This window comes from Nymphaea colorata, chromosome 1 (genome assembly GCF_008831285.2).
Source record: "Nymphaea colorata isolate Beijing-Zhang1983 chromosome 1, ASM883128v2, whole genome shotgun sequence".
Taxonomy (NCBI): Eukaryota; Viridiplantae; Streptophyta; class Magnoliopsida; order Nymphaeales; family Nymphaeaceae; genus Nymphaea; species Nymphaea colorata.
The window spans coordinates 29,975,977-30,089,261 of NC_045138.2; the positions used below are offsets into that span (position 1 = coordinate 29,975,977).

At 38.2% G+C, this 113,285-nt stretch overlaps 10 protein-coding genes, 3 non-coding genes and 1 pseudogene across 16 annotated transcripts; 8 read left to right on the forward strand and 6 right to left on the reverse strand.

The window, feature by feature from the left end:
• Window positions 1-2,767: 2,767 nt before the first annotated feature.
• On the forward strand, window positions 2,768-9,496 carry LOC116255569 (hydroxyphenylpyruvate reductase). Its single transcript, XM_031631441.2, has 2 exons — window positions 2,768-3,451; window positions 8,721-9,496. The coding sequence occupies exons 1-2, from the start codon at window positions 3,026-3,028 to the stop codon at window positions 9,240-9,242; spliced, it is 948 nt and encodes a 315-aa protein (XP_031487301.1). The 5' UTR covers window positions 2,768-3,025; the 3' UTR covers window positions 9,243-9,496.
• Window positions 3,311-10,485, forward strand: LOC116255599 (glyoxylate/hydroxypyruvate/pyruvate reductase 2KGR-like). The gene is made up of 2 exons (XM_031631474.2): window positions 3,311-3,451; window positions 9,668-10,485. The coding sequence occupies exon 2, from the start codon at window positions 9,708-9,710 to the stop codon at window positions 10,266-10,268; it is 561 nt and encodes a 186-aa protein (XP_031487334.1). The 5' UTR covers window positions 3,311-3,451; window positions 9,668-9,707; the 3' UTR covers window positions 10,269-10,485.
• A 5,798-nt stretch (window positions 10,486-16,283) lies between these two features.
• Window positions 16,284-17,678, reverse strand: LOC116255610 (dynein light chain 1, cytoplasmic-like). The gene is made up of 2 exons (XM_031631484.2): window positions 17,330-17,678; window positions 16,284-17,210 (listed from the first exon to the last, which is right to left on the reverse strand). Exons 1-2 carry the CDS (start codon window positions 17,465-17,467, stop codon window positions 17,067-17,069), a joined length of 282 nt encoding a protein of 93 aa, XP_031487344.1. The 5' UTR covers window positions 17,468-17,678; the 3' UTR covers window positions 16,284-17,066.
• A 5,091-nt stretch (window positions 17,679-22,769) lies between these two features.
• Window positions 22,770-27,621, reverse strand: LOC116255562 (la protein 1). The gene is made up of 10 exons (XM_031631430.2): window positions 27,465-27,621; window positions 27,271-27,349; window positions 27,021-27,170; window positions 26,697-26,839; window positions 26,374-26,522; window positions 25,778-25,879; window positions 25,301-25,688; window positions 24,392-24,539; window positions 23,769-23,847; window positions 22,770-23,162 (listed from the first exon to the last, which is right to left on the reverse strand). The coding sequence occupies exons 1-10, from the start codon at window positions 27,513-27,515 to the stop codon at window positions 23,057-23,059; spliced, it is 1,395 nt and encodes a 464-aa protein (XP_031487290.1). The 5' UTR covers window positions 27,516-27,621; the 3' UTR covers window positions 22,770-23,056.
• A 1,798-nt stretch (window positions 27,622-29,419) lies between these two features.
• Window positions 29,420-37,178, reverse strand: LOC116255552 (V-type proton ATPase subunit B 2-like). Its single transcript, XM_031631420.2, has 15 exons — window positions 36,908-37,178; window positions 35,917-35,988; window positions 35,489-35,544; window positions 35,266-35,364; window positions 33,934-33,993; window positions 33,223-33,334; window positions 32,913-33,121; window positions 32,470-32,598; window positions 32,189-32,326; window positions 31,471-31,621; window positions 31,275-31,357; window positions 31,062-31,109; window positions 30,406-30,459; window positions 30,246-30,329; window positions 29,420-29,937 (listed from the first exon to the last, which is right to left on the reverse strand). Exons 2-15 carry the CDS (start codon window positions 35,972-35,974, stop codon window positions 29,752-29,754), a joined length of 1,467 nt encoding a protein of 488 aa, XP_031487280.1. The 5' UTR covers window positions 35,975-35,988; window positions 36,908-37,178; the 3' UTR covers window positions 29,420-29,751.
• Window positions 37,179-39,189: 2,011 nt separating this feature from the next.
• Window positions 39,190-46,157, reverse strand: LOC116255589 (uncharacterized). 2 transcript variants are annotated; one of them, XM_031631463.2, is made up of 6 exons: window positions 45,603-46,157; window positions 44,383-44,510; window positions 43,392-43,495; window positions 40,873-40,960; window positions 40,555-40,616; window positions 39,190-39,660 (listed from the first exon to the last, which is right to left on the reverse strand). In XM_031631463.2, exons 1-6 carry the CDS (start codon window positions 45,713-45,715, stop codon window positions 39,508-39,510), a joined length of 648 nt encoding a protein of 215 aa, XP_031487323.1. In that variant the 5' UTR covers window positions 45,716-46,157; the 3' UTR covers window positions 39,190-39,507. The 2 variants fall into 2 exon arrangements, with proteins under 2 accessions (XP_031487323.1, XP_049936935.1); XM_050080978.1 differs by having other exon boundaries at window positions 44,383-44,522; window positions 45,603-45,739.
• Window positions 46,158-48,124: 1,967 nt separating this feature from the next.
• LOC116246512 (U6 spliceosomal RNA) lies at window positions 48,125-48,238 on the reverse strand (annotated as a pseudogene).
• Window positions 48,239-53,662: 5,424 nt separating this feature from the next.
• Window positions 53,663-58,199, forward strand: LOC116255579 (uncharacterized). Its single transcript, XM_031631452.2, has 4 exons — window positions 53,663-53,925; window positions 55,290-55,923; window positions 56,609-56,794; window positions 57,649-58,199. Exons 2-4 carry the CDS (start codon window positions 55,459-55,461, stop codon window positions 57,940-57,942), a joined length of 945 nt encoding a protein of 314 aa, XP_031487312.1. The 5' UTR covers window positions 53,663-53,925; window positions 55,290-55,458; the 3' UTR covers window positions 57,943-58,199.
• Window positions 58,200-60,666: 2,467 nt separating this feature from the next.
• On the forward strand, window positions 60,667-73,990 carry LOC116245789 (protein CONTINUOUS VASCULAR RING 1-like). 3 transcript variants are annotated; one of them, XM_050077264.1, is made up of 7 exons: window positions 60,667-61,111; window positions 71,646-71,698; window positions 72,306-72,415; window positions 72,545-72,712; window positions 72,797-72,894; window positions 73,237-73,363; window positions 73,467-73,990. In XM_050077264.1, the coding sequence occupies exons 1-7, from the start codon at window positions 60,968-60,970 to the stop codon at window positions 73,562-73,564; spliced, it is 798 nt and encodes a 265-aa protein (XP_049933221.1). In that variant the 5' UTR covers window positions 60,667-60,967; the 3' UTR covers window positions 73,565-73,990. The 3 variants fall into 3 exon arrangements, with proteins under 3 accessions (XP_049933221.1, XP_031499124.1, XP_031473205.1); XM_031643264.2 differs by lacking the exons at window positions 71,646-71,698; window positions 72,306-72,415; window positions 72,545-72,712; ... (1 more) ...; window positions 73,237-73,363; window positions 73,467-73,990 and adding exons at window positions 63,630-63,682; window positions 64,127-64,236; window positions 64,372-64,539; ... (1 more) ...; window positions 65,120-65,246; window positions 65,350-65,920 and having other exon boundaries at window positions 60,708-61,111; XM_031617345.2 differs by lacking the exon at window positions 60,667-61,111 and adding an exon at window positions 67,276-67,770.
• A 2,161-nt stretch (window positions 73,991-76,151) lies between these two features.
• LOC116246527 (small nucleolar RNA Z43) lies at window positions 76,152-76,245 on the forward strand. The gene has a single exon (XR_004170712.1). It is a non-coding gene; the product is annotated as a small nucleolar RNA Z43 (small nucleolar RNA).
• A 235-nt stretch (window positions 76,246-76,480) lies between these two features.
• LOC116246539 (small nucleolar RNA U83) lies at window positions 76,481-76,560 on the forward strand. Its single transcript, XR_004170723.1, has one exon. It is a non-coding gene; the product is annotated as a small nucleolar RNA U83 (small nucleolar RNA).
• An 89-nt stretch (window positions 76,561-76,649) lies between these two features.
• Window positions 76,650-76,748, forward strand: LOC116246524 (small nucleolar RNA snR60/Z15/Z230/Z193/J17). Its single transcript, XR_004170709.1, has one exon. It is a non-coding gene; the product is annotated as a small nucleolar RNA snR60/Z15/Z230/Z193/J17 (small nucleolar RNA).
• A 3,162-nt stretch (window positions 76,749-79,910) lies between these two features.
• LOC116264928 (protein disulfide isomerase-like 1-6) lies at window positions 79,911-86,802 on the forward strand. Its single transcript, XM_031645393.2, has 12 exons — window positions 79,911-80,799; window positions 82,331-82,460; window positions 83,379-83,544; window positions 83,733-83,851; window positions 85,029-85,109; window positions 85,200-85,286; window positions 85,399-85,470; window positions 85,556-85,624; window positions 85,701-85,778; window positions 85,876-86,010; window positions 86,319-86,372; window positions 86,437-86,802. Exons 1-12 carry the CDS (start codon window positions 80,297-80,299, stop codon window positions 86,545-86,547), a joined length of 1,605 nt encoding a protein of 534 aa, XP_031501253.1. The 5' UTR covers window positions 79,911-80,296; the 3' UTR covers window positions 86,548-86,802.
• A 55-nt stretch (window positions 86,803-86,857) lies between these two features.
• Window positions 86,858-98,414, reverse strand: LOC116264935 (sulfite exporter TauE/SafE family protein 3). Its single transcript, XM_050080948.1, is given in 16 exon segments — window positions 86,858-87,284; window positions 87,564-87,631; window positions 87,917-88,003; window positions 88,144-88,212; window positions 88,308-88,358; window positions 88,360-88,376; window positions 94,607-94,747; window positions 94,833-94,926; window positions 95,021-95,374; window positions 95,500-95,586; window positions 95,660-95,745; window positions 95,911-95,935; window positions 96,032-96,096; window positions 96,197-96,397; window positions 96,879-97,038; window positions 97,469-98,414. Coding segments are annotated over 16 exon segments (1,842 nt in total). The 5' UTR covers window positions 97,676-98,414; the 3' UTR covers window positions 86,858-87,154.
• Between the last annotated feature and the right edge of the window lie 14,871 nt (window positions 98,415-113,285).

A 113,285-nucleotide genomic window follows, 5' to 3' on the forward strand; every position in this document is an offset into this window, starting at 1 on the left:
TTGTCAAAACCCTAAAAAAAAAATCAGTTTTTGAAAATAATCCGTCTTCCACGCCTTTTTCTAACCCATTTCACACCTTTTGGCAACTTTAGCGAAACAGTTTTAGAAGTCCATAACGGTGAATTGGATACTTCTTTGAGAGAAAGTGCCATCAATGAGTAAATTAATTTCTTTTCCTTTGAAAAGCCTGTCTTGCAAAGGTAATTAAATTTACTCAGAAACGCTCCAATTGAAAAGCATATTAATTTGTGAGATTTTCTTTTCTTGTAAAATTACTTGTATGGAAATTATCTTTTTATGTTCAAATGTTTCAGATCTGTCTAAAATCATGTTCTGCACTTGATTTGTTTGTCAAGAAAGATACTAGACTCTTCGTTATACATCAAGTTCTTAAGAACGGAAACTGCAAGCGTTTAGTGTTGGACGCGTGTGGAGCCTGAGCATAGGCTTCCTCCTTCTTTGTAGCCTAAGAGTGGTCATAACCATCCTAAGGGGCATAGTATAGCTGGTCGCGCTGGTAAAAGCATGATCATTAATTCAATTCTTGTGGATTCTATTCATCTGAATTGCAAAAAGTGGTAGGCGCTACTCTTGAAATGAATGCTATAATTGTAAGTTTACATAGGTCCCAATGCAACTTTGGACGCCGAGGCAGGAGGAAAGAGGTCAAGCTTTGACCTCTCATCAATGCAATAAGGTTCCTCCTGCTCACCCAAAAAAGATGGCTAATATCCCTTGTATTTATATAAGGTTCTTATTGAAAAGCCATGAATTTTAGAAGACTTAGGTGGTTCTGACACTAAATACATGTCTATAACCCATAAGGAAGGAGTCAAAAAAATTTGGCCAAGAGGCATTGGGTATAAAATCTTGGAAATATGAAGATCTAAGATAGGTGGCCAACCTCCTTGAAAGAGCGACCTGGGCTTCACTTTGAGGTTCATTTAGCTGTCCTACATGAGACTGAGGATATTCACCATTCCATGGCACCTTTGGCTCACTTTGGTTTTTAAGAGCTACCAATATGTAAATGAGAATAATTGTTCAGAAATATCAATATAAAAATAATAAGTTTTTTTTGGTCCATGTGGGTACTTACAGGTAGCCCACACTTACCTCTAACCCTGACAACACACCAACATAAAAAAAAAAAGAAGCAATTTTTGTGAGTCTCTATAAGCAATGAACCACACTTTTTTTTACTGAAGGCATTAATAGACTGAAAGTTGTGGCTTAAAAATGATTGTCCATTTATGTGTCTCATTGAAGGTACTCTGGTTTATAAATCATTTGGTCATGAAAATTCAGCTTGATCATACTTGTCTTGAGGAGGAAATTGTGTTCATATTATGAATTAAAGAATGTACTCATGAGGGTGTCTCATAAGAAGAGCATTGTGTTCTTAGGAACACATGCATGCTATACAAAATACTATCTTGTTATTTTAGCAAACATGGTGTCATAATGCGATTCATAAATTCAAACTTAAATGTAACATGTACTCTGAGGTAAGGATATGGTGTTTTATTTTTTCAAGGAAATATGTTCTAAAGGAATTGGAATCCAAAGCTAAAGGTAGACAAAGGTAAGATCTAATATTTTGATCCGATTCTCCTAATTATGTTATGGCATGCGTTCGAAGACGTTGTCTTTTAATTAAGCTTGATAATCTCCACCAATTGAAAAGTTGAAAAGGGAATAATGGAATTGGAGAACGCTAAATAAGATGAAGATAAATGATAAGGGGCCACAGAGGAGGTCTTATGTTAGAGCCGGAAAATGAGGAAAATGTCATTTGAATGTGAGCCCTCAATTCCTCCTTTTTGGCTGTGCTGGCATCAATGATGGCGACATCTTACCTTTCAATTTAAGTACTGCATTTCACCACTTAAGATATAGAAAAATAACACTTATGTAGTCGAATTAATTACTCACTACATGCCCTTTTACGGACCAGCTATGGTATGTGGAGCTAAGAATATTGGATGGTGAAGCTAAGAATTTTTCATGAGGATTAGACTAATAAAAGAATAGAGTGATCCCAGTCAATGCATGAGAAGGTCATTTAGATTTGATAATATCATGTGAATGGTTGATGAATCTGCTTAAATATTTAAGCAAAATAAAACACTTAAATTATTGGGATTGATTCATGAAATACTCACAAAGTGTTATTAATATCAAATGACTCTAAAAATACACCATGTCCTTGATGATGAATGAGTTAGCTGTCGCCATGGTATCCAAATAAACCAATAAACAACACTAACGTTAAATGCCATAATTATTTTTATGACTCCAACCTCCACCTTTTATTTCTATTTCATATTTTTTATGGGTTTTTTTATTAATAAATTGTTTCAATGACTTTAAGGGGCATATGATAAGCTGGTAGCGATTAGATGCGCCTGAAAGGTTTTAGATTTGATAGATATTGCTCTTATGGACTGTCAAAAAAAAGTAGAGGTAAGATGACTCACTGCCAACCCGACGCTAATACATATTATAAGTGTTTCATTTTGTCGTGTGGCAGATTCTAGTGTCATTTAGCCCAAACGTTACCGTAGATTCATCAAGCGCACAAACTTTCTGCCCTAAATTTTCTTTTCTTCCCACCCCCATTGTCGACTTAGGCCCCAGTATTTTCAGGACAATAATTCATTGTCGAGTATTCAAATCATGTGTATCAGAAAAGCGAGAAAAAGAGAAAATTGAAATCCTGATTTTCTCGATTTGCCAGAGGAGTTGGTGGGTGCCAGAATCGTCAGTGGTTGCGTCACTCCCAACAAACGGGACAAACCTAGACCAGAAAAGCGACTGCCTTCCTGCGCTGTATCTATAAAAAGTTAAAAAAACCATGCAAGTTTGTCCGTTCCCCTCTTCTCCATCTCCATCTCTCCCATTCACTCGTAGTTCATCCATTCCCTCGTGCCCTCATAGTAGGAAGGAGCTGGAGACAGAGTGAGGGCGTTGCTCCGCCTTTTGACATCTTCCTCCTCCTGCCCCACTCCGTTTCCATCCAGAAATGGAGAGCTTGGGGGTTCTGATGATGCACCCAATGATACCTTATCTGCAGGAGGAGCTGGACAAGCGATTCAGACTCTTCAGGTACTACGATGCCGCCAACAAGAAAGAGTTCCTCTCTCTGCATTCTCCTTCCATCAAGGCCGTCGTCGGCAACAGCATAGTTGGTGCCAGCGCCGAGCTCATCGACGCGCTCCCCAACCTGGAGATCGTCTCCACCAACAGCGTAGGTCTGGACAAGGTGGACCTCCGCAAGTGCAGGGAGAGAGGGATCAAGGTTACCAACACCCCCGACGTTCTCACCGACGACGTCGCCGACCTTGCCATCGGTCTTATGATCTGCACCCTCCGCCATATCTGCGCCTCCGACCGGTACGTCAGGAAAGGCCTTTGGAGAGGTTTGGGAGAGTATAAGCTCACCACCAAGGTTGGTACTTTTTGTTCATATCCTCTCATCCTTCCCCTTTCTTCGGTTTGATCCCTCCGACATTTTCTCTTTCGTCTCGGCTTCCAGTTGCTCATTTCTTTTATCCGTCTCTAGTGATTGTACACATTTGTGAGCAGCCTTTTGGTAATGGTGGATAGTTGCTTGGGACCCCTAGGACCCAATGGAGAAGCGGCCTGCCACTTGGCAGACCCATGATTGAATATGAAACAGATAAGAGAGGGAAAATACAAACCTTTATTGGTACAGCAGAATCGTGGAATTTTACGACGTTACCAAATTCTCTTGTGTGGAGAGATTTGAAAATTTTCGTGCTATTGCTTTTACTTCCAAAACCAGAGAAGTGAGTCAGCCGTCCCCTGACTCTTGGTTGATCCCCTGGAACTCTTTGAATCGGAAGGTTATTGGGGAATACTATAACTGAGAACACAGTATGGTCTTAGTCAGGGGTGTGTCAGCTATGCAATTTAGAAATTTAAAATTATAATCTAGAATGGTTGGACCAATTCTGTAAAAGTGTGTACCATAATCTGTAACGATTAAGTACAAAGGTGAGAAGCACCAAGGCAAAGTGTCGTGGGTGCTGTCTACAAAAGTAGGAGTCATAGGTAAAACTTATGATTTCCCTGGGATTGTTAACAAGTATCTAACATATCCTTCAAATGATAGATTTAAACATTTTTAAATTAAAAAAAAAGAGAAAAAAGCTAGAAAAAATGAGGAAAACACATGGTACATGAAAAGGTTATTGTTCACTGAAACATGGAACAGCAATTTCACATTCAAATGAGTATGAGTTTCAACTTCCATAATAGCATGCACATGTTCATGTATAATAGAAAAAGTATGTTCTGAAGAGGGCATGTACATGTTCGGTAGAAATAATAAAAATTTAAGAACGTAAATTATTCCTTATGCTTGAACAGTACCTAATAAATAATCTATAGTTTCTATAACAAACTCATTGAACAAGTCATTGACCATGAAACCTCAAATTTTAATTTTGGAGAGCAGAAATGACCTCCTGGACAAAGAAACCTATTTGACAATGCCTCTCATGATCCAAGTTACCAACTGCGGGTGCGGGGACAAGAACCAGGGCCCTTAAAAGTTTTAGGAAGCAAGAATTGAGCAATGAACTATAAGCAAACCAGAAGCAAATCATGAAGCGAACCAGAGGCTAAGAAAATAGCAGATTAAAAAGCGAGTAGAAGGCAAATATGAAGCCAAAAAAAAAAAGAAGGTAAGAGCTCTTACCTCCAAACTCCAAAGGCTCAAGTCTTAGGCTCTTAGAGTTACACAATCGAAACTAAAATAGGTAACAATGAACATCCGAATCAACAAATCAATAATTTGCAATCTTTCTCTTCCTCTTAGTTCGGAATAGGATTTGGAGGTTGAGGAAGACAACGACATGAAGAAGAAAATGCAGGAGAAGAAAGGTAAAAGGAGAGGAGAAGAAGAAGGAGTGCACTCTCTTCCTTTTTGAAATAGTGTTCTCCATGACGCTTCAGAAGCATCTCCCTTTTCTCTTTACTATGCACACTTCCCAAGCCCCATATACTCTTCTGGTAACCCTGCTTGTCACACTTCATGTTCAGTTTTAGGGAATTTATGTTACTTTAAGCTAAAAAAAAGGATGCATGTTGTCACTGTCTATGTTTTGCAGGTGTAACACAACATACACCTCGTCTCCATACACCAGAACAGTTTTAGGGAAATTATGTAACTTCAAACTAAAAAAATTATGCATGCTATCACTGTTTAATGTTTTGAAGGTGTGGTTGTAACACAACATACACTCGTCACCATAACACGAGATACATGGGCGTATCATAATTACACCTAGTTCAGCATAGTTAAATCCCTGGAACTAGTTTAAGGGCAAAGGCATAGCATAGCAGTTTTTGCGATAGATACAATACATATGGTAGTGTGTACGCTACAATACTTGCAACACTGGGTTGATTGATGCCCTAATATTGAGGAGAATAAGGAATCAGAAAATCGAATATAAAAAATGAAATATGGATGGGTCAAGTAAGTAGAAAAGCCAACCAAGGTGTAGAGTGTCATTTGTGTTTTCACAGTCTATTATTTGCTTCCAATATTATTTGGTTATGGGATATCTTCAGTCCATTCTTGTACTTAGTGCATTAGTTTTATTTGTTACCCCAAGTCAGGAAGCTAGCCTACTGGCCCAAGAAACAGGATGGCTCCAAAACTCTCGATTGTAAGAACCTCTTCAAACAAGCTTTTTCTCGACCACATAGGTTAATACTACTTAATAGCCAGTGGATTGGTGAGTTAACCTGATGCTTGCTCAAAGCTAGGAAATATTTAGGGATTAGTAGTTACCCTTTTATCATCAATCACATACTTTTCTTCCTGGTGTAAAACAAACCAATAAATTGTATATTTAGGGAAAAAGGATTTTATCACAAACAACTGCCATTCCCTTCTAGATTCCTGTTAAACTTGCAATTGCAGTAATCTAAACATGTTTGTACATAGTTTGCTGAGAATATGAAGTATTTTAAAACATCACATATTTATTTTTGCCTAACCATAAAATCTTGTGATTACCCTGGTTGGTGATCATTGGAGAAATCTTGAATATAAGGAATAAAGCATCCCCAAGATTGTACTGATGATAACACTTTCCTATATTCTATCGGTATCAAATGTTCTATGCTCAAAACCTTGGCTGGATACTGGAGGTATTTTTTCCCCTAGACAAGAGGATTAGTGTTTTATTACTATATGAGAAGTGAGAACTGCATTTTGTCATTGAGATCCATATGTTGGAGATGCAAGCCTGCCAAGTTATTGCATTCAGATTGTCAACCCTATGGTCTACATTCCTCTTCATAAGAAAGAGAAGATGGGGAGTGGTCTTTCTTTTCCAATATGTACATTTTGACATGCCTAGGACGAACTCTTATATTCACTGTAATTCCTGCTTTCTTTCATAACTTGTCACAAGAGGAAAGGTGTTCTATGTAACACGCAACAATGAAGTGCTTTAACCAAACATAAAAGAGGGCCCTATTTTTGCAATTTGGAATACTATATGTTCCATAAATTCAGTTCCAAATGGCTGCTAACAGTATTCTTCTTCAAGTTCCTGTACCGAAAAAAAAAGGTACTTGTTGATTGGATGTGTATCTAATAATTGAAGAATCAACAGCCACAAGCCATTTGTGTCTATATATATATATATATATATATATATATATATATATATATATATATATATATATATATATATAGAAAGAGAGAGAGAGAGAGAGGTGGGTTTGCAGCATTGTTATCAGAATAGCCAATTAAAATTGAATCAGCAGCAGACCAATTTAATTCAGTGGCCGACAGACTGTCATAGCTTTCCTTAATTATTTTAAAAACATTTTAAGAAACTTATTAATTATCTTTTTATGTATTTTCCAGTTATTTTCTTCAAAAAAGTATTTTTTACTTGGTGCAAATTCGCAACCGGTTCAGCTGAACCACTGAATCAACAGCTTTGCCAATTTGATTCACAAACAAATTTTTACAACATTGTTATGGTGAGGTTGAGTACGTGCAACACATGCATTGCAGCAAACCATGAATCTTTCACATTTTCTCAGTAATTTAATCATATGATAATGATCAACATGCTTAATTTCCTGGAAATTTCCTAGAAATTGGCTTTTTGATAATTTGAAATTTCGTTGCTAAGAGTGTTCCTAGCTTTTAGGACTCATAGAATTCTTGATTTCATTGGATATAGATAACTCAAGTTTGACAATTTAGAACTCATAGAATTCTTGATTTCATCAGATATGGATAACTCAAGTTTGACCATTAGGTCTTTAGCCATATCAAGTGCATCATTAGGAATTTATGAAAGTTGCAGTAGGTGCTTCAACTTATGAAATGCAGGTATGAAATTTATGGAACCAAATCATCAAATAACTACTAAATTTTAAACAGATGTTCTTTGTACAAGCATAAGTTACATATGAATTGGATGATCGTAGTCTGACTAAAAGGCCCAATGACCTATGATCAATATTACAAAGCATGCAACATATGGAGCTGTTAGCTGCCACCTGCTAACTACCACCCCTTACAAGGTAAATCCCCACAACTGACACACACACACACTGCCCTAACCCTGTTAGAGCAACCCCCTCACCAGAGAAGAAGACCTCAATTCATCGATAACCCTAATGACCCCCACAATTCCCTTATTTATAGTGATCTTCTGGATCAGTCCAATAGACCTGATACAGACCCGATTCCTGATCCGAACCCTAGACTGTAACAGGAGCACACCCATGTTATTGTGTAAGTTTATTCTTTTGTTGACCTCGACCTTAGACGTGCTGCCTAAATCTAATCAGGCAGACTGGGAGATGATCAACAAAGTGCATCCAAACCGACTAGGGTCTAACCTGTTGAAAGGTCTATTGAGGCTTTTTCCTGACTTATAAACTATTTTCTTCCTTGTATTCTGGATATCATGAATGACAGTTCCTCATTAAGAAGAGGTCTGACAAAAATGTCCTCTGCCTTTTCACAATGGATTAGTTCAATAACCTTGATTTATCTCCTAAATCTTGATTATGTGGCATTGATGATGTCATCAGTCTAACATGTGTAGGTGCTTCCATAATAAGTTGATGCAACTACTAGATATTGCAAGTTAGTTACTATTAAGCATCTTTATCAACCTTAATTTAGCACAGAAAGAGGGTGAATTTTCAGTTACTGGTGATCATGTCAGACACTCACTGAGATGGTGAAAGGAGAGGCTCGGCAAATTGTGTAGCCTTTTTCTCATCTGCTAGCTGTGGCACTTACATGGAAACTGTTGATTTAATCAAGGCCCCAGATAGAACTATAGTTTGTACAAGAGCTACATGAACATTTGTCAAGTTAGGTGTTTTACAGAACTCTTTAGCATGAGTGCTTTCATTTTGTGAGAGTTGTCTGAACTGGGAAACTGAACTATTTTGGTTTCTTCAGAATATTGAACTTATCTTTGTGAAAATGGTAACTGCAATTCCTTTTTTACCTTTTCTTTCATGGTATTCATCTGAGTAGTACTGTCACTTGATTGGGGATCATCCGATCTTCTAGTTTTGCTAATGGATGGCTAGGGTCTGCATCAATGATTTGGGACTGTTTTCTTTAGTTATTCATGGTATAGAGCTCATCATGGTAATAAGTTTCACATTATCATATATTTCCTTTATTCCTGCAGTTCAGTGGTAAAACAATTGGCATAGTTGGGCTTGGACGAATTGGATTGGCAATTGCCAAGAGAGCTGAAGCATTTGATTGTCCTGTTAGTTATTTTTCAAGATCCCAAAAGTCAGATGTCAAATATAAATACTATTCAGATGTCGTAGATCTTGCAGCGAACTGTGACATCCTTGTTTTAGCATGTCCCCTGACAGAAGAAACTTATCATATAGCCAACCAAGTGGTACTTGATGCACTGGGTCCAAAAGGTGTATTAATAAACATTGGACGGGGGCCACTGGTTGATGAGCCTGAGTTAGTTAAGGCCCTACTCGAGAAACGGGTAGGTGGCGCGGGGCTTGACGTGTTTGAAGATGAGCCCGTGGTGCCCGAGGAACTGTTTGAACTGGATAATGTTGTACTCTTGCCACATGTGGGCAGTGCCACTGTTGAAACCCGGATAGACATGGCTGATGTAGTGGTAAAGAATTTGGAGGCACATGCATTGGGAAAGCCATTGATAACTCCAGTTTGTTTGTGAAAAGGACAAACCTTTATGTGCTATGAGGTCACTGTGGTCATTGTTTCGAGTTCTCTAGTTAACATTTTATCAATGTTCCAGACTTTAAGTAAATAAATCAAGCTAGTATGGCCTTCACTACAATCTGCATAAGATTCTTTTAGATACTTGGACTGCTACATTATTCATATGGACATGTCCTATACAAAAAGGAATGATATCCAAGTAGACATAGAAATTATGTAATTGTGTTTGGTTGAACTACATTGTTTTTCCATGTGTCTTGTCCTATTCTTGGACTGTTCGCTAGCAATCTGGATTTATTTGAAACCTGTTGAGCATGATGACTGTACTTGCAATGGAAAAATGCATATGTAAGCAACAGAAGCTCAGATTGCTTGTTCAGTTCTTAAACTCTTTTTTGACCTTCATAGTTGATTATGCAGCATCCGGTGCTAATGTGCATTATTGAGACAATATAGACATATGCGTACTGCATGGCTTATCCGTACTGCATGGCCTTTGCAGTTCAGTGGAAAAACAGTTGGCATTGTGGGACTTGGTCGAATTGGGATGGCCATTGCCAAGAGAAGTGAGGCTTTTGGCTGCACCGTTATTTACCATTCACGATCAGAAAACCCAGGTGCAAACTACAGGTTTTACTCAAATTTAGTAGATCTTGCTGCTGACAGTGACATTCTGGTACTAGCATGCCCCTTAACTGATGAAACTCATCACATTGTAAACATGACCGTCATAAATGCATTGGGTCCAGATGGAGTTCTTGTGAACATTGGTCGTGGCTCTCTTGTTGATGAGCCAGAATTAGTCAAGGCGTTATTAGATAAGAGACTTGGTGGCGCTGGACTTGATGTATTTGAATGGGAGCCTGAACCACCTAAAGAACTGCTTGATCTGGACAATGTCGTGCTGTTGCCACATGTTGGAAGTTCAACTGTGGAAACTGCAAAGGACATGGCCGACTTGGTGGTGAAAAATCTGGAGGCTTATGCAATGGGAAGGCCTTTGTTGACGCCAGTGCTATAGTAATGAGCAACCGTGAACTTTGGAAGGTATCCGATCGTTTACTTTCTCATAACAACAATCTTTTTGTTTGTCCTCAATTTGATATTTCATTGGATGACACGTCATTTCATGAACAAAATTCTGGTTTCTTTTATATTTAGTTGCAAGATCCTTCAATTCCTAACAATTTGATATTGGCTTCACCTTGTAATCAATCCTTTTGAGGTTGTTCTTTTTCTTCTTTTTGTCAAAAAGGCGAGTCAAACTCGTAGGCAGATGAAAAAGGGTACATCTGTATTACCGTATCTTCTCTACTCCAGTCTAAGCAAGCTTGCCCAAACTCCTCTCCATACATAAATTTGAGAAGTGACTACACTTGACTCAGACAAGTGGAATTTGCACAATTTTCCTACCAGCACCAACTGAATATTGCCGCAGAGGTCTCTGCTTTCAAGCACTTATATCATTTGGCTATATTTTCGTTCACATTTCAACCTGACCCTTTTTATTTCTTTCCTATTTACCGAAATGGTATCTAACAAGCAGGGCACTCTTCTGACTCTTGAGGCCTCCCTGATGGTGAAACCAACAAAATTGTTCTGCATTAAGAATGTGAAAAAATCGTCAACAGGAGTTTAATCTGCCTATTTAGCGTTTAAATTATTTTGGTTCTTCACAATCAATTAAAATCTCCATGTCAATCTCCTAGACATATAGCCAATTCTAATTCAGCATTAAGCATTAATGCATAACAGGGGTGTAAATGGGTCGGACTCCTATCAGCTGAATACATTGCAAATCAGATGCTGATGGGCTGATAACGTTTAAAATATACAAAATTTTAGAAATTAATCTTTTTAAAGTTAAATTATTGACCAACACCTTTTTCTAAGGGGCGATGTAGCCTTGTAGTATTTGACTGTCTGATCTAGCTTTATTTTGTTCATTTTCTGCTTCCTTATATGCTTGCAGTATAAGAAGTGACTGCACTGGGAGAACTCTCTCTCTCTCTCTCTCTCTCTCTCTCTCTACAACACCAACCCCCCACCCCCGCCCCCCAAAAGTACAAGATAAAGATGGAGAGGTGCAAGTGAATGATACGCAGCTTGCAGATAACTCAAGAACAGGCGAGCAAATAAATGAAGTGCTCCCCACAAGACCCTAATTTGCACCTCTCCAGAAAGTATAATCCTTTGTTTTTGGCAGCTTGTTCCCTCATCCCATCAATGGATTGGAATCTGGGAACAAGTTTTTGTTGGCTGCTAGCCTCGCAGGATTAACATGCACATCTTCTCTATAATTATTTGTATTTCTTCATTTTCCACGTTCTCGACGATTGGCATGGAACATATTCAATTCTAGCACGTAAAGCTTCCGTCCATGAATCAATGGATGTCCCTTCCAACATGACTCAGAATTGAAGTCATCGACATCCAATTGGGGAAGAATTTTTAATTCATGTACAGACGGCAGCTCAGAAAAGTTGCTGCCTTTAATGTGCCAACCTTTGTTTTGCCTTAATAAAAGTTTTATGGGCTATCTGTACTCATTTCCTAGGGGCTAGCCAATGAACTCTTGTATGATAGAGCCCCTTTCTTGTGAATCAGAAAAATAATGCAACCCTGTCTACAAGACCCAAGTACGTGAAATTTTAATGTTCTAAGATGTTTTTCTTGACTTTTGTAGTTGATCGGATAACTATCATCGTTTGGGTCATCAGTAGCTAATATATAGAAATGTAAAAAGTTTTGAAACCCGTATACGTATGCTGAACATTATCAACCGTGTCCATCAAATTCATTTGTTCAGATTTAATAGCAACAACTTAAGCCTTCTCAAGCAAGAGACTTGAAATATATTGAATAGTAAGTTGCTTGCATGTTGCCTTGAGCATAAGCTTTTAACGATTCCAATGCTTTTGAAATTCAGCAATTTGAGAAGAGCAAAGAATATCCTTCATGTAAGGTCTACGGTGGGTATGCCTTTTCTCTCATACGAGTAGATGCTTATACTATTCTCAGGAATCAGATGGCTGCCAGTATGTTATATAAAGTATTAAATACTTAATGAGACAAGAAATAGGTCAAGTTGTTTGATTATTCCGATAGTTCGTTGTTAAAACTTACTTATATTTCAATTATATATATGTATAACTATGCCATCATTCATCAATTCTTTCGCCATTACAAAAGAAGAACAAGAAAAGGCACCCAGAGGCTTTACCGCTACTCCCAGAGCGTTAAGATCGGAGTTTTCTTTCATACTTATTAAAGAAAATGAAAGAACTCCTTCCAAGTAGTGGATCTGAATCAGAAATTCATATTCTTGGGACCTGCTTTGACCCCTCCCCATTTAACGCTTTCAAAATTAATAAAATGGTGGCACCTTTCTCTCTGAATGGCACCTGTATGTGCACGTTGTGATCTTTATCCAGAGGGGGATGCCTTTTCCACGTAGACAAAAGTGTTACATCTACGTGTCGCTGGAGATAACAATCTTCAACCCTATCTCTTTGTCATTATCTTAGCACTCATCTTTTTCTTTACTTTTAGTATTCGAATCCCATTTTCACCCCGAACCTGTCAGTTTTTTACTGCAGCTCATGTTAAGAAAGAAAAATGACTTGGAATTTATTACAAATAATTGGACATAGGGAATTACGTTCAATAATATTTACTGGAAAGTTTATTTTTCTTTTCCAGAATTGGTCTGCTTCTCTCGCTTCCTGGAATCTCATAACAGTTTACATGATAATTGATCGGGCACTTGTTATCTGTCCTGTTCATACTATTTTTATTGCTGGTAATTGTACATGTATTACTGGAAGACATTATAGATCTAAATTATGGTTCTGCCGATCTGGTACTCTCGGCTTTTTCGCAGTAATGGTGGTTAAGGTGCATCCTTGGTTTACCAGTTATGTGTAGTACACTTATTTTCTGGAGCGGAAGATATCCATCCCCAACGGACAGCTGAAGCTTCAACTCAACTCGTTGTAGCCATGTGATATAGAGGTTGCTTTTGGTGACTCGGGTTGTCATTCCCGTTGTACTTCAACTTATAAATGTTTTGATTTACAAAAAAACTCGATGTCTCCGAAGAGACTAGAAACTACTTGTCTCTGTTACAAAAAGATGTTGTTAGAGAGCCCAAGCAAGAGAATTAGTTTCACTTTGGACATGGTAATTGCATCATATCCAAATGTCAAATTTCCTTATGTGTTTGATATATGAGTAAAGCTGATCGAACTGCGTAGAGAATTTAGCTCCAAGTGTTTGCAAAGAATGGTAGCGGCCATGCTGAGATTTGTTTAGACCAATTTGGGTACCTTTTTCATCGGTTGTGTAGAGATCATATCAAATGTACCCACTGCCAAATGTGCTTAACTGGATAGTTCCAAGTTGGAATTCGAATCAGATCCGAATGAAGGAAAAGTCGGACACTATCTGAATCTGATTCCTAAATCTGCAACCAAATCTGATCCAAAATCTGCCTTTGACGGTCGTGCCAATGCATCCACATTTTATTCCCCATTTGTTGATAATTGAATTTCCAAAAGTTGAATTCGTTATGGAATGGGCATATAATGCTGAAGGTCATATTCGTAATCCTATCTGATTGGCGGTCATTTCGCTAATAAAGTGGCTAGCTCGGGCATCCACTGGCATCCTTACAGTTGGTCTATATGTTATTCAGAAAAGGTCTAAGTGATTCAGATAGACATAATCTAAATAGATTAAGGAACAGATAAGGACCAAACCTGGTGCAGCCAAAGGAAAATCCTAAAGCTATATCCTGACCATTTACTTCTCCATCTTCCAACTTTACAAATATGTTTCTTATTACATGTTCGTTAAAAAACATGGTGTCAAACTATTAAAAAACACTTCCATTTGATTGCAGGATGAGAAGTATGGCTTTTCTCTTGGTTTGTTTCTTCTGCGACTCTGATAGCATGTATGAAAATGTAAATCTGATTGAGAATGGAATGAGTTGTCGATATCGACATCATCCTGATGTTTTATTACTTAACTTATTTAAATGTAACAGTACACACAGAAAACAATATACGACAGATGCAAGGGAAACTACAGTTTCCAAGATATATAAGATCTGCTGAGTGTGATGAGTTCTAGCGTGGCCCCAACTGTGGAGGTTATCAATATCTTCTGCATGCTAACTGTAGGTTTGTCTTGTATGCCCTGCTATGGTTGATGCACTGCAGATGGAAATGAATGGAATCTCCAGTACATCTGAAAACGCATCTTTAAATATGCAGATTACTTTTGAACGGCAAATTCAATCAAGAAATCACAAGAACTGTGTGTTTGAGATTTTTCTCAAGACAGTACAATATGACTGGCCCTAAGAATTAACCATTATCCACATTTCGATGTAATAAAAAACAACAGCTGTATCTATGATTCTTGACAGAGAACTCGGCAGCTGCACTTGTTTTTGTGTCGCAAAGTCATCATAAATTCTCGACAACACTAAGTTCCCAATACCAACGAAAGAATCATACATACAAGTGCATTTGCCTTTTCCGTGCTTTCAGTTTCCTTGGCCACTTTCATGCTGGCCTTAGGCAGATTTTACGTAGATTATGCCAAGAAATATAAAAGACATGCCTTAAGAATGCAGGTCATTCACTTTTAGCCTGAAGGTCTCCAATCTAACCCTTAACTAAGTGAAAGGAACTCTTGGTGGCAGCACAGTTGTTTGCATTAGGACCACCAAGGAAGAGGCTGGGGCCAAGCTTTTAAAGAGTTCACTGCTAAAGCAAAATATACATATGAGAAATGGAAGCATCAGCAATGTTCCTGTCCACTTTCTCAAGGAATCCATCCACGTTCTGAAATGGTGGCAGAGACGGTAGGTGGGACAACTACCTCAGCCTTGGGTCACAATGGCATTGATGACAGATGTGACACAGTATCTTATCTTTAAAAGGACAGTAAATGGCTACATGAATGAAGCAAAAAGGACACAGTGATCGACACGGTGACGCACACCGAAGTCATCCCTGGTGATTTCCCACCTCCCCTCCATGGTTTTCATGAAAATCACTTGGTTTCCTTGATAGGACAATAGGAGATTCTGTCCCGCCTTCTTACTTCAGACCGTGAAGGGCAAGTTAGCTCGTAATTTGCTGCTTTTCACATCTGAGATCACGCATCACTTATTCCTTTGATTGAGTTTGCTGCAAGTTGTGATGCATAATCCTGTCACAGAAATCCCCAGCCAAGATCGTCTTCGAGTGCAATACACCATTTTTTCATGAAAAGTTTCTGCTTAATTTAGTCTTCAATGCACTCGTATTCAGCTAACCCATGTGATGCTGGTTTGTGACACTTCAATGTTTCATTGCATTTAGGAAAGTAAATGGATGAATTTCTGGTTCCGATTTCAACCTGACTTCTTATGTACTTAAGTTCCTGAACCCAATTTATGTGTGTGTGTGTGTGAGAGAGAGAGAGAGAGAGTATGCGTGTTGAGAAGTGAGAATCCTGCCAATTTCTTTAGACCCAAATTATTTGCTTTCCTACTAGTGTTTGTGTATAGTAGAGAGAAAGAAAGAGAGAGCCTACTTGAGCCAGCTTGATCTCAAGAGTGGATTGAGTCGTTATAGTGGTATCAAGAGAAATCTTCTTTAGGTACAAAGTATAAAATTGCATTATGCTTTATATGGCAGGATTCTCACTTCTCAACTCTCTCTCTCATGTGTCCTGAACGGCATAGCACAAACGGGTTAGAGTTGGGGACATAGCAGCCATGGAGGAGGTGAGTCCACCATGTGCAAGTTGAAGGGTTCCTACCAGTTATTGACACAGCCCTAGCTCTTACTCACACTGATTTCTCTCTCCCTCTCTCTCTCTCTCTCTCTTATAGATAAAGTAGCCAACGTGGAACAAACATGACCTCTCTCTCTCTCTGTGCCAGCCACATCCGGCTACAGTAAAAAAGGTTCTTGCCCAATGTGTGGAACCAACGAACATGTGTTCCATGCGTAGCGTTCCACTACTCGTACCCAGCAACCAAACCGACAATTCTTTATTAAAAAAAGTTGCCTTGCCTCAGAGGGTGAGTTGGTCCTACACCCTTTTGATCTACACATGGTCGTCCACTCGGCCTCAATAATGTAATTCGTCTCTGCAGTTGATCGTTACATGAACTGACGTTTTGTCACAGGGCCTTTCTCCGAATACCTACCTGCGGCTGTATTTGAATCCAGTCCGCCGGAACTTTGCATGAAACCTGCTAAATCAATCCCTGATTCACTAAATTCCGGCTGCCTGTCGGGCGATAATTGGGCAATGCTTGAGAAAAAGGTATATGGCCTGAGTTGCAGATATGATGATACATGGTTAGTAACACAGATCGAAAAGAATACACAGCATGGGGAAGGTTTGGTCTTGACAATTGGCATCACAGTCTGTTTGGCCACGAACGAGGAAGGTAGTCAGTGAAGAATCTGTGCATGTATTTCTGCTTAATCTCTCATCCATGGCTTGGAAACCAAATTCTTTCTGAACAGAAACCTTGAGGAACAACACCCAAATGACTGATCATAGCTCCCCCTAAGTCAGGATATGGTAGAAACAGCACAATGTGCCAATCATCTCGCAGCAAAGTGCACACATCAACTCTTATTACAAAAGTGCACACAGGGTACAGACTACAGACCGGAGGGGGGGAGAGAGAGAGAGGGGGCAAAATTTACAGAGAGATCAGATTGTACAAAGTTCACAAGATACCCCAACACAGGGGACACCATTTTGCTCCTTCCGGGACATGGATTTTAACTTTTGCAATAAGTCACTTAGGAGCTCCTTTGAAAACCAAGAAGTTCAGCGTCTCCACGCAGAAGTAAATAAAAGTGCCCTCCGAATGAGTGAAGAAGCAACCGAAGTTGTATCCCACAACACACTGCCATCCACACCCATAGATTGCATCGAATTCCTGCAATCCCCACAAAGAGAGGTTGAAGGACAGATAATGAATAATAAAAATAACCAAAATCTTAGCCCTTTGAGAAGCTTTATAGAGAAGAAAAGAATAAACAGAAGGAAAAGACTTGCCCTTTTTATGTGGGCAGCGATGTTTTTACAGTCCAAGACGTCATATAGATCAAGAGCACGAGATGCAGAGGTCATGGCGTGAACCTGCATCTTCGCTGGCATGTCCGTATCTTGGACCAAAGCCTTCCCTTCCAACATTTTGGTACAGCTTAGCCAGGCAGAAAGGAAGAAGACGATCACGGATTTTGTTCTTCCCTTTCCTACCTCGGATCCGATTGAGGAAAAGTTGAGTTCTTTCGTGGGGTCTTCTTCCTCTTAAGGAAAGCAGGCCTCAGAAGTTCGCTGGTCTTATGGGGAAGGAGATAGAATTTACATGGTATCTCAGAGCTTAGGATATTGAAGTAAGCTCTTAACCTTTCTGCTATTTATAGTTTCCCCGATGCCCCCTTCCCTTCTCTCTCTCTCTCTCTCTGTGAAAATTGAAAGCTACCAAAAATCCTAATAATTCGAAATTTGGAAGATAAATACGCTGAGACAGCGGTGGGTCAGAAAATAAATGCAGGACGAATTTTGGCCATTTTCCTGGCAAAAGATTGCACTTTTCCGACTTCTTACAAGGTGGGTCCGTCTATGAGCAGCCGACGCAAGGGAAGAACTCAATTACTGAAGTATCCTCGACGCAGCCATTGTTTATAATGAACACCCAGAACAGTTGGAGAAGGAAAACCACAAGAAGCCAACTCCCCACGTCTCTGTAATTCAGTAGCTAGCTTTTTCCAATCGAGAAAAGTCAGTCAAGCCATAGAGTTAGGAGAACAAGAGAAGCACGCTTTCCTTCTTCAACCGAGCTTGTGAACGATGTTTTCTGCAGACCAAATGTGTGGAAAATGTACTGTGGAATTTGAACAGATCTCTGGTGACTTTTCTGACCTTGAAGATGTCGACTCTGGCTGTCTTACATTATGATATCTGATAAGAACAAGTTTCTTTAGGTGGTCCTTAGTGCCTTTTTCATAATTATTGGAGTATGCAGTCGCTGTTATGTTAACGTCCATCAAATTGACTATAATAGGCTAATTAATCACCAATTACAGACAATAGGTTTCCTTCATATGGTTATGCTGCCATGAAGCTTCTTGAATATCTCAATCTGTAATTTTTGGAAGGAAAAATAAACTGTATTTTGTATCGAAGAACCAAGACTGCCGCATCTCAAACACAGACCTATACAGTCATAAATTTTAACGTATGTGAAAAACCTGACAAGGAAGAACAAGATACCAGTTATCTCTTGGTATTTTCAACCAAGTTCAGATGAGGCAATCAGTATGGAAGTGATCAATGCTGACATTTGTAAATTGTACATACCAAGTGTCCTCCTTGAGAAATATTTTCTTGCTTCTGCTATTACATGGCACTTTGAACTGGATAACGATTTTATAGGGCCGGTTGCTTTTAACCTTCTAGGATGGAAATTTCCAAAAGTTCTTCTGCAATTTAGAAGTTGGAAAATGAGCGGCTTATTTATTACCACTGGCAATGGAAACACATCAGGTGCAACCTAACGGCGGACAGAACTTTTGTGTCACATTCACAATATACAACTTGAAAATTTTAAATATATTTGAAATTCTAGCAGTCTGAATGTGCGTGCACTCAATAGCGAAGCTAGAAAATTTGGGTTGAGGGGCACTAATCCAAAAGCTTTCATACCTTAAACTTTAAAGAGCAGTTATTTATTTAAAGCAGCTAATATTTGAAGGCCTCTACGTGAAAGTAAAAAAAAAAAAAATTAAAATTGTGAGACTGGTGTGGGTACCTGCTAACATGTGGCCAGCCACTAGATCCACCCTTGAAATTTATTACTATCTGTAAACGGGGGGTATTATTAAGGATAAAAAGTTGATCCAGTGAAAATTTTGCAGGTTGATTATAACTTCTTATAAATATAACTGAGTCGACTGATATAAAAGTTCATCATCAAATTTTTGAGGTAATGATTTTCAATCACACATTTTTTTTGTCCTCTTTTCTTGTCTCATACGATGCAATCAATATAGACAAACTCACGGACAAATGTGTATAAATAATGCAAAAGCACTCATGGTCCCCATGAAATTCTTAGAAAAGATTAATAATGGCTACCTCTGAAAAAAGAATTTCTTGTTCTGCTTTTGGGTGGAGGAACAAACAATTTTTAAATGATGAGGAACCCTTCAAAGGCTTAGTGAGAAGAGAAACCGCTGGTGGCGAATCCTGATCGCCGCCATGAGAAAGCTTAGGCTGAAGAACAGCTGAGTTGAGGCTTGATCTAGGATTTCAAACTCCAGGCGGCAGGCACTTTACATTCCCCTCTCGCCACTGATCGCCGCCATGAGAAAGCTCAGGCTCAAGAACGGCTGAGTTGAGGCTTGAGCTAGGATTTCAAACTCAAGGCACTTTACATTCCCCTCTTGCCACTGCCCACTACATGTGGTGGCTTATTACAAAGAAGAAATGGATGCATGTACCCTGACCCACTGAGCTTGACTTGGTGCGGTCGAGCCATTGTAGGAGTTGTCAGATATTTATTCGGAATAGGCTTTAGTGGGGTCATCAGTCATGGAGAATGGGCCAAAAGCGCCTGCTGAATTCGCATTCGAGTCGTCGTCCACCGGTTGGCTGCTTTCGCGAATTTACTAATTTTTTTTCTTTTTTTTTTCTTTTTTTCCATCTTATTTGACGGGCAATTCGTAGTCAGACAAATCTTTTTTATCAATTTAATTTATATCAAAAAACCCAGAAAATATTTTACCTCCTTTTCTATTTAGAAGTCTTTAAATAGTTGTTGTGGTTGCCTTTTACCGATAAATTTTTAACTTTTGATTATATATATATATATATATATATATAATAGGCGTAACGAGCACGCTCGTGGACGTATGTCACGAGCGTTCGCTCGTTACGCCCTAACCGTCCGATTGGAGATGCCAATCGGACGGTCCCCCGATGGCGTTTCCAATCGGACGCGGGAAACGGGTCCCCCGATTACGCGCCCTTTCTCTCTCTCTCTCTTCTGCCCTCCCGCTCCGTTCCGCCCTCGTGCCGGTGGCTTCTTCCTGCCGACTGACCCCACCCGTCTGCCGTCGACTCCACGCCGGCGTCGCCGTCGCCGGAATGGGAACGGACCGCCGCTGGTCGCCCTTTCACCTTTGACGCTCGCTCTCTCTTCTGCCCTCCCGCTCCGTTCCACCCTCACGCTGGTGGCTTCTTCCCGCCGACCGACCCCGCCCGTCCGCCGTCGACTACGCTGGCGTCGTCGTTGCCATCGCCGGGATCGGAACGGACCGCCGTTGGTCTCCCTTTCACCCTCGACGCTCTCTCTCTTCTGCCCTTCCGCTCCACTCCGCCTTCACGCCGGTGGCTTCTTCACGTCGACCGACCCCGCCAGTCCGCCATCGACTCAACACCAGCGTTGCCGTTGCCGTCGCCGGAAACAGACCGGCCTGCACGCTGTCGGAGATGTAGCCGAACATACAGAATGAGAGAATGCGCAGAGGGTATACCTGCGCAGAAGAGAGAGGAAGTCGAGACCGGCGGTGGTCCATTCCACTTCCGGCGACGGCGATGCCGGCCCGGCGTCGACGACGGACTGGCGGGGTCGGTCGATGGGAAGAAGCCACCGGCATGAGGGCGGAAAGGAGCAGGGGGCAGAAGAGAGAGAACGTCGAGGGTGAAAGGCGGACCCGCGGCGGTTTATTACGATTCCGGCGACGGCGACGCCGGTATGGAGTTACGGCGGACGGGTAGGGTCGGTCGGCGGGAAGAAGCCACTGGCGTGGAGCGGAAGGACAGAAAAGAGTAAGAGGGTCAAAGGGGGGGGGGCGTAATCGGGGGACCCCTTTCACGCGTCCGATTGACGTTCAATTTATATCTTGTAATAAATCGCATGTTTGTAATAATTTTTAACGAATATAGGATCGAAGGTCCGACTTAGCGTGGACCCTGTGATGTTGGAGTAGCTTCAATCCAAAATCTCACACAATGGATCTCATATTACACTTGTGTGAGATTTAAGATCCATGATTGAACAACCAGCAATGGTCCATTAGGTCTTTTCCACTTATTCAAATTTAAGATCATCAAAATTTGAAATCCTTGGATTTAACATCACACTTTGCAGACAATTTACCAATGCAAAAGTAACATGTAGATCCCAAGTATGAATTTTAATCTAACCTAGGATCTTTAGTATGAATTATATATTTAGTTTGGATCTTTTGTCACATCAACAAACGCATGCCATATCAAATTTGTGCATAGAAAATCTAATGAAAGAGGTCCCCTTATAGGGTTGCACCATGCAATTTCATTGTTTATGGGTAAAACCACAATTGCGAGTATGTAGTGATTGATTTATATGATTTATGTCTCTTTGAAACTGTAAATGAGCTTCTAGATCCAACATGCCTTTAATTAAAAAAAAAAGCTAAAACGAGATATATAATGATGTAAACTTGTCATCACTTTCCATTCAGTGTGTTGTGCATGTGACAGAGAGAGACAGAGAAAGGAATAAGAAGAAGAAGAAAACGTCTGCGGTCATCAATCTTGTGCAAGTACAACGCGATGCCAAAAGAGTAGTGGAGACGGCAAAAGAAAAAAGAAATATGGAAGCAAAGAATGTACATACTTGAAATATAATCCGACCCAAGTTCAAATTTAAATTTTGAACCTGATTATAGTTCACTAGCAAAATTCAGATCCAATCACTGAAAGAATTCAGATTTACTGAATCCAATGGATATCGGCTCCAACAGACACGTGACTCTGATTAGAAGCAAACAAATTCAGATTAGGTTTCGCGTCTTGGATGTCCAAATCAGACTCGAAGACTGATTAAGTGTTACGTGATTAGATCAGTATCAAAATTAGAATCAGGTCCAGTAAATGAATTCAACGTTTGCTCAATCGGATTGACAGAAGACCCAACAGACAACTAAATCTGATAAAATTAAGAAACTACATATTGCATAACCAAATCAGACTACAAGACCAACTTCTGACTAGTCATACTCGATTAGTTGAATTTGGGAACAGATACAATGTATCTGACTTTTACTTCCACGGAAATTAATATGTTCATCAACAAATTGGCAATGAGAAAGGCAAACCGCAATTTTACACCAAGATATTCTTGTAAAGTTGGGTTATGCCTCCTGGAGTTGGGAAATGCTTTTAGGGTTTTTCTCCAGGGCCAAGACTGGGTTTCCATATGCCTTTTTTCCCAAAAAAAACAAAACAAAACAAAACAAAAACATTAATGCTAAGAAAACCAGAAAATGAAAAATATATATACATATAATATAGTAGCATGCACCTCTTGCATGGGCAGATTTAACGCATCCAGAAAAACGTACAGAAAGGAGTACCATGTTCTCACTCACCATATCGATCTTGGTTCAGATAATGTTGCGTCTGCTCCGGTTAACCTTAAACAAGGTCAAAAACAATGATGGGGTGACTGAACAAATTACATGTATGCGTTATTAATCAATTCCACGATTCACAATGGGGATGAGACAAGTAGAAAAATTCATACCAAAATCTTCTTTGCTTATATGCAAAGACTACCGTTGTTTGCATTTTGATGTATCATGTATACGATTCAAATAGGCAATTAGAATAACTGATCCTGCCAAAAACAGTAATTGGCGCCACTCAAAATTATATGGACAGTTTTGTGTCCCGTGAGCTGAAACGCGGAGGTGCATCCCCAAGTTTCTTCCCAGCATTCACACATTGAAATCAGCCTTCCACTTTTAGAACTTTGCTTGGTCTTTCATTCGAGCCCTTCCCATCTCTAGATCGGCGGTTCTTGTGTTCAAACCGTCTTCCCCTGGCATGCCTGCCTCTGATCATATCAATGTAAATCTTATGTGAGTATAGTAATCAGACAGTTAAAAACAACTTGAACGGGCCCCCTTAACAAAATATGCATATGTAAAGGCTCCCACGACAAAATATTGCTAACAGTAAAACATAATCTTGTCCAACAGAGTTCCAAATAGTAAGCACCATGATGCTTCACGCCCCAAAATTTGCATTTGTTTAATAGCTTCAAAGTCAAATATATATTAGAACATAATGTAATCCCAACGATGTTCCAACAATAACCGCATTCTGTATCTTTCATCACTAAAATCATTTTAGTGAGCAGAAAGAGTTGAGAAAAAGAAAAGGAATGTGTTAGCAACATAATGATCGACAACATGGGCAGTGAGAAGAGAAGAATGCTGAAAAGCAAATGGGGTCTTGCAGAAAAAAGTGATTTGCAACTTTCTGGCTACACAGATTATAGAACATCTTGAATCAGTCAAAAAAACAGATGAAATATCTAATAATACAAGCAAAAATACATTGTAATAGCACACGCAGGTGTATATGCAGTGACATGCGGATGCATCTGAAGGCATGCTTATGTGCTACTTCCTCATACAGTTCATGTGCAAGCACACACCTTCCCCAGTCGCCTTTAGTCTCACGTACTTTATCTTGACTTTCACGTAGTTTTTTCCAGTATTCTCTCTCTGCATCACCTGTAAATAAATCAAATACAATATTAGTAGGTTTGTTGAAGAAACAGCGAATATTATCTTCCTGTCATGACAAACATGATCAAGTTGCTGTCCTTTTTACCCCTCATTGTCAATGACATCAGAATCCAGTTATTCCAATTCCGCCAGCAAGAGAGTTTAGAGACAAGATTTAGAATATTTGCATGCACATTTTACATGAGTGTATAAATGTGGGGAGCATATAGAAAAACATTGTCGGCAAATGTCATACAAAAATGTGGAGAACATCTAAAACAAGCATCAATTGCAAAGGCCATCAACTCAAATAATTGGGTGCCAACAAAGACAAGATGCTTGGACAATTAAAAAGGTTACATGAGCATTGCCTTCAACTGCAACATAGAAAAAGCTGACACAGAGCAAAATGAAACATAATACTATCAAAAGCAAAGAGACAACCTCATGCATTCTATCCAACATAAAGAGATAAGAAAAAGCCAAAAAGGTTGTGCACCACATGATGTATGATTCTATTCAACAGGAGACGAGAAGAAAAGTTGTATACCAGTTACTGCTTCCAAGGTAGCAACATAACTTTTGACAGTTAAACCACCACTCTCAGAAAGGACAGCTGCAGCACGAGCCTTTTGAGCCCCTTCGGCTGCTTCAAAACGAACATAACCTGATTCTGCACCTTTAGTGAAGTCCACATACTGTGCACAAGCAAAGCAATCATGAATGGCATAAGCAAGCATATCCCAAAGAAAACAGAAAATGACATAAGCATACCATCAAGCCTGTTTTTTTTTCCTTTTTTACTAAATGCACATAAAATATGGTACAGAAGTCACGTATATGGTTAAACATGGTATTGTGGAAAAGTGAACGTTGTTCGATAAATATGATTCTCCAACTTTAATATCCATGTTAAGAAAAGCTCTCTCTAATGAATGAAGGAATATAGGACTTGACCTGACAGTGCATAAAAGAAACACAAGAAGAGACCGCAAAGGGAACAGCATTAAGGTACTGAAAGACAGCAGGCTGCATAGTGACTTCAGACAACTGTGGAACTAAGCTTAGACAAAATGCACCAGCACTAAGTTGTGAGAATGAAGAAATAAATATACTGGAATCCAGAAACTTGAAAAGACAAATACCAAAAACAATGAGGCTCGCTAGACCACCCTTACTGCCTCACTGATCTCAGCACCTTAATTCTTGAATTTTTTTCATTTTTCAAACAGCATGGAAATCAAGGTTTAGGACTGGCAAAAGATCAGAAGGAGAAACATCCCCTCAGCAACAAGAAACTGAAGCTAGTTGAAGGTCAATAAATCAAGGAGCCTTCAGATGTGCGCCTAAGCCTCCCACTGCATGTGCATGTACTTGTCTGGTGTGCATAGATCCACTTGCATGTTTGCATGCATTTTGATGGTCATGAGGCCATCAGGCAGTGCAGAGACTAACATACCTTCACTGTTCCAAATTTCTGCAACACATTCTTTATATCCTCCCGAAAGATCATGTCCTTATTTTCCTCCTTGACTTGGTCTAGAGCGTTCTCCATTTTCCCGTTTTTGCATTCTTCATCACTTGATTGCTCAAGTTCCAACGATTTTACTGCTTTATCAACTGAAGCTTTCTCCTCATTTCCAGCACCTTCTTCCTCTTGTATTGGGGCTACCTCAGGCTTATCTTCAGTTTTTTGAATGTTTTCATCAGTTTCTTCTCCCTTGGATGTGCTAACCATTGGAACCAACTCAGCATCCACATTTTTCTCCAAAGCATTTGCCTCACATGGTCTTTTCAGTGTGAATGAAACAATTAAGCCTTTGGGATAGCTTGTCTCCTCAAGCTGCCTACAGCACAAGAGTATTGAAGCAATAGTGGTAATCAGTAATGCACCCTATAAACACAAAGGAAACCCAAAAATGGTAGACAATCCTACTTTTCATGTCCATGAAGTCCATTTTTTGCATATTGGTATTCAGATGAGCGGACCTTCCCAAGTTCCTCAGACAGCAATTTTCTTTCGTTATCATAATCCTTCCTGAATTTTTGACATTGAACTAAAAGGTTAACATGGCAGAACAAATTTTTGTGCCAACTTATATCATCAATACAAGCTGATAAATAAAGTGAAGAGTTTGCCATCCGTGTGTTTAAATTAAAGTCCAGAGCTTAGCCCAGGGGCGGAGACAAGTGGGGGGTGGCCAGCTCACCACCCACTACTTCAGATTTTGGGGGGGGGGGGGGGGGGGGTGCGGGGGGACTCTTTTTAGAAATTTTTCATTTGGCCCCTGTGAAAATTTTGGAAAACATAACAGATGCTTGTCAAAACTTTCTTGGTCCCCCAAGAAAGAAACCCTGGCTCCGCTGCTATGCCATCAGTTCCTTTCTTTTGGCTCCACCACTATGCCATCATTTCTCACAACCTGGGTAAATTTAGTTGCTGTTTGGAGTCTGAACGTTTGGCATTCACCAAAACTCAAATAAATGTCACGACAAATCAGAAAGATTGCTACAGGACTAAGAAAAGCTTACTTTGGTTTCAGCTCCAGCTCTGCTCCTGCGTAAACCAAGCTTCGCTTCAAAACATCATTTGCCAACTCCTCTGTTGAGAATTCAACCAGCGCGTATCCACTAAAAAATTTATTTGCTGCCACATGACGAGGTAGCCTCACGCTATTCACCTGTATAATGACAGTACAAGATGGCTTACTAATGAAGCCTTACAACCAAACCTAAGTCATAAAAACAGAGAAATTGGAATACTAGATTGAACATTGTTTCATGGAAAAATCTAATGGGAGCAACAGAACTTAAATTTTACTTTTTCATACTAGAAACAACTAGCCTCAAGTTACCTTCCCGTATTCATTGAAGAAAGACTCCACATCCTCACGCTTGACATCATAAGGAAATGGTGTTGCAGCAATGGTCCTTACATCCACTTGCTCTATCACCTCTTCCGGCTTCAGTAATTTGCTACTCCTACCGACCCTCTTTCCTGTTGACAGAAACCAACAATTACAATGTACACAAAAGCAAACCCTTGAAATAGTGGCCCAAACATTCTTACGTTTAACAAACTTCAGGCAGAAAACCAGTTAGGAAAGATAAGAAGGGAACTTCAGCTACCATTGTCAGTAGAGATAATCAACAGAATCGAAGGGGAAGCGAAAACATACCATCTTCTGAAACCTTGAGGGAAGAAGATTCCCTCAGGGTCTCCGCAACCGCCAAAATCGTATCAAGAGGAACGTTTTCCTGCCCGACCTCGCCTAAACCGAGATGACTTCGCATCCGAGAGAATGTGCAAATCAGGGCCAAACTCACGACTAATCGACACGGTCAAGATCATCAAAAACGAGATTCTCAACGAAATTGTCAAAAAAGCCCAAACCAACAACATGAAGCAGAAGGAAAGGGAAAGGATACGTCCATCTTCGCTGTCTTCAATCGTTTGCCTCAGAAACTTGTCGCGAGGGAGATTGCTGTCGCAAAAGTAGAACTCGACCTACAGGGGGAGCAAACATTCGGTTTCTGAATCTCTACTCGTTTGATCCCAAGAGATTGAAACGAAGTGGCAGAAAATTCCAGGAGAAGGGGATGCAAAGAAGGGAGCGACTTACCTGACGGAGGACCTTCTTCGCCGTCTCTTCATCTAAAGAGGCCGGTGCCATTGTTATCGTCTGGGCTGCGTTACGGTTCAAATTCGAAGCCTCCTGGGTTTAGGGTTTTAGCGGCTGCCGAAGAGAACAACGCTATTTGTACTTGTAACGTAACAGTAGACCGCATATTTATTGAAATTCGAATAGGCTCGTCTCAGACTCTCAGTTCTTATTGAACCCAAAATGGCAAAAAAAGAGAGAAAGAGATCACTTGAAATATGTTGTCTTCAGTTTCAAGTGCAGCATGCACGCCAGATTCAGACGTTGCCATGATCCATCGCAATTGAGGATGTTAAGGGACTGTTTGATTACTCAGATCTACGAATCTGGTTCAAATAAACGCTTCAGGTTCAAATCTACATATCTCAAATTAAAAGAGGACTTGTTCAAATAAACGCTTGAGGTTCCAATCAACATATCTCAAATTATAAGAGGACTTGAGATATGTGGATGTCAAAGCACATGATCACATATTGAAGATGTAATTTATTATTCATCTTTCCATAAAAGAAAACGTTGCTGATGCTCTTTAGAAATCAAATATTTGGAAATAATGGAATCTAAAATTACCAAAACTTCAAGTCACTTTGATTTTTAGACAAGAGGGAATCAAATGTGGATTTGGAAGTGCCTCAAGAGTCAAGAGGCCGTGCAACCATGCATCAAGTCTGTTCACATTCAAAGGGTTTGAAGTTTAAATCATGTGGCCGCTATCACGTTCTAGTGTGTTATTTATTTGGATTGCCAATATTGGCAAATGATACATTCGAGTTGAAGGGTATCCCACAGGTCCCAAAACAAGGTTCTAGGGTATCCCACAGGTCCCAAAACAAGCCAGAACCTTAAGAGGTATAATAATATGGTCTTTAGACGGTTTCCCCTAAGTAAAAATGAAAAAAATGTAAACTTTCATACGTTGAAAGAAGACTGATTGGGCATAAAAAGGTGACTCCATAAGCTGAGAACCATGCAAGGGCCAAGTGTCGGCTTATAGGATGGCCGAAAGGCGTGAAATGACTTGTATATAACATATTGGACTTTTTTTCAATAAATAAAAATAAATATATGTTCCTCTTTGAATCTTAGATTAGAAAAAAGTTTGTTCAGTTTACCAATTCAAGCTAAAATATATCGGCTAATAGGCCTGTCTAAGCCTATTATTGAGACGAATAAAGTGAACCTTTTACAGGCAAGCTTCACTCTTCAGGGGAATGGGTAGGAGCCAAATTCGTTGGAGAGTTTAAATAATGGCGACTAACCAGTGAAAACTAACAAAATTTTAGTTTCTCACACAATATAATTCCTCGATGGACGTTTTGTTCTCTGGATGATCTTCACTCGATGCAACAGTCGTCGTCCACATACGAAAGGCAATCAGAAAAAAGCATGGTGAAAAGTCCAAGACCGCCTTTGCCACCACATTCACCAATGGAGTGAAGAAAGAAGATGGGGGAAAGCCCACTTTCTTTCCCGGTTTTTTGGTGTTAAGGATAGCCAGGATGCACTATCCATCAATCAAACGCGCCTCGAGGCAGTGGAGCATTTCTTGCTCAAGTTAGCATGGGAAGATGGTTCCAAAGTATACACGCAGAGTCACTAAACTCAGCCAAACGAACCTGAGCTTCCCTGTTTTGATCACAGAAATACAATCAATCGAAAAAGCACGATGAAAATTACAAATTTAAAATGATGCAACTGATACTATAAAGTTGGCTTGCTTGATTACCAAAAACTTACATTGCCTTGATAAAATTTTAAACGACAGCACTTTGACGAGTTGTTTCGCATTGACCGTGTAACATAAACTATACTCAAAATAAGCCGATTTATATGTTATAAGAAAGCTGCGCTGACAATCTCGAATTCAAATGGGCTTTTGTAAGGCAAGCCACAAGATGCTATTCATTTTCCTTGCCTGATGGGAACATGGAAGGATTTTCCATCTTCACTTTTATTAGCTATGCAACTTCATACATAAGTTCTGGAATCTCCCTCGGCAGACATGCTAGCATCTTACAACTAATAAAAAGGCATGCAAGCACTAATTTTACATCTCAACCAAAAATTTCCAATATGCTAGTGTCCCTAGACCAAACACTGCAGAATAAAAGAATTATGAAACTACAGGATATATCAGATTCCCACTTATTATCTTGACTTATGGAGAGATAAATTTGCCTGACAAGAGGCAAGCCCATCGAGCAGACCGATTTGAAGCATGAAAGTAGTGATGCAGCATATAAAAATTTTAATGAGCAGAATCACGGCTGTAATACTGATCCAAGGTCTTTGCTGGAATACGGTGCAGAAGTTCACGAGGAAAGATCCGCAGTAGAGTCCATGCTAAGTCGAGGGACTGGAAGATATCGCGAGTGTCATATGCACCTTGGGTAACAAATTTCCTTTCAAACTTGTCCAAAAACTCAAGATAAAGCTGCATCCATAAAATTTAGAGGCACATTGTAAGTAAAGACATCAATAATTGGTACTGTCTGGACTTTAAGAATGAGATACATTAGTTCAGTTTCCGTTAATTATACATTCAACTATTCCAACTCTGCAAATTTCATGGAAAACTATATAAAATAGTTTATCGTCAGCCACTTCCATCTCACGTAAGCATGTGATCACGCAGAAAGAAAATGCATGTGTGTGTGTTCAAGTGTGCATATGTATGCATGCACATGCGCTATATATAGTGTATATATATATATATATATATATATATAAAGAGAGACAGACCAGATCTTCAGATGAGAGTGCTTCTTCCCCCACCACAGCCTTCATTGCTTGGACATCCTTCCCAATGGCATAGTTTGCATAAAGCTGTGACATAAAAGAAATGATTAGCTGTCTAGAGAGAAAAGGATTGAGATATTTCATATGTTCTAAATAGTCCCACCTGGTTTGACACATCAGCATGATCACGTCGTGTCATGCCCTCACCAATAGCACTCTGCAAAAAACTAGAAGTCATCCCCTTGTCTTAAAAGATCACAAAGTGCAGTATTCTTCAGGAGTTGACACTCCCTGGGTTGTGATCCTGAGAGTTGGGGTTGCAATGGAACCCATAGACACAAAATTGTTGCTACATGGCATGAAATGAAACTGAAAAAAAACAAGAGAAACTGAAGAAAAACAAGAGCTAGAACATGTAAATTGTAAACCATGTTTTACTCGATATTAGCAATATCTTAGACTGATGCTGTGCATGGAAGATCAGGAGCTACCAGATAAGCCACCCATGACACAACCATGTTTGGAATGGCACAGGACATGGACTGAGAAATAAAGAAATTTCTGCATGCATGCAACAAACTTAGGTGCCCAACATTCCTTAAAATGTTTCCTCAGTCTTCACAGATGGCATGTCAGTTGGTTCCTTAAGTCAGTCATAGTTCAACATCCCAAATATGAAAATTTTCTACTGAGATCTCATCAAAAAAGCCGGGCCTAATTGATCATTTATTCTCAAACAAATGGACAACTCCCGATCCTTCCATCTACTAATGCAGCTAAACTATGAAAACGAGTCAACAAGAAAACTGCACTCCTCACCTTCATAAGCCGTGATAGCGAAGGAAGAACATTGATTGGAGGGTATATCTGAAAGCAACAAGTGAAAAATTCAAGAATCATCATCACCTCATCAGAAATGGCATACTTTACAAAGGGGAGAAGGAAAGAAGCTAAATTAAACAATTTTCTAGAGTTTAACCAGCAGCAAATTTTGGAACCCTAAGATTTCTCTCCACAAAAAGTAGTATTCACCTGCCGATTGTAAAGCTGCCTGTCAATATATATTTGGCCTTCAGTAATATAACCAGTGAGATCAGGAGTTGGATGTGTAATATCTGATGCATAAGGAGTAGCAGTAGCACTATTAGATTCAGTAAAGTCCAGCAGCATCTTCGTATATAAGAGAGACAGACAGACAAACAGACAGACAGACAGAGAGGTTCCCAACCATCATTAGGCATAGTCAAAATTGGGATTTGCGTGATGGACCCTTTACGTCCTTCAATACGTCCAGCACGTTCATAGATTGTTGCCAAATCAGTATACATGTACCCAGGATAACCACGCCGACCTGGCACTTCCTCTCGAGCAGCAGATACCTGAAGATCAATATTGATCGTTATTTTCTATACCACACACATGCACATGTGTGCTGGAATGTTGAAGAGTCAAATAGACATGTTCTTTCTAGGAGGGGAAAAAATATGTTTTCTTTTCAAACATAAGATATGCATCATTAGTTGCTGCCATTGTAAGCAGTATTCAGGATGTTACTTGAAAGACATGTCGGAGTTTCGGCAAGGTTGACTGGTGGATTCCAAAGAGAAACAAGTATATGCAGAGATATGTAAAGCTTAAAGACCATACTTGAACTTTGGTGGAAAGCAGTGAAAAGCATCCATCCATCTTCAGGAAACAAGAGATAGAGAAGCACTAAACTATCCATGGTCGATTCCTAAGGGAAACAAGCATATAGAAAGACGTGTAAAGCTTAAAGACCATAGTTGAACTTTGTTGGAAAGCAGATAAAAGCATCCATGCATCTTCAGGAAACAAGAGAGAGGAGTAATAAACTATTCATGTGAACAACATAAATATCGCAGCTAGGTAAGGCAATTATTGGGATCTAATACAACCAAAAAGCAAAAATTGGATGGAATCATCACCTCACGAAGTGCATCAGCATATGAGCTCATATCAGTTAGTATGACTAAAACATGCTTTCCACATTCGTAGGCTAGATATTCTGCTGTTGTCAGGGCAATTCGAGGAGTGATGATGCGTTCAATGGTCGGATCATTGGCCTGTAGATAAAGCAAATCAAGAAATATAGGGTATGCACAGGCTAACATAACGAAAAGCAATGTGCTAATGCTAATATAACATTAAAAGTTTAAAACTACTGACTGACCTATACAGAAACTAAAAACAAGAAAGCAAAAGTTACCAGATTCAGAAACAAAGTAACTCGCTCCATCGAACCATTCTCTTCAAAATCTCGTTTGAAAAACTGTGCAGTTTCCATGTTGACCCCCATTGCAGCAAAGACAATGGCAAAGTTGTCTTCATCCTCATCCTGGAAAGTTTATGGGGAAGGATCAGTCTATGATTGTTCATTATTTTCTATCTATCAGAACACTTGTTCTTTCAAATGGTCTAGAATAGCAACTGTGGTTCACAACGTTCAACCATGTAGATGTTCAACGACTTGACCAACAAATCAACTAAACAACATGCAAATTTCTCATGCTTATAAACCTCTGTCTCAATTGAACAACATCAGGTTCTTTTTCAATAATTACACTTGCCAGCTAGTCTTCCAAAGGAAAAAACTTAGATCATACGAAAATTATATAGCAGTCCTCATCAAAGTTTACAGCATATAGGTACCTTAACGTGGTCTCCCAACTTCCCATGTCGCTTGACAAGTCCAGCTTGACGACAAATCTGGGCAGCAATTTCATTATGAGGAAGCCCAGCAGCAGAAAAAAGTGGGATTTTTTGTCCTCTTGCAATTGAGTTCATCACATCAATTGTTGATATTCCTGTCTGAATCATCTCTTCTGGGTATGTTCTCTCACTAGGGTTAATCGAACTTCCTAAAGGAAAAAAGACACCATATATTTAGAAACCTGAGCACAGGGAAAGGCATACAGACTAAAAATACACAAAGTGTCAAAGTTGCTTTGGGATCAACAACCTGAAATGTCTCGGTAGGCCTCAGGCAGAATTGGAGGGCCATTATCTATTGGCTTTCCTGATCCATTGAAAATGCGCCCAAGCATATCCAAGGAAACAGGAGTCTTTAACACCTGGTGACATAGGCAACAGCACAAAGAGACATAAAAATAGTAATCCTCACTTTACAAATATAAGAACCTATCAACTGGATAAAGTAAAGCACTTTAACATGGTTATATATAAGACACAAAAAGGAAAAAGGTGAAGGAGACCTTTAATACAGACAACAAATAATCAACTATGTATATCCAAAATAGAAGAATGACATGGAGTACAGTCCACAAAATTTTCAACAAATAGGAGATATCCTAAAATCTTGGTAAAGTCTGTGTGTTTAAAACATTATTTTTTTACTCAATAATAGTTACAGCACTCCAATGGCAAATGCTAAGAAGATCATGTACCAACAGTCCAAACACTAGAACTAAAAGTGACTCTGCAATAGAGAGATAATGGGTTGGAGTCAAATTACATTAACATAACTTAAACACAAGAGTTATTGAAACTTGAGGGAATGTCTCAGCAAAAATAAATACATGTATCAAATAAAATTGCAAGGGAACGCATGAGAATTGTATTCATTTTTTATCATACATGAACAACAAAAATAATGAAAGATTAAAGAGGAAATTTTAGTAAGTATCAATTAGCAAAGCAGCAAAATACTAACCTCCCCTGTGAACTGCACAGTTGTATACTTGTTGTCAATTCCAGCTGTCCCTTCAAAAACCTAGAAAAGACAGAAAAATATGAAATTTTCTGATAAAGGATGACATCTTGGGAAGGCTGTTATGTAAATTTAATGCTACAGGGCTCCAGTATTCCATTTTAAGTAACAATAATGTGGGGGAAAAAGCACCCATCTGCCACCTACTTTACAATGACTATGCTGGATAAAGACACTATAAACTAAACGAAAAAATGTTTCAAGGAAGTGTGAAATTGATGTTCTAATTTTTCCATAAATAATGCCTCAGATCAGCAGTAATGCCAACAAGGCAGAAGAAAGCCAGTAGTTCTTACACAAAAGATAAGGAAAATTCAAGCATTGACACCCTCTAAGTGGCAAGCACACGGTATTCTTTAGTAAAAGCCAAAAGGATACCAAGCGGCTATGTTAAGTGGGATAGATTGTAACACCTCATTATAAAAACTTACATCCCATTACCCCTTATTGAAGATTATAGGAAATCTTTAAGGACTTATAAAAGGGGTTGGAGAAAGTGGTTGATTGTTAAAAGTTCCTAGCTTTTTGGGGCTGGAACCAAAACTGCTAGGGGCAGGTGTGATCCACCAAAATGGAAGTCTTAACTCAGTGTAGGAGTGGGCTGGGTTGTTAATTGGTTAGCTACATATTTTACCAAAATAGTTTTCACCATGACCTGACCTTACCGCACTAAAAAACAATTCATGACCAGCACCTAAGATGATGACATTTGACAATTTGCTATTTCTTCCAAGAAACACTTTAGGGGACTCAAGTTTGTTGTTTCTTCATGCTTTACATTTTTAAAAACTAAAGAACTGGTTCTGTGAGGCAACAATTGAATTTCTTATGCTATTATATCACAAAAATAAACCCTGAACTATTAAACCAACTTTTAAATTATTTTTAAGCAGATACAAGCAAATAAATGCAGGAAACGCATTTTGGCGAAGTTGGAGAAAAGTTAGAAGGATTCTATTTCTTAATCAATAGAATCAAAACAATGAGAAAACTCTCCCAGTAAGACAAAGTCAACACACAGCCTTTCGTTTATGACCCTGTCACATTTGTAGAGCTCAGACCAGTCACCGGAACACTTTTAGGTTACTTGGAATAGTTCAGAAGCAACCTCATTAAGCTCCAATGGCAAAAATTTCTCCTTTCAAGATTTTCGAAAGTTGAAAACAAAAAGATTTAATGAAGGGAGCAAATCAGCATGGAGATGCTCTTAGTATAATTCAGCAAGAAAAAGTTCTCGTGCAAAAAGGAAGACATAAGATGAAAATAAAAACAGACCTGTACAACAGCTTTCTCTCCATCAACTTCCAGAACCTGACCACGCCTTGTTGTACCGTCTGAAAGTCTTATATTAACAATCTCTTGGTACTTTGGACCCTACAATTGTAAAAAGAAAAAAATTATAGAAGGATACCGATAATACTATTTTACAGAGAAATTCTAGGTAGGCGACTCATCATCCACAAAGTCTGCTGAGAAACAAGGACACTGTACATTTTACCTTGACTTTTTCCAGGATAACAAGAGGACCAGCAACTCCAGAAACAGTTCTGTATTCTGCAATGAGCATAAAAACATCAATCAGGACAAACAAACTGACCGGAAACAGTGGCATAAAAAAAATGCATAGTCATAACTGATACTCTGATAGGAATAATAAAAATACAAGAGAATATCTGAAGCGCAATATGAAGGATTGCCAAAATTTCTAATCTTCAGAAACTCAGCACAGAGCTTCAGATTGACATGTAAAGACAAACTGCACAAAAATCAAGATAAAAACATGTGTCTGGATGAAAGTATCACAACCGAGAGTTAGAAAGGGAGACACAAGTGAAGAGGAGAGAACTAGATGACTTCTTCAAAAAGGGCAATACATTGCGGACTGAAAATTTGATGTCCATTGCCTACACGTAGAGCTCAGCTTACCCATGCCAATCTCCAGAGTTCCCTCATCTGAGTCAATTATCTTTGAAGCGGCACCCATCTTTAACGTATAACCTAATGAGACCATAAATTTACAAAAGTAAAAGCACAGCAAAAATCCTCAAACAAATATCAGTCAGACGGAATATGCAACAGAGTATCGCATAAAAAAGTAATGATAAAATACAGATGACAAAGAATAATATTTGCTGCCCGTATGATCTAAGAAATATGAAAAACAAGACGAGAACAACAGCAAGAACAACATTGTGTGAACTGAAGTTAACAAGACAATGGTAGAAGTAGAACAACCAATCCATTCCCTTCACAAGAGTAAATAACAAAGAGAAAAGAAGCGCATGATTTATGCAAAAACTAGTTCTTCAGTTTCGTTACTCGTCGTTCTTACATCTAGAGGGGAAAACGGTTATTTACTATGTATTGGAGAAAGATGTCAGATGATGGCTTCCTCTTCTCCATTTTCAAGTCAACCACAAGCGAACACAAAAATTTGAGCAAGTTAGAGAAACGAAACATTTAAATGATCAACAATAAAACCCCAAAAAGAAGATAAAAAGGCCACGTATCCAAATCTACTCTTCCCCCACCTTGAATCCGATTGTGGGAGAACCAAAAAAAATATATATATATCGAGTCAAATAAAAGAGGAACAATCAAGTGCACAAAAATTTCCAGAAAACAACAAATAAACCACAATGAAACGGAAAAAAAAATTGCCATGAATTACAGAATCACAACAAACTCCTAAAACAGAATAAATAACTAAACAAAAGGACCGTCTTTTCACTTCATCAACACGGATCTCGACTCTGTCCAAAGGATTCCTCGAAACAAAAGAACACCCATTGACCGAAAAGAGACCAATAATAGATTTATCAAGTAAATGGGGACAACCAACTCAGGAAACGCAAAACTGAGCAATCTGACCATACTGAATACGCAAAGCGAAAGCTTAAAGGGAGAGAAGACATACCTCTGATCAAGCTCAAGGGAGAAGAAGAGATTCAGAGTTGATGATAACGATGATGAGGAGGAGGAGGAAGAATCAGAGAGCTCTGTGATGCAGAGCTCGCTTCGACCGCCCGCCCCCACCAAGCCCAAAAGGTCGCCCCCAAGGAAGAGCAAATAATTACATAAACAACAAAGTAAATAAATGATCCCTCTCTCTCCCTCCTGTTTTTTATTAACTTTGTAGCAGACAGAATAAGAAAGAGAATTGGATCTGTATTATAGTTTTGCCCCATAAAAATTGAGAGTGGCACACTGAATTTCTTTTAAGATCAATCGACTACCTCTTAAATAGATAATACAAGACACTTTAGCCTTTCGAAAGTTATGTATCTTGTATATCTCATCTACCAATTATTATCTTCGATACGACAATGGTATCAAAAGGTTTGATGTAGTTGGTCGGACTGGTTTCATCTTTTATAAGTGTCACTTTTTGTACAAGCTGATGTAATTCTGGACCTTTTAATCTCGACACATTTATTTACACAAATGATAGATTATTTTATCGATGCGGTAGGTGTAGGCATAGTGTGGGCAATTGAATACATAATCCCACAAAAATGTTTATTTTTTTATTAAAACTTCTTCGTGACAAACGATTTGTCACATGTGTACACGTATACCATGCTTTCATGTGGTACAATCCAAAGAACATCAAGGAGGGAAGAGCCCACAGTATCTGACAACTACACACTGAAATGTTTCAGAATCAGTTTTTGGTCGGTGGGCAGTAAACGGGTTGGACTTGGATCAACCAAATACGAAAAAAAAGGCGGATCTGATCTTGGGACTTCAGGATTTTAGTTATTCGATTTTCAACAAAGATTTGAAATCTTGTGTTTGAAAGATAAAAGAATTGCATCAAGGATTTGTAAATATTGCATGTTATAGTTATGGATCTCAAATCTACGGTTCTTGAATCCACGGTTTGTTGGAATGATGGATCCAAAGTGGGTCATCATTTTGCCAACACCCACACCCTTTCGAAAAGTCGGCATATATGGGGTTCGTTCCAGCCAATACAGGGTGATAAATTGATAAAGAGAAATTCGACTATAATTGATTTAAATTTTTAATTCATTTTTTGAGGCGGTTATGAATGATGTATATCACCGATACACGTCATTTTCTCTAAAGTTTTCAATACGACTCGGACAGATTTTTACAACATTAGTCCTGAGCGTTCTGACCAAAGGCAGTAGAGCACTGTGATATTTCCTCTTTTCTTTTTCAGAAACCATTTTGGTTATATACAACGTGAATATGTAAGTTAAAAGATTAATTTGACGTTGACAAGTTTATACTGCTGAAAACTATTTTAAAATCTACAAAAACATATTTTTTGTAATAAAAAATGATTTTTTTTTCCATAACATTTGCCTTTTAAATGGTATTATTATTAAAAAAAAAAAAAAAAAAAAACTCTCGTGCCAAAGGAGGGAAGGGTTGATGGGTCAGTCAGGCAGCTCACGAGACTCTTGTGAAAGCCATTTTCACGTGGATAGTGAAAAGATCTATCTGTTTATCATCTCACTATGTTTTTTTTTGGTGAACACAAGGTTAATAACCTATCGTTCGAAAAGAAAATCTCTCGTTATTCTCAAGATGTAGATGGAATAAGATACACTCATCAATTATAATATTATGATTTCGCTCATCAATTACAATATTATGATTTCGCTGTTTACAAACATCCACAAGAATCGAACCAACGACGCATCCTCCCTACACTCCATCGCGTGTTTAAAAACAGTTCTTTAAATTGTGTTTTGGTTGCAATTATATAGCAAATGAATATATAAAGTTAACATTAGCATCACTTTGTGTTATTTTATCATCTCGTTCATGCCGGATCTACTTTTTCTTAAAAAGAACAAACAATATATTCATGTTACAATCGCCATCATCGATTCATCAGGGTTGTCGTCATCTTCATCAGGGTTGTCGTCATCTCTCTGCAGATTCGCCATCTCTCCGCAGCTCAATAATTTAGTTCCCTATGGCCTCAAAAGATGTCCACAGGCACATGGAGGCCGAGGTGCAGACAAACCCACGCCCTTTAACAGACCAATGTCAGCGGGCCAACGACAGGTTTCTCGCAGTTCAGTGGGCACCACCATTCTCCTGTGGGCGGAGAGGAAAAGTAAAAAAAGAAACGGAGAATTGGAACTGAAGACCACTAACTCGGAGCTGGTCGATGAAGATGAGAGGAACACAGAGGGGGGCGAGAGAGAGAGAGAGAGGTGACCACAATAAGCAAGGCTTTATTAAAAGTCTCCAACCGCTATGGATCTGATAAGTTTGTAAAGAAACAAGTTCAAAGTTGAACACTTGCTCTTTAGATAAAATACATTTTCGACCAACTCACTTCAACATGAGTTCCGGACAACACTTCGACAAGAGTTAACTGTTTCCATCAAACCGCCATGACCGTCAATTGTTGCAGCGATAGCAGTAAAATGCTAGGTGTCTCCCCGACAGTGTATGGGGATAGAAGATGAAGGTTAACTGGTATAACTAAGGTAGTTTGCTTTGAGGAACAAGTATTTATTTCTCTGTTTCTCACATGAAGTCCTCTTCCAGTTCTTGCAGAGACTTGTTTGCTGCAGCAATTTGTTTGTTAGATGTCATCTTCTCCGAGACCATCAGACCCTTGTAGCTCCTTATCTCTGCTTGTTTCTCCCTTTCAAGCCTCTCCATTTCTTCTCGGCGCTTCTGTTAAGATTTAAAAAAAAAAACAGTAACTAGTCATACAGGCCAATTCATAAGATCCAATAGATAAACCAGATTAAACCCAACCCAACAATGTCAACAATTTTTTATTTTCACCAATTGCATTCAGATGACCATTGAAAGCTACAAATCTGAAACCACCCGACCGAGAAAAGGGTGCCTGTATCTGAGACAATACACTCAGGCACCAACCCAAATTATAATTTCTAACGTGTCTGAGATTTGGGTATAAAAATAACCTAAACCCAAGTAAATTTTGTATCATGCATATCCAGCCCATATCTGGGTTGACTTCCATTAATCTTCTTTACAATTCCAATTTCTCTTGGCCATCAATAATCGACCAGCTCTTAAAGTCGAAGGTTTCTTTCAGAGGGTTAACAAACAACTAGCTTTTATATTTACAAATGCAGGAGTTGGGCCTTATTTTTTGACAAAAAAATCAATCTTCAGTTCCATCATTTCTGTATCGAATTTCTCTTGTATGTTCCAAGTAGAAAATAACAAACTAATTCCATGATTTGAAGAAATGGATAAAGCATGTTTTAAAGAAATTGATTCAATGCCATGACACATGATACTCCAGTTTGACTTATCCAGTTATCCCCTTAGCTGAGAGTCATATTTGGAACCTCCAAAAAGATGCATGGCTGTTCTAGAATATTCCACAATAGAGAGCTTCAATCATTTACGACAGCTTTGCAATAACATGTAGGAAAAACAGAATATTTGGAAGAAGAAGCTGGCGAGACAACTTTTATACCCTAAACTAAGATGAGATAAGCATTTAAACTCCATTCATTAACATGGTCTGACTACTCAGAAAAAGTAGGTGCAATCATTCGGCAATCATCAAGAGAGTGATTTTCACCATACCTTGTCCCGAAGCTGAACTTTCCGTTCAGCTCTTTCTGCAGCATTTACAGCTTCTTTCTCAGCTGATCATATAAAAGAATTAGTTATTTCATTATCTAACAAGAAACAAGTATTTGAACTAGAAGAAAACTTCTCACAAGTATACCTAGAAAAAGGGGACAAATCAGGCCATATAAATGGGGAAGCATTAATGGCAGGAACTATCGCACTCCACTTAAAAGTAGATTTTCTCTAAAACACGCTTCAAAATATAGTATAGAAGAGATGCCTCATATCAAAAGTTTCATGAAGAAAGATTAGACTAGGATGGCAAGGTACCTTTTAAGTCTGGCTTCCTTTCCACCTTGGTCTTGTTCAACCTATTCACAATTTCATTTATGCGCTTTTCTACTTTAACAGTGCGAACCTATTGAACAGATAACCAAATTCAGTTAATATTTTAATTGAACAGGCAACTCTCATTCTACTAGAATTCAAATCATTGCCCGCATGGGCACAAAGATTAGCCTATACTCAACTACCAAGTCAGAAGCAGTCTCAGCATAGTTCACCTTTTTCTTCTCATCATCAATGCAAATCTCACATGCATCCCCCAATGTGAAAAGTTTAAGGACACCAAAGTGGGGGGAAAAGAGAACATATAGATGCTCAAAATATTGATTAATAAACTAATAAATCTGGGGGCACTTAAGGAGGCATCATCACTTCTCAGTTTAATGGTGAATGGCTCACTAGATTAGGACGTGGAACTACACTAATAGCTTTTTCCACATTGCAAGTGCTTAGCCTTATACAAGAACAAATGCAAGGTAAGAATCTTAAGGATAAAATGAGAAACAAAACTCTCAGGTATCTCATGCTGATTGGAAAAGCAATAGTAAATTAGTAATGATCTGTAAAATGGATGTGTAAGTTTGAGGATAAGTGTGGCATACACACTTGGGATGAGAAAGAACAGCATAGTTCCCTTTTCTCATTTCTTCTGGATTCTGTGTGTAAATCTTTTATTGTTTAGGAGTTTGAAGGCATATTTTCAACTTATTGATGATCTACTAATGCCTTTTTCTCTTCAATAATCTATTTTTTTCACCTTCGCAGAAATGGGTAAATTGCAAAACCAGCAAAGCATAACCATGGCGGACTACATCCAAAAAAGCAACATGGTTATAAACTTTATTCCTTTTACTCTTTACAGAGCATAGTGTTCAAAGCCAATTGGATAGTTTCATTTCCATAACATTCTGGAAAACTTTAGATTTTCTTTTGCTACAAGCAGAAAATTCTTAAAAGTGGAAAGTACTACTGCAAACAAAAGAAAATTAGAATGACCAAGTAAAAGGGAGGAAGAATTTGCTATAAAAAAAAAGACCACAGGAAAAAGAAGAAGAAAACAGTGGGACAGCTCACTGGAAATCTCTATTGCATACAAAATATTATCTCGTATCAGGGAAGAACCGAGAGAGAAAATAACATATAACCAAAGAATAAACCTCACACTGTTTAGTCCTCAATCAAGGAAACCAGACGGCTTTACAAATAAATACTTAAGGTTTAAAACTTGCACTAAGATGATTCCCTTATTGGTTGGAAAAATAACTCCACAGAGGTCTCCGCAGATCCATGCATAAAGTGTAGCAAGAATCAAGCAATGAACCTACAAGAAGAGTCTTTTCACATACAAGGATTTTTTAAGGCATAAAGCTAGGATGTGCTGGAATAAACAACCTAATCTAATCAAACGTGAGTTTGTCAAACATCAAAGAAAAATTAAAAAACTGAACATGCAATATAGTTGTGCTACTTAGATTCTTGCCAAAGGATCCACAACAAAGTGTAGATGTGAAACCTAAAATAGCTCAAGCTAGAAACACAACCTAGCAATTATGCGAGCTTTTGTTTTATCACGTGTACCTTGGCTAAATTAATGAGTCAGATGAATCAGAGAAATTGATGGGCATGCCTAATAAAAGCGATGGGGAAAAAAATGCTGTAACCTATTCACTACATAAAGAACCATCTTTTTTCCTTCATGTTCTTCCCAGATTACATTATAATATTTGTAGAAGGATATCGTGTGGAACAAATTTAATTATGCAAGTCACTTGTGTACATTTACTTTTTATGAACATTTTGCAGCTCAAAATCTGTCATATTTGACCTAATCAGAAAAAAGAACTATTTGATTTTGGCTATTTCCCATTAGCAGTAGTGTCACCACAGGATATCGCTTACAAGGAAAAGAAGAAAAATAGAAATTTCTAATCATGAAATATACAAGATCAGCACCTAGGAATCTTGGTTAAGCTCTTTGTTTCTTTCCCTCTAGAGAATCATGAATGTTCTGGACTGATAATGTGACAAGCTGAATGGCTAAAATTCAAACAAGCATAAAAGTGCAATATGAAAGCTGGTCTAAGTTGTCTTCCTTCACCTGATTGTCAGGAGGGAAAAAAGGAAAGCAAATTCCAAGTAGAAGAGAACAAGAAAACTATGGATTGGAGCAAGATAGTGTGATGAGGCGGTTTCCCTTAAGCAAACATTTGAAAAGAAGAATAACCAAGGAACAGTTAAAGCTCCAGTAGTCGAAAGCAAAACAAAATATTGAACACAACTGCAAACTCAGAGACTTTTGAGTTTAACTGAACTTATTTGTGTGGTAAGAGTAGATCAATAACATGTAAACATATATTGCCCTCTAACCCACTTAATTCCTACATGAGCATGTTTCAAGTCAGTTTGAAAATTGAAATACCATCAGGAAATATGTGATCAATTGCCAATCAGGAAGGTCAAATGCAACTGACTTATTCAAAGTCTACCAAAAATTAGAAGCTTACAATCTTTGGATTATGAAAGCCAACTTGGCCCACATCCATTGAAGGAGTCTTCTTTAAGTTGAACCAGGGAGTGTATACAACATCAATATTGTTCACCTTATTTCCTGCCAAGATTGACATGCCAGAGGATTAAAGAATCAGAAAAGTTGCCTTTGATCCATCAAGAAATCTATGCTAGTTAGACAGAACATACATTAGTTCGAGCTCTCTCTTCTTTAGTATTAGACGATCTATCAAAAGTGAAAAGAAAAAGAAGGGTTTCTAAGTTGTCAAAATCAGAAGCCAGCCACAGTTGCTCAAGGCCCTAAAGCACTAACCAGGACTAGTCATCCAAGTCAGTTTCAACTAAAATAAAATCAATAATATATATATATATATATATATATATATATATATATATATATATATATATAAACACCACATTCAAAGTGCCAAACAAAAGACATCAAACGACCTTTGTGAATTAAGTAACGACATATACAGATATACACATTAAACACACCCGTATATACAGATATAAAAGCAACCAAATGCCAGCCTGACACAAAAACCCACTAATCATTCATTGACTAGTATGGAATACCGACTATATTGGACTAGTTGTGTGGCTACTGACTAGGGCAAGTAGGACCAGTTGGCCAACTAGTTACCTACGTTGATAACATGGGATAATGTAACAAAACCATAATACTTAGTGAAACCTGAAAGGAGTTTTTAGACATGCAAATGAAATATTTATATTAAACCACATTATGGAAGATGTTTTCATTAATTTTAAGATGACTTTTCTTTACACTAGGTGATTCTTGAAAAGGGAAAGATAACAAGGATAACACACAAAAATCATATCACAGATGCACCATGGAATGCTTCACTAAGGAGATCCATACACAATATTATTTAGGAGATAAATGAAACACAGCACAAAACCAATACTTTCAAGGAACCCACCATCTATGTGGGAGGAGAGATTGAACGTAGAAGTGCTTGCCTTGAATAGAATTTGCCTTAACAAGTTGAGCACAATCCTCCAGCAACCCTTCACTTATATCGTCAATCGACTGACCTTTGTGCAGCCTTACATAGACATGAGCAGATGACATTTTGTCCACATGGAACCTACACACGTATCTGATATTTGTCAAGTACCTTTTCTATTGGGCTGAACAGCGTATTCTAAACGCCACAACAATATAAAAAATAATCCAGTCGCTACTTATATGGAAAATTGTGCAGTCACATACTGGTGCACACGAAAAGAAACATGAGCTACAACAAAAAAGGATAGTGAACAGTGAACACAACTACAAAGAAAGAGCTACATAGAATGAAAGATCATGAACATGTAGTAACTGTGAGCTGCATACACAAAATAGCAAGGCCTACCACGGTTGTCAAGGAAACACAATAATAAGTATGCTTTTCCAAAACCGAAAATCAATGATACAACAATACCAGATGCAGACCACGCAAAGTTTTCAAAGAAAAAATAATAATAATAATAATACGTCTTGAGACGTTCTTTATCTGGAAAGTTTATCATCATATCACCGAAAAGAGGACCTTTAAATACATCAAATTAGGACTGAGAAGGCGATTTTGTCAGAGAGAGTAGTCGTACCCTAAAAACAGAGTCATAATTGCCCTTTCGGCGAAAATGGGAAGTACCCTTTTAGATATGACACAATTTTCTCGGCCTTGAAGATCAGTTTTTACCGGAACTCATGTTTCAAATCAGTCGTGACTGATCTCTTATAAACTGTAGTCCAATATTTCTCTGGAGAAAATAGGACGAAGAAGGGAAAGTTGACCCTTCGAAACCCTATTTTTGATTCCCAATGGCCACAGTTGTACACTTGTACTTGTTGACTCCTACTCCAACATCAACATTGCATCCCCTATCATATCTTGAATCTATCATCAAGCAATCGAAAGCAATAGCCACGAATAAAATAATCAACACAAATAAAACAAAACTATCTTTTCTAAACCACTGAATAACATGTAATCACGCACGATTCCAATTTCTGTTGCAATGAGATCCTAAGAGAAAAGATCAAGATTCAGACTTCCATCAACAAAACAGACTAGAATTTCCATTTTTTTCTATTTCGATTCTCGGATGAGAAAAGACAAATCAGAACCCCAATATGGGGACGTAAAATATGTGTTCATGTGTGTGAAAAAGAGAGAGAGAGAGAGAGATTAGACCAGATGTCTTCAGGGAAGCCATATTTAATGAGCTCTTCGTTCTCGTATTTGTCAAGGCCCATAAAGATCGTGTAATCCCCAGCCTCCGGCCTCGCCTTGAAGTAGAACACCATCTTGTCCTTTCTTTCTTTTTCTCTTCCCCCTTCTTTCTTCTTCTCCTCCTTCCCCTCCACCAGACGAAGGAGGGATTATCTTAACCTTTTATTGCAGGAAGAGGAAGAAGCGAGGAGGATAGAGAAGCTTCCTCCCACGGAGACAAGAGAGAGAAAGTTCCCTCGGAAAACAACCGACTCAACAGGAAACAAGAAAAGGGTGAACGGAAAACCGTAGAAAGGCAGCGGCTTCAAAGAGACCCACAAAGCAAATCGCTTCTTCCCTTCCACCCTTTCCTCTCTCAAGTTCTCAACCCAACAAATAATCCACGGTGCTCCTCCCCCAAAACATCCGTCTTCCTTTTTATTCTGAACTGTGAAGAAATTGCCAAAGCCCTCTCAGAGCCCAGTCAGCACCTCATCTCTGTCCCTCACCAAATTCTCTCTCTCTCTCTCTCTCTCCGTATCTACCAAACCCTTTTTTCAAATAGACCTTCGATCCCCACCGTCAATTGCAATTACTGTAAGATATCTCTGCGTGGGCGTCAGTTTCTTCCAAAACTAAAATTACAGCACTCTCTATTGAGTTTTCTTTACGCAAATAGTACCAACTGATCCGGTTGGAAAATTTCAACTTTATATATACATTATACAAGGACTAAACCGTGACATTTCATTTACGGTGGCATCAAATTTGATCGAACGGCTCACGATTAATTTCCTTTTTCTCTTTATATTTCTCCCTTCTTTTCCCTTTTTCTTTTCTTGCCTTACCGCAGGCAACCTTCCCCTAAGGGTGAACATCAGTTACCATTCAGCTAATATATAATATAATATATATATATGTATATGAAAATTAAAGAGTAACATAAACCTTCAGTTTCATATAGTCACATAAATTGTTTCGACGATCAAGTTTGATATAGAATCCATTTGCATCAGCTGTTATAATTTCTTGTCCAAGAATTTATAGGTGTCTCCAATAAATACACTATTGGCTTACGCAAGGAGTGGTGCGCCACTAAATCTTTTGGAACTACTCGGGAAATTTGACTAAAGGAAAAGTTACTACGGGTATTGGTTCAACATTTTTTTAAAAAAATCTTAATATGGCGGTACAGTAAATATTATATATATATTTTTAATTCAAAAAAAAAACACAAATGATATCATCCAAAATGTTCCTTTCATAAATCCATAGATAATCTTATAAATTAAAAAAAACAAAACTTTTTAAGTTATAATATAGTTTGAATTTAATTTCGACTCGAAACCAGATCCAAATGTACCAGGCTGTACCGCTGAACAGGCGTACCGGTATGGCTACTCCACCAAAAGTGGCGTGCCACTGTGACATAGGTCAAAACTGGTGAATCTTTCTTGAAAAACATTCACCCTGTTTGAAATAGATATAATGTTGGAGTGTGCAACCTGATCTATACTTGATAGCGTTGAATTTTCGCTAATCCAACTTCAGGATAAGTTTGTTAGAGATTACAATGATGCATTTATGTCATTTTCTGTTTTGAGGGTTTTGCTCTAATCTCATGTCGTTTACTTATACTTTGTAATTCTTATGTAATACTGAAAACTTTTCTGTGTGGTGACCGTGGATGTAAGAGAAAGTTGTTTCGAAACCAATTTTGAGTGTTTGAGGGCACGGAGAATTTGGAAATCAAACGCTTCGTGTTGATGATAATCTCTGGTAAACCTCTCGCCACCACTGAAAACAGGAGGGTGGTGTCAAACATGTCGTGGGAATGTACGGACACCATGAGCCCGTTTTGCTTCATAGCCTCAGCCACTAATGATTTTCTTGGTTTCAAATGTCCAACATGCTTTAGCGTCAGTAAGCAAGAAATACGTCACCAGTTTGCGATCTGGATCCTTTGATCCAAGATCCAGATCTGAACACCCTACTTGGCTGCTCCAAGAACAGGATTGATCTGTTGTTCTCCTTGTATTAACCAAACCATCTTAATCCAAATACGTGGACTCAATTCTTTCTTAGTCAGCAATATGAAGCAGGTACATCTTGAACCATCTGTTCCACCAAATCCGGACAACTCCGCAAACATGTTCCACCATCAATAAGAAAAAAAAAAGGTTCCACAAGAATGTGTGGCCTGAGTTCAATGATCTGATGTGGCTCTGAGGTGGCGCGGTCGTGGCGCGGGCCCGACTAGTCAGATTTCTTAAAGAGACATGAGTTGTAAACCATGTCAGAAACTCAATTGTAATATCAAAACTGGATTAAAGAACTTGCTTAAATCCAAAGATCTTGTGTTTTAATATGATTAGAGAGTCAACAAAGGGAGGACACTTGATATTTTTTTCAACAATGATTATAACGTCATTTTTCACAATGTACAACCAGTCTCATATTACTACTTGTTAAAGAAGTGTGTCATTGGAAATTAACAATTTAGAAAAATTATGGTGAGACCATTTCTTGATTTGTGTGTGTGTGTGACCCTTGTGCAGGGGCTATGTTAATCTTCTCTGTATCGTTTCAATTTTATCGGATGTATTTGAGGAGAAATTTGAGTGTCAAGAGAAGAAAAATTAAAGATTCATCTTTTTATTCATCTTCATTTTTAATGTTACATTTCTTTTATCATCTCAAAGAAAAGAAACACTACTTTCAGTGCATGGTGAGAACCCAGCCCTAGTTTGATGTTTATAAGTGCACTCTAAAGAGCAGCTGATGCTACTAGACCGGCCCAATGCCTGAAAACCGAAACCGGGACCTGGCTCGACCCGATTATAATAAAAAAATGTGATAATATATATATTTTTAATAAAATAAAATTATTTTTTATTTGTTATCAAGCCAAATCGGGTCCCCATCAAACCGACCCAGGCTGGTTTTTTCGGCCCTGATCGGCCCATGTACCCATTGGGTGCTCGGCCTGATGCCCAGGTCTAGATGCTGTCTCGTCCCGACTTAGCCCTCAACCCTAAAGGCAGAAAAAAGAAGGGAAGCTTTGACTCTCTTTCAACTTCCCATCAATAACTCCGCTGATATGTTAATAAAAAAATGTCAACAAACTAACATAGAGAGGAAAGGAAATTGTCTTTAACCAGAAGTTATTGATGTGTGCATGTTTCTTTTAGCCGTGTGCTGAGAAATTGGCTCTCCCATGTACTAAAAATAAAATACCAAAAAAAGAAGTCTAATAAAAGAGAATGAAAGAGGAAAATGAAAGGGAAGAAAAAGAAAAGGAAATGAGCAAAAAAAGATGGTTGGCAAACAGAAGAATAATAAAGTGACCAGCAAACAGAATAAATAAGGCCAAACCTAATCCATGCCCTTTTTTTATTATAAATCAAGTCTCAACTTTATCACTCCATACCTTGAGTTAAAAGGAAAATAAAGAAAAGGATAAGAAGACTATGACTTGCAACTGTTTAAATAAAATGAGAAAGTACCCATGTACTTAGGGAGTTATCACATGATAAAAAAAAATGTGACTAGAAACAGTCATTACATGGTAAAAAATTTTGAAAATGTGAGCAAAAAACAGTCATTACATGAGCAAAGCTGGTTATGTGCACATTTTTGTGCATGTACAGGAATATGTAATGACTAAAATGCCTTCATTAAAATTAAAAAAAAAAAAAGTTAAAAGGATAAAGGAAGTCATAAAAATATTGAAAGACCAAAATGTGCATACTTTTGTTAAACAAAATTCTAAGATACCCCTATTTCCCTTCTTCCTTTTTTGGTGCATATTTGCTGTTGCGTGGTGTGCGCAACTCAATCTCTTACCTGAGTATTAGCAACTATTTATTATCCTTCAACGTTTTTTTGTATTTTTAACAATATTTGATTGTGCTTTTAGTGACCAATCTTTAATTTTTAGTCATCCAGTAACACCGGCACACGACATGATAGAATTATTCAATAACACTATATACCTTGAGTTTTCCACGCCACTGTTTGTTTTTCTTGAGCACAGGTGTCTCCAAAGATAGTTTTGTTTCTGAGCACAGGTGTCTCCAAAGATAGTTTTCTTCCACGCCACTGTTTGTTTTGTTTCTGAGCACTGGCACACGACATGATAGAATTATTAAATAACAAATCCTTAGATCTGAGATGAAGGGTCTAAAAGTTAAATTCCTGAATCTAAAATCCCGAATGATCTCAAATTTGTGATATTAAAATCAAACACATTTTTTGTCGATCTAATTAAGGGGATTTTCAAACTCTAAACTTGAAAATTTTCACTGGCTAATGCTAAAAAGGTTGATTCTTTTGAGGAATTGAGATTGATTTTAACAATGATCTTATTGGCCATTGTTTCTTTTTTTCTTTTTTCCATCCTCAAGAGACATGCATCTTAGAAGCTGGCATAAGAGTCTAGACATGTGGACCAGTAGTTCACATTTTTCCTCATTTATGTGACTATGTCGAGACGAGCATAACTTATATAGTTTAGACTTTGGTTTCTTCAAGATGCATGACACCTTCTTTTTCTAATGTCTAGGTCAAACCTTCAATGTTGTATCCTTATGCTTACAAGGTTCTCGCCTAAATGAACTTATATATGTCCTTCAACTTAAGTGTTGCGCTCGTAATTGTTTGCAACTGAGTAACATATCACAACATGGCAGCGACCACCAAATTCGAACCCCAAACCCCTTGAGCCGAAGCTCCCTTTCTGCCCGGTTGCACTGTGCCCCATGACATGAAGTATTACATCTTCTTTTACTAATCAATGCTTTTCCACACTTGAAACAGCGGAATTATACATATAAAAATTCGTTTTCCCAATGTTATTAAACTAATTTTGGTCACTAAATTATATACTGTCTCGATAAAGAAAGAACTCAAATGCACTTGTTTGTGGTTTTTCTGATACATATCTTCAAGGATTTCCTTTTATCAATCTAAATCAGAAAAACTTTTTATGTAGAAAACAAGAAATTAATGTACCTTGATTGACAAGGTACACGTAGAAGGTAACCTAACATATTCCATCCACGTACCTAAAAGGGTTGGCATAGAATGTTAGTTAGACTTTTATTCATATTATTTTTGTATAATTAAGCTGAAGTTATGTGTATCTTTTGGGAGTTGAAATAATCTTGTAGGTTTTCATGATTTTCTTTTTCATTTTGATCGACTTTTGAGTGTGTTTGATACCTTGGATCTTTTAAGTATGAGACGAACAGAGAGCTTAGGATTTTAGATTCCGAGATTTTATATCTTTGACTTCCAATAAACATATGAAATAAAAATACAAGGATTACACTACGGATTTGATAAACTTTCATCATGGAATTCATGGATCTCAAGTCGATCCCCCTTTCCTCTAACTTGAGATCCATAGCTTTGAAACAAAATGGTGATTTTAAATCCACAGTTTGTGCAAATCTGAATTTGGGTAAAAGTGGCTCTCAAATCTAAGATCCAAAATAGCAACCCCGTTTGGAAAAAATATTCATTGATTCTTAGCTCCATCCATAGACTTGATGGTGAGGTTTTTGGAATCTTAGTGCCACCAATAATGCCACCAAGAAAGTCAAATAAAAACCATTAATTATTTCGGGTGAAGAAGCCTAGGCAAGAGCTGAAGCCCTTTTCCTACACTTGCTCGAATGTCTAGAGCTCCATCTAGTGGCGGAGCCGAAAAAATTGGTTGGAGGGACACTTGTTTAAAAAAACTCAAATCTGATGGGATACTTATATATATATATATATATATATATATATATAAAAGAATAAATATTTTAGATTTTTATTTAAAAATAAATAACTTTTAAGAGACTGGTACGAGCAACTGCCCACACTATGTCACTGACTGCATCAATAGCAAGTGGCGAGACCTTCACCTGCTTTAACTTGTAAGTAGAGTCGCTCCCCCTTATGGGGGGATAACATAGCCCTTTATGAATCGAACCAGAGACATGTTTCATAATGCGCCCAGGCATGCAAAATCGAACCATTAATTAATGTATTCTTGTGAATTCATATACAACTTGTGCCAATAATTCAATTTCCAGAATTTTTTACTTGAAATGTAAAGTAGGCATGTTCTTTTCTCCTACAATTCTTAAGGCTTTACGAAAAGCTTTTGCTGCTTCAATAATGAGCTCCTTTTGACAGTTCATGTTGTTGGGAATTTGCGTGTGACAATTTATATGTTCATATTTTAGTGATAGGTCTGTCAAAACAATCTCACAATGCATCACAAGAAATATATAATGACATAGGGAACCTTTAAATTATCATAATTACATAAAAGTGCATGAAATTTGTTCTCGTTTCTGGTGTCCTACTTTTTTCCTTCACTTATTTCAAGTGAGTGAGACATAAATTTGTTGCTCCTGAAGTGCAAAAATTAAGAAGCAATATCTCATGGGCTGTTTTGTTGTATTTTCTCATATGTATCATAGATTTCATCATCTAAAAATCAACGATTTTACTTACATTAAGTTGTATTTCTTCAAAACGTTTTCTTTTTTCTTTTTAAAATTATATGTAAGTGAATTTTACAGACTATAATTCTCTATATCACGGTCCTACTACATTATCACTTTGTGACACGCCTCCTTGTCATATATATATATAAAAACAGACACACATATATATACACACACTATAATCCTTTTGATGCTTTTGCATCTCACTATAATCCTTTTGATGCTTTTGCATCTCAGCCAGATGTAATTTTGCATTAGGCTGCTGGAGCATCCGAAAGGCCAAAAAAATGTTCTTGTATTTAGGGACTTCTTGTCCCTCAATTTTGTTATGCATTCTCATTTTATCTCTCTCCGTTTCTCTCTCTCTCTCTCTATATATATATATATATATATATATATATATTGTTTTGCATTTCTCACTGTTTTTTTTTTATTTCTCTCTCTCTCTATACACACACACATATATATATATATATATTATATATATATATAAAATAAAAGCTGAAATCGTCTAGCAAACTTGCATCAAGCTGTGCCTGTGAGAGGCTAGATTGGGTTGTGTTTGTAAAGGGCTGGATGGACAGATGGCCTGAGGAATCCAATAATGGGATATGTGTGTGCGTGTGTGGTGTGGTGCTGTTTGTTTATTATGTTCATAAACGCGCATGCATGCGTATGAGAGAAAGGAAGACACAGACAGATTGTGTCTCGTGCAAGTCTAGCTGGGAAAAGACTGTGACATTTATGTATGGGAACGAGCTGGCCATTTAAATATAGCCCTACTTCTCTTTAAATTAAATTAGATAATCTCTTTCTTCTTTAGGCATCAGACTAACTGTACATTTGTTCACGTGACTTGAGATTGGTTTCTATCGGTAGAGCGGGAGAGATATTCACATATGATCACCTTTAAAAACGATGGCAGTAAAAAAAAGAAAGAGTATTCGGTATAAAGGAAGTCTGATTTTAAAGTTGTATGACGTGAAGATGACAACTGTTCGGGTTAGTTGAAAAGGAAAGAAATGGCAGGTAGGACCGTACGGGCTTTAGGTGTGATATTTTTTTCCAGAAAAAAAAGTCTCCCACCCACTTCCCTTCCTTCTAGTGTTAGCTATCTTGTGAAGTTGTGATGGCACTTCCCTCATGGGAAGAAAGTTATAAAATCACAAAAATAAAACAAGTTTAGCTTTAAGTGAAAATCAAGGAATATATTTATACGTTCAGTTTAGTTTTTATGAGTATTATTTATTTATATTTTAAATAAAAGTAGTATGAGTCTCTGCCTGAAAATGTGTCCTTAAAAAACTTTTGTGCTTTTTCTGTTGAAACATAATGTCACAGTAGGTGGTCCTGCGTAATTTTATAAAACAAGGAGGGGGAGGCAAGCAATCTGGCCAGACCAGGCTGCCGACACTTATCTCCGAGCCTAGAGGCTCGGAGCTTCCGAACCTCCTCGACCAACCTCCACACGCGCGGGACGTCCCCAGAAGACGCACACATGTCCCGCACTGACTTGCGAAGGCTGCTCTCCCCTAGCTTTGCTTCACTTACCGCAGTCCATTAAAGGCTAAAAAGCCGTTCTGCTCCCACTCTGGCGCAGGGGAAGGAGGTTTCCACTTTCCACTGTCACCAGCGGGACGGCCTTCCGCTTCCACTTCTCCCTGCTGAGTCTTCACAGTGTGAGGGACAGCCCCTGTCCTGGACCTTACTTCTACTCGCTTTTGCAGAATTTCCGACGGAAATCGCTGCCTTCCGGCAGTTACTTGGAGACTGTCTCCGGCTTCCCGGCCTCCCGTTTTCGGGTGAGAATTTCCTTCACTTCGCCCTCCGTTTCTTCGGCGATGTGTACGCGAAGTCGAGTCGCGTAGTGCTTTCCGTTTTTTTCGGGAACCTGCCGGCGCGTGTTTTTTGGAGAAATTGTGAAGTGGTGGTTGGATTAGCGCTTGAAGTTAGGTTTACATAGGGTAGATTAGAATTGGCTTGCGTTTTTTGAGGTGTCTGCTGTTTTGAAGTTGTGATAGGCGAGGAACAGGGCCTGCTTTGGAGTGCTTCTGTCCGTTCTAGGATCCTGAGGCGTTTGTCTCGTTCCGAGGCTTTAGATGTGCTTTAATTGAAGCAATAAGTAGCTCAGGGTTCTTTAATTCTGTGAATTTTTTGCGTTAATGAGGTCTGCCGCCTTCGTGTTTAATGTTCGTATACTGTTTCGTTCTTTTAAAATAATTCTGTGAAAATGATTTATAAATCTGCATTGTTGCTCTTACGTCCTTGAAATCTTCTTTACAATTTAAGTGATATAAATTCTTGCTTTATCCGAGTAGATTGAGATGGTGATAAGCTTTTGACTAGTCTTTTGGACAAATTGTTCATATTTGGTGAAGGATTTGTCTAACTATAGTTTGAAAAGGATCTTGCGTTTTATTTCCGGAAAAGGATCTCGCGTTTTGCCTTTTTAAGCATTGTCGTGAGTAGTGTGCATTATTCTCATTCAAAAGCTTCAATTCAGGTGAGACTCTGGGCTGCTGACTCCGCGTTAGCTTTCCCAGTTTCTGCATTTCTTTACTTGCTCGCAGTTTGATTTTTTTTATACTTTGTTGAATCATTAATATCGTGTCAGTCTCTGCAAAATGCGTACAACGTTAGCTGTTATGGCGTTGGATCGTACCTTATCAGATCTGATGAGGAGTTTTCTACTTTTCTAGTTTCTATTTGGGGTTTTGATTGCTGCAGGAATCACGATTCCATGCTTCATTTTATGTTCTAGAAAACTTGAAGGACATAGTGTGTGATTTATTATGTCACCAAATGATAATTGTTTTCGTCCTTTATTTATGGTATTGCTAGCAATAGTGGGTTCTAGTTCTATAAATAACAAATACTTATTTTACTAGTCGTTTGATTTGATTTATGAAGTTGGTGATACAGTTTGTAGTCCCATGTCTTTTCCTCCTTTGTTTTTTGTGGAATTACCGAGTGTCTTAGCTTTCCAGATTTCTATTCAGTTTGTTGAGGTAAGCAACAAGTCGAACATTTTCTGTTAGATGCTAGGGATTGATACTTGAACATATCCCTCTTCCAGCGAAGCAAGGAAAGAAGATTTTGTGGTATATTGCTTTGTAATATTTGATGCTTTTATAATTCTGATTCCTGGTTGCGTTTTCTGTTTAAGGTGCCAATTGTCTTCTCCCTGCATCTGGATTGCAATTTACAACTTAAAGCACCAGTGGACTTAAGAATGGCTCAGCTGCGGATGGTTCTCAAGGCATTCTAGATTCCTCCTTAAGAAAGCAGCAACCTATTTCTATTATTCCCGTTCACAATTTTATAAAAATTTCACAATGATGCATGCGAAGTCAGACTCTGATATCACCAGTTTAGCTCCTTCTTCACCTTCAAGATCTCCCAAAAGACCCGTTTACTATGTTCAGAGTCCTTCAAGGGATTCTCATGATGGCGACAAGTCTTCCTCTATCCATGCTACACCTGTCTACAACAGTCCAATGGAATCACCATCACACCCTTCTTTTGGGCGACATTCACGAACTTCTTCTGCAAGTAGATTTTCTGGAACATTTAGGTCATCCTCAGGTCGTAAAGCCAACAGGAAAAGAAATGACAAGGGATGGCCAGAGTGTAATGTGATTGAGGAAGAAGGACCTTATGACGATATTGATGGTGAAGGGGGATTATCTAGGCGTTGTCAATTTTTCATGGCCTTTCTGGGGTTTGTTTTCCTTTTCAGTGTCTTCTCTCTCATTATATGGGGTGCAAGCCGGCCTTACAAGGCAGAGATCTCAGTAAAGGTATGCGTTTACTTGTATGTTTTTCCTCTTGTTTCATGTCAATATTCTGCCTTTTTTGGATTAAAATTCTTATGTAGTTCTTCTTCGTTCATACATTTCTTTGCTAGCAAATATCGTTTTTCTTGGTTGTTATGCCTTAGTCTCACATTGTTAGTAATTGATTCAAAATGAGCACTTTTGCTGAAGTTGGTTTAGTCAGAAAACGATCCAAAACATAGTGGCTTTTATCAACTATCTTCCTGTTTTATTCTGTTTATAATCTGCCAAAAATTTGCATGTAAACTGGGATAATTGAGTGATACAGCGGTAACCGTCTTAGAGAAATGTGTAATAGAGCTTTCAGTTGGGTCTACTGAGTCAAGCAAATATAGTTTACAAAGCAAATCTACATGTTACTGGAACCTGTTCTTCAGGTTCATGATAATTGCTTTTCTTGGACTTATGGGAATCAAGTTTGGGGGCATTTCTTTGCTCTCTTTTCTCGTTTCTCACTGGCCTTCTGTTTGAAACCGATGATTGAAAGTTGGAGCTTACAAAACTGATGATTGAAAGGTAGAGCTTACAGACGATTTTCTCAGTTCTAGTACTTGTTTACCGTTTGGTATTTTTAGTAGTTCGAAATTGAAGATTTGATGCCATTGCTGTTTGATGCTGCAGTAGCTAACTGAATCCTGCATAATTGCAGAGCCTGACAATTCAAGATTTTCATTGTGGTGAGGGAGCAGATAACAGTGGTGTGGTAACCAAGATGACAACTTTGAATTCCTCTTTGAAAATAAGCATACGCAACCCTGCAACATTGTTCGGTATTCATGTCAGCTCCACGCCCATTAATCTCATCTACTCTGAGATACCAATAGCTTCAGGAGAGGTAAGTTGATTGATCCCCTATTTTTGACAACCATTAGGATAATAAGGTACACCACAGTATCTTCATCTGAAGCTGCTGCCTAGTGTTAGTTAGTTCTAGATGTTGTGAAAGGAACTGATTATAAAACCTTTTTTTCTTTAAAAAATTTAGCTGGAATTGTTGGATCATGGATGAGTTAAGTTAAGGATTTGAAGCATTATCTGTTGATTCTGGTGCATTTTCACATTTATTTGACCAAACACTGTCAACCGACCTGGTTTTTGTGTGGAGGGGTCGGGTGGCTACAGGATAGAAGTGCCCAACAAGCGATGGTTCTCTTCCATTTACTTATTTACTAGAACTTGGGATTATATGGCATCTTTTCCTGGATTGTCACTGAACTGACCAAGGTTGTTTGGTACTTTTGTAGTCATTTAACCAAATCCTTGGTAGAGTGCATATTTGAACTAAAACATGCAATTCTAGCACAAAACTGACAAAATATTGTGTGGTCTACCTTCTTCATTAACTGGATATAATCATATGAACAATGCTGCTAATGACGAGATGAGAAAGGCAGTCCTCAGATTGGGGGAACAGTTCATATTTGTGAACCGGCCCATGAGATAGAGAGTGAGAGTCAAGTTTGTTTGTATCCAAACTTTGCTTTTATGAATGCTGGGCTCAAAAATCGGGCCATCAAGTCGACCTGAGTTTGCAGTTACAGTTGAGGTGCTTATCCAAGGGATTAACCAATGGTTTTGTTTATCTGGAAGTCTTGCAACGTGAATTTCAATCTAGCCTGACAAACATCAGTAATTCACGTCGAAATCTGTTTTCTTTGCAACCATTGTCTCATTCCTTCTTTCTTCCAGTTGAAGAAGTACTATCAGCCAAGGAAGAGCAAGCGTACAGTGGAAATCGTTCTGCAAGGAGAGAAGGTTCCCCTGTATGGGGCTGGAGCAAGCTTGACGGTGTCTGGCAACGGCATTCCAGACAGCAACCTTAATGGTGGCATCCCGTTGCAGCTGGAGTTTGGAATAAGGTCGCGCGGGTATGTAATCGGAAAGCTGGTAAAGACAACACACAAGAAGCACGTTTCCTGTTCGCTCACCGTCAAATCTCTCAAGCCTGTCACCTTGTCAGGGGATGCCTGCACCTACAGTTAGATCCTGCCCTTCTGGTTAATTTTATTTATTATTTTTTACTCGCTTTCTCTCTCTCGCTCTTGTCTGGTGCAAAATAGAGAATAATTTGCAAGCATGTAGGTGGAACCACCAAAAGAAGGAAGAAGACAGGGTTTTGTTTGTTGTTGTTTCTGCTACCGCGCCTGTTGTCTGTTGGAAGTTGAAGCCATTGTTTTGTTTTATGTGAAATGCAAATGTAAAAATACGCGGCTTTTTTAGTAGTAAAGAAATTTATGAAATATGCTTGAGAAAATGAAAAATCATGACGCATGGTTGGCATAGATGCGTCTCTGAGTAGAAGGAAGAGCCCGAGATGGGGAGAAAAACCTTCGCAAATTCGATTTTGGATCAGTGAATGGATTGCCGAAAGCAAATATTTATAGGTTGAGAAAACTTTCGTGGTTTGGAGAAAACGTTCGGAAGAGGAGGATGACTCTAGCACGGAACTTCCTGGTGAAGCATGATCGGTGTCAGGATGCTTTGGCGCATGGCATGGCTTCCGAAGAGTGTCGGCAGCTTGAGCGCTGGCTTGGCCGCTAACGTGGTGACTTTCTTGTCACATCTGCTGCCTGGGGTGAACCCCCACCTACTAGCTAAGAGAGGACACTTGTCACCATTCAATCCACAAGCTGCTTTGTTAACTTGCAAATCCTATTCGGTTAACTTGCGAACCGTGGCAACGAACGAAAGGATCTACTGTATCGTGTTTGTTTGGACGTTGTGACAAAGTTTACTTGCTGTTCAGTGCCGTGCCTATGTGCAAAGCGCATGGAAAAATGCATGTAACAACATTATAATTGTACAAGGATCGATAATAGAGGTCGAAGTTGGTACCAAAAAAAAAAAAAAGAAAAAAAACCTACAAGGATCGTTGATAGGGGTCCAAGTTGGTAACCATTGTCGGCATTCCCACAGATGAGACATCAATGGAAAGAAAACCTGAGGCTATGTTTGTCAACCGGGGATCTGAGGTCCGAGCCTTTAGCATCAAAGCGTGGATACGAATGTCCACATTTTTACACGATGTGGAGATCCAAACAGTGGATCCCGCAAAGCGCAGATTTCAGATCCCAACAAGCATGCGCTGTGAAAAACTTTGTTACTCAACGCAAAGTTTTCTAAATATTTGCTAGCTTGTCTCATGTCATGCTACTTTATGTGACATCAATTTACCATTAATTTTCCTTTGACTAGCATTATATGACTTATGGGGGGGTAAACTTTTTCTTTTTAGAGCACACGTTTTGCTTGCAGCTTAAAAAATTTAAGATGTAACAAAAAAAAAAAAAAAGGCTTCACATTGTATAGCTGGTTGGATAGGCAGTAGTATAGAAGGCATGTTGTCAGTTTTATTTTTATGGTGTTGTCCCTTAAACTATAAAAGATGAGATTGCATCGCTGTATATCATATCTCACCCAAGTCCCAACACAACAACATATGACCCAGGACAGAGGGACAGTGACCTTCGAGCCTCTTTTCCCTAGTGGTATATTGTGAACCTTTCACTCATTTGAAAGAATGAGAACTTTAAATACACTTTTGTAAACCTGTAAAACTAAAAACATTAGCAAAAACAACAAGAATGTACTTTTACGATAAGTAACAAAGCAGAAATCAAATTGGCATCAAAATTTTTCTCATGTTAAACAAAATCTCGTGTTAGTTTTTCATTTGATTTAATTGAAAGCGAGGTTTTCATTAAAGGAATCACGGAAAGTGATGTCTTTTAAAATTATAATAGACATGTAACTGACAATTTTACCATGATTTTTCATAATTTTATTATCGTCATTTTAATAATCTAGGCACGATAAATGCCATTCCCATTCTTGGATGCTTATTTTAAGTTATATTATGGGAAAACAAAATGTCTCCCATTGGCCATTAAGTGAATAATACGTTTGTAAACTTGAAACCAAAAAACCATTAGCTAAAAATAATGAGAATGTAATTTAGTGGTAAAGGGCAATATGGAAAAGAAATTTCCATGGACGTTCTTCCCTGGTTAAACAAAACTTCACTTCAAGTTTTATTTGACAGTTTTATGAAAAGTAACGCTTCCGTTAGAAAAAATCACACAAGGTGATATCCTTATATATATATATATATATATATATATATATATATATATATATATATATATATATATATATATATATATATATATATAGACAAAAGTTGGCCTGAAAATGAAAATTTATTATGATTTCTCATATTTTTATTGTAACAATTTGATAAATCTTGGCAAGACTAATGATATTTTTGGATGCTTACTGTCACGTAATTTATTATGATTTCTCATATTTTTATTATAACAATTTGATTAATCCTGGCAATACTAATCACATTCTTGGATGATTACTGTTACGTGATGATAAAGAAAACGATGGTAGTCTTGTTGACTTCATATATAAAACGCGCATTTGATGTCACGAAGGAATTATCAGGATACATACTTTTGTTTTGTCGGTGGCGAAAAATGGGATCCCTTCAACTTCTTTTAGCAATTAAACCCTCTTAGCACCTCTTATTCACTTCACCTGGGTTTGAAGGGGAGGTGCAAATCACAGCACAACTTGCTTTCAATCTCAAAGGTTAATTGAAAGTTGATTGCATTCATACTTCAAATTTCTTACAAGAGATCATCGATGGAAGACGTTACTACCAAGGTCTGCAAGAACGCTACAACATCAGTTTAAGAAAAACAACAAATAAAATACATGACTCTCTCCGTGTCCGTGTGCTGAGATGTTCCCCATAGACACTTCAACCCAGCATTACTTGTCTTGGTATATGTAAAATTCGTGCTGGCTGGTGTCTTCTCAGGTCAGAGATGACCGGTTCTGCTGTCTCTCTCTGATTGGTTTTTGAATAAAGAAAGAGATCCCCAATCGCAAGAAGTCAGAAACAGAGACCAGCAGAGGCAGAAAGAGGAGGGCGGGGGAGGGAAAGGCGTCTCCCACTCTCGATGTCTTCCTGTACAGGAGAACAGGGGGTCCATTACTGATGGGTGATGACAGGTTGGTAATTCCAATGGCCACAAGGGAGAGAGATAGAGAGTTACTCATACCTGTCGGTGAATCCCACGAGGATGGTGACTCGAAAGCTTCATCTTCTTCTGCTTCTTCTTCCCATCACTCGGGCAAGGAGGTCAGTGTCCCTTTTCCATGTCTTTTTTTTTCCCCTTTAGCTCTCTGATTGCGTTTCTTTTCTCATGGGAATTATAATTTATTTGTTTCAGTTTCTCGTTCTCTTTTGGATTTTTCAGAGGGAATTTTGGGTCTACGCTGGTTTGTTGCGTGGAGTTTCATTCCCTTCGATTCTCTAACGCGCTTTTGACGAGTATTGTCTTGTTAATTCTTTCTCGTCGCTCATGGGTTTATGCCCAAGTCGATTGGGTTTGAAAATCAATTGGAATCATTTGATTAGCTTTTGTTTTTAAGGGTTTTTTTTGTTTTTGTTTTTGCGCCGTTTGGGAATGTTCCAATGCTAAGCTGATCTCCCTCTACCTTCTGTTTCGTTTCTTTATTTGGATGTGGCCTTTGTCGCAAGGCATTATTGAGCCTTCCTCACTTGCTTGGAATGGGAATTGATAAGTTAAGCATATCTAGGGGATATTGTTCCTGTTTGTTTTAGTCATGCCAGAAGGATTTGAAATACTTGTCGTTCCATATGCCAAATGGTCTTCAAATTCCTCAACGCAGTTACTGTAGTCTTGATAATCCAGTATAGAGTCTTTCTCATCATTTCTCCTGTCTGACCCTTTCACGTTCCTAGTTCCAACACAACTCAGATTCTGGTTGAACTTGATCAAGCGGTTTGCAGATGTTATGAAAAAAGGAAAGGTTGAGACTTCGAGTAGAATGAAACTTGGGTTCACGTTTGACAATTGGGAATGCCATTAGTGACGTGAAGATATTGTAAACCAATGAAGTCTACGTATACTTTTTTCTTACATTTCGGAAAAGCTTAGTTGTCTGTTATTTCTTGGAGAAGCTTAATTGCTAAATCTTTTCCCATCTATCTTATCTGTTCCTTCTTCTTGCTTGCAATTCATTATTATATTTTTCTTGGTCTACAATCATATCTAAAAGAAGCATAGGTGCTAATTGAGACCTTTTCTCTTGGTATGCTGGAATATTTGGAAATATGCTGGTATTTGATACAAACAACCGGTCTTACGACCCTAAATGAATTGTAGCATGCATAATTAGACCTTCGGTCAAAGCCATCTTTCAAACCACTTCTCTAATCTGTTGCCTTTAGGTTCCACACAACTTAAATTTTGGTCGAACTCGTTTAAACAGTTGACGAATATATCAAAATGGGGGAGGTTTGAAAACTTGTTGCTTCTATCAGCAAAATTGTCAGTTGGTGCATGAAAGCGTAAAGGTTAGACCTTGTAAATGAGGGAAAACAACATTAACGTGGAAAGGAAATTGCAGGGTGGTTCCTTTTGAGGATTCGATGAAAAAAAAAAAAAATAATGATGGAACTTTATAGTTTTGCTTTTTCTGGCAACAACCCATGTTGTGATTCATGTGGTAGTCAAGCAACACCTGTCTAGAAAGGCTGTCATAAATTGAATTTTCAATTTATGAGGTGAAGAATTTCTTTCTGTCCATTGAATAGAGTTAGTTGATGCTTTGCTAAATGATGCCCTTTTAGGGAATCAAAGGAGCGAAACGTCAGTCATATTACAAGGAAGGGATTCTTGGGTTCCCTCCTCTGTCTCGATGTGGAGCACTCATTCCTTGATTTTCTTGTTTCATTTCAAAATTTTCAATTCATACACACAAAAAAAAAGGCTGATTCGGCAGCTTTTTGTTCAATTTTTCATGGAGTTGAATCCTCATGAGTTCTCCAGGTGAAGAACGAAGCACTTGCAAAGCTTTGTGTTAAAGCTTTGCGAGTTGGGCAATTATTGCGAGTGATGCCTTTTGAGGGCCTCATCTCCTGCACATGTGGTTGCGGGGCATGGGTACATGCCTTTACAAGAAAATGAGTTAATAGGTTATCTACTTGAAGACTATAATCATGGCCGTGTAAGGTAATTGGGCTCAGAGAAGTCCCGAGTCTTCTGACCTACACAAATCTTATATCCTACCTGATACATGCTTGTGTTCTTGGGATCAAAGTCTAGCATTTAGTAAGTTTAGCTGATGGTGGTTTGCAAAGTATGGAAACTGTAAACTAGTCAAATTGAGTTTCCTAGTTCTTGTACATGGTGAGAATAAAAGTGATTCTTAGTTTTCCCTATTTGGAGTGCCTGATGCACCTATTATTTAGGCAGGTGCCATTTGTCCAGAGAGCCCTGTGCACAAAGAATGGGACTTCAGCACATTTCTCTATTCAAGCAGGATTTGCACCTGCAGAGATGGGAGCTATAATTAGTGATTTTTTTTCCTTTTAATCATCAACCTGAAAAATTGACACTAACAAGATAATCAATGTGCCAATGAAAGATAAGAGAATTTCCTTTCTCCTAAATTCCGTGTTTGCAAGTGGATCCTAAGTTTCAGGAAAAGGTTCCAGACGTGGCATGTTTCTCAAGCAAAATGCAATATGAACAACAGAATTTGTAGCCCCCTTCTTTTCTTTTGGCTTTTTCATCAAGTATTCCTGTTTGGATTGGGAAGCTCAAGTTTAATATGTCTTTCTTTTCTAGGCATTTTATAAAGTTCTTCGAAGCTGGGCATCAAAGAAGTTCATGACAGGATGGTGAGTTTCTTCTTTTTTAAGTTACAGCAATCAAATTTTCTTTCCTTCCTCATACAATACAAATTGATTATTTTGATGGTTTATCAATACTATGGTGAGCTGAACTCTCTTATTTCTTTTGTGGTCCTTGTGGTGCACCTTTTGCAAAGGCTGCTCCATATGTGTGTGTGTAAGAGGTAATGGATTGGTTTGATACAACTTTTTCTTCAAATTTAAAGTGTATACTCCTTCATTTGTTCTTTTTTCCTAAGGTATACCAATGTAATACTGAAGCATACCTTAGATTTATTTGTGACCATCAAGGAACTTTATGAAGTCAAGGTGTAATGTGTGATTCAGAAATAGAGATGAGAACAATGTACTCAGTTGAAGGTGATTTGAGTGCTTTTTTTGGTAATTATTGTCTTTTACTCTGTTTCACGTTGCCTTATTTAATTTTTGCAGTGTTATCCTGTTTCCTATAGCAATTACTTTCTACATTACATGGTGGTTTATTCGTTTGGTAGATGGATTTTTTTCTCCAATATATGCACAACTGGGCATCAACATATTTGGTAAGTAAGTTATGAGTTTTTCTTTTGAAAGAAATGTTTAGATGGCTGTGCTTGAACCTTGTTCACATTTTATGCTTTGTGTCATTATTTAATTGCATTTAGAATCTCACTTTATTGTTGTTGTCCCTCTTCCAGGACTTGGGTTTGTAACCTCCATAGCTTTCATCTTTTTGGTTGGGGTCTTCATGTCTTCATGGCTTGGAGCATCTGTGCTGAACCTGGGAGAGTGGTTCATTAAAAGAATGCCATTTGTGCGTCACATTTATAATGCATCTAAGCAAATTAGTGCTGCAATCTCACCTGGTAGGTCACTTCCTAAATCCTACTACCTCAATTTACAATCTACGTGCCTACGTTGATTCTGACTTTTGTGTTGGACAAACGCAGACCAGAACAGCCAAGCATTCAAGGAAGTTGCCATCATACGACACCCACGAGTTGGTGAATATGCATTTGGTTTCATCACCTCAGCTGTTACTCTTCAGGTTTATACTTTATAGTTTATACTGATCCTTCCCGTGAATCCATCGGTTTTTGTTTGATTCTTTGAACTTTTCTATAAGGAAACTTTATGCTTTGGAGATTATTTTGCCCCTAGATGATGTGTATAAAAGTTTGTCAGCACAAAAAAAAACTACTATTTTAAGTCTGATTTGTGTATGAGTTAATCAGAAAGCTACAAGGTGCTTCTCAACTCTTCTGAAATCAGTCTGTCAGCTTTTCATTTTTTTTATCGGTTTTTATGTATCATGCGGATTAGAATGGGTTAGGTAATCTATTTCTAATTTGGATAATACAGACATCTGCCTGATTGCTTGTTTATTTGTTTTTTCTACGCTTGCTTTAAATCTCTGTCATTCTAACCTTATGGTCCCTCATTTAGCACTATTCCGGTGAAGAGGAGCTCTGCTGTGTCTACGTACCCACCAACCACCTTTACATTGGTGATATATTCCTGATCAATTCGAAAGATGTCATCAGGCCAAATTTATCAGTCCGTGAAGGAATTGGTAAGCATTCATTTTGCAGCAGCTCTTCTTCCATCATTATGCAATAGATTTTCCTTTATCAACATTTAAGCAATAAACTGATTTTGTGGGGTAAATATTGCAGAGATTGTCGTTTCTGTTGGAATGTCAATGCCCCAGATATTGTCAATGTTAGACTCGCAAATTATTCAAGCTGATAGGACGAGATCTACCAGAAGTTGAAGCAATCGGACTGCTTTATGCATCTCATCAAGTATACTGAATGCCATCAGTCTTTTCTACTGTTTGGTGTAAATTTTTTCGGCTGTTCTCACAAGCTTTCTTGCTGAAGCCTGATGTTCTATAGTTCCATGGCTTCTTGGTCACATGTAAATTATAGATGGAATTTCGGAAAATTTTACAGCGTGGAAGGACAAGATTTGTGCTCTTTGATTGTGGTGCTTTGTTAGTTAAGTCCTTGCATCATGTCTTCCTGTGATCCTTGTAGAAACCTTACGAATTTGAATTTCATGTTTATGACAACTGCCGTAAGGTTGCAGCATGGAAACAACTTCTTGTCTTTAAGACGTGCCAATCTCAGGCAGGTTTTGGAAATGGTGTGGAGTTGTTTAAAGCTTGTAAGATAAGAAACAAAGAAATACTGCACATCGCTTTTATTATTGTCATTGTTTTCCGGATCACCGGGGAAAGCTGCCTGCACTTCTTTTGTAGTTGATTAGAGCATTCCTGTCAAGCAAATATTTGGATTTTGGCATTTATCTGAGAAACGTAGCCTTGAATCTTTCCTTCTTCAAGTAACGCTGTACAAGCAGGAACAATACAATGGCACATTCATGTTTGAACTTGCGATAATTCATGAAAGCAATTTGTGGCCCTCAGAATGCGTCATTTATGATATGACCCGCAATTCATGGCCCTCAGACAGACAGAAAAAGGAAGACAAGAACCTCGGAATGCTGGAAACCATCCATGGTCTTGGGAATCAGCAAAATATGACTTGAATATTGCAGATTACTATCAGGAAATGTCATCTCTTTCACCTTCTATTACTATAGTTTGAGTATCTGTCAATATGATCTTGTCAAATCTATGATAAGGACAACAAAAGTATCGTAGCTTTTCCAAAACCATATCCAAGAAATTTGCATATAAACTTAGTAACTGAAGGAAAACCTTAAGTATCATGACCTGTGATTCTATCCACATGAATCGGCGGCGGCACAAAAGAAGCTTGTAACAAAAGAAAGGAGAAAAAGACATCAAAATAAAACAAAAGATATGTGCTCGAACTTCATTATGCATTGTAGGAGTTCCACCTTCGGCAGAGTGATGCAACTGCTTTGGCATATGCTTCTTCATCATCGTTAGAAGCTCTCGTGCATGACAAAGCTATTCAATACACACAATTACCATGAACATTAATTCCTCTACTCATGCCCCACCACCTCCAATCCTGAAAATGTTGCCTAATCACTTCAATCCCTATCAGTGGAGTCTATTAGTGCTTGAAAACACAAGTGTGATTAAGGGTCAGTTTTGGAGTATACTACCCAACTGATCCTTGCTTAAGGGTTTTGTTCGGTGAGTAAAAAGAGTATTTTATCCTGCCACTCAATAAAAAGTACCGATGCTTCAGGTTAACAGTCTTGTTGTACATGTCAATAAATATATATTGAGCAGGAGGTGTGAGAAACTTAGAACCCAATGATCTCTCTCACTCCCTGGAGAAACAGATACAAATGGTTAGAAAAAAAAAGTAATTTTTTCAAAGGTTAGCATGCTCAAACCCGAAGATAAGATATCTGCGTAGACAATATTTGAGTCATTTCAGCGCCGATGCCTTTATCTCATTTATTGTTTTTTTTTTCATTTTAAATTAATTTCAAATATTTAAATTCATTAAACATAAAATTAGGGCAGATACACAACGCGGCGAAAAGCAACATTAGCTTTCTGACCAATTTGCCCCGATATCAGGAAGATTGAGCAACGCTTAATAGGTTTCATACTTTATCGGGCAAAGGAGATGGCTTAGTGGAAGCCGTTACGTCTACTAATGTGTATGAGCTCCCACCGAACCCTATGGTATCATTTTAAGAAGAAATTAACCCTATGGTATCATTTTAAGAAGAAATTAAGTATATGATAAAGAAGATCCGTGGCTCTGTACAGAGGTGTTTCCCGTAAGCAATTCCTTCTCTCTTCCTCGTGCTGAGTGGCTGTCCACAGGAGGGTGACCAGTTTTTCTGCTTCCTTGGTTGGTTTCTGAATAAAGAAGAAGATCCCCAATCTCACTAAATCAGATACTAATACCAGCAAAGATAGAAAGAGGAGGGAGGGGGAGAGAAAGGCACGTCCTGTTCTCTATGTCTTCCGGTATAGGAGAAGAGGGGGTCCGTTGCTGATGGGTGATAATAAATCGGTGAGTCCGATGGCGGCAAGAGAGAGAGACAGAGAGCTGCTCATACCTGTTGGCGAGTCCCACGAGGATGGCGATTCAAAGGCTTCATCTTCTACTGCTTCATCTCATCACTCGGGCAAGGAGGTCAGTGTCCCGTTTGCATTCATTCTCTTTCCTTTTTTGTGTGTGTGTGTGTGTTTTTTTTGTTTATTTGTGTCATTGGTATTCCGTTTTTCTTTTCTCGTTTTTATGGAAATTTCGAAGGGATGGGTCAGGGTTTTTGGGGTTAGGTTGGTTAAAATTTGAGAGTTTCATTGCCTTTGATTCTTTAACGCACTTTTGACAACTATGGTCTTGTTTATTGTTTCTCATCGCTAATGGCTTCATGCCCAACAGCCCAAGTGGTTTTGGTATTGAAATTCGATCGGTGTCACTTCTGCTTTTAGGGTTTTTTGCTGTTAGGAGATAACGTACTTGCTAATCTGATCTCCTATACCTTCTTTGTTTTTTCTTTATGTCGGCGTAGTCTTCGTTGGAAAGCATTTTAGTCTTCATCATTGTCCTTGAATGAGGCAAAAGAGTTGCTGTTTGTTTTGCTTATGCTGGAAGAAACCTGACCTTTGATATGATAGGTGTTCCTCAAATTCCTAAATGAAACGATAGCAGTCGTGATAATCCAGCACAGTTTTCCCATAAGCTCTCTTGTCCTTTCAAGTTCCATTTCAACACAGATTCATGTTGAACTTGTTGAAGCGGTTCACAGATATTATGGAGAAAGGCAAGAGTGAATCTTTCAGTAGAGTAGGGTGAAGCTTGGATGCCATTTGACAATGGAAACCTAACTATGACCTAAACAAAATAAAAAAGAGCTTTGTCTTATCTTCCTAGTTAGTGCACAAATTGGTGAGATGTCACATGCTTACAATTGGTTCCGCTGCAATGGGTTTGATGATGAAACAACATCTATCTAGAAAAGCTGTCATATCGTATGAATTAGTGAGTTGATGAAATGAAGAAATTTCTCATTCTGATTCTATGCACTGACTGCCGCAGCACATCTTGCCTTTTGGGTGCTCATATTTCAAGTCCATGTTTTTTACACTAAAGCATGGATTTGAGAGAGATTCCCTCAGATCTCAGATCCGTGGGGAATCAAATGCAACCTAAAGGTGCAATGAGAGCGGTTTCTCATGTTCAAGATCTCTGGTGCTTTCTCATGGAATCCAAACCGAGATTCAATCTGTAAAAAGATACCACTTAATTAGTCTATGTTGCACAGACTCCCCTAGTTAATAAAAAAGTTCATTCTTATCTTGTCCATCACCATCACATCTGGACTTGTTGGACATGGCTATTTTCAAATTTCTGTTAATGCTGTTGAGGATGCTGCAAATAGCATATCAAGTGTAGAAGACTCCATTATGGTGTATGGACATTTCAGGAAAAGGAAGGTTGCAGTTGTGTCCCTAGGGGCTTGTTGGAATAAATGGTGGTTCTTAGCCTCTTAGGGTATAATTTTACTTGAATATCATCTATATGGTGCACAATGAATACTTAATGATAACAATTAACAAGCTTTATGTATTTTGTCTTGTAGAGAAGCATAGCAATTTTATTTAAAGCTTCAAATGTTTTGTTAATTGTCCATATGCCTTTTTTTTTGGGTCATGAAAAGATTTTTATTTGATCAGGATTCATCTTTGCGTGTTTTCCTTTCCCTGCTTCTCCTTGTAACCTCTATTTTTTCTGTTCAATTTTGTTTTAAATATATGACTTTACATAAAATTTTGCACAACAAGAACCAAATATCTGCAATTCTTTCTGGTATTCTTTGTCCATTCATTTTGCTTTCCTCTAACAATGATTATTCCTCTGAATGGTAATCAATGAATGCTTGTCTGCTTGCGATTTCTCTTACAAAATATAGAAATTTTGCTTGAAAGCTTATACTTGTCATAATTAATTCCATTAAAAAATCATGAGACCAGGTGTATCTGTAAGTTTATTATCTCTTTTCCTTTCAATATGCTGATTGTTGTATTAACATGGTTATCACATTTATAAATATGAGCATGATTTTATTTCCAAGCTAGTAGAATGTACTAAACATATTGTAGGTTTTTGAGTAAGATCAAGATGTGTCATGTTTCTCAAGCAAGAATCCTGATAAAAATAAGATAGGACATTGAGACATGTAATAACTAATAAGGAAATCAGATGAAATGTAATATGTTACAAGATTCTGTGGCACACAGAATGATCATGTGCATGTATTAACCAGGCTGTAAAACAAACTTCATATTGAACATGTTTAGCAGTTTATCCCCCCTTTGTCTTGGAGCACACAAGCATGTAGAAACCAGCATATGGGCAAATGTTATATTATTAGGAGGATGTGAAACTTAGGATGCTCATTTTGCTTGGCAGAAAATTTGAATGTTTAAACTTCTGCATGTTCAATCTTGTTGTTTGCTTCTTGATGTTTTTGTGCTGTGTAAAATTTTTTTTCTTTAAGTAGATATATGCCAATGGCATCTTATGATTGACTATGCTAAAATAGGATGTCAGAAAAGAAAATTCAAGAAATGAAGTTTCTGTTTGCTTGTAATATTTTTCATTAGCAATCTGAGAAAGTTGTCCAGTTTATATACTTTACAGTTTACACTTGTTCTTTATGCTCTGTTTCCTTCTCATTGGACTTTGCTTCATCACTAGCTACTTTGGCCATCCTATTGCCTGCTCAGGCTTCAGTCTATGTACATATAGTTATGTTGTGTTGGTCTGTAGGCTCATCAATATCAATATTCAAGGCATTCTATTCATCCTAAAGTATCATCCCTCCAGCCAATAGTGGCTACTGGATGAACGATGAACTATCTTGTTGCTTGTAATATATTTCAATCTGAGAAAATTGTCCAGTTTATATACTTTACACTAGTTGTTTATGCTCTGTTTCCTTCTCACTGGACTTTGCTTCATCACTAGCTTTGGCCATCTTTGCCTGCTCAGGTTTTAGTCTATGTACATATAATTATGTTGTGTTGTTCTATAGGCTCCTCAATATCAAGATTCAAGATATTCTGTTCATGCTAAAGTGTCATCCCTCCAGCCAATAGTAGCCACTGGATGAAAGATATTTCAGTAGATGTTTCAACAAAAAAGTTTTATCAGTACATAAAAAGGTGTCAAAATGCCTGCATGTCCATTTACAATTTTCTATTGCAAGCTGACATGAGGGTGTTGGAAACAAAAGTCTCATGCTGGCTTGCTCTCTTGTTGTACTACTGTATGCCAACTATGTCTAGTTACATGTTATGCCATTGTTTCTTTTTGGTGATTTATCTGATGCACTTGAATAGTCATGCTTCGCTATGTGTTCAGTTAGTGCATATGCATTTGTGTAGTCCATCGTATGTGCTGAATTGCGAAAGTATGAGTTTGTGAGTCGTATATTATATACTTATCTATGCCTGACATTATTTCATCAAGTTTGACCAGAATCTAATTTTTGTGGAACCTAAAAGGAACAGATTAGCGAAGTGGTCTAGATGACATTTTTCAAGTGAGGATTTGAGGTACCCATGCTATGACTCATTTAGGGCCAATTAGAGGACCAGTTGATCATATCACATGTCAAGCTATTTCCAAAATTTTCAGCATAACTAAGATAACCAATCTCAATTAGCGTCTCTCCTTTCCTTAGATATGTTTGTAAAGCGACTCCTTTTCTTTAGAGATGTTTGTAAAGCGAGGAAAGCATGATAAAGAATTGCAACAATGAAATAACAGCAGATAAGGTAGGACGAGAAAAAGTTTAGCAATTAAGCTTCTCCTGAAAAGTAAGAAACCAGCAAGTGTATGTGAATTCCATGTATTGGAAATATTGGTAATGGGGATGACCAAATTAGGCATGAAGAACAACAGATTTATAGAGCCTGCTTTTTTTCGTTATTTTTTTCATCAAGTATTCTTGTTTGGATCTTGAATCTCATATTTTACTTATTCTTATCTTTTTTTAGGCATTTTATAAAGTTATTCGAAGCTGGGCCTCAAAGAAATTCATGACAGGATGGTGAGTTTCTCCTTTCCTAAGTTACACGCAACCAACCTTTATTCCTCCCTCATACAACATGGGTTTGCTTATCTTGGTGGCTTATCAATTCGTTGATTAGCTGAACTCTCTTTATTTCTTATGTACTATTCGTTGTAGTTTTTTCGATGGTTCTCCTATGTGTGTGTGTGTGTATGCGCGCGCGTGTGTGTGTGTGTGTGTGAGAGAGAGAGAGAGATGGCTTGGTTTGACTTAGGCCTTTTTTTTTTTCCAAATTTAAGGTGCATGTACCTTTCTTTCTTCCTTTTTCCTTATGGTATGCAAATGTAGTACTGAAGCATATCTTAGATTTATGTGTGACTATTGAAGAGCTGTATGAAGTTGATGTATCACGGCCAATTCTGAAAAAGAGATAGAACACTGATGTATTATCTACTCTAATTTTTTTTTGAAGATATTTTTGTTTGTGTATATGCATGTGCATGCACCTCTCTTCGCAGTTTGAATACATTGCTTTTGAATTGTAATCTATGTAAGTCAAAACATTGAAATTGAGGTGATTTGGATGCTTTAGTGTGCAAATTGTTGTCTTTTAGTCCGTCTCAACAATCCTTGTTTGTTTTTGCAGTGTCATCCTGTTTCCTATAGCAATCACTTTCTACATTACGTGGTGGTTTATTCATTTTGTGGATGGGTTTTTTTCTCCAATATATGCTCAACTGGGCATCAACATATTTGGTAAGTATTCGTTCTTATTTGAAAGAAATGGTTATGATGATGTGCTTGAAACTTATTCCCATTTTATGCTTTGTCTCATCATTTAATTGCATTTAGAATCTCAGTTTGTTGTTGCTGTCCCTCTTCCAGGACTTGGTTTCGTAACCTCCATAACTTTCATCTTTTTGGTTGGGGTTTTCATGTCTTCATGGCTTGGAGCATCTGTGCTGAACCTGGGAGAGTGGTTCATTAAAAGAATGCCATTTGTGCGGCACATTTATAATGCATCTAAGCAAATTAGCGCAGCAATATCACCTGGCAAGTCACTTCCTAAAATTTATCACCTCAATTTTCAATCTAAGTGCCTATTTTGTTACTGATTTTCATGTTGTACAAATGCAGACCAGAACAGCCAAGCCTTCAAGGAAGTTGCCATCATAAGGCACCCACGAGTTGGTGAATATGCATTTGGTTTCATCACCTCATCTGTTACTCTGCAGGTCCATACTGGTCCTCCCTGTGATCTTGTCAGCTCTCATTCTATTCTCTGAACCTTCTTATGAAGAAAATCTGATGCTTTAGAAAATTATTTTTTACCTAGAAGATGTGTATAAAAGTGTCAACATGAGGTTGTCAGAAAGTTACAAGGGTTTCCCAACTTTTCCAAGGTTGTCGGCTTTTCCATCTCTTAATTGATTTTTGTGCATCACGTGGATTAGAATGGGTTAGGCAGTTTAACTATAATTTTGTTGATACTAACATTTATCTGATTTCTTTTTTGTTTGTTTTCTCTACACTTGTTTCAAGCATCTGTTATGCTAACCTTATGATCCCTCGTTTAGCACTATTCTGGTGAAGAGGAGCTCTGCTGTGTCTATGTACCCACCAACCACCTTTACATTGGTGATATATTCCTGATCAATTCAAAAGATGTTATCAGGCCAAATTTATCGGTCCGTGAAGGAATTGGTAAGCATTCATTTGCAGCTTCCCTTCTTGCACCAGTATGGACTAGCGTCCTTTTTTCGACAGTTAAGCAATAACCTCGTTTTATGTGGGTTAAATCCTGCAGAGATTGTCGTTTCTGGTGGGATGTCAATGCCCCAGATATTATCAACGCTAGACTCCGATGTTATTCAAGTTGACAGGACGAGAGCTACCAGAAGCTGAATCAGTCATACTGCTCTGTGCTTCTCATCAAGTATACCGAATGCCATCAGTTTTTACAACTAGTTGGTGTATATCGTTTCTGCTATTTGCACAAGTTTTCTCGACTCAGGGCTGGGGATTTCTTTATCGCATGTAAATTATAGATGGATTTTCACACATTTTTTACAGCATGGAAGGATCAGACTTCCACTTCTTATTGTGATGCTTGGTTAGTTCAAGCCTTTGTATCATGTCTTTCTGTTCGTTTGAACCCTGTAGAAACCTTAGAAGTTTGAAATTTTCATCTCTGTAACGTCTTCCATCATATCGTAGAATGGAAACAGCTTGTCGTCTTGATATGCCAATCTTGTGCAGGTTTAGGATTGGAGTTGTTCAGAGTTTGTAAACTAAGAAACGAAGAAATACTTGCACTTCACTTTTATTGTTATTGATTTTCTGGTAGCCAGGGATAACCGCCTGTCTTGGACCTCTTTCTACAACAACTTCCAGGTCTCTTCGTGTATTGGTTCAGCACTGACATAATCAGGCATATACATTATATTGGGTTAGCGCTAACATCATCAGAAATCAGGCATACAAGTATATTGGTTCAGTACTAGCATCATCAGAATGCAGGCGTGATACTTGGTTTCCTTTTTAGTAGTCTTTTTTGAAGAAAAAAAATAATAAATGGTGAGGAACCCTTGAAGAACCAAGCTATTTGAGAGACTTGCTTCTTGAAGGAATAACTTTTTGAGAAATTCTTACAAGGACATGAAAAAGCTGAAGACCCAAAGGCAGGGTGGACACTTTATCTCCCCCTATTGCATGGTTTATCCTACTTTCGCTATGCGGCAACTGAGATGGGATTCAACCATGTTATTTTCCTTTATAGGTTGCCTACAGTCTTCGTGCTAGTGGGGAAGGAGATATCTGTAAGTAGCCAAAGCTCTTCCCCCCCCTGTCCTTAGAGTCGAGGGTTGCTTCGGGACCTAATTGGTGATTGACACACCCATCAACTAAATTGCGCACCTACTGTTTATGGTCCAGGAGAGTAGCGACTCATGGGAATACTGTAGTCTTTGTGGAAAGTGCTTAAATTCTCTTAAATGCCTGTTTTCTAGCATCAACTGACTTGTGTTTCTACCCAAGTAAAAGACAACGGCTTCTAAAAAAAAATCACTTCACATTGGTATGATCTGAAAATGCATGGGAAATTGGGTCGATTGAATTCATTACGGTACTGCCACAACCATATCTCAACTGTTTAAATCCCCATGAAGACTACAACCATACCAGTTTCACACCTGAGATGTTCTTTCAACTCAAATAACTGAAACTGGCTACCCAAGTAAGATGCCTGCCTCTTTATGTCGAATGAAGAAGCATTACGAGCCCTACTGACAAGATGTTGTATACGGGTCTTCTTTGTTTCAATCTTGAGGTTGTACCCTCTCCCAATTAGTGGTGAACACGAGTCAAGTTAGGTTGGCTTGAGCTAAGCTTGAATTGGAGCTGACCTCAAGTCCACTTGCTTCAGCTCTGCTTCAAGCTTTAGAAAGCTCAGGCCTAGGCAAGCAGAGCTCACTACAAAAAAAGATCTATGAGTAATTCGAAGGCTGTCTCATTGTACTAAAGGCAAGCTTTATGTTGGAAAGGAAAAACAAATCTTACACATGTGCTCTTAACGAGCTTAAATGGGCTCGAACTAGAGTCAGTTAGACATATCAGTCAAGCTCCCACGGAGTTCGTACGAGTCAAGATTGAGTTGCTGCTGCTCATTCTCCAACCTACTCCCCATAGATAAGAATACGAGAGAAATCATAAAGGTTGGTTGTGTTTGTTTAACGTTGGTCTCTGTGATGATCTGAGACTAATAGGATCTCATATATGCGGATTTAAGGTTGGATCATCTCCCTTTCAATTGGATCTTAAGTTTATGGTTTTTAACATATAACTTGGTTTTAAGATTCAAGTTATTGAGAAAGATCTTTCAAAACACACCTTTTAATACAAAGATCTGAGACCATCAAACACAATTAGATGGTTGGGACCTGAGGTTTTATAAAACGATGACACAATATCCTCGGCACCACACTTTGACGCGTTTGCAAACATGGGACCAACCTGATATGGAAGGACCCGCGGAATCCAAAAATTTGAGGAGATTAGATTACGTTTCCGTTATCTCGAGTCGGATCAGTTCCTACTTTTGAGGCTGACGAAGAGGAGTGGAGCCAAGCGTCCAGAAAAGAGAGAGGAAGGGGCTTTTATGGAAGGGGCTGCGGAAACCCTAGAACGCTCTTTCTCTCCCTCTCTCCCTCGCCTTATATATAAATTGGTTCTTGTAGGCTAAGGGTCTCACCATTCTGCTCATCCTCTTCTTGTCTTCTTCCTTCCATCTCTCTGGTTTCATCCGTCTCTGTTAGGGTTACGGTTTTCATCTCATTAGGGTTCCCCATTCTCTGCGCTGTTTCTTACTCAATTTTTATGCTTTCATCCCTCTCCGTTGCGCTCAAGGTTTTCATCTATTTAGGTCCCTCTCTCTCTCTCTCTCTCTCTGTGTGTGTGTGTGTGTGTGTGTGTGTGTGAGGGTAAGAGAAAATGGGGACGATGAGGAAACGGTGAAAGGTCTCGTTCGTCGTAATGGCTATTGCGCCTTGCCGACCACTCTGAAATATCACCACCCATATTCTGAGTCCTCTCTCTCTCTCTCTCTCTCTCGCGTCTGTTTTAGGGGGTAAGTCTGATGGCCGAGGATGACATCAAACAATGACAAGCATATGTCCGAATAATCATATGTGGACTCCTAATCTTCTCTCTGAGGCCTTTGAGACCCCCCATTCCTCTCTATCTTTTTTGTTGCATAGTGTTTTGATCTTCGTTAGCATTTATTGCCTCTAGGGTAGAAAGTAAAGGAAAGGAAGTTTTTGGAGGTTTCTATGATGAAATAAGGGATGTTTATGATGTCTGAAAACTTAGTGACGATCTAATCCTACTGCCTTCCTTCTGAGAATCCTCCACCCGTTTTCTTCTTCGAGATTTTTCTTTTACTTTTACATTTGAACTGAGTCAATTTTTTTCTTATTTATTGTGATTTTTATCGTTTAGTCAGGTGATGAAGGAAAAGTGCATAGTTCAAATGATAACCTCCTTGAGGGAGTGTTGTGATTACACATCATTTCGCCCCTATCTGATGGCTAAACCAAGTCTTTTTTGTTTCTCTTTTTTGGCTTCGTTTTGGTTCTTTTCAAACTGTGCCAAGCAAAACTCTCCAAATAGTGTTTCTTTTATTATTAATATTAATTTTTTCTTTTACAATTAATATTTCTTCTTCGTATTAATATTTTTTTGGGGCAACGTCCAGGCCAAAGAAAAGTTTTCTTCTGGTGGGCTAATATAAATGAAAAACCTCTTCAAAATTGTCCACAACAGTTCGGAGGGAGAAATGATAGTACATAGAACAACAGCCATTATGTTTAATCCTTTCTGGCAAATAATCCTGGGCATTGCATGTCAACAACGATTGATTTGGAGTAGGCAACTTGGAGATTAAACATGCAAGATTAAAAACAAAAGAAGCAAAGATTTGGCCTGAATTGAAAAAAGTAGTCAATATGAAACAAAACAAGGTGAATAAGAACCAGAATGAGAAACAATTAGACCCAAAAACATTTGAGAGATCTCAGATTCAGCCGTAAAGTGCAAAAATGACATTTGCTTCTTGCCAATGACCAACCTCAGAAGTTATCTTGATCTCCAAAAATTTGGACCTAAGGTTCATAGCATGGGCCTAAAAGCGCTTAAGTTCACTTTAGGCTTCGCTGCCTAAACTTGCAGTTGCATAACCCAGGTGCGTTATTGCCCTTTACAAATGAGAGAATACCGCTACTGATCCCATGAGTGCTTAGTTCATCTGTTGGAGGTGACTTGCTAAATCATAAGTTCAAAATTCTTAAAGAACATCATTCACTGCGATGTCCAAGCCTCTGTTTTATATAACATCTGTCGTTTCAAGGATCTTAGAAGTATGTGTTGGTCTCCTCCAATTTTAGAGATGTTGGCTTAGTTCTCTAATGCTAAAACCAAAAGAAGGGTGGAATTCATAATTAAGTGAACAATCCACTTGCAACCAAGTTCCCGACAGGTTATCAATTGTTGTAGTGGTAAGAAAAGGATGGGTAGATCAAGTTTGAATCATGCCATTCTGTCGACTGAGGCTTTTTCATGACGTCTTCTTATAGGGATTGGTAGATGCACCTTCAAATCTGAAAAATATTGTAGTTAAATGTCTCCAGATAAAAGAGCTAGACTTTTCCCTAGTGCATTCAGGTTCAGGTGTGCTGCTTACATATCTAATGACAATGGCAGTTCTGGTTGATACAGAGGCAAGGAAACGGTAAGTTCCCTAGGACTACGTTGCCCTTGTGGAGATGCGAAGGAAAGCCTTCTTCTTTTGACTCAGGAAGAAGAGAACGTGTCAGCAACAACGAGAGAAATCTTATGTTCGTCTTCTGCTGCAATTAGGCAAGAAAGAAACAGGTGGGAACGTGTGACCGCCAACATACCCAGCGGCGGAAATCTTGGTCTCCCCACCAGGGAAGGTCAACGGCGACTCATCAAGAATTCCCAGCATCAGAAAAGAAAAAGAAAGCACTCTTCTGCCGAAATTGATGCAGTAAGTGGGCGAAAAATGAACCTCCTACATCGGCGTGATCAGAGGCAAAACGAGTGACAATTGCGTTCATATAAGAAACATTTTTTATTGGGAACATTATTAGAACTAACTAATAATTACATATGTAATAATAACAAGAAGTTGTATAAGATCGTGCAAATCCAAAACATGGTGTATCTCAATCTACCGGAGGCTGAATACGTATGTCTAAAGATTTTGTAACTGCTGTTGTGAAGTGGTTCGTGTTTGAGCTCTCTTTGTTTTGCTCTTTTTTCAAAAGAAAGCTATTGGGGTATAGCATCTTGAAATTTTTTACATGCCTAAGCGTATGAAACTGGTTTGCAAGTTGTTCCATTTCAGAGATTGCAAGGTACTGTTCCTGGCATCTCACAGTGACGGAAATCACTTTTAATTACTTCAACTTGTGCAATTAACGATTTGTTCATGTCAACTCGGAAACCAATTGTTGTGGGCAATGTATGATGATTCCAATTGTAGTATGCTTTTTATTTGTGAAGAATGAGGAAGTCCGAACCTACGGATCTTGAAGAATAAATTACGAGCTTACGATCAGGGGAGAAATGCCATTAGAATCCAAAACTAGCTAGTTAACTCTGACATATTTTACCAATGAATACCTCTCAGGTGTTGTTGAAGATTAACAATTGACGGGGATTAACGCTAAAAGATCTGATGCAGGCAACGAGAGCAATGCCAACTGAGAACCACTTTTATACACTAAATATAACTCTAAAATAAACTAGGGAGTTCATGTCAGCCAGTAAGACTATAGAATATACGCTTCGTCATTGAGAGGAAACAAGCTACATCAATGGACAAGGCCTTTACATGACTGCTTACTTTTAGCTGAATATCTCATTAAGAATAGATTGAAAATCCTTCAGGTTATTGAACTGATGATGACATCGATAGTTGATTACTTAATTGCTTATTTTTGAGAAATCTTAATCTTAATCAAATATATAGCAACAGTATGTTAAAGTTTATGCATACTATAGCATAGCTGCTTTTTTTTAGTTAGCGTGAAATAGAGATAGACGTACCTCATCTTATCTCATCTTAATTATATGCAAATCAATGAGTGAGAATTAGAAGGAAGAGCTCGACTTTTCCATTGGAGTAAGGCATCCCATCAATCGTACATTTTATTATTTTTCTTATTGTGACTAGATCAAGCAAAGTCTAATCTCTCTCACGTATGACGGAATGTGCCGATAAAATGAGAAATATATAACAAAATTTGGAGACAAAACGTCCCCTAGATACAAAAGTAATCCGCAAAAACAAAAGCAAAAAGACAAAGTAAAAAATCATGGAACATTGAAATATTAAAAAAAAATCAGACTGAAACATTGAAAGCAAAAAATCAAGGAAGATCATTTTATATCCCCATATGAATAACTTACAAGGCCTCCGAGCAAAATAGATAATTGTCCGCATCTCCTCCTGCTTGATCTTCTCTTGGACATAGTGGTAACCCTGTTTCGCAATTAAAAGTTTGCATTCAATTCACTTCTGTAAACTATGTGTTTCCAAACGTCAATTGAACGATTAAAGTAAAGACTTGCACGGGACTACTAAGGGACGTGGTTGACCTCCTTCGTCGCTTGACTGCTTGAGTATATTGGGCGGCATCTTTTGCCGACAAAACCTCCATGGGAGTCTCGAAAGTAGCCCAAGATTTATAACCTTCATCACTTTATAACCAATGTTTTCTTATCTGGGGTAAATTAGGCGCAGAGGGAGATGGAAAGAGTATGCGTCATTTCTAGCAGACCATAGTTCCGAGAAGTACATCTAAGGAAGTGCACAGTTCGAGATCTGAGTCTTTCCTGCCAAGGCTTTTAGCTCCGAGTCATTTCAGCAATTCTCAGTTACCAGAACCACAACCGATCTGCATCACACGGTGTTGCTCACCGATAGGCATTCAAATCCCCGTCTTTTCTAGCTTCCTCAGTAATCCACTTCAATAAATTCTTGGCAGTGGCTTGTTCAACACCCAGATAGGAGCTTCTCTTCTCATTCATTATCCCGTTGGTTTTCCCCTCTCCACCATGTCTTCGAAAAGCAGACTCAGATTTATGTCCATTGGCTTCTTCCTTTTTATTCTACTGAGTACCCCTCTTCTGATCAAGGCCAACGAATCAGAAGTCGGTGACGAAGACTTGGATGGCCTTGAAGAACTTTTGGCGGCAGAGAAAGAAGAGGAAGAGGCACTGAAGGATCAGGGAGACAAATTTAGCGAGGCAGAGATTGTTAAAAGAGCCCAGGCGATAGTCGTGGAGCTGAACAACGATAATACTGAGAGAATTGTGGGGAGCAATGAGTATGTCTTGGTGATGGGATATGCAACATGGTGTGCAAGAAGTGCAGAACTGATGCCCCACTTTGCTCAGGCAGCAAATTCTCTCAAGGAAATGGGTAGTTCTCTCGTTTTGGCAAAGGTGGACGCAGAGCGCTATTCGAAAGCTGCCACTTTCTTGGGTGTCAAGGGTTTCCCAACCTTGCTTCTGTTTGTCAATGGAACGGCTCAGCCTTACACTGGAGGCTTCACAGGGTACTTGTTCTTTCTCATGCTTTTGGGTGCATATGGTTACATTTGGTGGTTCATTCTCATTAATCAGTCGAAGCATCTTTCTGTAAATTGTGATGAATCAGATTCTCAAAATTTGTGCTGGCTCTCACATTTTTTGTTTTTCAGATGAATTAGATGCCTGAATTTCCTTTCTGAATCTGATTTTATTCTGCTGCTCATGATGAACTGGTTGCTTAACTACCTTTTTTCGATCTGTTGTCTTCTGCTGCTCGTGCTAGATTCCTACATTTCAGTGTCTCTCTGGCACGTAGTCCATAAGTTATTTGATCAATAAAAGGCTGCCAATAGATGGAGTTGAAAGGAATCTGAATTGGTTTTTCAGATGGTAATATACACACTCTTTCATTTGTGAGGGTGGAGGAAGTTACAGATTTTATGCATGCAATCGTCTCCAGATGGTGCATGCTGATTCCATGGGATGCCTTTTTCCCCTCAGAAAGTGGTTCGTGTTTTTCCTAGAAATAATTTTGAAGGCGCTGGGACATGTTTATGTGATTTCAATTCTTGAAAGCAGTTAAAAGATTCTGGATGCAAGTAAGAACCATTAAAATTCTTTTTTCTAAAGGAACCCACTATTGTAAGGAAGCATTTTGTTTTTCCCTTTCCAATGATCGACATCAAAAGTGTGTTTACCTAGAATGAGTTAGTAAATATATATAAGAGATGAATGGCTGGCAGTTCCTAAAGCGTAAAACTAATTATTGCATTTAGCCAAAAAATCTAATGCAGCAAAAGTTGCATGACTTGGGTTCCTGACATTGTATTTATGGAAAGTAGAACAGATAGAACACGTAACTTATTTAAAGATCTCATTTTTCTGAACTGTAAAATCCATCCTCCTTTCTGTGTAATCTTAGTGGTCTATGGCTTGGTTACTGATGCAGGTGAGCTTAGTGGCATTATTTCAAGCTCTCATTTTTATTTTTGTATTCGTTAATTCTTCATATTCCTTTCATGCTGTTATCCAGAACCATGGCATGCCATGAAATGAGGTCAAAATAGGAAAAAGTTGTATTATTATTGGGTAGGTGATGGGCAAATAGCAGTATAGCACAACTAAAATTTCATCTAAATTAGAGCCAAAGAAATGGTAATATTATCTTCTTGTTACTAGTGAAATTTAGGCCTACTATGAACTTGAAAATTTTGCTAATTTTATGTGAGGTTTAGGTACTTGATGAATATCATTCCTAAATGCTACTATGCTAATCTGACAATGTAACTTGGTCTGCCACTGAAGCCAGGACTGATGTCTAAGTAATGTAGTATTTCATTCTGTATGATGGGATCCTGTCTAAATGGTGCTAACATGTAGCTCTTGGTATTGTTTGTAAAATTGTTGTGGTTGTTTCCAAAGTTACTCAATGCTTACCATGTTACTTGTGAGGATCGTATTCTCCAATTGGCAAACAATAATTTGTCCTCAAGAAGAGTATCTATACTTCAGGAAATAGTTGAGCATTGCCTCCTATTGACTTTTGTTGTTGACCAGGGAGGAATTGGTGATATGGGCAACAAAGAAAACAGGTGCACCAGTTGTTAGACTATCATCTAAGGTTGAGGCCCAAAAGTTCCTAAACAAGCACCAGACATTTGTCATTGGCTTATTTGAGAACTTTGAGGTATGAAATTATTGTTTCTTACTTTCTTTCACTCAAAATTAGCTGTATGAAGCTTATCCCAAGCCTAATTTCTTTATTTGATTTGGTTTCAAAACCCACATTAGCAAAATGAGTAACCAATGGGGCCTGCTGCCAACTAGTGAACATGTTTATGATTTTTAAGAATTAGTCTTAGGAATTGATTGAAAACATGCATAGGATTCCAGCCTGATATAAATATGATCAGGTTTTGGCGACAATAAAATGGTAGCAAGAGGGCAGCTAGGATGCTCCTGGCACAACAAAGGAGAGTCCTTGACTTGTAATGATGCATAAAATGTCTGGCAACTTGAAATGATTGTCAGAAGGATTACTTTAACATGTTCATCCCTGACCTTTGACTGCAACATGCACTGAATCCTCCTTTTGGTCATGGATTTAGAATTTGAATTTGGTGCTAAAATGATGGAATTTTTTAGTAAATTTTGTTCCTTCTGTACCCTATGTTCTTTCCTGTCCTCTGTGAATTAGAAATTGATGAAGTGTATTTTTTTTTTCCTGTTTCTTTTTCCGTCAAAGAGTGTTTAATATAGCACTTCAAGCAAGCTTTCTTGAGTGGCGTATAGCAAATTATTTTTTCCTTGAGCATGATTGTTATAAATTCTAATACTTCTCATTGTTCTAAAAACAGTTTTGCTAAATGCTAAAAAGGCAGACATATAGAATAGCATGGTGTAGAAAGACACGGACCGTCCATGACTTAATATGCACTTATTGGATGATGACAAAGAGAAACTAAGAGAATCTTCTCTATTAGTTTTTCTGTCACAAATATGTGACTTTTTAGTACATGCTACTTGAATAGTTTCCTTTCTATTTTCATTTCTAATTGCTTTTTCTTCAGTTTTATGTTGTGACATTTGAGCTTTACATTTCTAGGTGCCATCTCATGAAGAATTTGTTAAAGCAGCAATATCCAACAATGACATTCAGTTTGTTGAAACCAGTGATGTCAAAGTTGCTGAAATTCTATATCCTGGAATCCCTTCTAAAAGTAGTTTCGTTGGCTTTGTGAAAAGCGAGCCAGAGAAATTTGTTGCATTTGGTAAGTTTGGTGCGAGAATGAATATCTGGATTACCTCTTTGGCTTACCAGAACTAACTTTAATTTTCGAAATGGATGCTGTACATGTGCTTGACAATCAGTTACCATGCAAATATGGAACAACTCTGATTGTATTCCTTTTTAGTATGGGTGTGTGTTCCATTTTCACATTTATTTATGGTTATACAGAGGGTGCTCTCAAGGAGGAATTGATTCTGAAGTTCACTGAAGAAAACAAATTTCCATTGGTTACTGTGCTAACTGAGCTTAATGCACCCAGAGTTTATGGTAGCTTGACAAATCTGCAGGTAAAATATTCATCTGCTTTTTTCCCCTGCCTTTTCCTGAGAAAAAAGTAATTGCTGCACTAGTTCTATCATGAGTACGATTATATTTTGTTCCAGTGACAGGCTTCCCTCTGTGCCAAACCAGGCCAATTGAATTTTTGACACTTTATACTATTTAGCTCATTCGCTTGTACAGCTGGATGTTGTCCACATTAGATTTGACTAGTGCTTTTCAAAAAGTCATGTTCTGTGTATGCATCCATTCAAGTATTGCATCATTATGCTTAGTGCAGAGTATCTTTTTAAGTGCAAGCATGTTGATCCATTTTCTTGATAGAGTATATAGTTCAAATAGGTGATCAATCCTACACTCTCCAGAGGTCCTCTGCCATCTGATATGTTTTCGTTCAAGCTTTTGATGCATCTATCATGAAATACTTGCGCAGGTGTTTATCTAGTTAATTTGTAATTCTGATGGCTTGTGTTATCTACTGACCGAAGTCCTAGACTCTGATCAAGAATGAGAATGTGCCTTCAACTTCAAGGCATAAAGGTTCCCGATCACCATGTGTCCCCGTTTTTACTTACAAAAGCAATTCAGTGTGTTAATTATTATTTATAGATGATATACAATCTCTGGGGCTAAGCAAGTGCTTAAAGAAAACAAATAGAGTTAAGCATTGGTGTTTGGAGCTTGAGCTTCTGGTTCTGTTTTTTTCCAAAATTTGATAATATATTTTATAGGCATGAAAATAGGATTATTCTTAGCGATCCTTATAATTTGCAAATCTATATGAGCCTTTCTTAAGTCAATAAAAAGAAAAACTCTATAATGGAAAGTACAGTTCACCAATCAGCCAAAAACTGGAATTGCATATGGTTGATTCTATTGCTGAACCCCTTCTCTTTACTTCAAGAGTCACCTTATGACTATGGCTGTAATTCCTAACTCCCGTTGATTATTATGCTTTAACTTACATCTACAGTCATCCAAATGTTCTAAGAAGTGATGTAGAATATACTACTGAAGGAGGAAAAAGAAAATGTCTTCACTTGGAATTAATTAACAAATTAGTAGTTACCTGTTTTGGGTGACTTATTTTTCACCTATCTGAAGTTAAAAACTAATGGATCGCCTCTAGCTTACTTATGCATGGACAAGCGTTTTTGCCTGATTGTTATGTAATTTGGCTTCCAGGTTTTTATCTTTGCGGAGGTTGATGACTACCAAAGCCTTCTGCCTTTCCTTCAAAATGTTGCAAGAAAGTTCAAGTCTAAGGTGTATATTGTATTTAAGTTTGTCAACTTGAAGACACCACTTCACTGGCTTCAGTATTCTTGTCTAACGTGTTTTAATGCCTGGTGACAGATAATGTTTATATACGTAGATCCTGCTGAGGAGAACCTTGCAAAACCTATTCTGAGCCTGTTTGGACTGGAAACAGAAGAGCCAATTGTGCGTATGTTTGGGAAGTTCATGAGTCAGCCAAACATTATGATTGCCCACTGTAGTAAACATGAATACGTTTGCCTTGTTCACGTCTCATTTATTGATGTTTTGGTGGCAGGCACTTTCACATGATTACAAACATGGTCTCAAGTATCTGTTGGACTCGAAGCTGACCATGAGCAGTCTAGAGGTAACAAGCTGCTTTTGGTTAGAAGATCAATGTACATTGAAATGCTAGGTGTCCAAGACTTACGGTTCAAACAATCCTTTTCCAGGAATTTTGCTCTGGTCTACTCAGTGGCACTCTTTTACCCTTTTACAAGTCTGAGCCAGTGTCAGAAAATGTAAGTATCCTTTATTACCGTGGAATTTAACCTTCCCATTTAAGATATTGGATTTTAAATTTTAGAAATAATGCAGAATGACATCGTCCAGAAAGTAGTAGGGAAAACGTTTGATATTGTGGTGCTGGAGAACACTCAAAATGTTCTGTTAGAGGTATGCTTGCGTATGAATGTGCACTTTCTTTGTGATTGGGTGGCTTTTTGAGATGGCTTATGTGTTTGCTTTTTCTGGATTCAATTGATGATACAAGGTCTACACACCATGGTGCATAAACTGTGATGTCACGAGCAAGCAGGTGGAAAAGTTAGCTAAGTATTTCAAGGGACAGCCAGATCTAATTTTTGCAAGAATAGATGCATCTACGAATGAGCATCCAAAGCTGCAGGTACTTGCATATTGCTTGTCATGTATGGTGCAATATTACAGACAGATACGGAATAGACCAATATAGTCCAACCATGAGTCGCTCATTCCTTTCTCTGCATATATCTAAAACATGGTAGCAGCTAATCAGTTGGGAAAGCTTATTTCACTTATCCCCTTTCTTCGTGCAGTTTAAGTAGCATCTGGGAAGCTTTATTCTTCGAATAGTTTTCCAGTGGAGCCCTTCCATGTGGGGTTTCTATTAATCACCATGACAGGAAGTGGTCAGTAAATGTCGGAAACTAACCCTCATCTTAAACTCTTTTGTAGGTGGATGATTTTCCCACTCTCTTATTTTATCCTGCTGGCGACAAGTCCAACCCTGTAAGTACGCATTAGCATTGTCGTGATTTTTTATTGCAATCTGCTAAAGCAATTATTTACGCAGATTAAAGTGCCAACAAAGTCGAGCTTGAAAGAATTGGCGGCCTCCATTAGTAAGAGAATTAGAGGTGAAGGACGTGAATCGAGCAAAGACCAGATAAAGGACGAGCTTTGATAAATTTCAGAACCTCTAAAAGCGACCAAAAACACACAAGCTTAAATATCTTTCAGGAATTGCCAACGTTCTTGCAAGCAGCTTATTAATTGAAAACCTGCAAGAATGTGAAACCTGTAATTGGTCTATATAGATCCAGGGAAATTCTGTTTTGTGGTCAGATGAAATATTTATTGGCCTTCATATGTTAAGTCCACATAACTTGCTGGAATTCGTCATTGAAAGAAAATGCTGTAAAAGATGCACAGTTCTATACTTGATATGGAGGGCAATAGTTCCAGACGCTTCTTTTCGATGTTCATGCACAGCATTAGGCATCCGTAATCATTTTTTCCTTTTTTTTTCTTTCTTTACTTTCACATCAAGAAAAGGATCACGCTACATTTGACCAACATATATGGCTCAAAATCCCAGCTAAATAGATTCACAGGGCGAAGATCTTGAACTTCACAAGACAATGGGAGCTGAAAAAGTCGACAAGGCATTCATTAAAAATTGAACTGGATCTACGACTGTGTTGTACATAACAAAGCCGTGATGTCTTCCGATCCTTTGGTTCCATAACCTCTTGAGTCCCTCCCAAATTGATACTCTGCGGAGTTGGTTCTTATGGAACTACACTGCTCTCTTGTTTATCCGTTGCACAGACATCCTCCAAGACCGTGCTCCCAATCCTTGCAGGCGGCCAATATCTAAACACAGATCTTCCTAATATATTCTTGGCAGGAAGAGGACCCCTGAGAAGAATTAGAAAATATATCAACAAGACATCAATTCAGAACCAGCTCTGAGTTGCAGTGAAAATGCTGAACTGACAAGTAAAAAGCACAGAAAGCACGTGTCCCAATCTGTCCGCATCTACAAGAGACAGATTGAATTTTATATGTAACTCCAACTACGTCACTAGCTGAAGCATGCAAAGAGGTGAAGAAGTATAGGGAATAGAAATTTGCAGGCGAACTTCGTGCGCATGATGCGAAGACAGAAATGGAAGAATGATAAGATGCATCAATTACCATATATGAGAGTCATAGCTGTTGTTGCGGTTGTCACCCATCACAAAAACAGAGTTCTCTGGCACATGCTGCAGCACACAAGTCCAAAAGGATCTCGATTAGCCCGTGTTCTGACGTCGAATGGAACTTTAAAATTGGAAACGCAAAAAAAAAAAAAATGTAAAATCTGAAATATTGCTGATCAAATGTCAAAATCGTTTAATGCAGGCGTTTGGACAAGCTTCTCTTTGCAGTGTTCTTGCAAACAAAGAAAACGAGTTCAACTGCAGAATACTGGGGGGTGGTACCAAGATACATCAACGGCAGGTCAGGCGTAATGCTTCACTTAATGAACAGAATTTTTTAATACTCACAATTGGGCTCATGTCGTAAGCCGGCGGCTCAAGGATGAAATTTTCTTCTTGGGCAACTCCATTTACTATGAGCTTGCCGCCATGAACCTGCAAATTAGCAGCTTTAAGCTAACAGTCACAAAAAATGAGGAAAAAATTGGAAAATGCACTAACTACTTAGAAACTAGAACCACTTTGTACTCATTACATATATCTGTTATCATCAGTTCTAGTCCTCATAGAATCACCTCAACAGTATCACCTTCCCTTGCAACAACCCGTTTAATAAAGACATCCCCATCTGTGTACCCGACTTCCTGCAAAACAGATAGTTGAACAATGACTGCAAAGTCACAGGCCGATGTCCAACAGGAGCCCTGTCAACTGGCTAAGCATTAAAAGTTATGTTTACCTGTAAAACAGGCGGGCTTTTGAAAATTACGATATCATGCACACAGGGCTTCCTGAAATAGTAAGAAACCTGCAAATTTGAGATAACTGCATAGTAAACTTTGGTCATAATTACAACTAAACGAGAGGTAATAAGAAGGAAAAATTCATAAAGAGAATTTATCGAGTCTATCTCAAGGACGTTTTTGACGTGTTTCCTTGGGCAGCGGAATCACATCCAAGCATGTAGTTTATCCTCAATTGGAACTTCTCCAGTCTCAGATAAAATTTGGCTAAACTAGTATATCTCCCCCAGCAATCCAAATATGGCTACAATAGTTGACAATGTCGAGTCCACTATCTCCATAATCCGAAAAAGAAAAAGACCAATCATGCGTGTGTTGAACGCACCATAGTAATGCACGTCTCCGTGAAATAAGTGCAGATGGAACAGACAACTGACTCAATTCCTCAAGTTTCTGCAACCATCTACCTGGAAATCACAGTTGAGGCTTGGCTTACGTCTTTTGTGTGATTCTGTTTTTCTTATCTACGACTTAAAGTGCACATGCAAACATGAACATGCACAGAACACACAAGCATGTTGGCATGCATTAACGCATAAAAATGTCAAATTCCTGGTGTACCAGGAAATTGGCAGCATCTCTGTGGAGTTGACGTCAGCGACAAGTCTGAATATTCTTTACCTCTGATTTTCACCAAATTAGCTTTAACCAAAACTCTACTCAATCAACCAAGGTTGTCTCTTCGCCACACCATCAAACGAAACAACCAAGTTAATTGTGGTGTGGAAGCGCCGAATATTCCACTAATTTATTTACTGGAAACTGCCCTTTTTCTGTTTGTTCCCCAAGTTACCCAACTGAAGCTTCGGCTCTCAACTCTAACCTCACGAACAACGCTCAACATACATAAAGCTTCCAAGTCATCTCCACCAATACCTTTCATTGTAGGCAAGCATTGGAAGATGTTATTTACAGTAGCTCTTGTCTGATAACCAGCAGCACCATTACCATCAGCATCCGAACCAACCATTAGCTATACAATACGATGACAATTTCTTTCCCATTTCTACTCTATTTTTCCCAAAAAGCAATCAATCTATGAAGTTTACGATTGGTTCAGCTCATTGCAGCGTCTTCAGTATCGTTCACCATAAAAACCTGAAAAGCAACCACAGGCTACAGCATGGCCAAGAATTATAGACGGACCATAAATACCACATAAGCGTGTAATTGGGTTAACGCAACGACCAACATTGCCGCGAGGAAAGAGCACGTGTTAGGAAATAAAAAAAGGGAAAAGAAACGAACCTTTTCTGCAACAATCCGGTCTCCGACGTCGAAGGTCGGGTACATCGACAGAGAAGGTATGAACCGAGGCTCCGCAATGAAGGATCGGAAGGCAAGGGAGACGGCAATGGCTGCCATGACAGTCTTGGCATCGTCCGAGGTGAAATCTATCCACTTGGACAGCCCCTGCTTCTCAGCCTCGCCGGCACCAGACTCGCTGCCCTCGCCCTCGCTACCCTCCCCCTCGCTACTACCACCATCGCTTTCCTCGTCGCCACCGCCGCCGCCACCACCTCCGGCTTGGAATCTTCCCAGCTCAGACATGCTTTCCACGTCGCCTCCTGTTTTTCCTTTGGCTCTGCCGGTCCATCCTTGCCTCAGCGGCAGCCGGAGGCTGGCGAAGGAAAGGGAGAAGCTCCTGGTTTTCACAGGAGGAGGAGGTGGAGGAAGGTGGCGTCGAGGAGCTGTGATTCTGCAACCAGGGCTTAGAGAGGAGCCGGGAGAGAAGAGATGCAGAGAGCCCATCGGATTCCGTCTCTTCCCCCGCCTCCCCTTCTTCCTCCGACGCGCGCGGGAGAGAGTGCGAGTGAGAAAGGGAATGGCAGCGTTTACGCCCAATGGATAGGGGCAGCGGGGTCGAAGTGGGTCTGGTGGTGGTGGGTTCACCCTCTTGACCTAATCATCCCCTCACAAATATGGTTAACTCGTTTTAAACTACGACTTTTTTTTCTTAAAATGAGAAAAAAGGATAAAATACATGAATTAAAGCAAGATAAATACTTTAATTTAAGTTTTAAATTTTAAAAGAAAATAACTAAAAAATAATGAGAAAATCACGAAAAAAACAAAAGAACATGAAAATTTTATCTTGGGGTTATTTTTTCAAAATAGTAAGAAAAAGATGAGTTTTCTTCATTGTTTCTAACGTTTTTATTGATTTTTTTTTAAAAAACATGTTTTCTGTCACTAATAGGTCAGACTGGCGACAGTTCCTTACCGCTTTCAGAAAATAAAAGAAAAGGTTAAGGATGAACTTGTGTTGTTCCTTGCCAATTACTATATAAATCTGCTTCCAGGAAACACTAACCCGAAATCCTTATAATCTTAAACCCCGGGATAAGAGGAAGAAGGGTTTTGGCTCTCAGAATTTTCCTCATGCTTTTTCAAAAAAAAAAAAAAAAGCACTAACTTGTATATTTAAGTTGCTCTAATTTGACCTGGTGGGGGGCATTTATATTTAAACAAGACAATTTATATAGGTGGTGTGGGCACTTGCCCACACCTGCCTCTGCGACAGGGAACCTTAGGAGAAATTGTTGCTCGTTTAGTGGTAATATAAACCTCAAGGTGCCTTCACTTCTAGACAAATTTATGCGTGATTTGACTAAAAATTGATGTTCTTAGAGTTTTAAACATCAACTGCCCATCAAACAGTTGAGATCTGAGTCCACTATGCTCAACCCTTCAGCGTTGGTCAGCAATGATAAACACCAAGGAAGAAGCCATGACCGCAGCTCAGCATGCAATATCCAAAAGAATTGCCTTAGAACCAGGACAACATCTCAGCTGCTAAGAACCAGACCCTTACCTAACTGGAAAAGAGTGGTGATAAGGCAGAAGTTCAGAAGGGCGATGATGATGGCCAGCGATGTATTTCTTATAATACTAAGTATAATGCGAACATATCCATGCATGATTATGGCACCAACAAACAGACAAGGCAACATATAGCTATGCAAAAGGATACTCGCGCATGATGCATTGTTGCTCGAGTTAGAAGAGTATTTCAACCTACCACCCAACAAGAAGACCAAATCCTCCATTCTTTCACATATCTTTATGATGCCAAACATGCTTTTGGTGAATTCGAGTAACTATATGCTATGCATCAACTTACATAATTTGAAACGAAAACCAATTGCCTACCACCCTCCCAGTCCATTATACCAACCCTCTTGAGGACGCATCTTATGCATTCAAAATAAAAATTATAGAGAGAGCGACAAAATGTTTGTAGACTTCCATCACCATCCATTTTTATAAAGAGCCTATTAACATCGCTTAAATTCACCTAAGAAATATTCCTTTTGCATGAGAATAGTGGATATATGTAGGATATCGAACATCTATTGTAACGCTTCACTTTGATAAGTTTAATCATGTATTGAAGATTGTGAGAGATTTTCAAGGGCATACATATGGAGTTGTTAAGTAGTTACTTGTCTTGGTTTCTACTCTCTTTTAGGCTAGAACCAAAACTGTTAGGAGGTGGGTTAAGCACATTACTTAATGTGCTTGGTTCTTTCTCCATCAAAGGTACGTAGAAGCACAAGGATCAACGATTATAAATCGACAGGCCTAAGAAATCTTGGTTTCAAGGCACTTCTCTCATCCCAATCACAAAGAACAGCTCACCATGATCAGGGGCTTGCATTTCTCTGGACACAAACGGTAGATGCACGTCACTTTAGTTGACAAAAGTCCTGCTCTCCACCCGATCTAAACATGCACATTTCATTCTATTTACAAAAACAATGTACATTGGATGAACCTTGCAGCGATTGGTTGTGATCTATATCCACATTACTTCATATATATTATGAATCGATGGGAAAGTAATCGAATGTGACCTCCCTCCTCAAACAATGGATCATGGGTGGGTTTCTTACGAAACTATTTCGGGTGTTAATGCCGTCCTGATTTTTGTTAGTGATCATATTCATGGTGTGTTAGTTCTTCTTTTGTCTCAGCCTCTGCTGGAGTCACCTTGATGCAGACCACTAAGCCAGAACGATGGCATTTTAGTTTGGTTTGGATGAGTACCTTGATCATGGTGGCCGACTTAGCATTTCTGATTCTTCATTATCCTTGACTACAGTTGCACAAGAACAAGAAAATTAAAGCCAGAAAGGAGGATGGTTTACGTGTGGAGCAAGAAGATAAAACCAGATTGATCTGTAGTTGCTTTAGCGGCAGTTCAGCCGGTGCTTGAAGCAGGCAGAACAAAAAATCTCGGAGAGAAAAGCGAACCTTAAACGAAGATGACGATAAGGGCAGAGAAAAATCCCAGCAGCTTTCCCAAATTTGAATTGAATTCGGGATAAAATCTACAAGCGTTTTCCAAATTTTTCAAGAAAAAAGTCTGCAACTGACTTTTTTTCTATGGATTTTGGTAGGAAGTTCCTAATATACTTGCATACACCATGCTATAAGAAACTGTCAGATTTAAAAACTAATAGTCTATAAATTGCAGCCTAATTAACGGCTAGCATTGTGGTTGCATTCACCATTAATGTAACCTATTGCTTTGATGGGCGTAGTGTAACTGATTGGACTGATGGGTCTATGAATGGACCCCGAAGACATAAGTGAAAGGGAGCAGGAACATAGCCAAAGAAAGACCTGCATGGGTGCTGGCCCCACTTCAATTTTTTTTAAAAAAAAATTACATGTAAATTTTAAAAAATTTTACTTGTCTTGTATAAAAAATTTTCAAATGATATCTCAACCTGTGTTAAAATTTAGAAACTTTAATTCAAAAAAAGAAGAAGCCCTTTTTAAGGTACTCCAAACATTTCATCACCAACTTGAAAACTGGAAGAAGAAGCAAATTATTACAGGCTACATTTCTACATTTATTTCAGAAAGCATTGGCTGATGGAAGCAGCAAAGGAATTATTACAGGCCACATTGATGGTATTTATTATGCCAGGTTCGCTAGTTATGAAATTATATCATAGAAGGTGAGGTCAATGTTCATAAAGGTTTAATAGCGTAGGAACCAAGAAAAGCTCCATCGACCTGGCAAACAATTTAAAATTACGCCCTTGATGTGAAAGTTTCGAGTAAGAAAATAAGAGGACGGCCTACATTCGGTTTGCCTGTCGAATTACAGTCTATTACTCCTAGAAATGGAAAATTTCTTAAACAGAAACAACCCATGTCCAGCGCAATGTTGGAAAACGTTGACGTCTCGGGCTAAGACATTACCTAATTAAGCAATCCGGGCGTGTCCAAGCGCCAATATATCATAACCAAACAACATTTTACCCCAAAAGGAACTCTCTGACAGCGAAAACGTATACGCCGGAGAGGGAAGTACCGCGCAAGTAAAGCAATGGCCGTTCCCCGAACAGACAAGTTATGAAAAGGAACTCGCCTTTAATAACTTATGAGGATGAAAGAGACTTACTTTCCTATTCATAAGTGTGACGTACCCACGAAAGCACCTAAGTTTGAACTTCTTTTCACGTCACCGGTTATTGAAAGGACTTTGTTTAGTACTACTTTGAAGTCCGGCCTCGATAAATGCAAGGGGAAGAAAAATTTTACCATCTTCGGTTGGGTTCACCTGGTAGTCCCATCAATCCCTTATTTGGAACTCGATGAACAAAAAGGAGAGGAACGTGCCCAAGAAATAAAAGCCTCGAGAAACAAAAACCGACAGCCAGACAAAGAGAATTTATCTAACCCTCACCTTTCAATCAGAAAATAGACACAAAGTAAACAGAAAACATGTCCTACCTTAAGTTGTGGGAACAAGTGTTGAGGACATCTAGAGATAAATATAATAAATAAAAATTTCCAGGAGAAAAGAATGGCTGCACCCGACTCCACTCTTTTCTTCTGTTTTTTGTTTCTCCTTCAGTAAAGGAACCAAAAAATTGACATCAAAACATGATGCGATTCAACAGAGGGTGCGAAGGTGGAGAAGATTACAAAGGCCGTCTTCTTATTGTTCCAATTCTTCTCTCTGCTAATCACTGTATGTGCACAAATTTTCAAATCCCATGTAATCGTGGTTTTCAATCTTCTGGATCATGTTTGATATGCCTACTCCACCTGCACAAGAAAATATAGGAGGAAAAATTCAATGACAGGGTGAGTGAAAATCCTAGGAATACGGACGAATAAGAATATTCTGTCATTCGACATGATATTCATCACCACTGACGTATATTGATGGTGTATGCAAGCATTCCATATTAGAGAATGTCAAAGTTCTCACCTAGTGAAATTGCGCTAATAAAGATTGTGGAAGCCAAGATGAAGATAATTAGCGATGCTCTCCCCAAAATAATAATCAACTTTCTCACCGCATGTTGCCCTACAAAAGCAGCAACTGTGGCCACAGCAACGAAGTAGAGTGCTGCAATGTAACAGAGACAACTCATTAGACAGACAAAACCCCACTCAGAACTCCAGTAACAGTGAAAAGGGCTCATAGTTCATACCGTACGGGACAGGGAACCGCTTTAAAAGGTAGTATTCAACGACTGACATGGATGAGGAGAAAGTCATAGCAAAAGTGGCCGTCGCACTGGAAACCTGTAAGACAAAGTAGACTACGCTAAGATGGACAAAGTTAAGGGTAAATGAGAAGCCAAGGCGCCATGTGAAACGAGAATGTTCAGGTGGGCACCTGAGGTGGTATACCGAGCTCCAGGAACAGAGGGCCTAAGATAAAACCTCCTCCAAGACCAAGAAGACCGCCAACTATACCAGCCAGCATACCACAACAGCAGTAGAAAACAAGCTGATGGACTTTCCACTCTGTTTCCACATCACCCTTGGAGGATATGGTTCTCTTTCCCTTGTATAAGCTGACAGCTTCAAAAAGCGTCACTCCAACAGAAACAGGAACCTGAATAGAATGAAATATAATTATCCTCTAACCATTCAAATAAGGATGAAATAATCAAATAACAAGTACTAGGTGACTAACCTGAAGTAGGTTCAGGACCCAGTACCATGTTGAGCATGTCGAGGTATAATTCTGCATATCAAGCATACAGAAGGAATCACAAACTATAGTGATAAAGAAATCATTGAGAAAAAAGAATCTCAAATATGCAGGCAGCAGTTTCTGATGATGAGAAATAATCCAACTTGACAACCCACCTTGCCAATCTGAAGACCAAGGAATGCAACCCAGACAAAGACGAGAAGAAAAAGCTCCTTCCAATAGACATTCTCCATGACACTAACCTGGAAGGACAAAAGCATATACAATGAGTATTGCCGACATTTTATGAGAGAAACAAAGCTTATGTGGACTCACTTGTGAATCTTCAGAGTCTTTGCCCTCTTTTTTCACGCCATTACTTGGCCCACCAGGAAGAGGTTTGTATTCCACTTCCTCATTTGCTGAAACCAAAAAAAGCAACTAAGATTGTCAACATTATTTGCAAACACGACAGACATGGTCCCCGCCATTTGATGCATTGAAACTGGGTTTCTATCGTATGATACATTCTGAATCCTGCCTGCTTTAACATTGTATTGCATCATAGAAGAGCCTCTCTAACTTACCATTTTGTTTAGCAGCTGCAGCAGCCTGAAATTAAAGAACATTAGTGTTAGACGATGGGAAAAACCTGAACTCACCAAAAGAAAAATTAATTATTGATTCTTTAGTAACTAAGCTTTATACCTTCTTAACTATGGTTTCTTTCTTCCATGTTTCAACACCTTTGAAGAAAGCTTTTGTTGATGTACCTGGTGGAATGCAAAAGAATTTGCAGCATATGGGAAAAGCTTTAGTTATATCCGTAACTTTTTTAAAGAATAAGAAGGCACAAAAAGAAAAAGGAATTACCTAGGAAAAGGATAATCAGCAACACAGTAACCATCCAGTCAGCAAAAATGACATTAAAAGCAACACCAATGCTGATTCCCAGCATAAGCATAGGTTGGAAAAGTAGTGCCAAGTCATAATCAATAATTGGCATTGGCAACGTTGGATGCCTCAGCTTCAGATTGTAATAAACAGTAGATCCTGCTGCTCCCATGATCATACCTGATCCAAGAAAACCACAAGATCAGCACCTAGCAAATTTAGTTGAAATGGCATGGTCTCGGCACTTCCTCTAAAGGAGATCATGGGCTATGGGTAGACTTAAGAAGTGGACATCAACATGGACGAAGTTGATAGCAGCCAAAGTGCTTCATGATAAGGAACAGAGGCCGGAAATGGTTATGTATCTTATAATTCAATGACTTCACATGGAAGAACAAATGCCTTATAAGTCAAAACTTCACATAAAAGAACAAATACAACAGTTACTGATCGGTGCTCACGAGAAGAACCTCTCATAACTCTTTCACAACAGCAGAACTTTGATAAAGATAAACTCTCAGTTTTTACGACACTGGACAATGATAAGCCCAACCAAAGCATCAGCGTCACTGAAAAATCCCGGTCTTCTATATAAACGAACCAGATAAATCAAAGCGGCTTCTTCTTTCAGACAAAGAAAAAGTAGAAGATTGTTGCTTACATTTTGAAATAGCTGTCGATGACTTCGCGTCAAACCCAATTATGAGGGTCAGCATGGGGACGAATATCCCTCCACCACCAACTCCTCCTACACTCCCAAATGCTGCTCCCAAGAATCCAATTATGGAACCCAATATTATCCTCCAGCCAAATTTCATAGCCTGATAATACAAAAGAAGGATATCTCATGTCACACTTATGGTTGTGCATGCGTTTTTCCCAGATATAAGAGCAAAACAGGTAAACAACTGACATGCGGGTGGAATCGTGTAGGACGAAACAAAAGAGCACGCGATTTCCTTTTTATTTATTCTTTTGGGCCAGGAAACTTGTAAAGATCTTCTCAAGCCTCAAAATTCAGATCTGTAGTTACTAAACCAAATTTGGATGGATCACCAAGGAAAAAAATCCCAAATTCGAAGTCATCAGGCAAGTCTCAAAACAAAAATGATAAACTTGACAAGACCCTCAACTAACATCCACATGCAATATGTGCAACAATAAAAAAGAAGAAAACCGTTCCTCATCTCTGAACTGGCTATCCTGCCCAAGAGAGCCCGCACACCACATGAGAAAGAGGAGAGTACTCACCGGCCAGGTGTGCTCATACGCTGACACATCGGGCTGCCAGAGGAATTTTATGAGCTTTCGCAGCTGATCCTGCCCCGATTCTTCAACTACAGTGGTCTTCGGGTCATGCAGCATCAGGTTTCTCTCTGCCGCTACAAGCGCGGACGCCAAGATGCACGTCAATCCGACTACCGCGAAAGACCGACAGTTCCTCCATTCTACGGCCATTCTCGCGGTTCGGACAGCTTAAACTTCTTCTCTCTGTTATACTTTCGCCACTCAAACCAGCGTTGCAGCTCTTTCTTCTCCCAAAATCAGGCTGCTCTTATTTTCGTTCTATGAACTAGAACAAGGACACCCAGCAATAGTCTCAAGACGAACAGAACGCCGAACTCCACCCAATGATCTTGTGTTTCCGAACGAAAATCAGACAATAAATTGCTCTCTCCTCCGTTTTCCAGCAAAACGCCGGAAGTCTGTCTTTACGCGAAAAAAAAAAATTAAACTATCCCGTTCGCTCGTTCCCTGGCGACGATATAAAGCCCACAACGAAGCTACGCGCCGGCGTGCTTTTTCCAAGTCACAGATCCCTGCTCCTACTCCGCCGTCAATGTCACCCGACAAACGAGTTTCCGGCTGGATTTCCTCCACTTGGGACCGCTTTCCACGCGATCACGAACTCGCTCACAGCAGAACAACCCAGAGTCCGGCTGGAAAACGAGCTCCAGCGAAGGATGAGGAGGAGAAGGAATCCAGAACAGAAACAGGGGAAGGGGGGAAGAAGATAAAGACAGAGAAAAGACGAGGTTCGAGATTTTTCAGGAGCGTGGATCCAGAGAAAGAATAACCGCCAGGGATGGAAGAAGATCAAGCAGATTCACCTCTCCCCCTCTCCCTCGCTATCTCTCCCCCTCTCCCTCGCTATCTCTCTCTCTCTCTCTTCTCCAGCCAACAGGGAGCCCCGCATTTATAGCGTCCTCCGGAGAAGGCCCCGTCCGAAAATGGAAGCTCGAGTTTTGCAGTTTACAGAAATAAATAAAAAAAAAATCGGAATATTTAAAAAGGCCAGGGAAAAGGCTGGAGGTGAAAAGGAAATCTTTCCTGTTCTCACAGATCGGCGATTTTTCGGCAAATGAAAACGAGTGAAGAACAAAAAGAGGAACACTTTGGAGTGGAAGTCGCGCAGCCGACGCCGATTGTCGAAAACACCCCCAGCCTTCTCACGGAATGACGGACGCAGAGCGCCGACGTGGGCCCGCCGGAAGTGAGACGGCCAAATCTGACCGGCCGCCGGCGATGTCGTCGACGACCATCTTACTTGGTAATATGAAGTAGATGGGCACTCAATCGTACCCGTCTAATAATTCTTGTTTGTTACTATAGTATTATCGCTATATTTTTTTAAAACATAATATTTTAATTAAACTTAATAGAAAAGTGCTGAAAGAGTTTGGATGACATCCTCATCTAATCCAATTTTTTTAGGAATTCAGAAAACATAATTCTTTTTCTTTGTTTGAATGTCACATTCAAAACCCAGTTTTATGAATAATTTGAAGGGATCAGGCGTTTTCTTCAAACTCCGGTTTGTTGGTATCCAAACGTTTCAAAAACCTGGTTTTGAAGTGTCGCCCAATGATCCGAATGCCCCTGGTAAATCTCTCATTGAGGTGTTGATCCAAATTTTATATGAAGTGTATGATGCAAATATATTTAGCTGTGACATTGAAGTTTAGTAGGGTAGCTAATCAATATATGTTTCTCGGGGATGGGGCCTCTAGCCTTTATTAATAAAAAAGTTTAAAAGCCGGCATATTAAAAAAATAGATCCCATGCCGGAATAAAAAAATATGAGGCAAAATCTTAAAAGGGATCTCAAAACAGACCCACCTAAACATTATGCCAACACTTAGTGCTTGGCAAAACATGCAACTAAGACATCTTACAACTACAAATACAAATACAAATATTATTGAAATCCAAACTATTGATTATAAATTAAAAGCGGCTAAATTTGAAAATACCCAAGTACTTATAAATGTATCCTTATAAAGCAATTAAAATCACAAAATTCGTAGTGTATAATTTTGTAAATAGAGATAAATATATGGTAAAATTTGAATGAAAACCACATCTGAACATCCACTATGGCATTTTTTTAGAATAATTTATAATAGGATGGTGCGACTTTTTAATGGCTCAGCCGAATCGCCTGTCGACGGACAAAATAAAATACTATCGTATTTATAAATTAATAATAAATAAACTTTTAAAAAAATCACTTGTTGTAATAATTCAATTTGATGGTTTCTAATCCATTTCTTAACAACTTTGGTATTAAGTTAAAAAAAAAACTTCAACCAACTAAATAACTACCTCATTTATAAGTCATTTTTGACATTTTTGATAATTATTTATAAGTTTTTTTTTAAATTTAATATGATTTTAAATACAAGACTAAACGAAAGAAGTCAATAAAAAACAAAAAGGTGGAAGAAAGGGCAGAAGCAAAAATAGATTTGAATTACTGGAGAGGACAGATTATATGAAGCAAAAATAGATTTGAATTATTGGAGAGGACAGATTATATAATGATTATATAATTGATCCAGATCTGTCCGACCGGTTGAAGACATCATGTAAAACGAGATGATTATTTTATTATACCTTTTTGCAAATAAAAAAAGATACAACTGAGCGTAGATCCCAAAGAAAAAGCCAACGGATGTAAGCATATTTGATATATTCAGTGTTTTTTCATGGGGTTTGAGTTCGAGTCGAAATCAAATACCTCGTACCCATTGGGTGTTCGACCCGACCCTTAGGCTTATCTTCAATGAGCTAAAAATATCTAAAAATCATTTTTAAAAACAATACATGTATAAAATCAAATAAAATATGTAAATAATAGTTGAAAACTCTCATGGCACTCTTAAGCCAAACACCGCTACTGATTTGATTTGAAATAAAAGGATGAATCCGACCCGGTTGTGTGAATTCATGATCATGGGTTGGAACCCTAAGTTTCTTCTAGATGCAAGAAGTGTGATGTGACACTTAAATTGAAAGGCGGTTGTACCGTATGATCAGGGGTGAAAGCAGGATTTTTTTGAGGAGCGGGCCAAACAATCAGCGGGTTGGGCCAAGATGAGGAGACGGGTTGGGACAAACTAAAAAAATTTGATTTTTTCAATATAAAAAAATTTCTTGCGCACAACCAGGCCATCGCCCAGGCGGGCCCCCCTCCTCCCTCCGCCCCGTGTAGGACCACTGATGTCTCGAACCAGACTTGGAAATGGTAAGGTTTCACCTTTCGGTGCGCCTCAAATCGAACAACATTGTTCCCATTTGTCAATACCTAGATTGAACCCATCAAAAACTTAGTAATTTTCATTTGTCAAAGCTTATTTGATTTGGTACTTTCTTTTCATTTACAAAGTATGGGACTTTTAATTCAAATTGAATAAAGTCTTGCTTCCACGCGATTTTCTTTTGGAAAACATTTAAACATCGTAGTAAATAGGCTTTGAGATGTCTTTCTTAATTTGAAGAAACATTTAAAAGTATGGATAGGGAGGAGCTATGCTTAAATGAGCGGAATCAACAGCTAAGACCTTTCGATCTTATCCCCTAACAATCAAGCGATGTTTGATTATTTCAGATTTGAAATCCATGGATCTGATTTGGATTTGACCTGCTTTTGCTAATATAGAAAAAAAATTATGGTAAAATTTGCATCGTATTATTTTTTAATTATTTTAATATAGATGTATTTAAAAATAAACTATATATATATATATATATATATATATATATATATATATATATATATATATATATATATATATATAGGCGGTGTTTATTTAGGGGCAGAACCATATGGGGCTTGTGTGGGCAGTTGCCCACACAGTGCAACAAATCCACTTATTACATATTGGTTACCATTTGCTGGTTCATTTATATGTTAGTGTTCCACAATTATTTACTTTTTGGTACATGGTGCCATGTTGCGGCATCCGGCCTTTTGGGGTAGTGACAAAGGCAAATTGTTTTGGTACTCGTGGTTGTTCGCTGCATAGCCGGCGGCACGACCGCAAAAGAACAATATGAAGGATGTTAACGGATCGGATTTGAATTAGATATTCGGTCAAATGAGATAGGAAAACCAATTTGAAGGAACATATTTTGCATTGATTTACGTACATACAGGAAAAAGGACGCATAAGCAAACAAATATATGTTTGTTTGAATTAAAATATTAAATGTCCTTTTAAGTGCGCGCTTACTTGAGGGCATGCATCGAGTCAGTTCTGATTAAGAAAAAAGAAAGGTCATCTACGTTTCAACTGCATAATTGGACTTTTTTTTTGTGTTTAAAAAGTCCACATCAACTTAGGAAAACCTAATGCGTACACAAATTTTTACAAAACAATTAATAATAAGTAGGGAATGGGGCCTTCGGGCCTTTTCACGTGAAAGGTAAAAAAATCCAACAAATTTTTTGGTTTGGATCATTTGATGGATTGGAAATATGGAGTTGAAAAGAAATTTTCAAAAACTTATTTCAGGAATTGAAGAAATGAAAACAAAATCCAGATTTCTAAACCCCTTTGTGTTTGCTGGACTTGGGTTTATGTTTCGGAAAATAAATTTCTCAATTTAATAGGAATGAATCATGAAAAAAGAGAATCGTTCGATTAAGGAATACTTCCCAACGGTTGTTTTTTTCATCTTAGAAAATTTTTTCCACCCATTGAGATGGAAAAAAAAAATTGAAGAGAAATTTCTGAAAACCAACCCAACTGTTACTTTTTTTCATCTCAATAAAAATTTTTAAAAATTTTGAATTTTATTTTCAGTGCTACAGAAAATATCTTGCCCATCAAACGGTTCGATGGAATTTTTTGTCCTCGTTTGCACGAGTGACTGCACGTTGATGGGTAGCAATTTCAAACACCAACATTTTCTGCACATCCGAGAATATCGAAGGCCAGTAATGTTTAATCTCATGGGGTGCGTTTGATTATTTTGGGTCTTGCATTCCAGGTGATTTATGATCTTAGAGTTTCAGATCTTAGGATTTTAGATCGTCGATTTTTTTTGGACAAGATATTAAGTCTTAGTTTAAAATATGCAAGGGTTGCACCATAAATTTGCAAGTCTAACATTGCTATTAGCGACCGTTTATGGTGACCTTAGCATAATTTGCGGTCCTTTTTAATGATGAATTTTTAAATTTTAACTATATGTGTATTTGGCAACATTGACATATATATATATATATATATATATGGCTTAATATACAAGTCTAATAAATGTCTACCTAACTCTCCACCAGCATGAGATTTCAAAAGAAAGAAAGAATTTATCAACACCAAAGAAGCTTTATTTCTATGAGACAATTTCTGTTATGTCAGCTTTGACCTCAATATAGTCTGCATAAAAAGATACCCAACCCATTTTTTTGGGTTTTAATAGGATATTTTAAAAATTATTTATAATTTTATTTTAATAAAAACAAAATAGTTTCTCGACTCGGGCCAATCTGAATCGAGTCAACACATATAGAAGACCCAAGAAAAAGTTAGAGGTGATCTTGATTATTAAATGTGGAAAACTACAAAGTTGGAAGTCATGAAACGAGCAGGTTCTTATTAATACATGTATTATACATTGCCCTCTTTTTTTTAGGAGTAATGAAGTAAGAATTTTATTTTTTATATTGATAATGTGATTTAAATGAATCTTTATAGATGTAACTGCAAGTTAATCATATTGAATGAGTTATAATGATGTAAATGGTAGACTTAAATTTAGTTTTATATTTTTATGTACTTGTGATTATAATCATTTGAACAATTTTTTATGATTATAATTACAAGTTGAAATCTGCAATTCAGCAAATAAATCTCATTCATATTACTTATTTGCAAAATTGTAATTGGATCCATAGAAATTGGCTCAATTGTTTGATGTTATGTCTAGAGCCTAAGGTGAGAGACGTAGCCGTGCCGGTTTATCCCACTGTACCAACCGTCCAACCATCTAATTGTCGACATTTTTGTTCGAGTTTGGAGCCTCTGAATTCATGCCATGTGTCCACATCACGACCGCAGAGTTCCTATCGCCAATCGACGGCCTAGATTTGAGCCTCGCTCATGAGAGCACATCTGGCAATCTTATCCACAGTAGGTGGTCGACACATAACGGGGTTATTGACGTGACAGATAAGCATGGTCTTTTTGCGAATGGACCCTACATGTCGAGCAGTGGGTGCGGGTGCGAGTCTAGACGTAGACCTTCCCGAGCACGGCAAATTTAAGTCTAGAAGACAGTCACATATTTTTAATTTGTTCTAAGAACACTTTTGTTGGATTTTATTTTACAATGTATTTTTATTCAACTAAAACACACTTTTTCCTAATATTATTCCATTTTTTCGTAAATTATAATATTATTGCATTTTCAGAAGTGTGAAAAATGAGAAGGGGGGCCTTCCTTTGCCTATTTTCCTATCACGTGATGGGCACATGATAATCATTGTCCGGACAATTGCGACATGGTGGCCACTTGCGTATATCGCGCCGTACACTCTCATAAATTGAAAAAATATATAAATATGCAGCTAAAATTAATGAATTGGCCATTGAATAGTGAAATTATAAAAAAGTCTTTGATGTTCGGTGCCAAATTATTAAAATATAAAAATTTTATTGTCAGAATGAATAGTTGCTAAAAGCTTACAACACTATATATCGTTTTTGAATAACATATTTTTAATTTTTAGTTGTTTATATATAAACAAGTGACCGACTTAATAAAAGTTCGATTCTCGTGGATACTACTTCTTTACATTGCAAACAATGTGCGACACCAATACTCTCGTTAATACTTCTTTACATTGCAAACAATGTGCGACACCAATACTCTCGTTAATGGGTGTTTCATTCTATACCTAAATCCTAAAGCACCCCCGAACATTTCGGTCAATATTAAGGTATGTTTTTTCACATGTTTATATCTTTTTTATTAAATTATTAATAGTAAATACGACAAAAAAGGGGGCCTCTTAGTCAGATGCCACAATTAATAAAAATTAAATGTTATGATACCATTCAATATTGACAATGATTTTTTTTTTTGGGAAGTTTTTTTGGAACATACATAAATTGTTTCCTTTTTGGAATTATGTGGAGTTAATGGGGATGGAGACTGAAAAACTTCCATATGATATGTAGTTGGATTTAAATGTGGGGAAGGTGAATAATGGGAGGCATTAAAGGCCGCTGATTATACTTTTGCTCAAATATCTTTCATGGTGGTCGGCATCCATCCAAATAAGGACTTTGACAACTAAGGCATTTAAGTTTCTGCACTGGATAGATTTCATGATCTACACCTCATATATTTTCTTCCAATTTCTTTCTTCTGGTTATCCACTACCATAGAACAATTGACAAAAGTTGTTCTTGATTTTTCGGCAAAAAAAAAAAAAAAGAGAGGAGTCTGATCTTAGATCTGAGGCTTTGATGTAACTTAAAGTTGCGTTTGATAGCTTCGGAATTCACATCTGAATCGGATTTGCTGAATAAATATGAGATTTATCAAATTGTAGATTTAAGAACCGCAAATTTCATATCCATGGGAATTCTTAGATCCACGGACCTCAAATCTAAAATCGAAGGCAGTGAAATACACCCTTAAGAGCTCTTGAATTGTTTTTTTATCTAAAATCCGCAAAAGATTTGAGAATTGTAGATTTAAGATTAGCCCATCCCTCATCCAATCGGACCTCAATAACATTTTAAATTCATGGATCTAAGGTTCGACCCTCTAATATATATATATATATATATATATATATATATATATATATATATATATATATAGAGAGAGAGAGAGAGAGAGAGAGAGAGAGAGAGAGAGAGTTTTCACTTTTCACATTGCCTTTCTGATAAGCCAGCAGAGCTATCTTGTTGTTTTCCCCCTTTTTTTAGAAGAAAAAATATTTCAGATCTGAATGTGAGGATGCTGATGGACAAAAACTTACACCCCACATGCAGATTTCTCCAAATTCGTCCTTTATTGTCAGTCCGATCATCCAGATCCGTTCTGGTTGAGGCTTTTAACTAGTACTAGAAATTATTCTTACCTTAGAAGTTTACATAAAACAAGGGAGTAATTGTTAGAAAACTGCATAATCAAATCATAAAGCCTGCATAAACAGCTAATTTGTCATCAAATTGGGTTAATCAGGCAGTGGCGGATAGACCGGATGGATTTGTCGCGACAGCGGCGGAGCCAGAAAAATTTAGTGAAGAAATTGCTAAATAATATGTAAAATTAGAGACTTTGAAGAGTTAATAGGAGCATGTGCCTCTTCTCTGTGACATGCAACAACTCCTTGTCTTGAATGCTGCTTCCAAATTTGCACATGATCAAGCTTCTGCACATGATCCAACATGAAGATGTTGCCCAGAGATTTAATTGTTTAGCCTCTTCAGATCCAGTAAAAGTTTCATAATCAAGTGTATATAAAAACAGGGGCGGAGGCATGTGTGGGCATCATACCGCACACAGACCCACAAAAAAAATACAGAAATTTTTGGCTTCGTCCCTGTGTATAAACATGAATTTTTGAGTTGAATCACTGATTTCGCAACCCCAGATTTCATTTATGCTTTCCGATTCAATCCTAACAACATTATTTTCAAGCTATCGAGCTAAAACTTGATCGGATCCCAAAACACCATTTGAATATCGGGTGAGTAGGATGAGTGTTTCGTTCCACCGTCCAAACGGGAGCCGAAACCCTCACCCAACCCTTCATCTTCCTGGAGTACAGGACCTACTTTCTGTGACTCAAGGATGCCGCTTCTGTGTGCTTCAACTCGTATATTAGTGGCTCCCTGTTTGCAGCACAAAGAATTGATGCCTGTGTGCTTCAAAAGATAATGTTTTCTTGTCAAACACTCTATTATAAATATAAGTGAACTATATATCCATTTTTAAAACATGTTATTTAGGAAAAACCATCTTTGATATAAAACTTTTATTTATTTAAGGTTCTGTCTTGTTTCAGGTCTTGGGTGGACCTATGGTCTTCCATTCAACTTGAATGTCGCTGCACTTTGTACATTTAGAATGTGTTTATGGCCACGGGATTCAAACATCAGACCCCTTAAATGTGAACGGCTTTACCCTACCGTGCAGTTGCTTTTCGCGCCATGTGACGCTATATATCCAATTGCTTTGAGTTGGTAAGAAAGTGGGTACCATATAAATGACATGAAACCTGACCTCCTCCACTTTCAAGTGCATCCTTTTGTCACCCATGAATTATTTTTTACATGAAAACAACTTGCAATTATCAACTCTTGTCAAATCAATCAAGCCAACCCACATGATCAAATGGATTTGAAAGATGGGCAGTATTGAGATTGAGACTTTTAGACATAAAATCTCAAAAAGATCTGTGTCTTGTGCTGAGATTATGTCATGTTCCACACTTCAGTTACTTTTTTGTGACAATGTAAATCTAAGCTAAAGTTGGCAAATTCTTACCAACTTGAATATTTCAATCATGAATCATATTTCATATTTTTAGGTGAGCGGCGGCCCCTCATTCTCCTTGTCTCCAGAGTCATTAACTGCGCCAGTATTGATGAATGACAACGGTGCATCTTTCAACTTAAACTATGAACTCTGCTACTTTAAGATGGTGGAGCGACTAGAGACATGCGTTCAAACCTACCTGTAGTCCGACCTACTACGTTATGTTATGTTTTATTTAAACCAAATATATATATATATATATATATATATATATATATATTGAATGCATGATGTGTGTGTTTGGTTGTTTCTTCTTTGTCTGCACTTTTCTCTTTGAGGCCAGTAGTCCCTACTTAATGGTCCAACGTTGCGTCAGTCAACTTATCTCTGTGTGAAAGCACAGCCGCCCTCTTGGTTTCACGTGGAGCCTTTGCTTCTCGCAAAATAAAAGGTGTTTGTCTAATTATTGTGAAGAGGACAAGAAGAAGAAGAAGTATTTTTTCCAGCGCATTAGGTGTACAAGATTGAAACGGCAAAAGAAAAAAAAAGATTCTAATGTGACTGCTGGTTTTGGATTCTTTCTAGACTTTTTTGTTTTTTTTTTTTTGTAAATTATTTTCTTGGGAAAATATACAAGTAAAGGCCTTTGTAATAAAATGAAAAAAAGGAAAAATAAAAGAAAATGATTTTTTTTGTAGGTTTTTGTTGAAGGAGTTGGAGATTGAATTTCTTGGCTTTTATCATGCAAAATTGTGCTCATGTTCAAAGACTTTGTCAATTGTCACTCACCAGACTCATTTGAATCAATCATTGTTCATATCAGCCGCCGATCCAACCAGCTACGCCAAACCCTTTGAGATCGGATTAACTGGTCTTTGCGTATTGTTGAAAGTAAGTGGATTTGTGATCGCAGCTGCCCATGTATGCCGACACTTATCTATCTTCTGTCACTGTTTTGAAGTCATCTAATAGCTCTTGCTTATAATTAATAAAGAGAAAAGATTCTCTTCTATGTTCTACCTCTTATGTAAAAGTTCAAAACTTTTCAACCTTTTTATGCTTCATGGGTAGAGACAAATTTTCCCCAACTATCTAACTAGAACTTTGTTGATGGAACCATAGCTACAGTGGTGGTTGAACGAAACTTTAGTTATCGGCCCGACCCGAGTTTGGACTGAGCACCGCGATGTATGATGTATATGGACACGTGCCCGTTTTCATCGCGACGAAAATTTTTGATGGACTGGTGTAGGCAGTGGTCCACCCCGGCTTGCACATAAGTCCACTATTGCTTAGCTGTTTTTTTTTTTGAAAAATTTATCCTACATATGAGTATCGTGGTGCAATAATCATAGATAATTTCTTCCACTTATTGGGATCTTGGAAATCTCAAATATAAAATACCAAGAAATTTGGAGGACCATGAATAATTTTTACATCTCATTTGGTTGCTTGGGTCTTTAATGATTTAGCTGTTGATGATTTCTATAACAAGATGCATGGTAGCTTGTGTGTTTATTGTTTGGTGCTTGGTTTTTATAATTCACAAAGGATATGGCTGCCATCTTAATTGATGGGGAATCTTTATTTTCTAATATATATTTTTTTTAAAAATATGTAATGTCTATGTTTATCATCAATTTTAATGAATATTGAATTAGTTAGCTGCATTGATGCCTTAGTTCTTTTATAAGTAATCACATGTTTCACTGAACAGTAAAGAAAAATAAAAAATTAATATTAGCAGATCCTGAAGCAGCGCTGGTCTTGGTGCCCTTCTAGAATCATGATTAAAGAAAATGCTTACCTTGGTCAAAGAACTTTTATATTTAATGGAAAAAGTAGGACTTCATTATTAAAAATGTGACCAAGTTGATGCAGCTGACGAAGTTCATAATCACACTTTTAAAATAATTTTAAAAGTGATTACGGACTACAAAGTGTTTTGCCGCTGCTCATATGAGGGCTCAGAACTGAGTTTTACTTTCAGCTCGATCGAATTTGAAAAGAAAATGACTTGAAGAGTTCTATCAATGGGGCCGGAGGCTCCCTTTCAAAACCAGCTGTCCGCGCAAGTATGGAACTCGTGATCTTTGTTTTTTTCGGAGACATATGATAAAATTGGAACGATACGGAGACTAGCGGAACCAGAAAATTTTTTTGGTGGAGGCACTCATTCAATACCTTAAATTTCTTTGGGGCACTTACATATAAAACAATCAAATATATCAAAACATTAACATATATATTAAACTAATTTTGTAAGGCTGGTGTGGGGCCATGGCCTATAGGAAAAATTTACATGTTATAACTTACAAAAATCTTTATTTGATTTCTATAACAATTTTGAAAAGTATAAATTCGGCTCCCATAAAAATAAAAATTATAAAAAAAAAATTCCTAGCTCCATCCTAACAATAGGAAGGTATCTGTGTACCTACCCAAAAGATATTAGAGTAAATTCATAAGGCGATTTTTGATGAATCTACCCATTATTTGGGACAAATACATGATAACCACAGTGTTACATCAAAATCTGCCTAACCTCATCTTGACTATGAGAACATGAAAAGAATCCGCAAGGACTTGTGTAGACGACATCATGAGAGAGAAAATATGTGTGTGACAAAGATGTATGTTTCTTCACGTTTCACAATGACTGGTTAGGATTTTTTCCGTTTTATGTTCTTATCAAGCCCTTCTTCCTCTTTATTTCATTGAAAAGTAAGTTCTATCATATGCTTTTTTTCCTTTTTTTTTTTTATCACAATTTGGTCATTGCAAGACCTTATCTGTTCACTCAAAACCAGTGGTCTAAGATTAAGCAGACAGATTGGATCGAGATCGACAACATAATGCATTGGAGGTCCGATCTAAATCGAATCCAATGCATTAGAAATTGACAAAACCCTCAAACCAGATCCGGACCACTTGCCACCCTACTTTTGGCTAGTGACCGTCCATCCATATGTAAGAGATCAGGGAGGCACATGCACCCTCAACTTTTCAAAAGCTTTATAAGAATAACATTATATATATATATATATATATATATATATATATATATATATATATATATATATAGAGAGAGAGAGAGAGAGAGACCAGCTAAGTATTTTAGGTTGTTCTTCTATAACGCAGTCATCAGACATGCAGCTTGCCATCTAGAGCATTCGAACGACGGAAGGATTTTTATACATCGGCCTTTAGTGAGCTCTAACTCTCTCTCTTTCTTCCTCTCAATGATTTGCTCCACCAATTTTGGGTTATCCATTGTTTTTTTTTTCTTAAGAATTTACTTGAGCTAACTATCTCGCCTTCATAGACTTAAAAGAGTATTCAATACAAGGTTTCTAGAGTATTTGGGTGTCACTAAAACTGAGGAGAACTCGGGTTTTAGAAAAATTGGTTTCGGAAAACCTGACCCCTTTAGGTTATTTATAAAAACTATTTTTTGAGTATGTTACCCAAACAAATAAACCAACTTAACAAAACTGAGTTAGATGAAGGTGTCATTCAAGTGCCGGCGAAAGCAAACGACTGGCATCCGTAGAACCTGAACCAGTCGTTGGCCGCCTACCAGTAACTGACCACTCATGTGCATCAATCTCCTCGGAGTATTTTATTTTTCTCTTTTTTATTATAGAACCCATCTGTTGAGACGGGTTGTTTTCTAGTACCCGCAAGCAGGGGCGGAGCCAAGGAAGGTCCGCATGAGCCCTGGCTCCACTTCAATTTTTAAAAAAAAAAAATTTACATGTAACTTTTAAAAAATTGTACTTGTCTTATATGAAAATTTTGAAAAATGATATTTCAGCCCATGTCAGAATTTAAAAACTTTAATTTGGCTCCCTCATAAAAAATTTTTAGCTCCGCTCCTGCCCACAAGTACCACATTTGTGGTCATTATAATGGCACCTTTCAATCAATGAATTCATCATAATTGTTCTTAATTTAATTTCATATGTTAAAAGCATGAGGCGTTTTACTCGTAAAATGCAGCAAAGGACATAGCATAGCTGGTCGGATTGGCAGGGTGGTGAAAGACAGGTCCTATTTTTCCCTTTCCAGCTGCATATTCATTACTACCTTAGCTGTTTATCCTCCAAATAATTTGCAAGTTGCCCAATGAAAGAAGCTGATGACTTCATGATTTTGCATCTTGAAATTTTTTGGCTGGAGGGACAATAATTCAATAATTTCAATCATTTTAGGCGCACTTGTACATACAAACAACTAAGTATTTCAAAACAATAATACAAAAATAAACATATTTTGTGGAGGCTTTGCCACTGCTTGCATCACTCTGTTTAATAAAGCACCACTCTGTGGGCTCATTGAAAATGACAGTGGAATCACTTCACTTTTTCTTCAAATTACTGCAATAATGGCAGCTTGATCTTGTTTTGGAAGCGTATGCAGAATCTTCACGTGGAAATTTTAGGGTTTTGTTTTAAGGGTAAAACGCTTTTGGACTTAAGATGGTAATGCTCCAAAGGAGAAATTATATGTGTTCCAGAATATTATGACTTAACTTGAGCCTCAATTTTTATACATGTTAGTGAAAAGTAAGTCTTGTATCAAGAAAATCAGAAACTCCAGGCCTGCGTTTAAGCTTATGACTAGAATTTTTTTTTTTTTTTTTGGGGATCACAGATGGATTCACTCACAGGGGATTCCTAGATCTAAATGAGTTTGTTCTCAGATCTTTTTCTAGATGAATGTGATTTTGTTGTTTGTTCAAGAACCAGAAGATCATGGGTTGCTTTATTTGGGTGTACACATAGGCACGGGATACCGAACTCGCCAAGCTGGGTGACTCCTTCTGGGTTGTCGAGCTAACCAGCGGCGGAGGGAAGAGGGGCCGGCAGGGGCCATGGCCTACCTCACTTTTTGAGAATTCAAAGTTTAACCTATTAAAATTTTCTAAAATTTTAGTCGGCCCCGACAAACCGAATTTAGTTTTAAATAAATATTCTGCATCCAATGCTCTTACATTTTGGAAATCGGCTGGTTCAAAGTTTGAATTCAGTTTTTGATATGAATGTAAAAATTGGATTCAGATTATGAAATCAGATTTCATATTTGGATTCAACTACTACTTTTCTTTGTTCCTAGTTGAATTTGAATATATGAGAATCCGAAAAGTGGATATGATTAAGGGCGAATAATGGAAGAAAGTTGTGAATGGTGCCAAGTTGAAGACCTTGGATCAAGCGAGTGTTGTTCGTCTCGCAAGTGGGCGTTTGGCAGCAGGAACACTATGTTTTTTAAAACTTTATGTGCCATTTCATAGCCATTTTATGAAACACTTCTTTGTCCTGTTCATGGAACATTGTGTTCCAGAGAATGCAGTGTTCCTTCCTGTTACCAAATGCTCTCTGTAGTAATGCCCTCTTAAACTTGGTCTCGAAGGCTCGCTCGGTACTTTTTCTCCTTTAAAATTTTCTCAATATAAAAGATCTTAAGTCATTTAAGCATTGTTATCTGAGATTGTGACATAAAAATGCAAACCAGACGTCTAGAAATCATAAAAGGAGTGTTTGATAGGGAGGAGAAGAATTTCGGGACGTGCACTGAACTGGTGAAATTTGACGCATCTGTACATTCCGAAATCAAACACGGGCGAAATTTCTGAAGCATATTGTTTGTACAACAGTGTCTCGCTATTTTTACCTTAATAAATGGTCCTTTTGCCTTCGATGTATGTTATGGAGGAGGTGACTACAAGAAGGTGTTTTGGTATGAAGAACATTGTGTTCTACCGTATTCTTTTAATACATGTTATGTTCCAAAAAACAGAGTCTTTTTGTTCCGGGAATCATGCTGTTATGTCCAGTGTTTGATTGACAACATTGACAATCACAGCATGTTTCCTGCAACAGAAAATGTTAACCATGTACTTCGGGCTACCAGAATGCATGTCAAATGTGAGCAACACTTGCTCAAGTTCATGCATGGAAACTCAATTTGTGAAGGTCTTTCAAGAGGAAGCTTGAGATTATTTATATATACATGAAATGAAATTCTGAGGGCATAATACATAGTTGAATTAATATCATTTAAATGAATATCTATATACGTAATTATAAAAACTGCAATTAAGTAAATGAAAATGACTTAAATACATTTTGAATCATTACATGCTTATGATTATAATCATTTAAACGAATCTCTATAAATGTAGTTACAAATTAAACTCATTGGATAAACTGCCATTGAGATCCTTGTTGGAGGAGGTTGATGCCGGATTTGAGATCCACTTTGGGGGTTGATGATGAAA

Coding starts and splice junctions, on each gene's coding strand:
- LOC116255569 (XM_031631441.2), top strand. CDS start 3,026: ATGGAGAGCTTGGGGGTTCTGATGATGCACCCAATGATACCTTATCTG. Junction 3,452..8,720: donor AGTATAAGCTCACCACCAAG/GTTGGTACTTTT, acceptor TTATTCCTGCAG/TTCAGTGGTAAAACAATTGG.
- LOC116255599 (XM_031631474.2), top strand. CDS start 9,708: ATGCGTACTGCATGGCTTATCCGTACTGCATGGCCTTTGCAGTTCAGT.
- LOC116255610 (XM_031631484.2), bottom strand. CDS start 17,467: ATGTTGGAAGGGAAGGCTTTGGTCCAAGATACGGACATGCCAGCGAAG. Junction 17,211..17,329: donor TCGCTGCCCACATAAAAAGG/GCAAGTCTTTTC, acceptor TGGGGATTGCAG/GAATTCGATGCAATCTATGG.
- LOC116255562 (XM_031631430.2), bottom strand. CDS start 27,515: ATGGCACCGGCCTCTTTAGATGAAGAGACGGCGAAGAAGGTCCTCCGT. Junction 27,171..27,270: donor TGAAGACAGCGAAGATGGAC/GTATCCTTTCCC, acceptor CGTGTCGATTAG/TCGTGAGTTTGGCCCTGATT. Junction 26,523..26,696: donor TCTTCAATGAATACGGGAAG/GTAACTTGAGGC, acceptor GTCATTATACAG/GTGAATAGCGTGAGGCTACC.
- LOC116255552 (XM_031631420.2), bottom strand. CDS start 35,974: ATGGGTGCCGCTTCAAAGATAATTGACTCAGATGAGGGAACTCTGGAG. Junction 35,545..35,916: donor AACTCTGGAGATTGGCATGG/GTAAGCTGAGCT, acceptor TGCTCATTGCAG/AATACAGAACTGTTTCTGGA. Junction 30,330..30,405: donor ATGCTGATGTGTCAAACCAG/GTGGGACTATTT, acceptor TTTATGTCACAG/CTTTATGCAAACTATGCCAT.
- LOC116255589 (XM_031631463.2), bottom strand. CDS start 45,715: ATGGTGTTCTACTTCAAGGCGAGGCCGGAGGCTGGGGATTACACGATC. Junction 44,511..45,602: donor GGCTTCCCTGAAGACATCTG/GTCTAATCTCTC, acceptor ATACGTGTGTAG/GTTCCATGTGGACAAAATGT. Junction 40,617..40,872: donor AAGGAAGCCAGACTTAAAAG/GTACCTTGCCAT, acceptor TTATATGATCAG/CTGAGAAAGAAGCTGTAAAT.
- LOC116255579 (XM_031631452.2), top strand. CDS start 55,459: ATGATGCATGCGAAGTCAGACTCTGATATCACCAGTTTAGCTCCTTCT. Junction 55,924..56,608: donor AGGCAGAGATCTCAGTAAAG/GTATGCGTTTAC, acceptor GCATAATTGCAG/AGCCTGACAATTCAAGATTT. Junction 56,795..57,648: donor TACCAATAGCTTCAGGAGAG/GTAAGTTGATTG, acceptor TCTTTCTTCCAG/TTGAAGAAGTACTATCAGCC.
- LOC116245789 (XM_050077264.1), top strand. CDS start 60,968: ATGGGTGATGACAGGTTGGTAATTCCAATGGCCACAAGGGAGAGAGAT. Junction 61,112..71,645: donor CCCATCACTCGGGCAAGGAG/GTCAGTGTCCCT, acceptor ATCTTTTTTTAG/GCATTTTATAAAGTTATTCG. Junction 72,895..73,236: donor CCTCATCTGTTACTCTGCAG/GTCCATACTGGT, acceptor TCCCTCGTTTAG/CACTATTCTGGTGAAGAGGA.
- LOC116264928 (XM_031645393.2), top strand. CDS start 80,297: ATGTCTTCGAAAAGCAGACTCAGATTTATGTCCATTGGCTTCTTCCTT. Junction 82,461..83,378: donor GCTTATTTGAGAACTTTGAG/GTATGAAATTAT, acceptor TTACATTTCTAG/GTGCCATCTCATGAAGAATT. Junction 85,287..85,398: donor TGGAAACAGAAGAGCCAATT/GTGCGTATGTTT, acceptor TTTTGGTGGCAG/GCACTTTCACATGATTACAA.